A 144,179-nucleotide genomic window follows, 5' to 3' on the forward strand; every position below is an offset into this window, starting at 1 on the left:
GCAAGTGGCAGGTTTATCTTTCAACAGGGATTACTTAGGGTTTCCCCATGATTGTTCTTGACATGTCACTCATCATATTACAAGCTAATTGTCTGAAGGGGAAAAAAATACCAGGGATAATGGAAAACGTGATATAATTCTCCTCTCTTCTCCCCCGAATAAATCTATCCTGCGTTTAGAAGGTGTGTAGGTTAAAAGACTGCCTTGACAGGCTATCAACAGCCTTACCACATCATATAACAACAGTGAGCTTTAAATCTGCCAATTCAGCTGCCTTTGAAACTCACAGAGAACCCCAATCCTAATATAAAATCTCCGACAGGTTCACATCTGGGTTCTGTAATTGTCCTCTGAAAACAAACAGAGGTATAAATGATAGAGTGACTGGTCATCTCACTGGAATCCTATTACCCCGGCTTAGCCTTTTCCAATAATTAAATAATATTGTATTTCTCTCAATATGATCTAGGCCTAAAAAATGTTTATGTTCAGCTTTTCAATTGTATTTTCATAGCCAATTTATTTTATTTTTAAATATGCGCCTATGTTCTTGATTTTTTCCATTTTATTTACTATACCCTAAGTAGGACTCTGATTTCTCCACGTCCCACCATGATTATGAGCAGAGCTGTTTGCCAGGGATTTGAAATTTGGCGGACTATTCCCCCTGGGCTTATGAACTCACTGTTGTTCGCCTGTTGGTTTGGGGGAGATTAAAAGCAAACCTGAAAGCTGCCAAGAATCACACCCAGCTGCTGACGAACTCTGGAATTCCAACTGCTGTGAGCACGGCAACTAAGCAGAGCTACTCCCTGCATTGCAGAAGAGAGAGAAATGTAATGCTCGGAATGAGATCACCAGGTCAAAATCGTGCTCTGATGGAGTTTCTCCCCCCTGCTGCCCCACACTGTCTGTCTGAGGAACAGAGGAGGATTAAGCAGTGCGGCTGCAGTCATTGATACTGAACTGAGCAAACAGAACTGGCTGCAAATCACCGAATGGTTTTAAGGGACTTGGAGAGGGTTTTTTTCTCTCTCTCTCTTTACACATTTGTGTGAATTCGGTACTTGTGTATGGCGGCAGGTTGACAGGCCTGGAGATTGCTGGCCGCTAGCAGGAATGGGAAAAGCAGTTTTCATACAAGCTTCCCCCATATGTACTTCAACTATCTATTGAGGCGGGGATAGTCACCGCAGTCTTTTTGGCCCTTGCTCCTCTGTGCTGGGTGCTACCAATGTGCTAATTATGATGGTTGGTGGCTTTTGTAATGCAAACACTGGTTCACCAAACTACAGGACACCAGGCAGGCAAATGATGGTGCCAGCTTCTGGTCTTGCTGGATTAGGACTGTAAAGCCTATAATTTACTGCTACTCCTTAGAGCCATCTGATTATCCCTCCCGCCCCAAGCTCTGTCACAATTTGAAAAACCTTTTCCAGTGTCCTTAGATAACCTGAATCTTGCATTCAAGTAGAAAGGGAAAGACAAAGTGGGATCCTAGCCTGTTTGTGCCACTCTGGGAGGCAGAAGGTGTGTTATCCAGGATTCCTCTATTGACTTTCTTCTCTTCATTGTGACCTTTGCTGGGCCCCAGGGTGGGTGTTACTCGCTCTGCAGCTTGTGAACCTGGCTTCAAGTGCTGGTTGGAAAGTGGCGATGGTGAGGGCGGGAATTATGTTAAACGCTCCTTTGAGAGCTGGGTACTGCTATTTCTGCAACATTCCCCCTCTGGGAGCTAGTGAGAGAGAGAGAGATCCCGCCCTACCAAACGCCCCTGGTCCACCTTCTTGCTTGCGAGGAGGGAGGGTGAGAGAACGTTGCTGGGTTGCGTCATATTTAAATGATTTTAGGTTAGCTGCCGAGGGATAGATTGTAAACGTCAAGCAAGCACATAGTTCACTCCTCAGGCCAAACCAGAATCAGTCTTTGAATGTTAACTAAGGATGAGACTGAAGTCAGTGGAATTACTTCTGCGAGAAAATGCTCACTGACATGAGGGAGGGTTGCTCAACCTACTCCGAAAAGGTTAGCTGCAAGGATGCCATGGAAATATCTTGAGTTCCTTCTAAAGTATGTGTCCCTCATGTAGGCTGTATTTGGGTGCTCTCTAGTGGACAGTAAAAGGAATCAAGTGGAAAGCTCTGTTAATGTCCATTTTACCTAAGCCAACCGATCCACTATCTTAGCTGCATTTCTAATGTCTGTACTATCTACGTGCTATTCAGGATGGCTAAATTCTGGGGGCCAGCTGACCTGCATACAGCACAGGGATGACCGAGTGGCATAAAGCTGCCTTTCATGTGAGCTTTACCTTTTTATACAATCTCCCTCCCCCAGGTGGGAGGAGGAGAGAAAGATGGGGGGGGCAGGGAATTGTAGAGCCCCCGCCATATTTCCCCTTTCGTCCCTCTTCAGAAGGTCCCAGGGCCCCTGGCCTCAGTGACAGGCCCCTATCTATGGCCCCTTGAAATCAGAGTTTGGCCAGCTCTTCATTCCCTCTGCCTCAGCTGTCCCCCTGCTGGGGGCCCTGCTTCTGCTCCTGAGGTGTGGGTGAAGCTCTGCACTGACGCTGGGGGTTGGGGTGTCGGAGGGAGTGTGGGGTGTGGGAGGGGGTGCGGTGTGCAGGAACGGGCTCAGGGCAAGGGATTGGGTAAGAGGAGGGGTGAGGGATGTATAAGGGGGCTCAGGGAAGGGGGTTGGGGTGCACGGGGGTGCAGAGTGCAGCAGGGGGCTCAGGGCAGGGAGTTGGGGTGCAGAACGGGTGCGGACTGTGGGAGGGAGCTCAGGGAAGGGGGTTGGGGTGCAGGAGGGGTGCAAGGTGCAGACAGGGGCTCAGGGCCGCAGGCCGTAGTTTGCCCACCGCTGCGTAGGATGTAACTCCATTTGACACTACTTACAAGGCACCAGAGGATCCCTTTGCACTGGGGTGATCCTTCCAGGGTCAGACACATCAACTTCAGGGCTAGATTGTGCTGTTGATATGGCAAAAAGCTTCAAAACATCAGACCCACCTGGTTACTTAAACTCCTTTAATATGAAAAGTAAGGCTGAGATTTTATTGCATGAAAATCTGAACTGCAGTCAACTCAGAGCTAAAGTTGCCTTCCAGTAAACTTCAGTTGCCTCCTTTGTGCATATGACCCTGGCAGGACAAGTCTAGCTCATGTCACGCTCAGGGCCGGCTCTACTGTTTTTGCCGCCCCAAGTAGGACGTCTGAAGACAGAAGCTGCCGCCAAATTGCCTCCCGCGGCAGCCAGAAGAGTAAACTGCCGCTGAATTACCGCTGCCGTGGAAAGCCGAGTGCCACCATGACAGCACACGGACAGCCGCCCCTGTCGCAGTGCCGTCCTGAGCACCTGCATGGAACGCTTGTGCCTGGAGCCGGCCCTGGTCACGCTATCTGAAGTGGCTCACAACTGTGAGTGCCAGTTTCAGGTCAGACTGTCAGCAAACAGGGCAGACACCAGAGATAACGCTGGCAACCAATTTCTCTAGTAAACTAACTAAAGATTTATTAGCTAAGAAAAGGAAATGAGAGTTACTGAGAGGCTGAAGCAGGTAAAATATTTCAACAGGTGAGTCAGTAATTCTTGGGATCTCTGTCTGTTCAGTATTCCACCCTGTTAGAATCCAAAACAGTTCAGAGATACAGGATCGATCCTTGGATCCGTTTGTATAGATTCTTATACCATCTTTCCATGGAAGGCAATCTGGCAGGTGTTTTTATTCACAGCAAAGGCTCTTCCTTTGTTGATTATATGCAAAGAGTCAGTGAATTTCCGTGGTCGAAGACAGTGACCCATGCTTTGAAGTTAACAATCTCTCGTACATTTCCAAGGCTCCAATCTTGTGTGAGGGTAAACACAATGTGATAGCCAGAAACAATCTTTCATTAGTTTTCATGAAGTTTACACATCCAGCACATTCACATCTTAACACTAACACACACTTTAATCTTGGGATATCTAAAAACCAAGTATACATAATGTAATGCAATAGTAAACAACAGGTTATAGATAAGTGAAAACAATACCATTATTTCTTTGATATCCACACACAAATGAATTGGTCCATGGATACCAGTACACTTAACATTTCTTTGATATTCATCCACAAGTGAATTAGTCTATGGCTTTGATCTGAGCTGGCTTGTCAACATCATACCTATGTCTCAACTGGACACTGACAGATACATAGCTGGCATCTCTCTGGCTCACTTGTGGATTCATATTGATAAATAGGTGTTAGCATTATAAAAAAGTGTTTAGCCTCTATTGAGTGCCTGTGAGTTGCTGCCTGCATTAATCTTACTTGTCATATCTGTGTTTTGCAGTGTAATGCAGTTTTTGAGCAGTTGTATTGTGAGCCTCTGTGACTATATGAGTCGCCAGACAGGAGACTCATTAGTATGAAGAGCTGCCCTTCTACAGAAATTGTTATGCCCCTCCCAAAAAAGGAGACCCATCAATACTGGACAGACAATGGGTATATCTTATAACTGGAAACTCCCTGCATCTGGCCTGAGAAACTGTTAACAAAAGGACTAAAGACTCTTATTGCTGTTCCCCTCTCCTCTCTGTGAAGATGAGTCATGGAAGTGGACTCCTCCCATCAGCTGGGTTTGCAGCTCAGAGCACATGGCAGGAGGGGGATAAAAACCACAAACCAAAGGAACAAAGGAGCACTATGCTTCTTGGTCTCGGGGTGGGAGGGGCAATGTGTTTCTAGGCATAAGCCTGAGATTCCCCAGCTACTTAGCCTGGGTTAGCCCTAAAGGACAAAGAGCTTGCTGATTATAGAAGCCTATATTACCTTTTGAAACCTAAGACTGTAACTCATTCGTGTGTCTATGTTTGCTTGTTTTAAATACAAATACCGCTCTAATTTCCTTTCCCTATTTAATAAATCTTCATACCATTTGCTATAAGATTGGCTACAAGCATTGTCTTTGCGGTGAGACCAGGGGGAAGTGACTGGTCTTTGGTATCAGGAGTAACCAGAAAACTGATGTGATTCTTAGGGTATGTCTACACTACGAAATTAGGTCGAATTTATAGAAGTCGGTTTTTTAGAAATCGGTTTTATATATTCGAGTGTGTGTGTCCCCACAGAAAATGCTCTAAGTGCATTAAGTGCATTAACTCGGCGGAGCGCTTCCACAGTACCGAGGCAAGCGTCAACTTCCGGAGCGTTGCACTGTGGGTAGCTATCCCACAGTTCCCGCAGTCTCCGCTGCCCATTGGAATTCTGGGTTGAGATCCCAATGCCTGATGGGGCTAAAACATTGTCGCGGGTGGTTCTGGGTACGTGTCGTCAGGCCCCCGTTCCCTCCCTCCCTCCGTGAAAGCAAGGGCAGACAATCATTTCGCGCCTTTTTTCCTGAGTTACCTGTGCAGACGCCATACCACGGCAAGCATGGAGCCAGCTCAGGTAACCGTCACCCTATGTCTCCTGGGTGCTGGCAGACGCGGTACGGCTTTGCTGCACAGTAGCAGCAACCCATTGCCTTCTGGCAGCAGACGGTGCAATACGATTGGTAGTCGTCCTCGTCGTGCCCGAGGTGCTCCTGGCCACGTCGGCTGGGAGCGCCTGGGCAGACATGGGCGCAGGGACTAAATTTGGAGTGACTTGACCAGGTCATTCTCTTTAGTCCTGCAGTCAGTCCTATTGAACCGTCTTATGGTGAGCGGGCAGGCGATACGGACTGCTAGCAGTCGTACTGTACCATCTTCTGCCAGGCAGGCAAGAGATGAGGATTGCTAGCAGTCGTATTGTACCATCTTATGCCAGGCAGGCAAGAGATGAGGATGGCTAGCAGTCGTACTGTACCATCTTCTGCCGAGCAGCCATGAGATGTGGATGGCATGCAGTCCTTCTGCACCGTCTGCTGCCAGCCAAAGATGTAAAAGATAGATGGAGTGGGTCAGAACAAGAAATAGACCAGATTTGTTTTGTACTCATTTGCCTCCTCCCCTGTCTAGATCACACTGCAGTCACTTACAGAGAAGGTGCAGCGAGGTAAATCTAGCCATGTATCAATCAGAGGCCAGGCTAACCTCCTTGTTCCAATAACAACGATAACTTAGGTGCACCATTTCTTATTGGAACCCTCTGTGCAGTCCTGCCTGAAATACTCCTTGATGTACAGGCACACCCTTTGTTGATTTTAGCTCCCTGAAGCCAACCCTGTAAGCCGTGTCGTCAGTCGCCCCTCCCTCCGTCAGAGCAACGGCAGACAATCGTTCCGCGCCTTTTTTCTGTGCGGACGCCATACCATGGCAAGCATGGAGGCCGCTCAGCTCACTTTGGCAATTAGGAGCACATTAACCACCACACGCATTATCCAGCAGTATATGCAGCACCAGAACATGGCAATGCGATACCGGGCGAGGAGGCGACGTCAGCGCGGTCCTGTGAGTGATCAGGACATGGACACAGATTTCTCTGAAAGCATGGGCCCTGACAATGCATGCATCATGGTGCTAATGGGGCAGGTTCATGCTGTGGAACGCTGATTCTGGGCTCGGGAAACAAGCACAGACTGGTGGGACCGCATAGTGTTGCAGGTCTGGGACGATTCCCAGTGGCTGCGAAACTTTCGCATGCGTAGGGGCACTTTCATGGAACTTTGTGACTTGCTTTCCCCTGCCCTGAAGCGCATGAATACCAAGATGAGAGCAGCCCTCACAGTTGAGAAGCGAGTGGCGATAGCCCTGTGGAAGCTTGCAACGCCAGACAGCTACCGGTCAGTTGGGAATCAATTTGGAGTGGGCAAATCTACTGTGGGGGCTGCTGTGATGCAAGTAGCCCACGCAATCAAAGATCTGCTGATATCAAGGGTAGTGACCCTGGGAAATGTGCAGGTCATAGTGGATGGCTTTGCTGCAATGGGATTCCCTAACTGTGGTGGGGCTATAGACGGAACCCATATCCCTATCTTGGCACCGGAGCACCAAGCCGCCGAGTACATAAACCGCAAGGGGTACTTTTCGATAGTGCTGCAAGCTCTGGTGGATCACAAGGGACGTTTCACCAACATCAACGTGGGATGGCCGGGAAAGGTGCATGATGCTCGCATCTTCAGGAACTCTGGTCTGTTTCAAAAGCTGCAGGAAGGGACTTTATTCCCAGACCAGAAAATAACTGTTGGGGATGTTGAAATGCCTATATGTATCCTTGGGGACCCAGCCTACCCCTTAATGCCATGGCTCATGAAGCCGTACACAGGCAGCCTGGACAGTAGTCAGGAGCTGTTCAACTACAGGCTGAGCAAGTGCAGAATGGTGGTAGAATGTGCATTTGGACGTTTAAAGGCGCGCTGGCGCAGTTTACTGACTCGCTTAGACCTCAGCGAAACCAATATTCCCACTGTTATTACTGCTTGCTGTGTGCTCCACAATATCTGTGAGAGTAAGGGGGAGACGTTTATGGCGGGGTGGGAGGTTGAGGCAAATCGCCTAGCTGCTGGTTACGTGCAGCCAGACACCAGGGCGGTTAGAAGAGCACAGGAGGGCGCGGTACGCATCAGAGAAGCTTTGAAAACCAGTTTCATGACTGGCCAGGCTACAGTGTGAAAGTTCTGTTTGTTTCTCCTTGATGAAACCCCCCGCCCCTTGGTTCACTCTACTTCCCTGTAAGCTAACCACCCTCCCCTCCTCCCTTTAATCATTGCTTGCAGAGGCAATAAAGTCATTGCTGCTTCACAGTCATGCATTCTTTATTCATTCATCACACAAATAGGGGGATGACTACCAAGGTAGCCCAGGAGGGGTGGTGGAGGAGGGAAGGAAAATGCCACACAGCACTTTAAGCACAGCACTTTAAAAGTTTACAACTTTAAAATTTATTGAATGACAGCCTTCTTTTTTTTGGGCAATCCTCTGTGGTGGAGTGGCTGGTTGGCCGGAGGCCCCCCACCGCGTTCTTGGGCGTCTGGGTGTGGAGACTATGGAACTTGGGGAGGAGGGCGGTTGGTTACAGAGGGGCAGCAGTGGCAGTCTGTGCTCCAGCTGCCTTTGCTGCAGCTCAACCATACACTGGAGCATACTGGTTTGGTCCTGCAGCAGCCTCAGCATTGAATCCTGCCTCCTCTCATCACGCTGCCGCCACATTTGAGCTTCAGCCCTGTCTTCAGCCCGCCACTTACTCTCTTCAGCCCTCCACCTCTCCTCACGGTCATTTTGTGCTTTCCTGCACTCTGACATTATTTGCCTCCACGCATTCGTCTGTGCTCTGTCAGTGTGGGAGGACAGCATGAACTCGGAGAACATTTCATCGCAAGTGCGTTTTTTTTTCTTTCTAAGCTTCACTAGCCTCTGGGAAGGAGAAGATCCTGTGATCATTGAAACACATGCAGCTGGTGGAGAAAAAAAAAGGGACAGCGGTATTTAAAAAGACACATTTTATAAAACAGTCGCTACACTCTTTCAGGGTAAACCTTGCTGTTAACATTACATACATAGCACATGTGCTTTCGTTACAAGGTCGCATTTTGCCTCCTCCCACCGCGTGACTACCCCCTCAACCTTCTCCCCTCCCTGTGGCTAACAGCGGGGAACATTTCTGTTTAGCCACAGGCAAACAGCCCAGCAGGAATGGGCTCCTCTGAGTGTCCCCTGAAGAAAAGCACTCTATTTCAACCAGGTGACCATGAATTATATCTCACTCTCCTGAGGATAACACAGAGAGATAAAGAACGGATTTTGGTTGAATGCCAGCAAACATACACTGCAATGCTTTGTTCTACAGTGATTCCCGAGTACGTGTTACTGGCCTGGAGTGGTAAAGTGTCCTACCATGAAGGACGAAATAAGGCTGCCCTCCCCAGAAACCTTTTGCAAAGGCTTTAGGACTACATCTAGGAGAACCGCAAATGCCAGGGCAAAGTAATCCTTTCACATGCTTGCTTTTAAACCATGTATAGCATTTTAAAAGGTACACTCACCAGAGGTCCCTTCTCCGCCTGCTGGGTCCAGGAGGCAGCCTTGGGTGGGTTCGGGGGGTACTGGCTCCAGGTCTAGGGTGAGAAACAGTTCCTGGCTGTCGGGAAAACCGGTTTCTCCGCTTGCTTGCTGTGAGCTATCTACAACCTCCTCCTCATCATCATCTTCTTCGTCCCCAAAACCTGCTTCCGTATTGCCTCCATCTCCATTGAATGAGTCAAACAACACGGCTGGGGTAGTGATGGCTGAACCCCCTAAAATGGCATGCAGCTCATCATAGAAGCGGCATGTTTGGGGCTCTGACCCAGAGCGGCTGTTCGCCTCTCTGGTTTTCTGGTAGGCTTGCCTCAGCTCCTTCAGTTTCACGCGGCACTGCTTCGGGTCCCTGTTATGGCCTCTGTCCTTCATGCCCTGGGAGATTTTCAGAAAGGTTTTGGCATTTCGAAAACTGGAACGGAGTTCTGATAGCACGGATTCCTCTCCCCCCTAACAGCGATCAGATCCCGTACCTCCCGTTCGGTCCATGCTGGAGCTCTTTTGCGATTCTGGGACTCCATCATGGTCACCTGTGCTGATGAGCTCTGCATGGTCACCTGCAGCTTGCCACGCTGGCCAAACAGGAAATGAGATTCAAAAGTTCGCGGTTCTTTTCCTGTCTACCTGGCCAGTGCGTCTGAGTTGAGAGTGCTGTCCAGAGCGGTCAGAATGGAGCACTCTGGGATAGCTCCCGGAGGCCAATACCATCGAATTGTGTCCACAGTACCCCAAATTCGAGCCGGCAACGTCGATTTAAGCGCTAATCCACTTGTCAGGGGTGGAGTAAGGAAATCGATTTTAAGAGTCCTTTAAGTCGAAATAAAGGGCTTCATTGTGTGGACGGGTGCAGGTTTAAATCGATTTAACGCTGCTAAATTCGACCTAAAGTCCTAGTGTAGACCAGGGCTTAGTGTAAGGAACAATCTATCACAGAGATACACTCCCTTAGGTGGCAAGACAGGCCTGAGTCCCCAAGGGAACTCTCTGTGTTAAGGCTGTTAAAGAGCCTGAGGAGTTTGCACTTGGTTGGTGAAATCTAAGTTTAGCACTCACAGTGCATTTGGGGTTTCTGCCCTGGTTTTTAACTGACTGCCCTTAGATTGGTACTCATGCGCTTGTGTCACTGCTGACAGTGTCACAGTGCACGTGAATCACCTTACCGGTACTCAGGTTTCAGAGTAACAGCCGTGTTAGTCTGTATTCGCAAAAAGAAAAGGAGTACTAGTGACACCTTAGAGATTAACCAATTTATTTGAGCATGAGCTTTCGTGAGCTACAGTTCACTTCATCGGATGCCAACCCCAGCTATTCAAAAATCAGGAGCGACACCCCTCACCCGCTGCCCAAATTATGAGATTTTTTTAAAAATAAAAAATGTGGGGTTCTTATTAGCCTTTTAGGTTTTGAGATTTTAGCTTTTAGACTGTAGTCAGATTTTCAAACTTTTCTCTTCCTCCATGAAGCCTAGAAACTTGCTATTTTATTTTTTAAATGAAAGTGGAAATTCTCACCTAATCATTTGACTCCAGAGGTGGAGTCTTTTTAAGAGAACACTGGATATTGTGATAAGGTGATTTCTTTTTTATTACGTGAATCCCATTACATGTAAGAGTAGATATAAAATGCTACACAAAAAAGGTTCTGTTTTTTTTCCAAGATATTTAGATCTGTTGTTTGCAAAATTGTGTGTCATGTTGTACTCTGTTTTAAACAATAAATTCAGCTCAACGTTAAATTAATTCTCACAGATGGAAATCCGTCAGTCAATCACACATGCCTCTGTAATTTATCACACAGAGACCACTGCCCAGTGGATGTGTGCATTTTAAAATCTCAATATTGCTACCCTCAAGCATTCAAAAACCATGAGTCAGGCCCCCCAAATCCATGGGATTTTCAAAAAAAATACATTTTGGGTTCTTTTCATTTGCCTTCAGGTATTGGAGCATTTAGGAGTCATATTGTCAAGCTTTTCTCTGAACCTGTGAGGGCTAGAAACTTGCCTGTTTTATTTTAAATGAAAGCTGAGATTCTCACCTAACTGTGTGACTCCAGCGACCAGGGCTTTACGTAAAAATGCCGAATAGCTAGAGATTCGCACAGATTGGCAACGCTGAAATATGGAGAGCGATACACTTTCCCTTCCCCACTAGCTGGGTTGCAGGTGGCTGCGGTTTAAAAGAGGGTGGGGGAATGGAATGTGACCCAAAGTCTTCTTCTGGGGCATGGAACCAATTATGGCTCATTGTAGCAGGGAGTGGCCGTGTTTTATGTGGGCTCCATTGGATTTTTGACACTATACCTCATCTATTAAGAAACCTTGAGGCTGCAGCGTCTTAGGGTATCACTTTGTGGTGAAAAAATTAGGAACACTTAGATGAGCAGATATTTTATGCAAATTGTTTAATGAGCGTGTGATGGATGTGGAGCTGCTCTGTAATAATGTATTAATAGGATCTAATCCTCACATAGGAGTAGAGAGTTATTTACCTCTGTATTGTCACTGGTGTGACCGCTGCTGGAAGACTGTGTCTAGTTCTGATGTCCACAATCGAAGAAGCATTTTGATAAATTGGGGTTGGGAGTTCAGGGAAGAGCCATGAGAATGATTGAAACATTCGATCATATGCTTTATAGCAACAGACTCAAGAAGGGCAATCTATTTAGCTTACAAAGAGAAGATTAAGGGTGACTTGGTTACAGTCTGTAAGTGCCTACATGGGGAACAAATATTTAATAATGGATTCTTCAATCTAGCAGAGAAAGGTATAACATGATTCAATGGCTGGAAGTTGAAGCTACACAAATTCAGACTGGAAAGAAGGTGTAAATTTTTCAGAGTAACCATTAGAACAACTTCCTAAGGGTCATGGTTGGTTCTCCATCACTGACAATGTTTAAATCAAGATTGGATGCTTTTCTAAAGATCTGCTCTAGGAATTATTCTGGGGAAGTTCTATGGCCTGTGTTATGCAGAAGGGCGGACTAAATTATCATAATGGTCCCATCTGGTCTTGGAATCTACGAATGAATACTGTACCCTTACCTGGTGTGACAAAGTCAGACCTGACAGTTCTGAAAGGATGGTTGAAGGCAGCTATATCAGTCAGAATGGTTAATGTCCTTTTTCCTATGAAGTGAAAGGGGTTACCTTAGGTTAATTATGGACACCTGAGTCTAATTAAGGGAAGCCTATGACCTTTAAAAACCTCTTCCAGTGAGAGAGAAAAGGAAGGAGGGATGGGAGAAGCAAGCTACAGAAGGGGGCAGTTAGGGGAAAAAGCTTATTCTAGCTTAAAAGTTGTTTTACTCTATAAGGGGAAATCTTGTTTTTACTTCTGCTTGGGGCGGGGGGCCTTAGTTCTCAGCATAGCTGGGCCCAGAGAGGGTGGCTGGTGATTAGCATAAGAAGAGGCAAGTTAAGAAAAGTAATTATTTTGGTTTTGTTTAAAAGAAGCTCTCAGGCCAAACCTAAGGCCTACCCTGTAAATAAACCAATATGAAATATTAAATCTCTGGAGTGGGATTGAGGGGTTCTTGGATAAATCAATACCAATCAATAAATCAATAAAGAAACATTGAGCCCTGATGTGACAAAAGAGGTGCGTTTGTCACACTGCTTATTGAGAATCTAGTGTATGAATGTACTGGTTTAGTTTAATAGGTGGCTGTAAGGAAAAACAAGCAGGAAGGCAAAAGAATGGCCTGAGATTAGCCATGTCTCAGCAAACACTTGACGGTCTGTACTTTGGGGTACAGATGTGGGGACCCTCATGAAAGACCCCCTAGGTTTATATTCTACCACCTTAGGTTAACAACTTCCCTAAGGCACAAATTCCTTTCCTTGTCCTTGGACAGTATTGCTACCACTACCAAGTGATTTACACAAAAATTCAGGAAAGGGTCACTTGGAGTCTCTATTCCCACAAAATATCCCCCCAAGCCCCTTCACCCCTTTTCCTGGGGAGGCTTGAGAATAATATACCCACCAATTGGTTAACAATGTGAGCACAGACCAAACCCTTTGGTTTTTAGGACACTGAAAATCAATCAGGTTCTTAAAAGAAGAATTTTATTATAAAGAAAAAGTAAACGAATCACACCTGCAAAATCAGGATGGAAAGTAACTTTACAGGGTAATAAAAAGATTTAAAACACAAAGGACTGTCCTCTGGACTCAGCTTCACAGTTACAAAAACAGGAATAAAACTACTTCTTAGCATAGGGAAAATTCACAAGCTAAAACAAAAGATAATCTAACGCATTTCCTTGCCTTACTTACAATTTTTGTATCTTAGATGAATCATTTCAGGTATGTTTTCAGGAGATGTTGTCCCTGCCTGGTCTGTCTCTCCATCCAGAGGGGGAACAAACAAAGAGAGCCCATACAAACTCTCCCCCACCCCAAATTTGAAAGTATCTTTCCTTATTGGTCCTTTTGGTCAGGTGCCAACCAGACTATTTGAGCTTCTTAACCCTTTACAGGTAAAGATTCAGTACAGCTACCCAGGAGGGATTTTATGCTACCCTTATCTGTATGTTTATGACAGGGTCATTAAGAGACTATGCCAGGACAGGAAAAGTCCTGGGAATGCAGAACAACAAAAGGACTACAGTAGTTTCAAAAGGGACTCTCTCTCAATGGTGGTAGTTGTTCAGGGGAACCAGACTAAGATGCAAGCACCTGCGAGGGTATATGAAGAAGTCAGGCCTGTTTTGGTTACCATCAGGAAGACTGTAGGTAATATGTAATACTGTTGTGCAAAAAAAAAAATAAAAAAAAAATCAAGTATCATTCTGGAATGTTTGTAAGCAAGACACGAGAAGTAATTCTTCCATTCTTCTCAGCACTGATAAGGCCTCAGCTGGAGTACTGTGACCAGTTCTGAGCACCGCACTTTGGGAAAGATGTGGAAAAACTGGAGAATGTTTGAAGGAGTGCAACAAAAATGATCATGGGTCTAGAAAACATGACCTATGAGGAAAGATTGAAAAACTTGGTTTTGTTTAATCTGGAGAAGAGAAGATCGAGGGGGGGCAGGATAACACTCTTCAGATATGTAAAAGGGTGCTATAAACAGGAGGATGCTATGGGGTGCTGGAACAATTTTTATAGTGGGGGCACTGAGATCCATTGAACCAAACTATAAACCTTGTATATAATGGAAACCACTTCAAGCCCGGGGGTGTGGCAGCACTCATACTTCCCGCACCTATGGGATGATACTTTGTTTTCCTTAACCACTGAGGATAGGACGAGAAGAAATTAGCTTAAATTGTGGCAGGGGAGATATAGATTAGACGTGAGGAAAAACTTCTTAGCTATAAAGGTAGTAAAGCACTGGAACAAATTACCTGGAATCTCTGTCACTGGATGTTTTTAAGAACTGGTTAGACAAACACCTTTCAGGGGTGGTCTAGATAACATGTAATGTTACCTAAGTGAAGAAGACTGGACTAGATGACCTATCAAGGTCCCTTCCAGTCCTACATTTCTATGATTCTAAAGCCATGTGTGTGGACTTGTTTTACAGTTCTTGTTTCTCTAAATGCTTTGCACTGATAAATAAACAATACTTGGTTTAAGAAGACTGTTTGGTAATTATATGTGCCACTGGTCGCAGACTCCTGAAGTGAAGAATCACAGTCGGACCTGCTGGGTAAGAACAGTTCATACACAGGGTACTGTAACCCAGGGTCCAGTTCAGGAGTGGGTGAAGTGCAGAATTCCACCTCGGAGAGGTAAAAGCATGAAGCCGAGAGGGAGTGCACCCACAAAGGGGTCAAAGGTGCAACTAGCCCTGTACCCGTGATGCTAATCTGCATATTTGTATAGAATCATAAACCTCAATTTAAAAAAAAGAAGTTGTGGGTGAATTTAGTGCTGGTGAAAAGTGTCAGACTGACAGGCAGTGGGAACAATGTCACTTGCAGGACAGCAGCCTGCTAACCTTTCCACACATATTGCTCTACCAGCCTCTCTCCAACCTGACCCGTAGGGACTCAACCTCTTGGAGCAGCAGGGATATTTCAAAGCAGGTCAACACTAAAAACACGGCATCGGCGCAGCTGCATGGATGCAGCTGTGCTGCTGTAGAACTTAAGTGAAGACGCTCCTATGCTGACAGAAGAGCTTCTCCCATCGGCCTACTTAATCCACCTCCTGGAGAGCTGATAGCTATGTCAATGGGAGAAGCTCTCCCTATCTACAGGAGAAGTGCCACCACACTGCCCCTGGAACCTTCTTGACATGAGCCCAATGGCAGCTGGCTGAAATGGTCCCACATGCTACAGACTGGTGAACAACTCCCAGCCCTGAGAACACCGATTTTCCAGGTATAACACTTGGAAATTACTGTGTGTAATAAGGGTTATAAAGCTCTGCGCTGGAGCTATGGAAAGCACAAGTACACCCCAAATATTTACGTGTCTGACTGAGTCTCTCTTTTAGCGGCATTTTTATCTCTGGCTGATTTCCGACATAATCCAATTTATTTAGATCAATAAGGAGCTGGCACCTGGCCATCTGAGACAGCAAAAACAGAACAGATTGGAATCTTAGAACAGCAGACATCTGCTCAGGCATCTCCCTACAGCACTTAAAAGTCAGCCAAATTGTATCAACAAAAAATAGTGGTGGTGAAGGTCTGGCACACCCAAGACTGAAGTCCTTTGATTAGCCACAGGCAGCTGTCGTGTAAGCTTCATCTTACTGCTTCATCTTTGACTTGGTAGGTGCCTCTGTCTGTCTGTGTCTATCTGTCAGCCAAGAAGGCCTAGTGTTGCCCACTCTCATTATTGGATTTTGAGTTGTACAATATTTCTCAGCTGTCATTTAAAAAATGAAGTACCTTTCTCAGTATTGCTAACCCTCACCGTTTAAAGGTCATGAGGCAGGCCCCACCAAATCATCAGATTGCTCTGCAATCATGATTTTTTTTTTTTTGAAAGAGTGAATCCTCTTTTTTGGGTATATTCCAATTTTTGAACTCCTCATGGCCACCACCACTGTATATGGCAACTGCAGTTTGCCATTTCTTGCCACAGTTGGTGGTTTTTTAAGCCCCAGATCCTGAAATTATGCAAATATACCCAGATCTCAGCTTTCATTAAAAAAAAGGAAGAAAGAAAGTTTCTAGCTCTTGTGGTTGTGGAGCTAAGTAGAGCCCTATGAAATTCTTTTTAATTTTTTAATTTATTTTTCTGGAATTTCACTTTATTACTCTTTAACATGGGAGGTGTCTGGGAGACCATACTGGATCCAGCCCCAGGGGGTAGGAGACCTGGGGAGGTCAGGTCTTGCCCCTCAGAGGAGAGTGCAGAGCAAGCCCACCCTGCACTCACTCCACAGGAACTGCTCCTGTCCTGCAGGGCTGGGCTCAGGTTTGGCCATTGAAACCTGGTGCCTGGGGACACAATGCCACTCAGGTTTGGCCCAGCTGCACCTCCATCATGATGGGGGTGGTGGTGACCAGGCCAAATTTGAGTGAGCAGCGCTGCAACCCCATGCGCCAGGTCACAACACCTGGAGCAGGGAGCCAGGCCCAGCACCACTGTACAATGGTAAATTATATTGATTATTTGCAAAACACTGAAATTTCACTTGTGAGGACACCAGATATTTTACAACATCTAGTAGTTTTACTTTGCTTTGTAACAGTCAGATGACTTGGTTACTAAGTTACCCACCACCCATCTTCCTTAACTTGGAACAGACCATCCTGGAGCACCAACCAAAACAATCCCAAACCCAATGCCCTGTACCTCTGTTGCATTAATTGGAGGACTCAGCAGAGGAATCTGGACCTGAAAGGGGATTTGGAGCCTGAGGACAGGTCTACACTACAGATGTATATCAGTGTAACTGCATTGCTCAGGGGTGTGAAAAATCCATACGCGTGAGCAATGTAGTTATACCAACCTAACGTCCTGTGTAGACAATGCTATGTTGCCGGGAGAACTTCTCCCGTCGACATAGCTACCAGCTCTCCGGGAGGTGGATTAACTTAGGCCGATGGGAGAAGCTCTTCTGTCAGCATGGGAGCGTCTTCACTTAAGCTCTACAGCAGCACAGCTTCATCCATGTCGCATCCCTATGTCGCTAGGGAAGTGTTGGTATCCAGGGCATAGGGAGAGACATCAACAGCAAAGAGCAGCATAAGGCAGGACCAGCGGGAGGAGGGAAACAGCAGAAGTGAACCCAGAAGTAGCACTTTTTTAGGTGCAAAGAAACTGGCAGGTGGGAGAAGTTCAAATAAGAAACCAGCAACCGGGAACTGTGTTCCCTCTAAGGTGCGTGCCTGCACGGCTAGGAGCCCATGAAGGGCTGCGCATTGGATGAGGAGATCCGCACAGGCGCGCAGTCACAGGGGCCTGGACAGGAGAGAGGTTTAGGGTGAGGAGGGGAATAGCGGGTGGGTGGGGAGCTTGGGGTGTGCAGGGAGAGACGTGGCAGGGAGAGACGTCTTTTCCTGGCCTCAGCCCGAGCCCCGGAGCTGCTGTGGCAGGGAAAGACGCTCTCCCTGAGCCCAAGGGCTGCTGCGGGGAGAGAGGGATGGGGGGGAGTCCTCTCTCCCCGCTTCAGCCACGGGGCAGCTTGCACCCCAAACCCCTCATCTCCGGCCCCACCCCAGAGCCCGCACCCCCAGCTGGAGCCCTCACCCCTGCCACACAGCCCAACCCTCTGCCTCAGCTCTGAGCCTCCTCCTGCACCCTCAACCCCTCATCTGTGGCCCCACCCCAAACCCGCAACCCCAGCTGGAGTCCTCACCCCCCAACTCCAACCCTCTGCCCCAGCTCTGAGCCCCTTCCCACACTCCAATCCCCTTAGCCCCACCCCCTCCACACATCACCTCCATATTGATGCACATAACAAAATTCACTCTGCACATGGATGGAAAAAATTAGAGGGAACATTACCTGGGAATAATTGCATATATGTATATTATGTGTAACTGTGGTTTTTTTTGAGGGATGGGAAAGGATGTATGTGTGGTTAGTGTGTTTCTTTCAAAGTGTGAAAGTAAAGGCTTGATCCTGAAAACACTGACATCCATTACTAACTTTATTGCCTGGCCAGTATGAGTTTGTAAAATCAGGCCTCGAGTTTTAATAACATATTTTGGTGTTTATTTCATTTCTACAGAAGAACAAAGACTCATGGTACAGTCTGTGTTTTCATGAGTTCAGCTACCAGGGGTGCCAAACAAAAGTGCCTCTAGGTCAGGATCAAAGTGCTCCTTTTGCGCTGAACTGCAAAGAGTTGCATACAAGGCTGAATCATATGCTGTATCTCATCAGAGGGCAAAGGTTATTCAGTGGGGGCATGAATCCTTCAGTGACAAATATATTGAGAACAATTCTGACACATTTTAGTTAGTGGATTCTTTTATTAAAGGTGATGACACTGCGTGGCACTATTGCTAAGATTTGGAAAGACTATGGAGCGGGAACTAGTTAAAGTACAAACACAACAGATGAGCAGCCTATTTCAGCTGGTGACACAGGACTACAGACACCCAGTGCCGGACAAACATTTTCAACATACCAAGAACAAGTGCAAGAGCCAGGAATTTGTAGAGTCACCCTTTGAAAGCAAGCCAAGCAAGGTGTAGTCGTGGCCGAGTGGTTAAGGCGATGGACTAGAAATCCATTGGGGTCTCCCCGCGCAGGTTCGAATCCTGCCGACTACGGGTTTCTTTTGGCTTCTTTTCCCCTTTGCAATTTAAACAAACGCCCTCATGGGGCAGAGCAGCCGGAAAACAGGCCGGGAGAGCGACGCCTGCCCAGCACGGAGTCCCTGCGCGGCAGCTGGCTGCTAGCCGGGGAGCGATCGCGGGACTCCGAGCCGGGCCGGGGGCGGCAGGATGCAGCAGGGCGCGGCGCCGGCCGTGCTGGTCACCAGCAGGTGAGGCGGGCCGCCGGGCGGGGAACTTTCCCCGGGCCCGCAGCGGGCAGCTGCCGCTTCCTTCGCCGGGGCGCCTCGCTCCTGCGGCCGCAGCCCGCGCTGGGACACGGCCCCGGGACTCCCCCGCGCCCGCGGGGCTGCGGCCTGCGCCTCCCTTCCGCGGGCTCTGCCCCGACCCTGCCCGGGACTCGGTCTTGGCCGGACAGGGATTTGCGGGGGCTGCAGCGCCCTCCTGCTGGAGCCTCCCGCCCCAAGCCAGGGCAGCCTCGGCCGGGCGCCCCGCCTGAGCGCTGCCTGCGGCCACCCCCGGGCCAGGAACTGGGCGGCCGCGGCAGAGCCCGGTGCCCCCTCTGTGCCGCCGCGCTGGGGCCTCGGCCGGGCCTGGCTGCCAGGCGCCCCCCGAGCTTCTGGGCTCTCCGGGGAGCCGCTGGCGCTCTGCCCCGGGCGGAGGAGGGGGTGGGCTAGGCAGCGCTCGCAGCAATCAGCTGTGATCCCTTTCCACAGTGCCAAGGGGGCACTGCGGAGGTGGGTGATGATCTGAAGGCGATCTGACCGCCTGGCAGTTCTGAATTGCCTCCCTCCCTCTGAACAGCTACCAGGCCAGCTTCCTGCTCTTGAGACTTTCTCTTTCCCAGATAGTGTCACCATTCTAAAGCCTGGCCCGCCTGGGAGGTTGTTAGTTCCTTTACTAAAAAGAAAAGGAGGACTTGTGGCACCTTAGAGACTAACCAATTTATTTGAGCATGAGCTTTCGTGAGCTACAGCTCACTTCTACACTTTCCACAGTATGCATCCGATGAAGATCTTTTTATACACACAAAGCATGAAAAAATACCTCCCCCCACCCCACTCTCCTGCTGGTAATAGCTTATCCGGTGGGGGGAGGTATTTTTTCATGCTTTGTGTGTATAAAAAGATCTTCTACACTTTCCACAGTATGCATCCGATGAAGTGAGCTGTAGCTCACGAAAGCTTATGCTCAAATTAATTGGTTTGTCTCTAAGGTGCCACAAGTACTCCTTTTCTTTTTGCGAATACAGACTAACACGGCTGTTACTCTGAAACCAGTCCCTTTACTGGTATCCAAAGTTATGGGACTGGCAACAAACTCTTGAACTTCAAAGGTTTCAGCGCTGACCCTTGGGTTCTGGGCTCTGCAGGTGAGAAACACAAACCTGTGGCAACAATCCGTCTCTTTCTGTGCAGCAGGACTCCCTTCACATTAGCCTGCCTCTGAATAGCTTTACAGGCAGGTACCGCCAGGCGATGGTTCTGCAAAGCCTGTTATGATGCTGCATGGCAATGCCAGCAATGCCTTCTTAATTGGTGTAAAGTAATCCATTTTAATTTCTGCCCTGCTAGGAATTCTGGATGTGAGATTACAAGTGAAAAATGTGTGGCTTCTCTTAAAATGTTCGAGGTTCTCTGCAGCTGTAGAGTACAGCTATCTACTGCTATAGAGTAGTGTATACAGTCATCAAAATTATTTATTTATAACCATGGAGCTGGGAAGAGCACAGGCTGCTTTATGGCCTTCTTTGTGACTGTAGGTAATTCATCTAAAACAATTTTACAAATGGGTGATTCGACAAATAATATCCTGAAAGTAACCATTGCTCACTCTTCAGTAAGGGCCTAATCCTGCCAGGGGCTGAGGGCATTTGGCTGCTCCTCAGTCAAAAGGATGATGATAATAATAATAATAATAAAAATAATTAATATAAACCTAATTTTTTATAAGAAAAGTTTAGAATTTGTAGAACACAGCAGAAATTGCTGAGTTCCTAAAATTGTGGGATTGGCATGTTTGTTTCCACGATTGTTGGAGAATATGTGCAAGGTGCAGTAGAAATACCATGTTTTTGTTCTGTGTTTGTACAGCACCTCGCACAATGTGATCCTGATCCATGAGCAGGTATCCTTGTTGCAACCGTACAAATAATAAATAATCTTGTAAATTAAGTATAGGGAAAAATCTGCATGTGCTTTTAATAGTACCCATTATCAGATGTGCGTAGACCAGCCTTCATCTTTATTTCTGTTTACAGTCTACTGTAAGCTTGGTGATATTTAACTAGGCAGCATGCCTAGTGGCTTGAGCACTGGTCTGGGGCTTAGGAGACCTGAGTTCTGCTTGTGGTTCTCCCACTGACCTAGTGGGTGAGCTCCATGCCTCAGTTTCCCCATCTGTAAAACGGGGTTAGTGATACTGCCCTCCTCTGCACAGTACTTTGAGATCTACTAATGAAAAGTGCTATATAAGAATTATTATTATGTTCTATATGTAAAATACATTAAAAGGGGAGTGTTAACTAGTGGTAGGAGATTAACAAACACAACAGATTAACATTGTACATTCCTCCCCCTTTGCTCTTTGGCTGTTGTTCCATCACCTGCCTTATTTCAGCATAACTCCAGCTGCCCTCCACTCCACTCCCCTTTCTTTTCTCATCTCCCTTCCTTTGTTTTTCCCTTTAGCCCTCTCTCCCTTCCCTTCCCATCTCTTCTCTCCCCCCCCAACAGCTTTAATGGATATAATACAATGTACAATCAACAACACCCCATAAAAATCATAATAAACTAACAAAAAATCATGGCACTAACATGTTGTTTGTGAACCATCACTCTGTTAGCTCCGCTTGTATGTTCTGTTGCCTTCCACCACCCCTTGTATGTCTTGTCTATTTAGGCCCCCAATTCTGCCATCATGCTTGCACTTAGCTTTACTGCTAGGGGCATCATTTCAGAACTATTATGGAAGGGGGAGAAGGAGGCCAAAGTTGTGTCAGTATATAGAACATTATATGTGATTATATCATATCCTGCAAAGTCTGGGCAGGATAGAGTGGACGATATATTGGCGCATATAGATCCCGGACAAGTCTGTGTGGGGGACCAAGGTCTGGTGGCAGGCAATTGCCTCCCTTGTCCCATAACAAATGATGCCCTGTTTACTACTATGATAGTCCCACTGATATCAATGGAATGACTCATGGTGAAGTTTAAGCATTTCTCTAATGTTGCAGGGTCGGAGCCTTGGATTGTAAACTCTTCTGGGCAGGGATTGTCTTTTACTCAGTCTTCAGAGTAACAGCCGTGTTAGTCTGTATTCGCAAAAAGAAAAGGAGTACTTGTGGCACCTTAGAGACTAACCAATTTATTTGAGCATGAGCTTTCGTGAGCTACAGCTGTAGTGATGAAGTGAGCTGTAGCTCACGAAAGCTCATGCTCAAATAAATTGGTTAGTCTCTAAGGTGCCACAAGTACTCCTTTTCTTTTACTCAGTGTAATTATAGAAGGCTGAGCATGGTGGGGCCCCTGGGTGCTACCAAAATTCAATTAATAACAATATTGAGAGAGCCAAAATGTCCTAGGGACATTCATTTTGAAACTTTTAATTCAAAAACTTGAAAGTCGCTTCAGATAATGCATCTGCCTGAATTTCCCTGCCAATTCTTGTGGTTTTAGGATCGCAATTTCCTAATTAAAAATAAATAAATAAATAAATGAAATTCTCTCCCCTGTTACTGTGGGAGAGATTTGCCCAAATAACAGGGAAACTGCACCTGGGAAACAATGATGATGAATCTGACCATACGCAAAGTGCTGTCAAAGGCACAAAGTTAACAAACTGCAAACAAAAATATCATTCCCCTCTCTAATCTCTTTCCATTATAGTAATCTTAGCTGTTATTTCTGACAATATGAAAAAAGCCCAAAAATCAGTGTGATTTTTTTTTCTGGGCGGGTGGATAGCCCTTTAAGAACTCTGATTCAGTAACCCTTGTAAAACTAGTGTTTTGATCCCAATACATAGAAGTCAGTTGTTATCTTAATATACAAGAATGTTGACTAGCTGCTAGATTTCATCTAGACAAAAGAGTTGTTCCATGGACTGAGGAAGCTGGAATAATGGTAGATGGTTTGTCGAAACATTTTCCTGTTCTTATTGTTGGGGGTGGGGAGAGGGAGAACAGATCGCTTTATGAATCTGCAATATAGAGATGTGTCTAAGGATTTGTTACCAGAAACAGAACTTAGTCAAAACTACCAGCCTGCTGAACTGTTGACTAACTCTTACTGCTGCAATCTGAGTGAGTAAGCATTTGGGGAGTGTTGTCTCTAATGTAAATCCAGATTTAAAACAAAACAGATTTTACTGTCAGATGTCCCTTACTCAGCATTGTTGGCTGCCACTGATGGAGAAGACACTCCAAATAACAGCCATAATTTATATGTGAGCGAAGCAATCTTTTGTGCAAACATCTAAGCAGTATGGGCAAAATTCTGTTTTCTTACATCAGGACAACCCTGGTAAAGTCAATTCACTAGTGTAACTGAGAACAGAATTTGGCTTGATTTTAAAATGAGTCTTTGCCAGTGTTTAGAGGGAAAAAAAGGGAATTTGGACAAGACAGAATACCACATAAAGCATATAACATTAGGTACCTAGGGTGAAATCCTGGCCTCAATGAAGTCAGTGGGCCTAGGATCATGTTCCTTTTCAACACGATCTGTAAAGAGGGGTGGGTAAGAAATTGGGCTAGTGTGCTTGGGGTTTTTTTTGTTTTTTTTTAAATGATTTATAAAGAAACCTCAGTCTTTTTGTTTAAAAAAAAATTCAACTTGGTTTTTACATTAGAAATTATGTCTTGTCTACTCTGGAAAACTCATCAGTATCTAAAGAACTAGTTCAATTATGACATCACATTAAAGCACACAGGGAAACCTGACATGTTGAGAGGGGGAGGGATTTGTAGTTAGATTATTTAAAACTATTTCTTTTCTGTTTTTTTTTAAAGCACATTTAAAACTCTAATACCTAATGAACACTTGGAAGCCTGCCTGTAACAATTGAGGTGTGAGAATTTATAATGAACATCTCTGAGCCTCAAGAAATTCTCAGACAAATCCAGGGAAGACCGGATTTGTCATTCCTGTTATTTTTAAGGGTAAAAACAAGGAGGAAAAAAAAATTAATTCAAAAGAAACTCAATTTTTTACACATACACCCCCTTTTTTATTTCACTTTTAAAAAACAGGCAGGGAAGGAAAAACAGGGAGATGCGTGTTCAAATAATATTTAGTGCTATTGATTACAAAAGCACCACTTGGTGGACCAAATTCCTTTTTGGTGGTAGTGTAAAGCTAGAGTTACACTAACAGTGTCAGTGGAATTACTGTAGATTTAGCCTGCAGAAGAGAAGAATGAGGGGGGATTTGATAGCTGCTTTCAACTACCTGAAAGGGGGTTCCAAAGAGGATGGATCTAGACTGTTCTCAATGGTAGCAGATGACAGAACGAGGAGTAATGGTCTCAAGTTGCAGTGGGGGAGATTTAGATTGGATATTAGGAAAAACTTTTTCACTAAGAGGGTGGTGAAACACTGGAATGTGTTACCTAGGGAGGTGGTAGAATCTCCTTCCTTAGAGGTTTTTAAGGTCAGGCTTGACAAAGCCCTGGCTGGGATGATTTAACTGGGAATTGGTCCTGCTTTGAGCAGGGGGTTGGACTAGATGACCTTCTGGGGTCCCTTCCAACCCTGATATTCTATGATTCTATGAGATGTACACTGGTGAAATAGGAAAACATCCCCATCTCTGTGCATAGTGTTTTATTTTCCAGCCAGTGATACTACACTATCTGTTTTGTTGAACACAAAGTTTGGCCCTTATAAAATGTCTTGCTTTCTACCAGTGAACAAGGGGTGTAATGGGATGCTGGCATTCCCTCTTCAAAACTATTGTAGATAATTTGGGGTAGCTTCTCAGATATGGAACCAGGTGGGAGATAATACTGTGGATCTTAAAATGGCAGAAGAAGAAAACAAGTTGGAGTGGGATTAAATGAGCATATTGATTGTGTTCTTGTCTAACTTTTTAAGCATTTTGGAAAATGTGTATGTTAAAGCATCTGCCAAATAATTTTAATTTTGTCTTGTGCAAAACATTACCTTTGTTCTTACCAAGCCAGGTGTCGCTGCTCAGTAACATTTCCTTGATCTGTTGGACTTTACCATTTCCAAACAGTTTCATCTTTGTTTCTTTTTCTCTTTCAACAAACATAGTTATAGGTGCATTATCTGAGTACTGTACACAATCTTAAATTATGAACATTTTGACACTAAAATATTGTTAATTGTTTTATATTAAACTTTCTTAATTTGTTTTGGCAAACTGAGATAAAGCTGCTCATGGTCTCATTAATATAGCTTTCTTTTGCTTATGACATGATCCCTTTTTCATTAACTCTTAGGACAGTGGGTAATCTTTCACTCTATACATTCTTATCTGAAATGTCATTACTGCTACCATCTGGGTCTTTGCCTACTTAGCATTTACTTGGTAAAATTCTTCTTTGTATAATACTTGTGCTTTTCTTTCTTTTTTTAAAGTTACGTTGAAAAACTAATCATGCTATTTCTAGCATCAACTTTGGATGCTTACCCTCACGGTATTGCTGGTTTCTGTACAGCACTTTGGCATAATTGAAAAGTGTTATCGAAATGAATTTCAAATGTAGGGCTAGATCCTCCGCTGATGTAATTTGGTATATCTCTATGGCAGTCAGGGGAGCTACCGCAATTTACACCAGCTGAGGATTTACTCCATGGTTTTTTTTTTATGCATTGTGCGTACACATAGTGATACAGCACATACACATCTAGCCATTCTTTTTCTCCCTTCTGAAATACAGTGACTTACTTAGGGCTTGTTTAGATTTGAAAAACTACAGTAGCACAACTTAAGCGCTTCACTGTAGACACTCACTACAGCAGTGGTCCTCACACTTTTTCCATTGCGCCCCGCCCCTTACCCATAATGCAACCTGTCCGCCCCCACTCCCCCGAGCTGCAGCTGAGAGCGGAGCTGGGGCTGGAGCTGGGGACTGAGTGGTGCTCCCTCCCTGGCCTTTGTGGAGGCTGGTCCAGGTCCCGCCGCCTCCTCCCCCAAAAAATATTTCCCTGCGCCCCGCTAGGGGGGCACATGCCCCACAGTTTGGGGACCAGTGCACTACAGTGATGGGAGAGATTCTCCCATTGGCATAGTTAATCCACCTCCCCGAGAGGCAGCAGCTAGGTCAACAGAAGAATTCTTCCATCGACCTAGCACTGTCTACACTAGGGGTTAGGTTGGCTTAACTGTGTTGATTTTTCACACTCCAGAGCAAGGTAGCTGGGTTGACTTAACTTTTGAGTGTAACCTGGCTTTAGAATTTTTGCGTGTTGACCTACACGTAGGTACAGCCTTTCTGGGACTATCCGAACAGCCGGAACATAGTGCCTTGGTGTATACTCTGGAATTTGTAATGTTAATGAAAATACTGTACTGTACTGCACGACTTAGTGTACTGCTTTTCCCAAAACCTCCCTCCATTAATCCTTAACCATACTCCACCACAAAACAATAAAGAAGGATCTTGAGAGCACTATCATATTCACATTAGAGAAAGGAAGCTCATTGGCTAGGGCACTTATCTAGGACTCAGGACATCCAAATTCAATTCCCTTCTCTGCCACAGACTTCATGTGTGACATGGGCAAGTCACTTAGTCTCCCTGTGCCTCCCTAAGGATAAAATCGGGAGAATACCTCGTAGGGGTGTTGGGAGGGTAAAGACTGAGAGGCACTCAGATACTACATTAATGGGGCCATATAAGTACCTAAAGTAAATAGCTGTCTGCTACTTAATCTGTCTAAAATATCTTGCACTTGCCTTTTGTCTTAATGGATAGGAGATCAAAGTACAAATTACTGTTGACCTATCACTCAAAGGTAGACACATCTGAGGTAACAACTGTTTAACTAAGCACAGCAACAGTGTACAATGATTAGAACAGGAAGATGAATGATACTCTTTTTGGAAAGTGAATTGGAACATCTTTCATGTCAGATGGATGCCTGGTATCCTCACTGCTCCTATTTGCTTTTGAAATGGTGCCGTAGTAACTGAAGATGGTCACTGTGGTTCTGTTTGGAAGACGAGTTTCTTTTACCTGGCAATAAACAATTTATATTAATAATATCTAGCATCAGCCCAGCTAAAGTTTGAATCAATTTCTGATTAGCTGGTAGTTCTCAATGCTCTTCTTCATCTTAGCTGCCTCGTTCACTTTATGAGCTTCAGCACAATTCCAGTGATCTGAAGAAACCTCTGAAGCACGTAAATCGATCAGTGTAATAAGAGGGAGGGAGACACTTGGAAAGAAGCAAAAAGAACTATGAAATGTGACCTGTTTCCAAACACGTGGCCATACTGGATAGCAAATACTTAAAACAGAGGCCAAGTTTGCAAGTCCCAGACACAGCTGTTGTTTTAAAATCTACCAAGTAATGTGTAATCCAGTTCTTCTGCAGGCCCAAGCTCTATCAAAACACTAACTTGTCAGTAGGTCTGGCTTTATGATTTGTGGACCCTGTGTAAAGGCAGGGCCCCAAGCTGTCAGAAAGGGAATGGGCTGGCTGATGAACTGCAGAGTTGAGGCTTTGTCTTCATTGCCGAAAGGGAGGGTGTGTATGTCTGGTCTACAATAGAAAATTAAATCAGCTCAGCTTGAAAAATCCATATACCCACATCCAAGCCAACCTAACCCTTGGTGTGGAGAGTGCTAGGCTGACGGAAGAATTTTTCTGTTGACCTAGTTACTGCCTTTTGGAGAGGTGGATTAAATACAGTGAGGGGAAAATCCCTCCCATCACTGGAGTGAGTGTCTACACTGAAGCACTACCGTGGTGCAGCTGCACAGTTTAAAGTGTAGACACAGCCTGTGTGTGTGTTTTACAGTGAGATAACTATTGCACAATAGCTATGTCACTGAAAAATCTTAATAGAGACAAGGCACTGTAGTTTTTACTGCCAGGTAGCTAGCACTCCCCACCCGTGGTTGACCTTGCCTAGTTGCCATGGTAGAACTACAGTGCATTGCCTCCATTAGGACTTTACAGTAGGATAGCTGATGCACGTTAGTTATCCTATGGTAATAACACACTTTTTTTTATCTGTAAAGACAAAACCTTAGAATCTGAATCTCTCTTTGGCTCTCAAGCACATGTTCACATTGTGTCTCAGGCTGTCCCTGCTTTCAAGCAGATTCCTGTTTTTCCTATCAGTGTTCCTTATTCCCTCCTTACTCAGGCAGAACTCTCCAGGTGAAATGCTGGCCCCTTAAAGTTAGTGGCAAAGCTCCCATTGACTTCAGTGAGGCCAGGATTTAACCTTCAGCCGTTACTGTGGACTTTGCCTGAGTATGCAGTGTTGCATAGGTCTCGTGAATTTTAGCCAGATGCAGCTCTGCTTATAACTCGAGGTGCAAAATCCAGGGCTCCTATTCTCCTGGCCCAGAATATGAGTAACTGTCACTGTAGTTGTAGAATAAATAATTAAAGTTAGCTCAAATTTGGTTAAAGAAATATGTGGTATAAAGAAAGACCTTGAAAGTAATGAGTTATAAAGTGAGAAGGAATGAAGTAGGGAGGTTGTCTGGTCCAAAGAATCACTGATGAAATAAGGGGAAATTTCTAAAAAGAAGGGCTCTGACTGATAGGGGTGACTGCAGAGGCTTTAAATAAGACAAAGAGAATTTGTTGTAAAAAGAGCCACCGTGGGCTTTCCCACCCCACATACCAGCATTATCTCCAACACTGGGGCCTATGTGAATGTGGGTGCAAAGGAAAAACTATTGGTCAAGAAGAACGAGGGGAAGAAATAGGGAGGAAAGGGCTTAGGGAGAAACGCTGTTGTAAATTGTATCTGGTTTAAGACTGGAAATAAAAGTGAACTGTCTCAAATTGTTTTTTAGCTGAAGTCAGTAATTGGCAATGACATTGCCTGTTTAAGGGGTATAAAAAGTAAACTCTTAAAAGGTTCATTACTAATACCTGCTTGAACATGTTGGAGCCAGCCACTATGGGTCTAAGCACCACTGGGCTTAGCCCTTTTGCAAGTATCTTGATCAAAGTCTTATAAATGTTTTGCTACTGTTTGAATGCAGTAAATTGCTTGTTGTTTATTGCTTATTTTTTGGGCTTTTTAAGCATGTTTAGAGCAATTGTATAAATACCATTCAGGCTTTGGATTTAATAAAGGAATTTATGGTTAAATTAGTGTCATGATAATATCCTGCATAATAATAATAAATATTTCCAACAGTAATCAATGGAAGTTATGTGTATACCAGAGAGGAGGACTGGGCCTAGAGGTCCAGTCCCGTAATTCACTGTGGCAACAAACAACCTTTGCAGCAATAATGTTGGTTGCTTTGGCCCCCGTGGTGTATGTTTAAAAAAAAAAAAAAAGTATTCTAAGATATCTGAGGGTTCAAAGCAGGCAATGCCACAGAGGCTGAGGCTGATGGTCCTTTCTCCATCTCATCTGTGGGTGGAGCATGCTGAAGGTGAGCAAATGGCAGGAAGTTCATTTGTGCACGTTTAGGTGATGTGGCCGTGAAAATCTGTAGACCTGCTTGTGGTGATTTGCATGCTATGAAAAGTGGTTTTGCTTTGGTTAATTGGAGTTGCTGTTCCTTGCAAAGGGGCAGGCATTTTAAACAGAGTAATACAAAGTACAATAGAAGGTATTTCTCAGTAGAATAGAGGATGATTAACCTTGTCACAGATAATCTCAAATAGTATAAAGTAGAAATTTAAATGTAATATATATTTAAAGGGGGCTTAGGTGCTTCTGAAATGGGAGTTAGGTGCTGATCTGCATCTTTACGCACCTAAATACCTTTGAAAATATGACCCTTCGGCTAAAATCCTGTGGAGGTTAGTTAGCAACATATTGGAGAAGTTTCTTTTGGCTGCAGCAAATTTCAAGTTTGCGATTAAAAATGAATGCAAAATACTTTTCAGTCTTGATGCTAAAGTGTATGGGTTTTGCAGTGTATCTTGTTAAGCTGAGTATAGTCAGTGCTGCTTTAAATACTTAAATGTTACACAAGCAACATTTGTTATTTCTTTCACAGCATAGTTGGTGGTGTCATATTTTCACTAGATAGCAATGGTTTAAGGACCAAATTTAATTCCAGCTCCAAAGCCTATTAAAATGGGAGTCTTTTTATTGAATTCAGTGGACCTTGGATCAAGTGTTCTTTGAGGCAATCTATAAAGGTGTTCCTGTCAGTGCTGTCTATATTTGAATCAACATTTTGTTTTCGTTCTTAGGGAAGTTCAGAATGCTCACACAGGGATAGACTTGTCAGTGCCAGAGTACCAGGAAATCCGTGGGAAGATGATGTCTGGCCATGTGGAATATCACATTGTAGCTGTTACCCGACTGGCTGCATTCAAATCAGGAAAGCACAAACCTGAAGATGTGGTTCAGTTTATGGTAAGTAGTTAATCATTGCTGTGTTTGATAAAGAAATCTTTTGGGGTTTTTTCCTCTATCAGCATTTATTATTTTTATTCTGTTGTAACATTACATGTTTGATCATATTCATAATCTTCAATATGACAGTGCAGTCTGGGCTGTTACCAAAATAACAATACTTTGCATCTATAATTGTGCTTTTCAGCCAAACATTTCAAAGCACTTTACAAAAGTAGATGAATATTGTCTCCACATAAGACATGGAGCACAGAGATTTCCTACCCTATCTTCAACATCTTCTGAGGCTACCTATGCTCCCCAAGCTGTTCTCGCTAAGTAATAATGTGATTTATTGAATTTAATATGTACTCTTCAGTGAGATTGGTCTAATTCCCTGTTTATTGTTAGTCATCCTGGCATTTCACCTTTCCTGGGGAAGTCATAAAGTAAAGCTGATTTATAGGAATGGAATTTTATCCCATCAAATATTTTTTGCTCAGTTGTCCTCCGACTTTGTTGGAAAATAGTTTGAGCATGTGGAAGTAATTTTAAACCCTGAGTTTATAGGGTGGTAAGGTATATGCTTCACGTTTGGTTTACTGTTATTATTTGTATTACCATAGCGCTTTGGACTTAGTCGTAGACTAGGACTCCATTGTGCTAGGTACTGTACAAACACAGAACAAAAAGATGGTCCCTGCCCCACGGAGCTGACAATCTAAGTATAGAACAGGCAGAGGAGTAAAATGAGACATTATTGGTCAGCATGACAGGCAGTGATCTCAGCACACCAGCAGCCTAACCATTGTCAAATTTTTTTGTAGACATCATGGCAAAGAAGAGTTTTGAGAAGGTTTTGAAGAAGGATAATGAGGTGGATTTGTGCAAGTTTGTGGGGAGCACCTCCCAAAAATGAGGGGCAGCATAGGACAAAGCATGAAGGTGCTAATTTGAAAATGTAACAAGTGGGCAGTGGAGGCTGGATCATGGGCCTATCAGAGTCAGGAGTCGACCTTTTGACAGAGAATGAGAGATGATAGGTAGGATGGGGATAAGCTGTGAAGGGCCTTGAAAGTGAAAGTTTATGTTTGATGTAACAGAGAAGGGAGAAGCCAGTGGAGGGAATTATTTTGGGGAAGTTTGGCCTTCATTATATAGGACGTCAGACTAGATTATCACAGTGGTCCTTTCTGGTCATGGAATCTATGAATCTGTGATTCAGGGAGATGGTGACATGAACAAAATGATGGGATAGGAAAATGATCTTTGCAGCAGCATTCTGAATAGACACGAGCAGGGCAAGATTGCATTTGTCTAGTCCAGAGAGGCGTAATCAAGACATGAGATGATAAAAGCCTGGATGAAAGTTTTAGCTGTGTGGATGGATAGGAAAGACTGCATGTTTTTGAGTTAGCTGATGTATTCAACAAAGAGAGTATTATCTGTAGTTAGTCAATTGAACTGATTATTTCTGGTCATCATGTCCTTCAAGGTTTTCGAAGTATTAGAGCTCATCCTCACACACTGAGTTTTTATTCAGAGGTTGGAAGAGGAAAACAAGCTTTCCTGATTTTTCAACTCCCAACTAGTTTCCTAACTATGAATGAACAAGTCATTGAACTGAACTAGTTGAATAAACTGAAATGAAGAAAATAGTTTGTCTAAACCTGCAAAAGAGGCTACTGCAGCCAAAAGCTGGTTTCACACTTCATAAGAATGTAAGAACAGCCATAGTGGATCAGACAAATGGTCCATCTAGCTTAGTATCCTGTCTTCTGACAGTGGCCAATACCAGACGCTTCAGAGGGAATGAACAGAACAGACAATTATCAAGATATCCATCCCCTGTCGTCCAGTCCCAGCTTCTGGCAATCAGAGGCTAGGGACACCCAGAGCATGGGGTTGCATCTCTGACCATCTTGGCTAATGCCTATTGATAGACCTATCCTCCATGAATGTATGTAATTCTTTGTTGAACCCCATTATAGTTTTGGCCTTCACAACATGCCCTAGCAAAGCATTCCACAGGTTGACTATGCATTGTGTGAAGAAGTACTCCCTTTTGTTAGTTTTAAACCTGCTGCCTATTAATTTCATTGGGTGACCCCTGGTTCTCGTGTTATTCTAAGTTATAAATAACACTTCCTTATGTGCTTTCTCTACACCATTCATGATTTTATAGACCTCTATCATATCCTATTTTAGTAATCTCTTTTCCAAGCTGAAAATTCCCAGTCTTTTAAATCTCCCCTCATATAGAAGTTGTTCCATACCCGTAATCATTTTTGTTGCCCTTCTCTGTACCTTTTCCAGTTCTACTGTATCTTTTTCTCCATCCTAATCTAGAGAAAGGTCCGAGTTGAAGATGACACCCAAGTTATGGGCCTGACTGGCAGGTAGGATGGTGTTGATATTATTACTGATTGAGAAAAGAAGTAGCAGACGGGGCTTTTGAGGGGCCGGGGAGATTAAGAACTCTGTTTTAGCCTTGTTGAAATTGAACTGGCTACTAGGCATTCACAAAGAGATGTCAGAGAGACCGGCCAAGAAAGAGAGAGGCCTGGAGTAGAAAGGCAGATCTGTGAATTGTCAGCATAGAGATGGTAGCTGAATGTGTGTTTGCGGATGAGAGTGCCCAGAGATAAGGTGTAGGTGGAGAAGAGAAGGGGACCAAGGACAGAGTCCTGTGGAGCCCGCACAGAAAGTTGGCAGGTGGATGAGGAGGATCATCTGAACAACATGCAGAAGGAGCAATTAGGATGGAGAGGACAAAATCATAGGAACCAAGGGAGGACAGAATTTCAAGAAGAGGAAGGTGGTCTGTGGTGTCAAAGGTGGCTGACAGATCAAGGAGGATGAGGATGGAATATTTGTTCTGAGCTTTGGCTATCAGGAGGTCATTAGAGACTTTGGAGGCCGCGGTTTCAGCAGAGTGAAAAGCCTGGAAGCCAGATCGGAGAGGGTCTAGGGTGGAATTGGAGAAGAGGAATTGCAGACAACAATTACAAGCAGTGTGTTCAATGAGCTTAGAGATGAAAGAGAGAAGGCAGATGGGGCAGCAGCAGGAGAGGCAAGTGGAGTCAAGGATAAGTTTTTTGTTTAAAATGGGAGCAACTAAAGCATGCTTGTGTTCTGAGGGGAAAGGGCTAGAGAAGAGGGAGCAGTTAAGCAGAAGAGTAAGGGAGGGGGCTGAGAGTGGGTGCAAGGGAGATCTGGGAATGGGATAGGATCACTCTGACAAGTGGAGGGGGTTACAGGAGGAGAGCAGATGAGAAAATTCTGCATCTGATCAGAGGGAAGGTGAAGAGAGTTGTAGGAGGGGATGGGAGAAATGGAGGCGAGCCAAAGGGCAGGGGAAGGTCCCATTGTATGTTGTCAGTTTTCTCTTGGCAGAAAATGTTGAGATCCTGTGAGAGGGAGAAGAAGAGGCTGGAGGAGGGAAGGGTTTGAGAAATGAGTCAAAGGCAGTGAACAGCAGCCGGGATTGCAGGCGTGTTATTCATTTGAGTTGGAGAAGTAGAGTTGCTTTGCTCAGAAGGTGGCAGAACTGAAAGAGACGAATGAATTAGTCATAGAGGAAGTCAGCTGGTTTCAGGATTTCTGCCAGAGATGCTCTGCAGTGCGAGAGCAGGAGCAGAGGAAACAGATGTAAGGGGTTGGCAGGGAAGACCTGGTGTAACGCCGTCCGACCCTGGTCATCGGCGGGCGGGATCGAATCTGGGATCTCTGGAGCTAAATGCATGAGCCTCTACTGCATGAGCTAAAAGTCATATGGCTGTTAGTTCAGGCTGTAGAGCAGTCTCATTAATATCTCTCTCTAAATGGCCTTGGTGCCACTAGAGGGGACAGAACACCACACCCAGGAGATGTGCGGGTTACACTTGCAATGGCAGAGAGAGGCAAAAGAATCAAGGGTGGAGGAGAATGAAGCATGGAGAGGATTAATAATGATATCAGTGGAAGAGACTAGGGAGGGAGGGCTGAGAGCAAATGAGAAGTCATCAACACTGATGGACTGGAAGGCACAGAAAGGCTGAGTGACAGAGTGTGAGGGAAGGGGCTGATGGGAGATGTTGAAAGAGATTAGGTGATGGTCAGAGAGGGGCACCTTAGCAAAAGAGGGCAGAGACTGGTGAAGACCAAGTTGAGTGAAGAGCCCTTTTTGTGAGTGAGAGAGCTGAACAAGAACTACAGGTCAAATTAGGAGATGGGGTCGAGGAAACATACAGCTACGGGGTTGGATGGGTCATCAGCATGCGGTTGAAGTCACCAAGGATGAGTGTGGGAGATTGTGAGGAGAGGGAGAGAGAGAGCAAGGAATCAAAATCAGAGAAGAAGGCTGATGAGGAGGAGTTGGGCAATGGTAGATGACAGTGACATGGAGGGGCAGAGGAACAGTGAGAAAGAGGAAGAAGGAAGGTTTGGAAGCAGCAGGAACAGGAGAGGAGAAAGCCCTACAGCCCCACCACAGTCTGATTTAAGATGGGGACTGTGAGAGAAGAAGGGCCTCTATAAGAGAGGGCAGCTGCAGTGTCAGATGGAGGGATCCAGGTCTCTGTGAGAACCAGGAGCTGGAGGGAGGGAGATATGAAGAGATGCTGGATGGTTATGATTTTTTTAGCGATGGAATGGGCAAAGGGGTGGAGGTGGTGGTGGCATGTGGAACAGAGATGTCAATTTTCTGTCATATCCTTGGGAGATCATATTGAATTAAGTTTAAATATCTTTGGGGTCCATTGTAGTAAATGAATGGCTTATGTATTATTGTGGGCCAGGATTGTATGTAACCTCTCAAAGGGAGAGATGTGACAGATGTGAGACCCGGGGTTCTGTATGGAACAATGTGCCAGACAAGAATGGATTTTTGGAACAAAAAGTGTTAAGTGGTTTTCCTGGGGAATATCGAGGGCAGAGGTGGGAAAACTGTGGCCTGCAAGCCGTTTTAAGCCGGCCCGAGAGCTGCACCATGTGGCTCGGCCCCGCTCTGGCCGGAGCGCTGGGTCGGGGGCCACACCACATAGCTTGGACCCGTTCCAGCGAGGGCGCAGGATTGGGGGCTGCACCAGTGGCTCGGCCTCTCTCTGGCGCTGGGTCAGGGGCCACACCAGGCAGTTCAGCCCCACTCCGGCATTCCAGCCGGGGCACAGGGTTGGAGGCAGCACCACACGGCTCTGGGAAGCCACGGCATGGCCCTGCTCCAGCTCCTATGCTCTCCAATGGGAGCTGCAGGGGTGGTGCCTGCGGATGGGGCAGTGTGCAGAGCCCTCTGTCCGTGCCTCCATGTAGGTGCCAGAGAAGGGACATGCCACTGCTTCTGGGAGCCGCTTGAGGTAAGCACCGCTTAGAGCCTGCACCCCCTGAGCCTCTCCCCCTGCCCCAACTCCTGCCCCAGCCCTGATCCCCCTCCCACTCTCCAAACCCCTCAATCTTAGCCCCACCCCAGAGCCCCCGCCCCCAGCTGAAACCTGCACCCCTTCCCATACCCCTGCCCCAGCCATAATCCCTCTTCTGCCCTCCAAACCCCTCAGTCCCAGTCCAGAGCACCCTCCTACACCCCAAACTCCTCAGCCCCAGCCCCATCCCAGAGTCCGTACCCCCCCACACACCCCAACCCCAATTTTGTGAGCATTCATGGCCCGCCATACAATTTCTATTCCCCTGACGTAGCCCAAAAGTTTGCCACCCCTGATCTAGGGGGAGGTGAATGCAAATTCCCCAACTCCGATTATGCAAAACCCCAGCCTTTTGAAGCTACGTCCTGGGGTAATGAAACAATTCCACACTCAGTGCCTCGGTTGGTGTGCAGTAAATAAGACGTGGGGCCACATCTTGCTGAAAAGAAATATTGAGCATCCTCCTATTTGCACTTAATGAGGCAGGGTGAAAAAAATAGCATGTGATCGTGTAACTATGTCATAATACTGTGGCACAAGATTGCAACCTTAATTACATCTTAACTTCCTATTTTTTGAGTGCTTGACTTTGCAACCTGGGATTGGAATCTCTGTAAAAGGAGTTTGTTAGTTTGTTTGTTTGCTTTCTCTCGTGTCCTTTCAAAGCCTGCAGTTGTTTCATTTCAAAGGCCACAATGCCAGGCCTCCATTTTCTCGTAGTATGAAGAAGTGCTTTTTTAAAATGGAAAACACAGTTTAAATGTGCATACTGTAAAATACTGCAAAATGAAGAGTTGTACTCAGAAAGCTATCAGGCAGTGAGTTAAGGATACACCATGTCTTCTGCACACTGAAATCCTTGTGAACAAAAAGCACAAGGGCGTAAGTTTGGGACGAGGGCTTTGTTGTGGGGTGTGCCTGTCCTATAATGCCCCCTGCTGACCTAAGGAGGCCCTGCAGGCACTCCCTGCTCCAGGCACTCCCTTAACAACAACACAGCTGAAAGGGGGATGTAAGACAAAATTCCCCTGACTGAGGTACTACTTTATTAAAGCCAAATAACCTTGAAATAAGGTCTCTCCCCAGGGGATCAGGGGTTGTACAGCCCTCCTCCTTCTTGGGGCTTGTAGTTTCAGTCCTGGGCTCTCTGGCCAGAAGTCTCTCCCTTTGGGCTCAGGGGTTGCACAGCCCCCCTCCTTGTGGCCTGTGGACTCTGGGAGTTCCTCTCTCTTGGGAGAGGTGGTCTCTCTGAGAACACTTCCCTGAAACTGAGCCCTAAAGGCCTTTTAACAGGCCCAAATGTACCTTATTCAATTAACTGCCTATATGGGCTCTTTAAATTAGCTTCTCACAGTAGCGGGGGGAATGGGGGGTACTTAACTTCACATACATCTTGATGACTTCACTGGGATTCCTCATGTGTATCATTTGTAGGGTTGGAGCCAAAGTTTCAGTCTCCACCTTGAACTTCTGGGCAGTTTTCTTACTCTTCCAGCTATTTCAGCATGTTTTTATTCATGATACATTTATGAATGTGTTTCTAGCAACAAAATCCTTCTTAGAATCATAGAATATCAGGGTTGGAAGGGACCTCAGGAGGTCATCTAGTGCAACCCCCTGCTCAAAGCAGGACCAATCCCCAACTAAATCATCCCAGCCAGGGCTTTGTCAAGCTGGACCTTAAAAATCCTCTAAGGAAGGAGATTCCACCACCTCCCTAGGTAACGCATTCCAGTGCTTCACCACTCTCCTAGTGAAAAAGTTTTTCCTAATATCCAACCTAAACCGCCCCCACTGCAACTTGAGACCCGGAAGTTCAAGGTGGAGACTGAAACTTTGGCTCCAGCCCTACAAGTGATACACATGGGGAATCCCAGTGAAGTCATCCTAAAGTCTCCTTAAAGTGCATGTTGTCTTTTCAAAATGAATATTGTAAATAGGACCCCAGTCATGCAAATACATTTGTGCTTAGTTTTATTCACGTGACATGAGTAGTCTCTTTGAAGTTGATTAGCCAGAGACTTAAATGGTGTGAATTAGTATAATTCTATTTAAACCAATTATGCCAGTTTATACCATCTGAGAATCTGGCCAAAGGATACTACTCACATGAGTAAAGTTAAGCACGTGTATAAATGTTTGCAGAATCGGGGCCTTGAAGAATCACAAGTAATTGGAGAATATTGTCTGAACCACGTATTACAGCTTAATAGTATTGATTTTTATTTATTTGCTAGAATAAAAAAAGATATTTTAGATATTTAATCCTGAGACTGGTACATGATAGACTATTCCAGCAGAGGGCACTTAAGCACTGTCTCAAATTATTTTGCATGATGTAATAATATGCAGACTTTCAGGTAGCAGATTAGTATGCTTGGGTTAGAGTATTTAGCACATTCTGTGTGCTGTATTGCACATTATGGTTGGTTGTTGTGGGAAGCCCACAAGGATTTTCAATGGTTTAATTACTAATAATGTACCAGGGTGCACATTTGCTCTAAATTCAATAGTATAATTAAACACAAATTGAGATTTATGAAAAATTTGCACATTTGGTTTGCATAGGAAGATTAAAATTTTCTGGGGTGAAGAGAAAAAAAGTAATATTTAAGGTTTTTTTGTCTCATCCCAATGCTCAGTTTTGAATTTGAGTGTAATATTTTTGGGGTAGTTCTATGGATTAGTTGCTCTTTCATATTAGTTAAATAAATTAACTTGCTACTTATTACAGTTAATTCTACATTTGACATATTGTGCACATCACTGAAGAACAGTATCTGTTCTTTTGGAAAAAGAAAAGGAGTACTTGTGGCACCTTAGAGACTAACCAATTTATTTGAGCATGAGCTTTCGTGAGCTACAGCTCACTTCATCAGATGTTTACCGTGGAAACTGCAGCAGACTTTATATACACACAGAGAATATGAGGTATTCTCTGTGTGTATATAAAGTCTGCTGCAGTTTCCACGGTAAACATCTGATGAAGTGAGCTGTAGCTCACGAAAGCTCATGCTCAAATAAATTGGTTAGTCTCTAAGGTGCCACAAGTACTCCTTTTCTTTTTGCGAATACAGACTAACACGGCTGTTCCTCTGAAACCTGTCCTTTTGGAGAAGAAACAAGGAATCTCCTCTCCCCACTACACTGCAGAGCCTATGCCCCAGCCCCCTAGTGTAGATGCAATGTGTGCCAACAGAAGGAGTTCTGCCAGTAAAGTGTAACCCTTCTACCAATGACCTTAGGCAGCAACAAGGGCTGGGTCCTTATTTTAGGCAGGGGATTCTCTACAGTTTCTTAATTTTTGGCTCGAACGTCCACCAAGTGATCACTACCAATAACCGCTCTGAGTACCTTTGCTAGGCAAATCTGTGCCCACTTGCAAGCACAGACATTTAAACAAACAAACTTCATTGGGGGGGAGGGGAGGGGGGGAGGGTGAAGGGGGGGTGGTGGAGTAGAAAAGGGAAAGGCCAGGTTGAATGGGACAAATATTTACAATTTCACACCTTCCACCACCGTTTACCCCAGGGTGCATAAGTCACAGTCCCAAACAATTGGACCCTGAATGGCTGATGCAGTTTGTTCTGCCTTCCAGCCTCCCACTCTCAGTTCATGGTTCCCCAGCTTCCACACTTACAGTTTGTGATTCCAAGAGTTCAGGAAAATCAGAGTCCCTGTTTCGTAGGCAGCCCTGGGGCTCTACCTGTCCTGCTTTATTGCTTTCAGCACCTAGGACAGGCAGCCTCATCGGAGTCGCTAAGCTGACACAGACAGTTGCTACAAATCTCTCTGCTCTCGCTGGAGTGCTCTCTGTTGCTCTCACTCTGCTGCTGGAAGCTGTGACCTGTGCGTGAAACCACCTGCTGCTTTTCTTTGCTTACTGAGTGCTATGGCTGGGTCCAACTCCAACCTTGCTTTGCCTGCTGCTCAGGTGACCAGAACTGCTGCTGGGCTCTGGGTTCTGCTTGCCGCTGATGGAAACCTTTGGTGAGCTCTGTTCACATAAGGCAATGACAGGTCTTACAGAGCAATTTCAGATACAAGGGGTACAGTGGTTTTAAAAATCCATCAGAGTCCCTACCACCTAATAAGGTGTTCCCAGCACAGCATGTCCAGCCTTTGTACTTCTATCCCCTGGGTCTGTCTGTCCCTGGGCTCTTACCCCACCCCAGCAAACACTGGTTTAATCAGGGTGACTCCTACCCAGTCATTGTCTAGGCTTTGTGCAGGTGGGTTCCCAACAGGGTAATCTCAAAAATATGGGCCCCAAGTACAAAACTTTGTCAAATTATACCCCCGTGTCCCCAAACTACCTGTTGTTTATATGTAAAGGAGATACTGTCACTCAGTTGATGGCCCTTGTTGTCCAGCAGATGATAGCAGAGAACACATTAATATTTAAATGAGGTACTGCCTCACTCAGTCTTCTTTGTCTGGCTGAAGTAAATGTAGATCAACAACTATAGTATTACATTAAGATGGTTAAGCCAGATAATTGTGTCTAGAGTAGCAGAGTGTATTGCTGTCATGGCTCCTTTGTATTTGTGGGCATTGGGTTGTTGTATGTTCCATGGTCTGTTCTGTGTGGCCACAGTCGCACGCTGGAGAGTCTTTAATTTTCCATTTGTGCAGCAAGTATCCATATCTGCCATGGTTTGTGCAGATACAGTTTAGGGTTGCCCATGAGCTTCACGGGAGACCGAAGCCAGGGATCTTCCACACTGGGTCTTTCACAAGGTGTCCATTTGTGACTTCTTGGGAACTCCATTCGGCTTTCCAAGCTTCATCAGGGTTGAAGTTGCATTGTTGAAGGTTAAATGCATGGGTCCAAAAGGGCTTACACAACTTCATCGGTGGTGAGGGATGTTGTTAAGGTCCTGGTGGGTGGGAAGACATTCGTTTTCCATGATCCACTGGAATTCCCAAAGTATTGCGGCATTGCGGTGAATGGATGGGGGAGCAATGTGCAACAGTACTGGCAGCCATGGCGGTGGGTCGACTTGAGGTTTCCAGTGATGCACCACATTGCAGTGTTCAGTTGGACATCAACAAGTCGAGTATGGCTACTTCTGATCCATACCAGTGCGCAGTACTCGGCTACGGAGTACAAAGGGCCATCGTTGATGTCCGTGACACTGATGCTCCCCAGGTTGTGCTTGCCAGTTTCTGGACCAGGTTGACCCTTGGTCTTTGTCACGCAGTGAGCTCCCCTTGGTCTCCAGCAGGTGGCATCAGAGAGCTCACTCAATTATGTCCCTTCTCTCATAGGCTTCAGGCCACGGAGTTTACAATAGGAACACCACCTCCCCAAGCAGCTGATAGGTGCCCTGCTCTGTTGGCATAGCTGCATGTACTCTGGGTTTTTTGTTAGCATAGTTATGTCAGTTAGAGGGTGGGGTTTTCTACAGACCCTCTGACCGACGTAACTATGTCCATATAAATTTTAAATGTAGACCAGGCGTCTCTCTCACACTCACATGATTTTGGAAGGGATTCTGGTCTGAAACCCTCTCCTGTAAGCTTGTGGCACTTAGCTAAGGATTAATGGGTAGTGACTCCAGAATACCAATGTGGCCATTCCTTCTTTCTTTCACTTTTCTGTTGATGCTGTTTATCAAAAGGAGTATCCATCTATCCTAGGTACCTCTACTACCTGGATGCTCATGTGCATTTAGATCCCACCTACAGACCTGCCCCTGCAGTGCTCACAGGAAGTGAGTCTAAAATCCTAGTCAATCACTCCTCTGGGCTTCCCGGTGTATTCTGTCATCTCTTCTTGTCTTGTTTAGATTACATGCTCTTTGGGATAGGTCTACTAGGGTTTCATTATTCAGCACCAAGCACATTATTCAAATAATAAATAATAATATAAAACTTTTTAAACTCACCACTTCTGGATGATAGTTCCAAGTGGCAGCATAATATTAACCTGAGGGTGTTATTACATAAGTGTCCTTGGTAAATCTCAGTTTTGGTTCCTTTCTGCTTCTGTGCTTCGGTTCTGTGGACTTTCTTTTATCCTGGGGCCAGTTACAAATGTTTTGTTCTCTTTCCTATACCCTGAGGCATGGGGCTTGATTCTCCTCTCATTTATTCCAATGTAAATTGAGAGTCAGTCCTTTGAAGTCATTGGAATTACATGAGTGTAGAACTAATAATAAATTGCAGGAGAATGAGGTGCAAAGGGGTTGGACTGCAGAAGAGGAGCTGATGAATAATTGCTAGACAAGTACAGCATTCCTTTTTTTAATTACTTCAAACTCTCTAATTGCATCTATCCACATAGATTCAAAGGTTGTTTTTTTTTTAAGGCCAAAAGGGGCCATTTTCATAGAATATCGGGGTTGGAAGGGACCTCAGGAGGTCATCTAGTTCAGCCCCCTGCTCAAAGCAGGACCAATCCCCAACTAAATCATTATAATCATCTTCTCTGACCTCCTGCGTAACCATTCACCCATTCATTCCTGTGTCAAGCCCATAATTTCTCTTTGAATCAGACCATATCTTTTAGAAAGACATCTTGTCTTGAATTAAAGACTTCAAGTGATGAAGAATCCATCAGATCACTAGATAAGTTGTTCCAGTCATTAATTACCATCACTGTAAAAATATTTGCCTTATTTCTAGTCCTACTTCCAAACATTGGTTTTTGTGATGCCTTTTCTGCTAAATTAAAGAGCCCCCTACCATCTGAGATCTTCTCCCTATGTAGGTACTTACAGATTCGTAGATTCCAAGGCCAAAATGGACCATGGTGATCATCTAATCTGACCTCCTGTGTAGCATAGGCCATAAAACTTCCCTCAAATAATTCCTATAGCATATTTTTTTAGAAAAACATCCTGTCTTGCTTTAAAAATTGTCAATGATGGAGAATCCACCACAATCCTTGGTAAATTGTTCCATTGGTTAATTACTCCCACTGTTAAAAAGTTACATTTTATTTCTAATCAGAATTTGTCTAGCTTCAATTTCCAGTCATTGGATCATGTTTATACCTTTCTTTGCTAGATTGAGGGCCCCATTATTAAATATTTGTTCCCCATGTAGATACTTATAGACTGTAATCAAGGCACCCCTTAATCTTCTGTTTTGTTACGCTAATAGATTGAGCTCTTTGAGTCTGTCACTATAAGACATGTTTTCCAATCCTTTATTGTTCTTGTGGCTCTTCTTTGAACTCTCTCTAATTTATCAACATCATTCTTGAATTGTGAGCACCAGAACTGGGCACAGTATTCCAGCAGTGGTCACACCAGTGCCAAATATAGAGGTAAATTAACCTCTCTGCTCCTACTTGTGATTCCTACTTATGTGTTCCAGGATTGCATTAGCCATTTCGTCCATGTACTAGGAGCTCACATTCAGCTGATGACCCCCAAATCTTTTTTCAGAGTCACTTCTTCCCACTGGAGGTAGTGATAAGTTCTGAGGTTCTGTGCTGGTTATCAGGTACATTAGCAAATGTGGCAGACATTCAGGCACCAACAGCGTAGAGCAGCTACCTACCAAGGTTGGCAAATCTGCCTTAAAGAGAAGCAGCAAACTGGGAAAAAGATCCATGCAGCTTTTTCCATTAGGATGCTAGCCTGGAGACGTTCCTACTTCCTGACCTCTCTCAGGGCAGGCAGCAAAGAGTCTGTTTGTAGCTGAATGTTAGGGGTCTGTGCTTTCAAAGAAGAATGTCCTGAGTTCTGATCCACGCCGTGTGCAACTAGCTGATGGCCATGCTGTCTGACTGAATACTGTGCTGGATTTTTATTTCATTACAGTAAGGGATCACAGTAATGCTGTGTGGTGAGCTACAAAGATGACAAGCTGACACCAAGCCAGATGGAAAGCTTTTTGGTACTGCATATTTTACACTGAGGCATCCAGGGGAAATGTTTCGTGGAGCATAACTCCCTGCCTGTTTGCGGTCTGTCTTTCACTCTTCTCTGTTCATAAACTAATCCAACATGCATATTTCATTACAGGTCTCTAAGAAGTACAGTGAGATTGATGAGTTTTACCAAAAGCTGACCGCCCGCTACCCACAGGCATCTCTTCCACCATTACCGAGGAAAGCTCTGTTTGTTGGGGAATCTGATATCCGAGAACGAAGAGTGGTGTTCAATGACATCATGAGGCTCATTGCCAAAGATTTGGAACTCGCAACAAGTCCTGAATTATTGGAATTCTTAGGTAACTAAAATAATTATATTGCACATGCACTCAGACCCCCCCCACCCGTTAAAACGATATGAAGTTAAGCATTCAAAAGTTAGGAAATACTAGAATTATGGTCTCCTGTGCAACCTTAATTCAGCCCCCCGTGTGCATATGCATTATGGTACAGCCTTTAATGACATGATCGCATGCTATTTTTTCCTTCCCTCATTCATTGCACAGGATGGACCTGCTCTGGAGATGAATGAGGGCTGCATATTGAAGGAGGCTGTTGTCTATAGACCTTGCTTTATTTGTTGCTGAAGTTGGAAGATGTGTAGTGAAAGAGACGGGACTGCAGGAAGAGAAAGGATGGTCTTATGGTTCAGGCAGTTGAATGCCGCCCTGGAGAACTGGATTTTGCACCTGCCCCTGCCACAGGGTACCTGTGTGATCACTTAAAGCAGTCTTTTCACGAGTGGTCACTAATTGTGTGTTCCTCATTTTCTGGATGCCTGACTTGAGATACTGGGGTCTGATTTGCAGAAATTCAGAGCACTCACAGCTGCAATTGAAGTCAATGGGAGCTATGCCATGAACATATAAAATGCTATATAATGCTCTGAAAAACCAGGCCTTAGGCATCTCAAATTGGGCATCCAATATTAATGAATGCTTTTGACTCTGATCTGTCTGTGCCTCAGTTCTCCACCTGTAAGCGGAGGATAATACACCCACTTTCCTTGCAGAGGTGTTGTGAAAATCAATTAATTAATGTTTGTGAAGCACATGGATACTAGAGTGATAAATGCCATAGGAAAGCCTATGAGGAAATTAATAATTCTGTCTTCATGGTAGGATTTGAACAGTGTGCAGTAAATAAGGTCTGGGGCCACACACTGAACAATGAGAAAAGACAGTATTGAATAGCTGCTCCCTAAATGAATGAAGCAGAGGGTCCTGTGGGAAAAACAGGATGTGACCATATAATTAAAGACTGTATCATAATGCATACTCATAAGGGGTTGCACAGGTAATCTTAATTCTGGCATTTCCTAACTTTGGGGTGTTTGACATTGCAACCTTAATAATGTTCTTATAAACACAGTATTTTTGTGTGTAATTTTCTAGGTTTTTTAAAAAGCAAATTGGAAGATTATCTGAAGAGTTGGAACCTTTACATCCACTGCACAGACATCTGCCACTTGAGCTAACAGAGTAACTGATAGCAGTAGTAGGCCCTTATCCTCTGTGTGGACCAGCAGTAGAGGGGGATGCAACACTTTGCCAGAGGCTTTCATAGATATTTTCTGGAAGCAGAGGAATGATGAGACTTGGGAATTTTGGGTTCCGTTCCAGGTTCTGGAGTGGTGCATGCTCTAATACAGAGGTTCCCAAACTTTTCTTATTGCTTATCTCCTTCCAGAACTACCAGATGCCTGCGTACTCCTATCCTTCTCATCACTGATACTTTGTGTGTTCTTCGCAACACTACCTGTCTTTAGCCATCTGTCCATATTTCACTGTTACGTACAGATATATTTATAGTGTAACGTACATAACCGAAATAAAACCCCTTGACTAAGTTCTGAGCTCAGTTAGACTGGACAGTTGCTGGGCAACTGAACCCACGTTGTACGGTGGCTGGAGATGAGGGCTGTATATGTCAGCGTCTCTGTGTATCTGTGTGTTCTCATTGGTACATCTTGAAGTAAATTAACTACCTTATTTAATATAACAAATTTCCACAGAGTTTTAAAGCTTCATCTGAGTAGCCTATTATGAAAATGCAATAAATAAAATAATTAAAATCCACCATTATACAATTTCTCCCATGTGCTCCCCAGAGATGTCTTGCGTACCCCCGGGGGTATGTGTACCACAGGTGGGCACAGTCTCTTCTACCCATTTTAGATTTTAATTTATGTGTGCAAATTGAAGAATTGCACCACATACTTATCTCAGCTTCATTTTTCATGCAGTCCAGGGTTGTACTTTTAGTTTTCACTCTCTGATGGGGTTTGACCTGAGAGCAGCCCAGATATGTTAAGTCAGTATCAAATATTTCAGATCTAGAGGTGCATATAATGGCATGTTAGTGGATAGGGGGAACTAACTCTCCAGTCCAGATTGCTGGATATAGTTGACAATAGCTGATTGTAAAGCTAGGAACACATTCCCCAAGCCTAACTATTGGGAACAAGTGGAAGAAATTGACAAAAAAAGTATGGCTGTGAGTTTAAATTGGCATGCTCAGTTCTTCATGAATTATTGTTTTTTCGCAGGGACAAAATCTACTAGTGTCATTGACTTGAAAGGTAAAAATGTTCCTGAGGAGGAGGAGGAAGATGAAGAAAATGAAGAGTTAGATTTTTTCAAAGAGGAGAGGACATCCGACATACTCCCTCGGTTTGGGTTAATAAAAGATCAAGATGCTGAAAAAGAGGAGGAAGAGGAGGAAGAAGATGTAGATCCTCTTGGCATAATCAGGTATGACTGTCTTCTTTCTCTGTTTTATGCCATTTTTACGTATAGCATATGGGGCAGGTTTCACTTACACCATTGAAGTTGGAGTTGCAACAATATAAAGCATTTTTATTATGGTGTCCACGTGTGGGCTTTCTTGTTCTTCTTCCTGACTCCGAAGATCTCATATGATCCCGAGCAAAAGCAACAGTATCTGAAGACTCTGAATAATTAAATAAAGACCTACTTAGGTAAACAAACATAGATATCTACTTAACTTGTAATTCTAAGGCAATTATTTTCTTTATTTAAATCTGAAATCCCTCACTAATTCCCAAAACCACTTCTAAATTGCAACAGAAGCCCTGCAGCTAAATTGGCTTACCTATGTAGCCAGGATTGTCAGCAGTGACAACAGCAATATTGTGGATTGTCAGCAGTGCCTAACTTGAGATACTTTAAAGTTTAAAGGATCTTGATATTCAGGAAATGCTAAACAACCCTCCTCCGAAAATCGAGCTCCTTTAAGGTATGTCAAGTCAGACACCCAGAATCACCAGTTACTTCTGAAAATCTTGTCTTAGGACTTTAACACTGCTCTGAACTGGTTCCTCCCTAGGATGGCAACATGGGATGGATCTTTCCTTTTACTTTTCCCATTTAAATCTGAATGTGACTTAACCTAAGGTCATTCCCAAGCCTGGGTCTCCCACGCTGCAGTTGGGCCAAGCAGAAATGTTTAATTCTGGAAGCATGTTTTAGAGCTCATTGCCACTATTAGAACAAGTTGCAATTACTAACTTTCAGACGTTGTTCTTTTTACTTAGTGTACTTCATTCCTTGATTGTCATTGGAATAGTTTAACTGTTATTCATTTAGCAATTGAACAGGTTCTTTGCCAAGTATCCAAATTATTTCTTTTTTTTTTAAAGATGGATTTTTAAAAAATGGTTAAATTACTGTTTACAGTGAGACTCTAGGTATAGCAATACTTCCCACAAAATCAGCCTCAGCTGGGCAATTTACAAAAGAAGCTGTCCTTTTTTGGATAGGAAAAGGATCTTTTGAGTTAGAAAATGTATTGTTGGATTTCCCACTTACACCAAAGATAAGCTGTAAAGAATTCACAGTGCCAAAATAAACAAGAAGTTTGCTTTCCCGTTCTGTGGTGGTTTGACTTGTGTCTAAAAGTCTGAATCTTTGGATCTCTTGAGTGTATCGAGGGATGAACAGATCTGGCACTTAATCCCCATTTAACTTCCTGTTCGCCACTTCCTACGAAAGCAGCATTCTTGCTGAAATCAATGGAGTTTTTCCTAAGTAAGAGCAAACAAGGCACTTAAAAATATGTACTCGGCTACAGTGGGAATCTCTGCATTGTTGGTGAATTTTTTAAAAATCAAATGCTTTGAAAAATAAACTCTTAACAGGTGGCTGTTCTGGCATCCAGCTAATCTGGTTCTTCTTCTTTTAAAAAGTTCTGCACAAAGCACCCGTATTAAGGGTGTTACAAAAGCCAGAAATTTAAACTTGAAATGATAAGCCGGAATCTGACCTTATGTTGCTGCTACACTGGTGTAACCCATCAGCTTCAGTGGAAGTAACTCCCATTTTACACCAAGGTAATGGAGATCAGAACCAGGCCTCATGTCTTGAGCAGCTCCTTTTGTGCCTATATTACTGATCTTATGCTACATATCTTTATTTATTATTATTTATGTGTATTTTTGTGGTACTTAGACGCCCAGGACGCCATTGTGTGGAAGCACTGTACAAAAACATAAATATGTGCTGAACCCTGGCTTCAGGCACTCTGCCATAATTAAATGTCACAGTAACATCTCAAATAACGTGGCCTGGTTTTTACCGCTATAAAATATAAAAATACCAGCCAATTACTCCCCTCCCCCACTGCAAATAACATCTGTACATGTTGATAGCCTGTGTTAAGTCTTAAGTGAAAGACTGGGTTCAACCTGACCCCACAACAAGGCGGAGAAATGGCTAGTTTTATATTGACAGTGTATTGAGTTTCTCTTTAATCAACAGTATTGTCCATCTTTTCCATTTATTGCACACTTTGAAAAGTATGTAACAGTGACATCTGTGGCTGCTTTTCCTGTGGGAGGCTTTAACTTTGGTGGTCCTGATTTTTTTTTTTCTTTTTTGTTTTTTGTTGTTGCTTAACCATATGGGCGTAAAGCTTTAACTTGCAAACATGCTGTACTTGAAACGGCATAGTATGCTTGTGGTTTCTGAAAATACTCGTGCAGCCGATTCTAAAATGTTGCAGTGCGGTTTATAATGAGGAAATGGTGGTTCACCAGCTGGGTAAGGCTCAAGGAAGAAAACAAAAATGAACGTGAGGTCAAAGACATTGAAAATCTACTATTGTTAGAATAGGACGGTAGTGATAGCTGCAAGGCAGGAGTGGTCATTTCATGGTGATTAGGATACTACAGAAGGGATGTGGACAAATTGGAGAGAGTCCAGCGGAGGGCAATGGAAATGATCGGGGGCTGGGGCACATGACTTACGAGGAGAGGCTGAGGGAACTGGTCTTGTTTAGTTTGCAGAAGAGAAGAGAGAGGGGGGATTTGATAGCAGTCTTCAACTACCTGAAGGGGGGTTCAAAAGAGGATGTAGCTTGGCTGTTTTCAGTGATGGCAGATGACAGAAGAAGGAGCAATGGTCTCAAGTTGCAGTGCGGGAGGTCTAGGTTGGATATTAGGAAACACTGTTTCACTGGGAAGATGGTGAAGCACTGGAATGAGTTACCTAGGGAGGTGGTGGAATCTCCATCCTTAGAGGTATTTAAGGCCTGGCTTGACAAAGCCAAAGCCGGGATGATTTAGTTGGGGTTGATACAGCTTTGAGCAGGGGTTTGGACTAAATGACCTCCAGAGGTCTCTTCCAAACCTAATCTTCTATGATTCTATGATACTTCTGGCAAACACATCTGCATAATTGAAATGGGCTACATCAGTATCATGCTGAAGTATTTAAAAATTAAACATTCCACTAAACCACTGAAGGGAAAGCCATGGCATGTTTATATCTGAGGGGCAGGGACAGGGTTGAGAAGCTGTTTATTGGCAGCCAGAACATCCTAGATAAGATTGATAAGCACCAGAAAAATCTTCATTCTGCAGAGGAAAAGGGTATAATTTGTCAGCTGCTTGGGAAGAGGTTTATTTGGGGTGAAGTGACACAAGGAAAGTGAGACTCATGGAGCATTCAAATGTCTGCCATATGGGTCTGTTCTCTGTCTCCAGTGGAGTCTGATAGGGGCTCTGCTCTCTGCAGATATGCAGGCAAGAAATGATTTTAGAATTTTTTACCTTTCTTTTCTGATGGAAGGGGGAGTGTTTCTGAGGGACCAAAATTGGACATGTCTCACTTTGAAACTTAAGCAATTAAGTAAGTTGTGGAACCTCCTTCACTGGAGGTTTTCAAAAAGAGGCTGGATAGCTATCTGTCTTGGATCCTGCATCTTGGCAGGGGATAAAACCAGGTAACCCTTGCGTCCCTTCTAACACTATGATTCTATATTGGTTGGTTGTGAGAGGCATTTCACTATTTAAGATACTACATAGAAAGATTAAACAGGTATTAGGTAACTAATAAGATCTGTAAAGTACTGGTTAGAAGGTAGATGTCAGATTGTTGAAGGTATGCACTCTGTGCTGAATTTGATGGGAAACGGAGTCCCACAGGGCTCTGAATTCAGTAATCTTGAATATTTGTATTAATGGTTTAGTTTAGCCAAAGCTACCAAGGGTAAGAGCCTTAAGTTTGCAGACAATATTAAATTAGAAGGAGGAGTTAAGAGATGTAGCTACAATGAAGGATAATCTTGATAGATTAGAAAAATGGTCAAATGGAATATAGGATGTCAAAGTGGACTTGCATCTGCTCGTAGGGTTGCCAGGTGTCCAGTTTTCGACCGGAATGCCCAGTCGAAAAGGGCGGCCCAACCCTGGCGGCTCTGGTCAGCACTGACAACCGGGCCATTAAAAGTCCGGTCGGCAGTGCTGCAGGTCTAAGGCAGGCTCTGCACTCCCACTGGCCAGGAATCACTGCCAATGGGAGCTGGGGGGGTGGTGTCTGTGGGCGAGAGCAGCGTGAGGAGCCTCCTGGCCCCCTCATCTAGGAGCTGGACCACTTCTAGGGCGCAGCACAGTGCCAGGACGGGTAGGGACTAGCCTGCCTTAGCCTTGCAGCACCGCTGACCAGGAGTCGTCTGAGGTAAGCCCGAGCCCCAACCCCCGCCCCAGCCCCCTCAAACCCAGAACCCACTCCTGCACCCCAACCCCCTCATTCCTCCCAAGAGCCTCCACCCCCAGCCCAGAGCCCATACCCCCTCCTGCAACCCAACCCTCTGCCTCAACCCACAGCCCCCTCCTGCACTCCAAATCCCTTGGCCGCCCCCCAACCTGGAGCCCCCTCTTGTACCCCAGACCCTGCACCTTCCCCTGGAGCCCTCATCCCCTCCCTCACCCCAACTCCCTGCTCCAGGATGGAGACCCCTCCCTCACCCTGAACCCCTTATTTCTGGCCCCACCCTGGAGCCTGTACCCCCAATTAGAGCCCTCACCCCCACCCACACCCCTCATCCCAGCCCAGTGAGGGTGGGGGAGAGCAAGCCACCGAGGAGGGGGAATGCAGGGAGTGGGGCCTCAGAAAGGGGCGGGATAGGGGTGCAGCCTCAGAAAGGGGTGGATCCTCAGGAAAGGGGCGGGGCTAGGGTGTTCAGTTTTGTGTGATTAGAAAGTTGGCAACCCTATCTGCTGGGCCTTGTCATCCCTGCTGCCATCAGGATTCTACCATTTTGCTAAAGTTGTTGGTCCTCAGGCCACTCATTCCTCCCCTCCCCACCCCGCACCCCTCCCACACACATGGACCAGTCCTTGAATTCACAGTTTTATTTGGTCCTATGTTAGTAGTTTGTTATGGGTCTTTGGTAGCGTGACTGTATTTTCCAAAACGTGACTGTATTTTCCCTGAGCCACCCCGCCACCTGCATGCGAACCCTTCCCTGATCTGACCTCCCCCCGCCACCTGCAATCCCCTCCAACCTGGTCCGAGCCCCCCCGCTGCCTGTCTGCAATCCCCCGGGGGCTGGTCTGACCCCCCTTCTCCTTTGCACGCGAGGCTGGTCCTCCGAGCCCCTGAATGCAGGCTGGTGGTCCAAGCCTCCCTGCCGCACACGGGGCTGGTGGTCCGAGGCCCCCTGTCGCCTGCCTGCAGGGCTGGTGGTCCGAACCACCCCGCCCCCCCCCCGCTGCACGCCTGCGTGTGGGGCTGCTTGAGGCCCCCTTGTCCCCCTGTATGCAGGCAGGCTGGCCAGCCCAATCCGCTCTTCCTAGCCCCTCCCTCCAGCACAGTGCTGGGGTTGCCATGCTCCCCCCCCCAAAGTTCCTCCACGCCCCCCTAAGGGTCCCACGTGCGGGGGCGGGGTAGGCTGCGAGGTGAGATGCTGCTCACAGCCTGCTCCCACTGCCAGGGAGCCAGCAGAGCCCCTCTGCCTGCGGGAGCAGGGACCCCCTTCCCTGGGCAGGGCAGGTGGCACAGCAGGTGCACAGGAAGGTGGGCATTCCCGGCCCTGGCTTCTCCCCCATGCAAGGTGGGAGCTGAGGGTGGCGCAGCAGGAGTGCTGCCCCGGAGGGCGGTGGGGAAGGTGCAGCAGCAGGAACGGGGGGTGGGGGAGTGGCGAGCCCGGGCTGCTCCTGGGCGCGCTGTCACTGCCCATCCCCGGCTCTGGTGCTGCTGCCGCTGGAGGAGGCGGCAAGGGAGATTCCGTTGCAGGTGTGCGGTGGCGAGAGCAAAGTGGGGGGTGGAGGGCACAGCTGCTTGCTGCTGGCTCTGTGCCGTGATCCCAGAAAATACGGGACAATTTGCCCATATTTAACAAAAAGTCAGGTCATCTGGAAGAATGCTTAAATACGGGACTGTCCTGTTAAAAACAGGACACCTGGTCACCCTAGTCTTTGGGTGTATGAGCTCACCTCTGAATCCAGTTGAACTCTCCCACATCAGCAGCGACCCCACTGCTCTGTCCCATTCCCTTCTACCAGGGCACTATAATTAGGAACAGGGGCCAAGGCAGCAAGGAAAGGGGAAGGCCCATGTTACGAGGTGGTTGTTCAAATGTACTTTGGACAAGAAAAACAAGCAAAGGAGAACTCATTTCAAACGCTGTATTTTCCTCGCATGCAGTTGTAGGGCAGTATGTGTGTCCAGGCACTCAGCTGTGAAGCCTTTAGAGTTCTAAAACAGGCAGATCTTTATGTGCTGTCAATTGTTGAGTCACCAGTGAAGGTCGCAAACCATGCTTGGACATCACTGCTGCCAAGTGCCACAAATATTTGTGCTGATTCCAATCGCATTGCTGTCGGAACTGCAGCTTACAAACCCCAGTAAACAACCCTTCCTTTCCTCCTGTCCATTCACTCCTCTTGAGAAACATTTTAGGGCAACAACCTGAAGAGATTTTCAAATCTGAGAAAGTGGTGTGGTGCCATAGCTCTTTTTTTAAAACTGTGGAGTGTGTATTGCTGATCCAGAGAGGGGCTGAGCCACTCCCTTTTAAGCCAGCTTCCTTTGGCTTTATTTGGAGCCTCAGTTCTCAGCCTCGTGGGATCAGTTCTAAAATCTCTTTGGTTAACTGGTTTCTTGGGTAGGCTCCCCTGCTGTTTTTAAAAGTCTGGCTTAGCATTTCTGTTCCCATTCAAACCCAGTAGATAGGAGCATGGGAGAGGTGCTCTCATTTCTCTAGGAATTTTATTGCTATAGTTTATCTGTATGTCTGTTGATACAAATTGATCTGTGTTTTAGCTGTGTTAATTTCTTGGATACTTCCTTGATTCAGATCCCGTCCATCTGCATCAAAACTGAGATCCTTAAAAGCTTTGCACAGCCCAACTCTCACCTGTTTCATCACCTTCTGGTCCTTGTTTGTCTGTCTTTGCTACATAACTTTTTGCCCACATTATGGACTCCTCCCACTGTTTGTTTCCCTGTGGCCTCCTAGGCCTGGATCCCACTCCCTGACGCGGTCTGTATTTCTTGTACATCATGCCTGCTTTAATACACTTTGTCCAAGAGATCTATAAACCCTCTGGGGGAGAACAATGTAGATATAAGATATAATAGAAGTATCAAAGTTGAATTTGTTGCAATAGGTACCTCTGCTTTTGAAAAGATTGCCATGAGATCTTCAGTGGCTCCTATTCCTTGTTTTTAATATTTTAACATAATAAACAATAACATTTGCCACACACTTTCTGTGTATATAAAGGTGGAGGTGTGGAGATTATTTAAAAGCAAACAAACAAATCCTGCTTCAGAGCAAAACAGAGTTGAGCTAATAAGCCACATGCTAAACGCCACTCCACTTCTGGCGCTGCTTCATCACTCAATAATTGCTTCAAGAGTCAGAAAGGGATTTTTCCTGTCCAAGCAGAGCATGATGTAACTGGTGTGGAGTGCTATACAGGGGGACTGGATGGCTCAGGGAGTGGGTCATGGGTTATAGATAGGGCTCTACCAAATTCACAGCTCTAAAAAAACCCATCATGGACTGTGAAATCTGGTCTCCCCCCGTGAAATCGGGTCTTTTGTGAGCTTTTACTCTGTACTTTACAGATTTCACGGTGGAGACCAGCATTTCTCAAATAAGGGGTCCTGACCCAAAAGGGAGTTGTGTGTGTGGGGGTCATAAGGTTATTTTAGGGGGGTTGCGGTATTACCATCCTTACTTCTGCGCTGCCTTCAGAGCTGGGCGGCTGGAGCGTGGCACCTCCTGACTGAGGGCCCAGCTCTACAGGCAGCAGCGCAGAAGTGAAGGTGGCAATACCGTACCCTGCCATCCGTACTTCTGCGCTGCTGCTGGCGACGGCTCTGCCTTCAGAGCTGGGCACTTCTCTCCTGCTGCCGCCACTCTGAAGGCAGCGCCGCCACCAGCCGCGCAGAAGTACGGGTAGCAGTATCGCAACCCACCCCCTACAATAACCTGGCGACCCTCCCCTTCCCCACACACACTCCTTTTCGGGTCAGAACCCCTACAATTACAACACTGCGAAATTTCAGATTTAAATAGCTGAAATCATGAAATTAACAATTTTTAAAATCCTATGACTGTGAAATTGACCAAAGGGGACCCTGAATTTGGTAGGGCCCTAGTTATAGAACCTTTCCTCTGCGGGGCCTCTCAAAACAGTGTTGAGTGTGGATGTGCTGAAGAACGAACCATCTTCTGTAACTCATGCCCTCTGTAATGGTTTCTTCCTCAGTATAAATATGCTTCCTGAAGGTCACAGCTGAAGTCTGGTTAGGCACTTGGATTTGAATTTGGGAGTTCCTGACTCCCACTCCCATGTTCCATCCACTGCTGCTCATTCAGGATATCAAATTTGGCAGCCAAATGCAAAAAGAAAAATAGTGAATAAGCATTCTGATTTGGATGCCAGAGCACTCAAATTGGCATTGAGGTGCTAACCAGGTAGAGAAGTGTCTGCTCTATGATAATTTAGGATCCTAAAATTGGTCTCTGTGTATTCCTTTTTTTCCAGGTATAATTAATTGCTGGTTATTCCTGGGACAAATTTCAGTTCTTCCTCTGTCAGTGAGGGACCAATATTGGAGCAAGTTTTTAGTGAGGGGGCATTGTGCTGCTGCATGTGCATCACGACCACCACTCCCAAGAGGAGAAGGCGGGTGGTGGTGGTCGGGGACTCTCTCCTTTGGGGGACTGAGTCATCTATCTGCCGCCCTGACCGGGAAAACGGAGAAGTCTGCTGCTTGCCAGAGGCTAAGATTCGCGATGTGACGGAGAGACTGCCGAGACTCATCAAGCCCTCGGATCGCTACCCCTTCCTGCTTCTCCACGTGGGCACCAATGATACTGCCAAGAATGACCTTGAGCGGATCACTGCGGACTACGTGGCTCTGGGAAGAAGGATAAAGGAGTTGGAGGCGCAAGTGGTGTTCTCGTCCATCCTTCCCGTGGAAGGAAAAGGCCTGGGTAGGGACCGTCGAATCGTCGAAGTCAACGAATGGCTACGCAGGTGGTGTCGGAGAGAAGGCTTTGGATTCTTTGACCATGGGATGGTGTTCCATGAAGGAGGAGTGCTGGGCAGAGGCAGGCTCCATCTTACGAAGAGAGGGAAGAGCATCTTTGCCAGCAGGCTGACTAACCTAGTGAGGAGGGCTTTAAACTAGGTTCACCGGGGGAAGGAGACCAAAGCCCTGAGGTAAGTGGGAAAGCGGGATACCGGGAGGAAGCACAGGCAGGAATGTCTGTGAGGGGAGGGCTCCTGCCTCATACTGGGAATGAGGGGCGATCAACAGGTTATCTCAAGTGCTTATATACGAATGCACAAAGCCTTGGAAACAAGCAGGGAGAACTGGAGGTCCTGGTGATGTCAAGGAACTATGACGTGATCGGAATAACAGAGACTTGGTGGGATAACTCACATGACTGGAGTACTGTCATGGATGGTTATAAACTGTTCAGGAAGGACAGGCAGGGCAGAAAAGGTGGGGGAGTAGCACTGTATGTAAGGGAGCAGTATGACTGCTCAGAGCTCCGGTACGAAACTGTAGAAAAACCTGAGTGTCTCTGGATTAAGTTTAGAAGTGTGAGCAACAAGAGTGATGTAGTGGTGGGAGTCTGCTATAGACCACCAGACCAGGGGGATGAGGTAGATGAGGCTTTCTTCCGGCAGCTCACGGAAGCTACTAGATCGCATGCCCTGATTCTCATGGGTGACTTTAATTTTCATGATATCTGCTGGGAGAGCAATACAGTGGTGCATAGACAATCCAGGAAGTTTTTGGAAAGCGTAGGGGACAATTTCCTGGCGCAAGTGCTAGAGGAGCCAACTAGGGGGGGCGCTTTTCTTGACCTGCTGCTCACAAACCGGGTAGAATTAGTGGGGGAAGCAAAAGTGGATGGGAATCTGGGAGGCAGTGACCATGAGTTGGTTGAGTTCAGGATCCTGACGCAGGGAAGAAAGGTAAGCAGCAGGATACGGACCCTGGACTTCAGGAAAGCAGACTTCGACTCCCTCAGGGAACGGATGGCCAGGATCCCCTGGGGGACTAACATGAAGGGGAAAGGAGTCCAGGAGAGCTGGCTGTATTTCAAGGAATCCCTGTTGAGATTACAGGGACAAACCATCCCGATGAGTCGAAAGAATAGTAAATATGGCAGGCGACCAGCTTGGCTTAATGGTGAAATCCTAGCGGATCTTAAACATAAAAAAGAAGCTTACAAGAAGTGGAAGGTTGGACATATGACTAGGGAAGAGTATAAAAATATTGCTCGGGCATGTAGGAATGATATCAGGAGGGCCAAATCGCACCTGGAGCTGCAGCTAGCAAGAGATGTCAAGAGTAACAAGAAGGGTTTCTTCAGGTATGTTGGCAACAAGAAGAAAGCCAAGGAAAGTGTGGACCCCTTACTGAATGAGGGAGGCAACCTAGTGACAGAGGATGTGGAAAAAGCTAATGTACTCAATGCTTTTTTTGCCTCTGTCTTCACTAACAAGGTCAGCTCCCAGACTGCTGCGCTGGGCATCACAAAATGGGGAAGAGATGGCCAGCCCTCTGTGGAGATAGAGGTGGTTAGGGACTATTTAGAAAAGCTGGACGTGCACAAGTCCATGGGGCCGGACGAGTTGCATCCGAGAGTGCTGAAGGAATTGGCGGCTGTGATTGCAGAGCCATTGGCCATTATCTTTGAAAACTCGTGGCAAACGGGGAAAGTCCCGGATGACTGGAAAAAGGCTAATGTAGTGCCAATCTTTAAAAAAGGGAAGAAGGAGGATCCTGGGAACTACAGGCCAGTCAGCCTCACCTCAGTCCCTGGAAAAATCATGGAGCAGGTCCTCAAAGAATCAATCCTGAAGCACTTGCATGAGAGGAAAGTGATCACGAACAGCCAGCATGGATTCACCAAGGGAAGGTCATGCCTGACTAATCTAATCGCCTTTTATGATGAGATTACTGGTTCTGTGGATGAAGGGAAAGCAGTGGATGTATTATTTCTTGACTTTAGCAAAGCTTTTGACACGGTCTCCCACAGTATTCTTGTCAGCAAGTTAAGGAAGTATGGGCTAGAAGAATGCACTATAAGGTGGGTAGAAAGCTGGCTAGATTGTCGGGCTCAACGGGTAGTGATCATGGCTCCATGTCTAGTTGGCAGCCGGTGTCAAATGGAGTGCCCCAGGGGTTGGTCCTGGGGCCGGTTTTGTTCAATATCTTCATAAATGATCTGGAGGATGGTGTAGATTGCACTCTCAGCAAATTTGCGGATGACACTAAACTGGGAGGAGTGGTAGATATGCTGGAGGGGAGGGATAGGATACAGAAGGACCTAGACAAATTGGAGGATTGGGCCAAAAGAAATCTGATGAGGTTCAATAAGGATAAGTGCAGGGTCCTGCACTTAGGACGGAAGAATCCAATGCACTGCTACAGACTAGGGGCCGAATGGCTAGGCAGCAGTTCTGCGGAAAAGGACCTAGGGGTGACAGTGGACGAGAAGCTGGATATGAGTCAGCAGTGTGCCCTTGTTGCCAAGAAGGCCAATGGCATTTTGGGATGTATAAGTAGGGGCATAGCGAGCAGATCGAGGGACGTGATCGTTCCCCTCTATTCGACATTGGTGAGGCCTCATCTGGAGTACTGTGTCCAGTTTTGGGCCCCACACTACAAGAAGGATGTGGATAAATTGGAGAGAGTCCAGCGAAGGGCAACAAAAATGATTAGGGGTCTGGAACACATGAGTTATGAGGAGAGGCTGAGGGAGCTGGGATTGTTTAGCCTGCAGAAGAGAAGAATGAGGGGGGATTTGATAGCTGCTTTCAACTACCTGAAAGGGGGTTCCAAAGAGGATGGCTCTAGACTGTTCTCAATGGTATCAGATGACAGAACGAGGAGTAATGGTCTCAAGCTGCAGTGGGGGAGGTTTAGATTGGATATTAGGAAAAACTTTTTCACTAAGAGGGTGGTGAAACACTGGAATGTGTTACCTAGGGAGGTGGTAGAATCTCCTTCCTTAGAGGTTTTTAAGGTCAGGCTTGACAAAGCCCTGGCTGGGATGATTTAACTGGGAATTGGTCCTGCTTCGAGCAGGGGGTTGGACTAGATGACCTTCTGGGGTCCCTTCCAACCCTGATATTCTATGATTCTGTGCATCTCTTGATCTATTGTTAAATTTCTGGTTATAAAAGATCCTCTGGTCATTATTTCCCAGGCTCTGGGGAGCGTTGCTGTGTACTCTTAAGCAGTTACCATATTTTAGCACAGTGGTATGTGCATTTCATAGATGGATGGAGTTATTCCAAATTTATGTATATAATTAAAGTTTGTAAAGCACTTCAAGATCCTTTGGGAAAGAGTTTAAGTAAATTATTTTTAGTATGCTTCATTTTCCTTCTGATTAGACCCCTGAATATATTTGGTAGTGCTTATAAATAGTAATTTTTGTATTTATATAACATTTCTCATCCCAGAGGATTACAAAGAGCTATGCAAATTTAAACGGCACTCTGTGTAGCATGATCTCTTCATCCAGAATGAAAATGCAGCTACCTCTGGGGTAAAACACAGTGATTGTTTACTACTTTATAGCATCCCCACATTGCAGCCTAGGAAAGTTAGTGGAGAATACCTTATCCAAGAGAAATGCTGGGAGAATTGTAGGTAGATGTAATAGAAGTATCTAAGTTGGAATTTGCTGCAGTAGGTACCTCTGCTTTTGAAAAGATTGCCATGAGATCTTCAGTGGATCCTATTCCTTGTTTGTAATAATTTAATATATAAAACAATAAAATTTGCCACATACTTTGTGTATAGAAGAATTACAGAGAACCAAATAACATAAGTTAATAAAACTGCAATAATATTGCCACTAGGTTGAACAGACTGTTAAATAATTTCTAGAATCCTTTTGGCAAACCTCTCTGTTGTTGTTTTACCCCATTCTGTGGTTCGTTCTTCTTATTTAACAATAATATGGAGAGTCACCTGTAGCCATGTGGAGCATAACATGAAATCAAGCAGAAGCTACAGAAAACAGCCTTGCAAGCATAGAGGACAGTCTTAGGCTAACTGATGTAAATATGTAGAAAGCAGCAGATTTCTTAAAAGCTGTGCAGGGTAATTTCACAGCTAAACAAAATCCAAAGTCCCTTTATACTCCAGCTTTGTTATGAGAGCCAAGCATGATGTAATTGGGAAGCTTTTAAACATGCTAAGTCTCATGGGCTTTAGCATAATGGGTTGACTCAAGCCCTCAATTAGAATTTTAAAAAAAGCATTACCTCATTGATTAGCCTGATGTCTGTACTGAGCCACAGGAAATGTTTAATCAATAGATCTACAGAACTGCTTTGTAGATTAAACAAATTGCTAATAGGGGATGAATTTCAGTTACCTGTTGTCTTCTATTTAATGAGTTTAAATGAATCATTTAATAGAATCTCAAGGTTGGAAGGGACCTCAGGAGGTCATCTAGTCCAACCCCCTGCTCAAAGCGGGGCCAATCCCCAATTTTTGCCCCAGATCCCTAAATGGCCCCCTCAAGAATTGAACTCACAACCCTGGATTTAGCAGACCAATGCTCAAACCACTGAGCTATCCCTCCCCATTTGCTTTGAAAGAAGCCTGTTTGTGGGAGTGAATGTTCCTTCAGTTTAAGTCCCTGGAAAATCTTGCATCCCCGTCCATCTGAACAATTAAGCACGCAACCCAACAGACTGAATGTTGGTTCTATGGTTTCCTGTCCCAACATACCTGGTACAAAGATATGTACCCTATTTTAAAGGACCAAAGAATTGGCCATTGCAAAATGATTTTTGGGAGCAAACCATAAAACATTTCCAGATGTGCCGTTAATTGTCTGGTATAACTATACAGTTATTAGCTGATGCAGATTAAAGTAGCCTAGGATCAGATTCTCCTGTGGTAATTGGATTGATCTGTAGTCTGGTAACACACTGTGGAACTTTTCCCATCCAGACTGCCAGCCGGGGGAAGAAGAATGGCATTGTAAAAGTACAGAGCTTAAAATACAGAACTGGGAATTGGCAAATCTAGGTTCTGCTCCTGGATCTGGCACAGGGTGTTCTTGGGTAAGTCATTTAACAGCTGTATGCCTTGGTTTCCCAATAGGAAAACAGAGATTAATACTTACTTCATAGGTGGGTTTGTGAGGCTGAATTCAGCTCCATCAAAAGCTTTGAGATCCTGTAATTGAAGGCACTCTAGAAATGCAAAATCAAATCTAGACTGTTAATGATGATGAAGGGCATAGAAGTTCATGGGAATCTTTCCATTAACTTCAGTGGGTTTTGGATCAACCTCCAAATGCTTTTTCACATTGAGCGGAATATCTAAAATGAACAGCCAGCCTCTGTCCAGATCCTAGCAGATGGACGTGACTGTCATTGAAAACTACCACAGCCATGACGAGCCCCCCCATGGCAGTCTCAGGAGAGAGGACAAGGACTGATCATGTGTGAAGCGAGGTTAGGGTTGAGGAAGCTTGCCTAGCAGTAGGCTGTGCAAGATGTCCTCCTGTGACAGGGTGGGACTAACCACTGCAGCACCTCCTGCTGGCTGTCCTGGGGATTAGCTATGTACACCAGTGCACCCTCTTCCAGTGATGTCTCACTACCATCACTTCTGCTCCAGGGACCCACATCACTCCCAGGGCCACAGCATCCTGTTCAGGACACAGCCCTCCAGCTGTGCCACACTCTGTGTTCCCCCCGTTCCAGGGGACAGTATCACAGTCCCTCAGTCCAGCCACCTCCTCAGTAGCAAGTGGGAGTGGGGACCCAGGCCCACCCACTAATCCAGGTCCTGGCTCAGGGACCCTGCAGATGGCTGCTGCTTGCAGCACCCCTTCCGATGCTCAGTAGATTTCCTTAGGCCACTTCCCCACAGCCCCAGCACCCTCTTTGCCCTTGCCTCAGGGCCTCAGCCTGCAAATGCCTACAGCCCACCAGGAGCTGCCTTTAGCTCCCTGGGTCTCTACCTACAGCACTGTTCTGTCCAGGGTGCTTGCTGCCTTCAGCTTGTAAGGCAGCTAGTCCATTTCCCTCCTCAAACTCCAGGGAGTGACTGAAACTGCTCTGTTCTTATATGGACCAGCCCGGCCCTGATTGGCTTCTCCTCGCATCCCCTCTCTGATTGGCTGCCTCCTGTGCAGCCTCCCAAGAGCTCTATTAACTCCTTAGAACCCAGTGTGTGGCAGGTGCCCCATCACACCTCCCAATAGCTCAAGATGTTTTGTGGGAACTAAAAGGAAAAATAAATACATAAATGAAAAAGTCCCCAGTGAGTAACAGTAGATGAGCGATAATGGGCCAGATTCTCCACTGATGTGAATTTGCATTGGCTGTAGTGGCTGAGCACCAAGTTACACCGGCTGAGGACCTGGCCCATTATCTCAGTTTTTCAGGTGAGTAAACTGAGGCACTGAAAGGTCAAACTACTTGCCCAAGTTCACACACTGAGTCAGCAGCAAGGAGCTCTTCCTGAGCAGGCCCATACACAGCCGCAGGCCTCTTTCCACCTCACTCCCCAGTGCAGAGATCATTTGGGATTCAAATGCTTGAGGTTTGTACTTGTGGGTCCATGAAAACCTATTTGTGCTCCCTCTCACACACACATGCTCCCTGGTGCATCTCTTCCCACCCACCCTCCACCCCCCAATCCTTATCCCCAAATGAAGGAAAGGAGGGGGGAACCTGCAGTGAGAGACCATAGCACACCATCAGTTAGCTACGTAGGAGCAAGGGGAAAATTCTGTAATAAATCATACAGCTGTCTCAGTCGCATGTTGTATAAAATAATAATTCTCTGGGCATATGGAACCATAGAGGCCTTGCTGAGCAGATCTGTCTACAGTCTCTGCAAAGTGCTGCTGGAATAGCAAGTGTTACTGCACATTATGTGATCCTGCGGAGGTTATTGTCGATAGAAAATATGTTTAGAAATTGTGTTTTAGGAACTGTGCCATGAAAAACAGGCATAGCATAAAATACAACCTACAGCTGTTCCTTTCTGATGTGTTAAACAAAACTCCGTGTGGGCTCTGTTGGAGCTAAGATGGAACTTTTTTGCTTTTCCCCTCCCAAAGTGTGACTTCTTCCTATCCAGATTTATTATTTGATTGTACAGTAGGAATTGATCTATAGAGAGCACAATAAATCTATTCAGACTTTCAGAGGTTCATTACAAACCATAGTGTGGATATTCATTTTTCTTTTTAAAAGCAGTGATGATTACTATACATGCCCTTTTAAGCCATGGTTTTGATCTTTTCACGTTAAACTGAGACTCCTGTCTGGGACTTGATGGCTCTCAGCCATCAGGAAAGGGATGTGGAGCCTATTATGTTAACACTGTGTCTGAAGCTAGCCCAGGACCAGTAACTGATATTCATTACAAAGCACCATAACAGGTTACACACTTAGCAGAAGAGAGGACAAGGGGCTGAAGCACACTTACTCCTAAAGTGGTCCATTCTGGTTAGCACTGAGAAGGCAGTTGGAGCAGTATGGGAAGTTTGTACTGTCTGTGCCAATGAGGTATCTGTTCAATGAATAAATAAGACACAGTCTCTGGGTCTGTCCTTTGGATGTTTTACAACCATGCTAAATTAACTTTAAAAATACTAGTCTGCTTTGGAAAGCACCAGTAACATATTGCAGCTGGAGCACACAGCACACCTGGGAGGTAGGTCATGCTATTGTTATTGTAGAGGTGAGTAACAGTCACCAAGATAGTGACCTGTCCAGGGTCTCACAGGAGTCCGCGGTGGAGCTGGAAGTCCAATGACTAGTTTTTGAGACTGTTGTGTTATGTGCTGTCAAGGGGGTTGAAGGTTGGGTTCTGACTTCAGACGCACTTAGGCCTTGTGCGCTGAGGTCTGAGTTCAACAAAACACTTAACTCTAAGCATGTGCTTAAGTGCTTTGTTGAACAGGGCTGAACCTAAATACATGTTTAAAATCCTTAATGTTGGGGAAGACTGGGCCCTGTTTTACAGGTCATTCACTTTGTAATAACAGGTGCTGTTTGCAGCACTCTGTCATCAGTACTAACCTTTCTGTGGAGGCTATGATGGTGCCTCACTCATTACCCGGAGAAAATGTGGGCGCAATGGCCAACTGGAGAGAGGAAGCAAGGAGGCTAGTCGAGTAGCATCAATCCTGGAGAATGGAGTACTAACATAACTCGTTACATTGTGGAGCACTGGCATTTGGCTCTCATTCTTAGGACTTGTCTACACAAGGTATTCATGGGGAAATTAGTGTGAAATAGCTCGGATGTGAATTTAAAGCACAGTGGATATTCCGACTAAGTCTCCATGTGGACACTTATTCCACACTTAGTGCCTTTGTGCAGTTTAGGTTGAATTATTCTTCATTTAAAGGCCTGATCTTGCCAGATGCAGAGAGCAATCAGAATTTCACCAAATAGGGTCCTATGACTCCATATAGCAGCCACTTATCCAACTATTCGCAAAAAGAAAAGGAGTACTTGTGGCACCTTAGAGACTAACCAATTTATTTGAGCATGAGCTTTCGTGAGCCACAGCTCACTTCATGAAGTGAGCTGTGGCTCACGAAAGCTCATGCTCAAATAAATTGGTTAGTCTCTAAGGTGCCACAAGTACTCCTTTTCTTTTTGCGAATACAGACTAACACGGCTGTTCCTCTGAAACTTATCCAACTATTGTGATTCCATATACAAACTTCATGTGCCCAAGTCCTGAAATTATTTACATGCAAAATGCAAAGGTTTGTGGGTTGAGAATCCAGAACACTTAGTGTCGGAGTCACGTATAAATGAAGCTAATTCTAAAAACAGTGGAAGACCAGCCTAAGCCAGGTGCTTCCTGGGACCATATCATCAACTAGTCAAGGTATTATACCTTTTAAATGGAGTAATTTTGTCTACATATACTACCTAGCTGTTGCTGGAATTTGTCCACTGCCTTAGTAACCAGCATTTGTCTTGCTTATAACAAGCTACTGAGATGTGGTGTAACAGGTATGTCAGGGGAAGTTTTAGACTGGAGCATCCCTTGTACTTTGCTAGAGGTCTCTCTTAGGACGGTGGTGGGACTGTGTATATACCAAGCTCAGAGAAGTGGGTATCTTGAGACCAGACATGCCAAACCCACGAAAAAAACCACAGAAATTGCATTTGTTTTTGGCTTAATTGGCTTGTGAGTTGCTTGTTGGCTAGTTTTTGGCTTGTTGCTTGTTTGGCTTGTTGTAGCTTGTTGCCTCCTTTTTTTTGATCGGCTCCCGGCAAGCAGGGGCAAAGGGGGGAGAGAGTCAGGGGTGCACAGCGGGCCCACCACAGTCCCAGACTGCACGTCGGGGGGATCTAGTCTCATAGAGTGTTGGGGTTCTTAGGGATTGGCTGGTTTTAGCCTTGTTTTGAAATGGGATTAGCTTGATTTTTGGCTTACTGTGAAAGTTGGGGTGCTTATTTACTCCGTGAAAGTTGGAAACTGTGCTTGAGACATAATTTTCCCAGGAACCTCGAAGGCTAGAGTGAGGGTTGGGGTGAGGGGAAGGGGAATAGAAGGAAACAGGCCCTTTTCTTCTAGGTTTCTCTGTTCACTTTGTACACACAACATCAGAGATCTGCCCATGTCCCTTGTGCTCGTGTCTGCTCAGCATTTGGATGTAGTAGTGATGGAGCAGGCAGCAGCAGAGTGTGAATTTTGTCTCTTATGCCAATGAGCACAGCGGGTAACGGAGAGGCTGACTGGCATGTGCAGCAGGATCCACTGTGGACTGCCAGGAAATGAAGTACACTGGATGATTAGGCAGCATGAAATTAAACCCCTGCAAAGCAGTTTCTAAATGATTAAGCACTGCTCTTCCAGAAGAATAACATCCTGTATTTAGGGCTTGATGTTCAGAGGTGTTGGATTCCTGCAGCTCCTATTGCTTTCACTTAGAATTGTAGATAATCAGCACTTTTGAAAATCAGGTTAATTTCACATTCAAATAAATTCCTTGATTGAATGGTTCTGAAAAATTATTCAAATATGACTCTGAACTAGAAACAACTGTTATTGATCAGTTTTTCACCATTTCATTGTTCAAGGAACGGGTCACCAATGCCAGAAATGATTGCTGTTTGCATTCATCATTGTTAATTTTTAGAAGCTGTAGTAATCCTACTCACTGATATTAAAGGTTTCATTAAATTTGATACCGTAAATGCACACTGTGGAGACCTCTGAATTTCAGATTTTCCCAACCACAATCACATTTTCCAGCAGCGATATATGACGTACAAAGTGAAATCTAAAGAGGTGCCAGAGCAGAGCCAAGTCAGAGAGCGATTGCCCTATGTTTAGATTAATATATTACGATAAGCTGTTTATTTGTGGTACCTTCCTCTCTCTTTTTGTGTCTGCTGCTCTGAACCTCTCCAGTACACAGTGAATACACATTTATTAGGTGAGGTGTTTTACATTCTCTCCTTATCAACTTAATTGCCATAGATCATAAAGCTGCCCAGGACATTTCAAAGAGGAGGATATATAAAGTGTAAGGTTGGTTGGATTTCATTACGTTAGTCACTCCTATTTTCTTGTGTATATATATATTTTTTTTCATGGTTCGATATGTATACAGCATGTGCACAGTGCTTTACAGATGTGAGATGCGGTCCTTGCTCAAGAGTTTACTGACTAAAGGCCCACACTCGGAACAGTTAGTGTTGGATGTAAATTAATGGATCTGTGTTTGGGATTAAAACATTTGTGAATAACTCCTGTGTAGGGCTGGGCCTAGAACTGGTTGGGAATTTTTTGGATGAGACAGCTTTTCATCAGAAAATGGCAGCTCATTGAAAATGAGACTTTTTGCAGGAAAGGGTCTGTTTTGTTGAAGCTTTCATCGGGAAGGTTTCTCAGATCCAGGTGGAATTTTTGGTCATAGAGACAGACAGACCCCAGAAAACCAAGAGCTCAGTGTTTAAGGCACTCATTTAGGATATGGGGAATACAAGGTCAGGTCTCTGCTCTGCCTGATTCAGAGGAGGGACTTGAACTAGCAGCAGAGGAGCACCAAGAAGGCTACATCTGAGGTGGCTCTGACCACAACAGTACCCCTGCCGCCCAGAAAAGGTAGACCGAAAGATTTTGTTCTCCCTGCCTCATAAGGCAAGAAGAAGGTTTGGACATATGCAGTATAGTATGTCAGACTTTATGTCCATTACCTTTATCAACCTAATTTGTAATCTCATTAAAAAAAATATCATGTTTGTCTGAGATGACTTATTTTCCATAAAACCATGCTGACTGGTATTAATTATGGGGCCATCCTTTTAATTCTTTACTGATTGTATCCCTTATCAGCCTTTCCATGATTTTATCCAGGATTGATATCCAGCTAACCAGTATAAAGATACCCATGTTGTCCCATTTAACTTTGTTACATATTGGCATTTTAAAAAATTATTCCTCTAGAACTTACCCAGAATTCAAAACATTGTTAAAATATCAACATCAGTGGTTCAGAGGGCTTCTTGGCCAATTCTTTTAAAACTCCTGGATACAGTTTATCCAGCCCTACGGATCTGAAAATTTTTAACTGTAACAGCTGCTGTTTTAATATCAACCCTAGTTACAGTTGCAATAGAAAGTATTTCATTATCACTGTACGCTGTGAATGTGTCATCCTGATAGATTTTGAAAATTTTATCTTGTTAGTTTTAACCTTTAAAACCTTGTTTTAGCCCGTTCCAAATGTCTGGACTGGTCTAGGGGATCCAGAAAGAAGGGAAAATATTTCCTGGCAATTTTCTTCCTTTGAGATCTCGTAAACCAGTCCAGGTTCCTTCCCTATGTAAATTAGTGCCTGTGTAGATTAAAATCAGAGTTTTCATGGAACTATTCATATTTATGGTTAAAGATATTGGTTATTGTATATCAACAAAAATAGTTTCACTATAGTGTGTTGGAGGTCTTCCTTTCAAATGACATAGGAGTGTAGCGGCATTAAAAGCTAACGGCCAGATTTTCAGAAGAGCTAAGCATCCAATGGTTTCCATTCAGAACAACAGAAACTCCTCGGTGCTGAGCACTTCAAGAAACCTGGCCACGTGTTTAGGTTCCTAAATGGGAGCTGAACTCTTGTAAAACTTGCCCTTAATGATTTGTCTCCATCTGTTGGTTGGTTGGAACTATATAATCCAAGAGCAGCCTGGTCCAAAGATCTCAGAGAACAAAAATTTCCCTACTTGATAATTTTCTCACTAAAAATTGTTTCAAAACAAGGGTACTTTTCTACCTTTTATAACTTCTTCTCTTACTTTTTGAGACCCTGAAAGCATTTCCATCACTATTAACTGATTTTTCTGCCCTGGTGTCTGCAAGAAAAGGCTGACTCTTTGAGGTGAACTTGCCCTACAGCAAGCTCTTGTCACCGTTACTTAATGCTGAGCAGTCACGCTGGGTTGAGCTGGCTGGCTTAGATTTCCCATTCGGCACCCCTCCTCCCAGACAGATGAGAATGACCCTTTTGTCTTGTCGGTTATCATACAGCTTCGGAAAATGAACACTGTTGGAATAGAGAGAGAGCAGCAGATGACATTTTCAGTTCAGCACCTGCTGTCTTGTTTTCTCAGAGGCAATGACAGGATTAACCAGTGAGCAGTCAGCCAGCTTCCTAAAACTGTATTTGTCCCAGGATGTCAGTGTCACCAGACCCTGCCAGAACAACAGATGCAAAACCTGCAATCACATCTTCCCCAACAACATGTCTTTCAGGATCAAGGGTCCTACACGTGCCTATCACAACATGTGATTTACCTCATCCAGTTCACTAAATGGCCCAATAACAACTGTGTGGGTAAACAAGACGATCGCTACACTTTTGCATGAGCTCACACAAAAAATTGATAAAAGACAAAAAAAACACTGTATCACTTCTGGGTGAACACTTTTCACAAAGCACTCACTCTTTGTCTGACCTATCAGTCCTTATCCTCAAAGGAAACCTGCACAACACCTTCAAAAGACGAGCCTTAGAGCTTAAATTCATAGTGTTGCGAGACATTAAAAATCATTGGCTGAATAGACACGCTGGATTTGTGGCTTAAAACAACAATCTGTAACCCACTAACTGCCCTTCCCCCTGCCCTTCCCTTCACCTTTGACTGAAGAGGTGTTAATGGGCCACTTCTGTTCCACCTTTTATTTAGCTGTGACCCTCTGAGTACATTTCCCAGACCTGAAAAAGAGCTCTGTGTAAGCTCGAAAGGTTGTGGCTACATCTACACTACAGCACTGATAGTGCTGTCTACACTGGCGCTTAGGATGTCACTCATGGGGTGTGGATTATTCACACCCCTGAGCAACATAAATTATACTGTAGTAACCTGTAGACAAAGTCTATGTCTCTCTCCCAACAGAAATTGCTCCAATAAAAGATACCACCTCACCCCACCTTGTCTCTATAAATTGCAGATGCAAATAATAGTGCCCACAAAAATGGATTGAAAATTTGGCCCTTAATGCTTACACAGATGGGTTTTATGTACAGGCTTTATACAACAAAAAATTTTAGCATTGTCGAGTCTTTTTGAAGCTCATAATCTTCAAAATGTCTTAGCTTGATCTGAGAAAGTTCAGTGGCCTAATTAGTATTACACTTATGGAACTCAATAGGGGTGAAATCAGTCAGAACTTTAATAAGGGTACGTAGAAATTATTCTGAAACTTTAGCTTCAGTTCAATAGGTTATCTTAGCTTTAGGGATTTTTTGGGATCACCATATAGCAGAGGTAACATTTTGAGTTCAATCCAGGGCTCCAGGACTCTTTCCAAATGAGAGTCAGTTTTCTAAGGACCAGGGACCAATGAGTGGCATGGCTGATACCAGCTCTATTAGCATTTGATCCTGTCAGCTGCTGAAGGAAGTGCAGCGAGCCAAAGTGCAAGGGTGTGCTCAGCCTTTGTGCACAGAGGTCATCACATTGTGCGAAGAAATATGCACAGTGCTCAGCATTACTGCCTGAACTGTGAGCCCTGCTGTGTAGGGAGAAGTGTATATGTGATAGGACAGGGCTGAGCATAGGGGCTTAAGTGCTTCTGAAGAAATGTAAATGATTTGGTTAAGAGCCATTTTTAGGAGTGTCCATTAATCCTGCTGCCAGTCAGATGCAGTATCTTATTCAACTAACCTTCAGTTACCGGATACCAAGGTGATGAGTGTAATGCAGATAGATGAGCTGTGTGAAGGAGAAATTAATAACTGAGGCAGCCCTGGGGTCCAGACATAGAAATGCTTCTGAAGGTTCCCAAGGACGGCAGAGCCTGCCCAAAAGTGTGGGGTGGGGGCAGGGCCCAAGCGCCCCATCTCTTCCGCCCAAGGCCCCACCCATGGCCAAGCTGCAAGTTGGAGCGGCCGAGAGCCATGGACCCTCCACCTGCCTGGGGATGGGGGTCGAGAGCAGCCCCGGGCCTGTGTCTCCGCCCTGCAGGCCCCCCACCCAAGGCAGGAGGGTCCGCAGCTCCCCACATCTGCCCGCATACGGCTTTTATCTGGATCCAGCTCTGGCTGGTGGGCCGCAACCTGGCCAGGGTAAGAGCCGCATGGGCAGCTGTGCCGTGGACCCTCCACCTGCCTGGGATGAGGAGGTCGAAAGCAGCCCCTGGCCTGTGCCCCCCCTGCCCTGGGCAGGTGAGAGTTCCACAGCACAGCTCCCCATTGCTGCCTGCACGGCTCTTACCATGGATGGGCTGCGGCCACCCCAGCCAGAGCCAGGACCAGGTAAGACCCAGGGGCAGCTGTGGAGAGCTGCGGACTCTCCTGCTCTGGGTGGGGGGAGGAGGCGCTCAGGGGGAAGAGGAGGGGTGGAGCACCTGCCAAACTAGGCCCGTCCACTTTCAAAAAGTGGGAGGGCTATGGCCTCCTGGGCCCCCCTATTCCGGCGCCCGTGAAGGTTCCCATGGAACATTACTCTCCCAGCCAGCTGCTTCATTCCTCATGACACATGCGGCGTACAATGTCGCTTTTAACCACTCTCTGTTCACCTCAGCTGACCTCACTTGTTGGGTCATGAGTGACAGAACCACCTTATTGGCAACTCCTTGTTTGGCACTCTTACAAGACTGAGCCCTGGATTTGTAGCAGTGCAACATTTATACACTCATGTTTTCCCCCTCAAAATAATCTTATTGCTACTGCAGTGTGTGGCATGGAACCGGTCAGCTAAATACAGAACTGTGGGGATTTTTTTTGGCTTAGATTCTGGTCTCAAGAAAGCCATGTTGCTGGTAAACATGAATCACTTGGCAGCACAGTGCTGGTGTCCTTAGAAGGGCAGTAAGGTGAAGCAGATCCATCACAAAGAAATGACCTTTTCTTGTTCAGCCTGGTAATGTTTAGAAAACATGGCAAGTCACTTTCTGTGCTCTCAGTCATGGGCCATGCAACTGTCCAGTGATGTATCCTGGCAAGACTAAAAATGACCAAGGGTAATTTTTTTTTTTTTTGGTAACCTTGGAATGTTACAGCTGGGATTTCCTAAGGAGCTTAAGGGAGTTACGTGCCCAATTCCCAGTGATATTTTGGCATCTAACTCCCTTAGGTTCTTTTGAGAATTCCAGACTGCATGTTCAGAGGTTGTAAGGTGCTAAAACCCATCAACTTCCATTGACGTTATCTGAGGGAGCTCAAACAGCTCTCCACTTCCACTGACGTTAGTGGACTTGATGCCTTGCAGGAGTTGCTTTCACCAGCTTCCGAGTCAAGGTTTTTTTAAAAAAAACCTTGACAATAAACTATTCCTCCCATGCCAGTGACAGCTTGGGCACAAATACAGAGTGAATGGAGCTGTGCTGATTTACACCAGCTGAGGATCTGGCCCAGAAAAGGTGTGTACCACCTAATTTGTCCAGGAGGAAATAATCATTTTCTGGAAGCTTCCTAATGATTCTCTTATCCCCTGGAGGTGCTCTCTCCATATCAGAAGTAAGACACATTGATTGATGGGGCAGTGCTTGGAAGCACTGTGCGGTACCCTGTTTTGAGGCTACAAAGATCTTCACTCTCCACAGCTGTTAAGCCAGTACTTAATAACTGAGCGCTAAAATCTACTTTTAAAAAAGGAAAATCCCAGCACAAATGCGCAATAATAGCAAAAAGAAAACATAACATTCAATTGGCTAAGTACATTTCTCTCTGTAGCAATGCGCCTGATTTTTCATCTTCACTCCTGCTGCAATATTTGAAGATCAATTACATGGAGATTTAAGGTATATTTTTCTTTTGTGTCATGTTGTAAGCAATTGCAGGATGGAGAAGAGCTACCTCCAGAAATCTGCCTCGGTGTGTTTTAATGTTCGAATTTAAAACGTGCCTCTCTCCAGTGGATGGATGAATGGTTGCATCTAGTCAAATAAAGGGAAAAACTGAGGCTGAAGGGCATGAAAGAAAGGATTACGGAAACCATGCTGCAGAACTATGCACCTTTTACTATACATACGATCACCTTGGATCAGGCAGAGAGGTGACTGGAAAGAAATTTACACATGAACTCCACTATCTACTCACCTATGTCCTAGGTGGCCATGCCATTAAAAGGCTTGTGTATTTGGAGAAAAATGGGCTTTTTGTAAGTTGGGAAAGAGAAGTTAACAGATCTGTCCATCAATCTTAGGTACCTATATAGCCCCCAGCTCTGTAGTATCTGAGCACCTCAGTCTTTAATGTATTTATCCTCAACACCACTGTGAGGTAGGAAAGTGCTATTATCTCCATTTTGCAGATAGGGAACTGACGCACAGAGAGATTAAGTGTCTTGCCCTTGGTCACACAGGAAGTTTGAGGCTGAGCAGGGTATTGAGTCTAGGTCTTTAGCTAACACCCTAACCACAGGAACCCCCCCACCCCCACTCCTGAACCACTGTACCTCTGTAGCATCTGAGCACCAAAACACAAACTGAATTTGTTGCCATTTGAAATTGTTTAGCAAGCTGTTTAGCAATTGCTTCCTTGTCATTTCCCGTCAGTATGGTACATTTCCAAAACATTCAGTGGTTAAGCATTACTTATCGATCTTGTGTAGTCATTTAAAGTGCATCTTTTGCTGTTGCTAAGAGATGAAGCAACAACAGGAACATGCTATTCACCAGGGCTTATGTTTTGTTGATGATAAACTCTTATGAAAAGTAGCCAGACTCCGCTTACCCTCTGTGTGTGGCCGCAATCTGGTGAGTATTTTACTGGCCTGTTTAACGTGACTGGAATGCACTTGTAATCTCTTCAACATTATTGCCTTGTTTTTTTGATGGCAATAGCATTTTAAATGCTGCTAATTAGTTTTACTGTAGACTGAAACCTGACCTTGTACTGGGTAAAGAAGAAGAGCAGATCTTTTAGTGCAAAAGGTGCCTTTTTGGGGTGCACTGGTACCTTGCGAGGACATGACTGTTATGCTTGTGGGTCCAAATATCAGGAGATTCCGTGCAAATGATTTGATGCCCTAATGAACAGGCATTTCCCCTTGTTTTGAATTAAATTCTCTCATCCAAAGATTTCCTCTTAGCCTCCCGTTTTTCTCTGGCTCCCCACATGCCGACTTCTCTCTTGAATTTTCCCCTTTCTTACCTCAGGCTGCATTGCTGTAATGTGTGGTACCTAACTGTGAAGGCCGCCTTAAAGCTTCAGCTAATACAGAGCATGGCTGCTCATCTTCTGAGTGGGTCAGTAGGTTCTGAGCAGGTCACTGTTGTGCTTCTCGCTCTGCCGTGGATGCTGCTACATGTTTGCGTGATTTCCGAGTAGCAGCCGTGTTAGTCTATATCCGCAAAAAGACTATGCTCAAATAAATTTGTTAGTCTCTAAGGTGCCACAAGTACTCCTTATGTCTGAGTGAGATTGAAACAGAGACTAAAGGGATGTGGGCTCATGGGCCTGCCTCTCCCTCAGCCAAAGGTGGTGCAGATCCTGGACAAGGCCCCCAGTGTCGTATGCCCACTGGTGGGGGTGAGTTTGCAGTGTTAAAGTATCTGCTACCTTCTCTTCACCAGTGAGGTACACAGGACTAAAAGTAGTAGCCACTGACTGGGGAGGCTCACAGGGTTTTTTTTCTAAAACATCACACAGATTTAACCAGTGTCTGCAACGTGGCCAAATGGGTCCAGGCCATTCTTTGGATATCAAGCCATTCCCTTCCCCTCACTTGTATTTCAGTGGTGCTGAAATGTATTCAGGAGTCTACCATTGCTATTCCCAGACAAATGAAAAGTCCTGAAAAGGAGGAGAAAATTGCAACCAAATGTGATCATGTTGTAATTTTTAATATACATCTTGCTTCCATTTCTGGCTGAATTCCTTGATAGTTCTTGTAATGTAAGAAATATCAGCTGAATTTCTTTCTTGTTTCTTGTACTTTTAGATCTAAAAAACCTAAGAAGCCTGCACCTCCTGCAGCCAAGGAAGACAAGCCCAAGTTAACCATTTTTGATGAGGAAGTAGATCCTGAGGAAGGACTATTTGGCCCAGTAAAAGATTTTTCATCTTCCAGTTCCAAGAAGAACTTGTCAGCCAAAGAGAGTAAATATGTTCCATTTTCCATTATGTACAGTTAGGTTGTGGTCCCCAAAGCTTCTATAAGGCTCTTGTATTTAAAATGGAATGGTGCAGTGCATGAAACTTGGGTTTCGATGTAAGAATGTTGGGCCAGACCTTCAGCTGTAAATTAGCTAGAAGTGGAAATAAACATAGCTTGCAGTTGCAACAGGCATACACTGTTGGACTTTGGATTGTCAGTTGTTATGGATCTGTAGTTGTTGTCTAGCTTATGTTGATGGGTGAGTAGAGCCAGTAGCTCCTGCTAGTGCAGTGTATCAAGAATGTATTTCCTAGCGCTTTGTGAATTTTTACTTTGGCTATGGAAGACTTTTTATAAAAATAAATTTTCTATAGGATGTTTCCTTTCAGCCACACAGCTTGATTCCCCTGCTAACAGTCATGGTGGTGATGTAGTTGAAGCTTGACTAAAGCTTTCTGATGATTCAATCTTTAGACCTGAAATTATTTGAAGACCCAGACCTCGGTTGGACTGTTAAACTAGGCGATTCACTGCTGCTGCCAACGGCCTGTGAGAACAAGGACTATGTGCTGAGCACCAGCCTCAAAGAGGACACAGAGGAGCTATTGAGGTATTCATCTAAAACGGTTCCTGTAGTAATGATATCCACTAGGCATTCTTGAGCAGGAAGCAATTTAGATCCCAATGCCACAAACTCCAGGGCAAAGCTTAAAAAACATTCTGTGCTGAAAGTGGATTGACATTCATACTAACCAAGACAAGGGCAGACATTTGTTTAAAAGCTTGAAAATCAAACACACATCATCTTTATTAAAGCTTAAGAATAATGGGCACTGACAAACAGTAGCACCTTTACTTTCTCAAGGTGCTTTACAAATAATCCCCAGGAGGGTAGATGGGTAGGTTAGCTCTCCATTTTCCAAATGTGGAAATGAAGGCAGAGGAGTGGCTTGTCCAAGGGTAAAGATGAACTTTGTTTCAGAACTGAGATTAGAATTTAGGTGCTCATGGCTCAGACACTGTGCTCAAGCCACTAGACTGGGCTTCCTCGTTATTTAAACAGTGTCTCTTATAACGTTCATTTATATTTTAATCAGAACTATGCAAGATCTGGATTATCAGGAGGCTCTGAGGTAGAAGGAAGCATTCATGAACATGCCCTCCTTTTATCTAAGGTACTTAATATGGCCCCAGTTACCAGAATATCTGAGTGCCTCTCAATGTATTTATCCTCACAGTACTCCTGTTGAGGTAGTTTTGCTGCTCCGATCATTCCCTCATTATAAATCGGGAATTAAGGCTCAGAAAAAATAAGGTCCCATGGGAAGTGTGTGGCAGTACAAGGAGTCGAATGTGGGTCTCCTGAGTCCCACTCTGGCCCCCTAGCTGCGGAACCACCTTTTCGCTCATGTTATTAGTTACTAACCAGCTTTTTAGTATCCTACTTTAGTAACCAGTCCTGAGTAGAGATGAAAAAATTCTGATGTGTGTTCTTAATCCCTTGGAGCTGGTAGTTTTGCAGCCTCCATTGTTTATACAAAATGCCTTAGTACTAACATATCACAGCAGAAATACCTGGCTTAATTTATGCAGCAGTTAAGTTAGGTTATATGCCATCTCCTCTTACACTTTGGGGGCACATCTGATATTTACAAGACATGATGTGGCAAGACATAACTCGATTTACTGAGGTGGCACGTTGGGAGTGAACACACACATTCTCAGCTTTTCATGTCTGCTTTATTCTGTGCTGCTAATCTAGGCATAAAACGCTTGACCCAAATTGGTGATATGACTAGAACAAAAGTGCCTTATTTAGTGCAATTCCTCCATTAGCCATGAAAGCAGTGGAAAGAGCCTGACCATTTGTCATATTATTGCATTTCAAATTACGCAGTCTTCCCTGCTCAGTCACAGTGAAAGAGGACCCTGAAGCCCGCTCTTCGGCTGGCAGATTATGCCCTTATATAGATTTGGTGTTGAAGAAGATAGTGACAGTTGATCAATTGCCAGAGCTGGTGATAATGACAGAAGAGGGAGAAGATACTAATTCTTTAAGTTATGACTGTTTTTTCCCCCTGAATTGTCACGGTGCCAGCATCAATGCCTTCAGCAGCTGGCAGTGCCAACATTCAGTTGTAAATGAGTAGGTGTAGCCCAGCAGAAAATCAAGTGTGTGACCCAACTGGAAAATGGCATGGGAATCGCTCTTGATCTAGAGACAAATCTTATTCCTGGTAGGGATGTAGAAAGATAGTGCCCTATGGATATAGCGCAGAGCAGGTAAACTGAACAGAGAGAAATAGCAGGAATAAGGAAGAGCTATTGGAGGAAGAGAAATAATGAAGGATGGAAATTAGCAGAGAACCTGAAAAACATAGAAATGTTGGAGTCTGATTATGGACCTGATGGGAAGCAAAATAGAACAGGGACGATGTGAGGTGACAAATGAGATCCTGCTGTCTTAACCTAGTGGAGTTCTTCTTTTCGCCCCAAAGAGAATTTATCTGTGAAGCCAGAAACCTTTGCAGCTTAACTTTCACAAGTAGTCGCTGATTCTGGGTACCTCAATTTTTGATGCCGAACTAGTGACACTTGTGGCCTGATTCCGGAAGCACAGATTATCTTCAGCTCCCATTGCATTCCACTGCACCTCATGGCACTTCTGAAAATCCAGCCCCAAGTTGTCTCAAGTTCGGTGCCCAAAACTGCAGCAGGATTTATTTTTTGACAAAGTTTGTGTTAGAGTTCAAGGAACTGATATCTGTGTAAGGATCTAATGAAGGGTGAAATACTGAATTATTTAAACAGAGTCCAGAGACCACTCAGTGCACAAGTGGCCTTGAACTTACTCCCCATCCCACCCCATTAGTTCCAGAATTCCAATCAGCCCCTCCAGATACATCAATAAGCATTGCATCCCAGCTACTGCAAACCTTGCTGGAGCTGGCATATTGGGGTAGGGACAGAGGAGGTCAGACAGGATCTTAATATATATTTCTCCAAATCCATGTGGGATATAAAATATTTTTTAAAAGGACTTTCCTGAGTCTTCTACCAAATCTTTGTTCCCCAGTGGGAATAGGGGAGTCTCTGTGACATCACAACCCGGAGCATCACTTTGGAAAAAGAAACTCCACGGGGTGGGATATGAAATAGTGGGAAGTACAGTGGAGAAGGAAAGGGGAGGAGAGGTTAAAAACCACATGAGGTGAACAGCTCTTTTGCCCTTGTTGTTTAGTGCATGCAGCACACAACATACACTTAATATTGATCTGCAGGTCACCTTTGAAAAAGGCATAGTTGTCTCATCATATTATATATACGTGAAGCTCTTTTGAAAACCCATTTTAGAGAGCGCAAACGCAAGGCCTAAAACCATCTACGAGTGCCCCTTGAAATGAAAAATGGAGCAAAGGAAGCCTGAAATCAAGTCAGTACCATAACCTAAGTGAGGTCCTGAAGTCAAGATCCTTGCAAATAGCTTGCCTTAGACCAGACAGATACATTTAGTGTAGGATAGTATGATTAAAGGATATACTGTACTAAGCACAAGCATCAGTGAAGAATGACTGTATTCTAAAACTGTGAATACAAACAAAATGTCCTGATTTCCCCCCTCTTGTAGTAACCACTAACAGACTATGTGGAGGATGGCTCACACATGTATGCCCAGTGGTGGTGTACTCAAGACCATGCCAGTACATGCCCACTTGTCTGAGATTAGATTTTAGCCCTAAATTGACTTGTTGTGAAGCTTGGGGTCTGTTCTCTTGTGAACACCAAGGGATTTATCCACATAACTTTTCCATAAATCAAGAGAACAGCAGATCCCTTGTTTTGTACTTTATTACATTAAGCAAGTAAACCCAATGCCCTCGGTATACGTACGTAACTAAATGGACTCCATTGGGAAACCCCCTTTGAGGTTCCTACTCCCTGCAGATGCTTTCCCACAAAGATTGTGTGTCATAGTCAGATTATTGTTAATATGGAAAATGATTATGATTTAAAAAGATTAATAACTCCCGTCCCACTGGGGGCTTTGGTCACAGAGAGCAGCTGCTGCTTTCTCCTCCTGTGTAGCAGTAGCTCCTAGTAAAAGTAGGTAGATTGGCACCTCCTCCTCCTTTCCACCCACTTTCGCAGGCCCCTACATCTCCCATACATTGAAGAACCCAGAGGTCTGTAGAAGGAGCTGGAAAGGAGGGGGAGGAGACTGCACCATGTGGCCTCCTATACTACCATGGGTCACAGTTTGGGGGCTGCACTTGTGTATGTTTTTCTCTCTCCCTTTGGGTCATGTAAGTTGAAAGCTGAATCTAGCCACCACTGGCAGTTGGAGAGTGTCACCTGCAAGTTTGGTTTGCATATAAGCAAGTGGCTGTAGATGGTTCAGATGCTGATTAGACATTCTCTGCAAGTGTAGAGATTTGTGGGATCTGCTGCTAGTGGTTTTTTCTTTTTGTTTCTCTTGAAAATTTTGTCAGGATATTTAATGTGGGAGAGGGGCGTCCATTTGACCATTCTGAATCCACCTAAACTCTATTCGTTGTTTTTCCTGTATCTCTTTGATGGTGTTTGGTTGACTGACTGTAAATGGTCCTCTCAGTGTACCAACAGGAGAGAGCCTCTCAACTGCCAGTTTTCACTGCAGCAGAACATGGCCAGGGTCTCTTAGGGTATGTCTGCACGGTTATAAAAAACCCACAGTACCGAGTCTCAGAGCTTGGGTCAGCTGACTCGGACTTGCAGGCCTCGGGCTGCAGGGCTATAAAATTGTAGTGTAGACATTTGGGCTCAGGCTGTGCTGTGGGTCTTTTATTGCAGTGTCGACATACCTTAAGGTCTGTCATCTCTTTTGAATATGAGCGCTTGAATGACTGCACTACGTGTGCTTTTTGTCCCTTGTACATAGTCCATTAATAGTGAAGTCATCCCAGGCACTGGACGAGGGAAAGACACAGGGTAGGATTTTCAAAGCGCTCACCGTTGGCCTATCTTTGTTCTAAATGAAGTCATTAGTAACATCCCTGTTGACTTTAGTGGGAGCAGAGTGAGGCCAGTGTTTGAAGGGCTCCCCCAAGATATTTAAATTACTGCTGTAAGTTAACTTCCCACCCACCTAATGCTGTGTCCCAGGCAGCTCAGCAATTCGCTGGCACTGGTCAAAAAATGCCTTTTTTTGTTGAAAAGTCTTCAACTAGCTGTACAGTGTGTCTCCATGCCTCATGCAGGGGCTGGTGATATGTGTCAATATCTCGTCCTCGCTCCTGAGCAGGGCTAGTGGTTTGCCACAGAAATGTTTGCAAAAAAATCATGACTGATTTTCGGCAAATGTTGATAAAATCATGGACTTGATTGTTCCATGGGTCCCTCCCCCATAGTGACCTGTGATGTTCCTGTCTCCCATGCTCTCCGTCCCTCACTTATTCTTGTTATTTGTTTAACAGGGGCAATGCCTCTGTGGTTTCAGGACACAAAAATAAAGTCAGCCTCAGCCCTGACATACTTACAGTCCTGCTCCCCTCTGAAAGTGGAGCAGAGACCTCTTTCTAGCCACCTGGGGTTGAGGTAGGAGCAACACCCGATCCGTCAGTGGGCCAGAGATGTGGGGCAGCGGAGAAGAAGGCAGCCCTTCAGCCTTCTGTAGGGGACCTTGTAGTAAGAAGGTACTCGGTGGATTCTGAAAAAGCACCAGAAGTCACCCCTGTGGAGGATATGTGAGGTGACCCTTATGGAGGACACCTGAGGTCCCAGAGAACTGGAGAAGGGCAAACATAGTACTTATCTTTAAAAAGGGGAACATAGAGGGCCTGGGGACTTATAGACCAGTCATCTTAACTTTGATACCTGGAAAGATACTGGAACAAATTATGAACCAATCAGTTTGTAAGCATCTAGAGGATAATAGGATGATAAGGAATAGCCAGTTTGCTAATAGCTATTTGTCAAGAACAAGTCAAGCCAAATCAAACTAATTTCCTTCTTTGACAGGCTTACTGGTCTACTGGATGGGGGAAGCAGTAGACGTGATGTATCTTGATTTTAGTAAGGCTTTTGATACAGTCCCACGTGACATTCTAATAAGCAAACTAGGGAAATGTGGTCTAGATTAAATTACTGTAAAGTAGGTACACAACTGGAAAACCATACTCTGAGTAGTTATCAATGGTTAGCTGTCAGACTGGGGGGAGGGGGCATATTGGAGTCAGTCCTTGGTTTGGTACTCAACATTTTCTTTAATGACTTGGATAATGAAGTGGAGAGTATGCTTGTGAAATTTGCAGATGACACCAAGCTGGGAGAGGTGCTAGCTCTTTAGAGGACAGGATTAGAACTCAAAAGGGGGTTCTTGATATATTGGCAAATTGGTCTGAATTCAACAAGATGAAATTCAATAAAGACAAGTGCCAAGTACTTCACTAAGGAAGGAAAAAATCAAATCCCCAACTACAAAATGGGGAATAACTGGCTAGGTGGTAGTACTGCTAAAATGGAACTGTGGGTTATAGTGGATCACCAGTTGAATATGATTCAGCGACGTGATGCAGTTGTGAAAAAAAAGGCTAATATCATTCTGTGAAGTATTAACAGGAGTATCGTATGTAAAACATGGGAGCTAATTGTTCCACTCAACTCAGTACTGGTGAGATCTCAGCTGGAGTCCTGTTTCCAATTTTAGGCACCAGACTTTAGGAAAAATATGGACTAATTGGAGAGAGTCCAGAGGAGAGCAACAAAAATGAGGAAAGGTTTAGAAAACACTCTGAGTGAAAGAACTCCATTACAGATGACGAATGGTAAAATAAGTGTGGGCTGTTTATGTCACAACATAAAGGAGCATTTATAATCTCTCCTTCCAGCAGCACAAACTGTGAAGACTCCACATTCTCTCTGAAAGCGTTAAAAATGAAATACGAAAAATTATTATGAACAAAGCCGCACACTTTATATTAGCAGCGGGGGAACTTTAAAAGGCTCTAATCAGATTATCTCCATTTAGATCAGGGGTGGGCAAACTTTTTGACCCGAGGGCCCCATCTGGGAATAGAAATTGTATGGCGTGCCATGAATGCTCACAAAATTGGGGTTGGGTGCGAGAGGGGGTGAGGGCTCTGGTTGGGGGTGCAGGCTTTGGGGCGGGGCCAGAAATGAGGAGTTCAGGGTGCGGGAGGGGGCTCCAGGCTGGGGTGGGGGAGTGGGGTGTCGGGAGGGGGTTAAGGCTCCGGCTGGGGTGCAGGCTCTGGGGTGGGGCTGGGGATGAGGAGTTTGGGGTGTAGGATGGTGCTCTGGGCTGGGATTGAGGGTTTGGAGGGTGGGAGGGGGATCACAGCTGGGGCAGGGGGTTGGGGCACGGGGAGAGGCTCAGAGGTGCAAGCTCCAGGCGGCGCTTACTTCAAGCAGCTCCTAGAAGCAGCGGCCATGTCCCTCCTCCGGCTCCTATGTGGAGCCGCAGCCAGGCGGCTCTGCGCGCTGTCCCGTCCGCAGGCGCCGCCCCTGCAGCTCCCATTGGCCGAAGTTCCTGGCAAATGGGAGTTGCGGGAGTGGTGCTTGGGGTGGGGGCAGCGTGCAGAGCGGAGCCTCCTGGCTGCTCCTACGTGTAGGAGACGGAGCGAGGCTGTGCTGCTGCTTTCGGGAGCTGCGTGGAGCGGCCCCCAACCTTGCTTCTCATCTGGAGCGCCGGAGGGGGGCCATGCCGCAGCTTCCAGGAGCCACATGGAGAGGCCCCCACCCTGCTTCCCTGCTGGAGCGCTGGACCAGGGCAAGCCCCGCTCCACAGCGGGAGCAAAAGGGCCGGATTAAAACGGCCTGCGGGCCGTAGTTTGCCCACCCCTGATTTAGATAATTTTCCACATACCACAAGGCTTTTGCTTTGCCACAAAATCCCCCTGTCCACTCCAACACAGCTCCTCCCTACCATGCATATTTGTTGTTCTTATTAAAAGACCTCCTCTGAGGTCAGCTTTCCTGGACTCTTAGCAAGTGTGTGTGGTGGTGATGGGGAACCTGGATGAGGTACCTCCCCCTGGGTTCTGGCACTGTGGCTTCATTCACTCTTTCCTGCCCTCCGGGGCTTCCAAGTGGACTGGAGGCCTGAAACCTCATAACCCCAAGGTCCTGCAGGGCAACACACTCTGGGTAGCCCCAGAATGTATAGGAGGCAATGGCAAATGAAATTCACTGTTGATAAATGCAAAGTAATGCACATTGGGAAACATAATCCCAACTATACATATAAAATGGTGGGGTCTAAATTAGCTGTTACTACTCAGAGAGATCTTGGAGTCATTGTGGATAGTTGTCTGAAAACGTCCACTCAATGTGCAGCGGCAGTCAAAAAGGCTAACAGAATATTGGGAATCGTTAAGAAAGGGATAGATAATATGACAGAAAATATCATACTGCCTCTATATTAGGGCTGTCAATTAATCGCAGTTAACTCACATGATTAACTCAAAAAATTAATCGCAATTAATCATACTGTTAAACAATAGAATACCAATTTAAATCTATTAAATATTTTTGGACGTTTTTCTGCATTTTCAAATATATTAATTTCTATTTCAACACAATACCAAGTGTACAGTGCTCACTTTATATTATTATTTTTATTACAAGTATTTGCACTGTAAAAATGATAAAAGAAATAGTATTTTTCAATTCACCTCATACAAATACTATAGTGCAATCTCTTTATCATGAAAGTGCAATTTACAAATGTAGATTTTGTTTTTGTCACATAACTGCTCTCAAAAACAAAACAATGTAAAACTTTAGAGCCTACAAGTCCACTCAGTCCTGCTTCAGCAAATCGCTCAGACAAACAAACTTGGTTACAATTTGCAGGAGATAATGCTTCCTGCTTCTTGTTTACAATGTCACCTAAAAGTGAGAACAGGCATTTGCATGACACTGTTGTAAACGGCGTTGCAAGGTATTTATGTGCCAGATATGCAAAATATTCGTATGCTTCTTCATGCTTCAGCCACCATTCCAGAGGATATGTTTCCATGCTGATGATGGTCATTAAAAAATAATGTGTTAATTAAATTTTTGACTGAACTACTTGGGGGAAAACTGTATGTCTTCGGCTCTGTTTTATCTGCATTCTGCCATATATTTCATAATGACCCAGCACATGTTCGTTTTAAGAACACTTTCACAGCCAATTTGACAAAATGCAAAGAAGATTCCAGTATGAGATTTCTAAAAATAGCTACAGCGCTCAACCCAAGGTTTAAGAATCTGAAGTGCCTTCTAAAATCTGAGAGGGACAAGGTGTCGAGCATGCTTTCAGAAGTCTTAAAAGAGCAACACTCAGATGCGGAAACTACAGAACCCAAACCACCAAAAAAGAAAATCAACCTTCTGCTGGTGGCATCTGACTCAGATGATGAAAATGAACATACATCTATCTGCTCTGCTTTGGATTGTTATCGAGCAAAACCCATGATCAGCATGGATGCATGTCAGATGGAATGGTGGTTGAAGATGAAGGGACATATGAATCTTTAGCGCATCTGGCACATAAATATCTTGCGATGCCGGCTAGAACAGTGCCATGCAAATGCCTGTTCTCACTTTCAGGTGACACTGTAAACAAGAAGCAGGCAGCATTATTTCCTGCAAATTGTAACCAAGTTTGTTTGAGCGATTGGCTGAAGTAGGATTGAGTGGACTTGTAGTCTCTAAAGTTTTACATTGTTTTATTTTTCAGTGCAGTTATTTTTGGTACATAATTCTACATTTGTAAGTTCAACTTTCATGATAAAGAGATTGAACTACAGTACTTGTATGAGGTGAATTGAAAAATACTATTTCTTTTGTTTTTTACAGTGCAAATATTTGTAATAAAAATTAAATGTAAAGTGAGCACTGTACACTTTGTATTCTGTGTTGTAATTGAAATCAATATATTTGAAAATGTAGAAAACATCCAAAAATAACATTATTGTTTAATGTGATTAATCACGCAATTAATCACAATTTTTTAATCGTGCAATTAATTGTGATTAATTTTTTTAATCGCTTGGCAGCCCTGCTCTATATAAATCCATGGTACACCCTTATCTTGAATATCGCATGCAGATGTGGTTGCCCCATCTCAAAAAAGATCACTATGGATAGTTCTCTGAAAACATCCACTCAATGTACAGCAGCAGTCAAAAAGCAAACAAAATGTTGGGAATCATTAAGAAAAGGATAGATAATAAGACAGAAAATATATTGCCTCTGTATAAATCCATGGTACGCCCACATCTTGAATACTGCGTGCAGATGTGGTCGCCCCATGTCAAAAAAGTTTTATTGGAATTGGAAAAGGTTCAGAAAAGGGCAACAAAAATGATGAGGGGTATGGAACGGCTGCCATATGAGGAGAGATTAATAAGATTGGGACCTTTCAGCTTGGAAAAGGGATGACTAAGGGGGGATATTATAGAGGTCTATAAAATCATGACTGGTATGGAGAAAGTAAAGAAGGAAGTGTTATTTACTTCTTCTCATAACACAAGAACTAGAGGTCACCAAATGAAATTAATAGGCAGCATGTTTAAAACAAACAAAAAGAAGTATTTTTTAACACAACACGCAGTCAGCCTGTGGAACTCTTTGCCAGAGGATGTTGTGAAGGTCAAGACTATAACAGGGTTTAAAAAAGAACGAGATAAATTCATGGAGGATAGGTCCATCAATGGCTATTAGCCAGGATGGGGGAGTTGGTGACAGGGGATGGATCACCTGATGCTTACCTGTTCTGTTCATTCCGTCTGAAGCACCTGGCATTGGCCACTGTCAGAAGACGGGATACTGGGCTAGATGGGCTGACCCAGTATGACCCAGTACTTATGTTCTTATGAGAATGAATGGAACTGCCCTGCCTGCCCTGAAGAGCTTGCAGTCAGGGCAGGTGCAACCATTAGGTGAACTAGGCAGTCTCCCAGGGCACCAAGTGGTTGGGGGTGGCCAAAAGCGCGCTCTGGGGAGGAAGTGGACCGGAGGTGAACTGGGGCAGAGGGGCGCGGGGAGGGCCGTCTGCAGCAAGTAATGGTGGGGGTTGGGGGGCGGCACACAGGGCCCCAGCTCACCTCTGCTCCGCCTCCTCCTGTGAGTGCACTGCCCTGCTCTGCTTCTCTCCCTCCCAGGCTTGCGTGCCAAACAGCTGTTTGGCGCTGCAAGCCTGGGAGGCAGGAGAAGCGGCGGCGTGCTCGGGGAGGAGGCAGAGCAGAGGTGAGCTGGGGCGGGGAGTTGCTGCATGGCTCCCCAGGCCGAGGGGAGTTGCTGCACAGCTCCCTGAAGGGAGAGGGGGCGGCAGGGAGCTGCCGCAGGGGGGGCACCTCAGGGCAGAGGGGAGCTGCAGCGGGGGGGGGGGGGGGCGCTCTTCAGGGCGGGGGGGCGGGGAGCTGCCTCGGGGGGGGGGGGCCTCAGGGCAGAGGGGGGGTACAAGGTGGAAGTTTCGCTTAGGCCGCAAAACATCCTTGCACCAGCCCTGCTTGCAGTCTAAATAGGCAAGACAGACACCAGGTGGAGGAACAGACAAACAGACTGGTCAGTGTGATGACAGCATTGTCTGTTTCTCTACATAAAATCCTTCTCCCTTTCAAAATTCACATCTCAGCTTTAACCTCACACAGCTGAATTTGTTATAAGCCTTTTATTTTTAATAGGAGATACTTTTTTATTCCAGGAAAAAAATGATATTTTCCATTACTACTTAGAATCTGCACTGTAGTTGAATAAGCACATTATTATGACAAGAATTTCAAACACTACAGTGCTCCTTTTCCAAGAGAAGTCAGACTTTGGGAGAAGAATTCATTAGCTGGATATCTGTGCCCTATAATCTTTTAAACAAATGTTTTCTTTTTTTTTCCTGTGAGAAGAGCTCCATGCTGTTGCTAGGTTTCATTCCCCCCCCCCCCATCCCCCAGCTCTGAGTTAAATGTGATAGTTATGCATGGTAACAATTCATTTACTTGCCAAGAAATGTAAGTCCTTGGTTCCACCTTGGCCTAAGGCATTTTACGTTGTTGTTAACCATGTCTTTCACAATCAAGCAACAAAGCATCAGACATTCTGACTTGCACAACAGCACTGAAAGTGGCTTGTGAGACAAAGATTGCACGTTATATACTATATTTCTCTGTAAAAGATCTCTAGCTAACCCATGTCTTTCAAAATCTAGGACTACCAGTTCCCAGACCCGTTTGAAACTGAACTGTCCTCTGGTATCAGGTTCTGGTTTTTTTTAAAATTATTATTTCTATGAAGCAGCATTCTGAGGCCATATATTGTTTGGTGTTTTAAGACTGTGCGATAAACATTTTAGCTGCTATGACAAAAGCTAACTAAGATTAAAGTGCAACTCCAGATGAGAGTCAGAATTTCTGAAAGTCACAATAACCAACCAGGTTACTGGTCAATGGCATGCGTATTCCTGCCCTCGAGGGGACAAAATGTCTGACCTTGACAAATGCTACACCTAATGGAGAGCAACGTGAGTAATAGTTTTCATTGGACCCACTTCTGTTGGTGAAACGGACAACCTTTCGAGCTACAAAGGACAACCTACATAGGGCGACCAGACGTCCCGTTTTTAAGCCTTCTTCCAAGTGTCTGGACTTTTAGTTAAATACGGGCAAATTGTCCCGTATTTTTGGGGATCGCAGCACAGCCAGCAGTGGGGGGCAGCAAGCAGCCATGCCCCCCTCTTTGCACTCCCCAGCGGGTGCCGGAATCTTCCTTGCTGCCTCCTCAGTTTCTGCTGCTGCTCCTGTCCCACCGCCCCCCTTACCTCCTGGGCAGCACTCCCGCCACACCGTCATCAGCTCCCGCCTTGCACGGCTGAGAAGCCAGAGCACGGTGTGCCCCCGCCTGGGGCAGCCCGCGGAGAAGGGGGTCCCTGCTTACCCATGGTGGGAGGATCCCTGCTCCTCCATATGGCGGGGCTCCGCTGGCCCTGTAGCAGTGGGAGCAGGCTGTGAGCAGCGTTTCACCTCACAGCCGACCCCCCCCCCCGCACATGGAACCCCTAGTGGGGCGCGGAAGAGCGGTGTGGGGGGGCAGTGGTAACACCAGCCCTGCACTGGAGGGAGGGCTACAGAGAGCAGCGCGGGCAGGCTGGCCCACCCTGTGTGCAGGGGGACCTCAGGCTGCCCCATGCGCGGACATGCAGCGGGAGGGCTCGGACCACCAGCCATGTGGCCGTGCATGCAGGAAGGGTAGCAGGAGGGGGTGGGGGAGGCATTGCTGGTGGGCTTGGACCAGGTGTGGGGAGGATGTCGCAGGATGGCGGTGCGGTGGCTCGGATGGGGGCGTGTTGCAGGCGGGCAGCGGGGTGGCTTGGGCCAGCCCCAGGCACCGGTGGGGAGGCGGACCTCAGGCTGGTCCCATGTGGGCGGGAGGCAGGGAGGGCTCAGGCAGGCCCAAGTGTGGTGGGGACTGGGGGACCTCAGGGAGGGCTTGGGCCAGACAGGGAGTGTCCCGTTTTCCCTTGGGGAAAATATGGTTACCCTTGACCTACAGGACTTGAAGAGGAACTCTGTGAAGCTCGACAACTTGTCTATTTCACCAACAGAAGTTGGTCCAATGAAAGGTATTACCTCACCCACCTTGTCTCTCTCATATCCTGGGACCAACCCAGCTACAACACTGCAAGCACCAAGTCGAGCCTTTATATTTTAGTTTGAGGTCCTGAAATCTATACCTTATCTCTCTGTGTGCATTGTATATGGCCAGACCTTTGTCACTCTAGGCTGCTTATTCACTCAATATTTGTGCAGTGGGGGCGGAGGGGATAGAATTATTACTTATTGCATAGTGTACCAGAGAACAGAGAATCTGTTCTGGGGATATGTGGCAGCAGTTTGATCTCCAGTTCAATATTTTCAACTGACTGTAATACAAACATGATTTAGGGCTGATGTGACAAATTCTGGAGAGGATGTTAAGGTGAAAACCCAGAGCCAAGTGCCTGGCTTGGGTAGCTGGGCTGGGTGTTTGGCAGGTGCATGAGAGAGGGAGGAGAAACCCACCATCAACATCAGGCACAAAGTTCCTGGGCAACCACTCCATAGAGGCTCCTATCAAAAGTAACCTCAGTGGGCTGTCTAGCCTCACCCAGATCCATTCCTCATCCGCTACCCATCACCTGTGCTCTGCCATGCAGCAAGATTATATGGAGCAAGGTGTCATATAGAGGGAATCTCCTTCCCCTCCCTCTCTATTCATCCTTCCCCTTGCACAGCAGAAACCCACCTAAGCCACTAAGGCAGAGGAAAGCTCTGAATATTCCCCTAATGGGTAAAATTTATCTCTGGAACAATTCTGATGTCAGTGAAATTACATCAAGGATGAGTTTGGCTCTATGTGTAGAGCTTTACTGAAGGATGACGGAGGGCAGTTGTGTAACTAGGGGATATGGTTACTGACTAGAAGTATCTGAAGGAATTGTTTTGGGTATCCAAAGGATTAAGGTGTGATGAGGTGAAATTAACAAAAATTAAAAGAAATTAGGCCAAGGATCAGGAAATGTTTCCTCACAGTCATAGCTTTTTAGCATAGGGAATAGTCTTCCGGGTGACAGGCTAGAGGCTCAGTCCCGTGAGAGATTTTTAAGATTAGATTTGACAAAGCACCAGAGGGCGCGCTGTATGAAACAGTCCTGCCCTGAGCATTCGGGCCCTGATGCTCTTAAACTCATTCTTAGCTCTAACATCTGGGATTACTCACGTTCTTAAAGTTCAGCAGGTGCTAAAGTGCTTGGCTGGATCATGCCTGAAAAGGTCTGTTCCATCTCTGACTTTTGTGATTGTTCTACCCTGAGTTGAAGTGAAAGGGATTTTATTTAAAAAAACCAATCCACACTGCACGTCTCAGTAACCTTGCCTAGCGTCACAGACCCTTCTCCTATCCCCTCTGGTATTCAGGGTTATTTACTTCAGATTATAATATCTGTGGTTTTGAAACATAATTGGCAGAGACTTGCAGGTTGATAGCCAATTGCCTGATCTGGACATTCGTTCATACTGTCTGAACTCCGTTAAGCTAAGTATTGACTAGACCATGGCAATGGTGAACGCTGATGCCAGCTTAATTAACTTTTCAGTACCATGCCATCTATGTGACATCGGGGAATCCCAGTTTATGGCATCAGCTAGGAGTGAGAGAGACCAAGGTGAATCTTTGGTTCCTCTGATTCAGTGCAGATGAAAAAGTTGCAAATTTCTTCTTTTTCAAATTTTCTTTTCAAAAGCTTCCTATGTTTGTTATTTGAAACTATTTCTAATTTTTTTTAAAAAAAGTTTTTTGAACGCCTTAATAATTTCCCTTCTGAGCTGCTGGACAGCTACAAATGTCTACGCATATTTGCTATGTTAATAATTCAAACTATACTTTGCATCTTGAGCACAGGCACAGCTAGGCCAGAGAGAAGAAGGGAGTGGGAAAGGCAGCTGGCTGGACACCTGGCGAGAGCTAGTGAAACTGAGGTGAAACTGGCTTCACTAAACTGCCTGGGATACTAGGGGAAAATTTTCCGAAACACTGAAGTGACTTAAAGAAAAGGAGTACTTGTAGCACCTTAGAGACTAACCAATTTATTTGAGCATGAGCTTTCGTGAGCTACAGCTCACTTCATCAGATGTATACCGTGGAAACTGCAGCAGACTTTATATACACACAGAGATCATGAAACAATACCTCCTCCCACCCCACTGTCCTGCTGGTAATAGCTTATCTAAAGTGATCATCAGGTGGGCCATTTCCAGCACAAATCCAGGTTTTCTCACCCTCCACCCCCCCACACAAATTCACTCTCCTGCTGGTGATAGCCCATCCAAAGTGACAACTCTTTACATAATCAAGTCGGGCTATTTCCTGCATAAATCCAGGTTTTCTCACATCCCCCCCACCCCCATACACACACAAACTCACTCTCCTGCTGGTAATAGCTCATCTAAACTGACCACTCTCCAAGTTTAAATCCAAGTTAAACCAGAACATCTGGGGGGGGGTGGGTAGGAAAAAACAAGAGGAAACAGGCTACCTTGCATAATGACTTAGCCACTCCCAGTCTCTAAAACTAGACAAGCCATTTACAACGCACACTTTGCTTCTCTACAAAAGAAAAAGGACACTAAACTTTCTAAACTACTACATGCTACAAGGGGCCACAGCAATGGTTCCCTCAACCCACCTAGCAATATTGTTAACCTATCCAACTATACTCTCAGCCCAGCAGAAGCAGCTGTTCTATCTCGGGGCCTCTCCTTCTGCCCCTCCACCCCCACGAACATGATACAGTTCTGTGGTGACCTAGAATCCTATTTTCGATGTCTCCGACTCAAGGAATATTTCCAAAATACCTCTGAACAACATACTAATCCACAGCGGTCTCCCTACCAACACTACAGAAAGAGGGATTCTAGATGGACTCCTCCTGAAGGTCGAAACAGCAGACTGGACTTCTACATAGAGTGCTTCCGCCGACGTGCACGGGCTGAAATTGTGGAAAAGCAGCATCACTTGCCCCATAACCTCAGCCATGCGGAACGCAATGCCATCCACAGCCTCAGAAACAACTCTGACATCATAATCAAAAAGGATGACAAAGGAGGTGCTGTTGTCATCATGAATAGGTCGGAATATGAACAAGAGGCTGCTCGGCAGCTCTCCAACACGAGTTTCTACAAGCCATTACCCTATGATCCCACTGAGAGTTACCAAAAGCAACTACAGCATTTGCTCAAGAAACTTCCTGAAAAAGCACAAGATCAAATCCGCACAGACACACCCCTGGAACCCCGATCTGGGATATTCTATCTACTACCCAAGATCCATAAACCTGGAAATCCTGGGCGCCCCATCATCTCAGGCATTGGCACCCTGACAGCAGGATTGTCTGGCTATGTAGACTCCCTCCTCAGGCCCTACGCTACCAGCACTCCCAGCTACCTTCGAGACACCACTGACTTCCTGAGGAAACTTCAATCCATTGGTGATCTTCCTGATAACACCATCCTGGCTACTATGGATGTAGAAGCCCTCTACACCAACATTCCACACAAAGATGGACTACAAGCCGTCAAGAACACTATCCCCGATAATGTCACGGCTAACCTGGTGGCTGAACTTTGTGACTTTGTCCTTACCCATAACTATTTCACATTTGGGGACAATGTATACCTTCAGATCAGCGGCACTGCTATGGGTACCCGCATGGCCCCACAGTATGCCAACATTTTTATGGCTGATTTAGAACAACGCTTCCTCAGCTCTCGTCCCCTAAAGCCCCTACTCTACTTGCGCTATATTGATGACATCTTCATCATCTGGACCCATGGAAAAGAAGCCCTTGAGGAATTCCACCATGATTTCAACAATTTCCATCCCACCACCAACCTCAGCCTGGTCCAGTCCACACAAGAGATCCACTTCCTGGACACTACAGTGCTAATAAACAATGGCCACGTAAACACCACCCTATACCGGAAACCTACTGACCGCTATTCCTACCTGCATGCCTCCAGCTTTCACCCTGACCACACCACACGATCCATCGTCTACAGCCAAGCTCTGCGATACAACCGCATTTGCTCCAACCCCTCAGACAGAGACAAACACCTACAAGATCTCTGTCAAGCTTTCTTACAACTACAATACCCACCTGCAGAAGTAAAGAAACAGATTGATAGAGCCAGAAGAGTTCCCAGAAGTTACCTACTACAGGACAGGCCTAACAAAGAAAATAACAGAACGCCACTAGCCGTCACCTTCAGCCCCCAACTAAAACCCCTCCAACGCATTATTAAGGATCTACAACCTATCCTAAAGGATGACCCAACACTCTCACAAGTCTTGGGAGACAGGCCAGTCCTTGCCTACAGACAGCCCCGCAACCTGAAGCAAATACTCACCAACAACCACATACCACACAACAGAACCACTAACCCAGGAACTTATCCTTGCAACAAAGCCCGTTGCCAATTGTGCCCACATATCTATTCAGGGGACACCATCACAGGGCCTAATAACATCAGCCACACTATCAGAGGCTCGTTCACCTGCACATCCACCAATGTGATATATGCCATCATGTGCCAGCAATGCCCCTCTGCCATGTACATTGGTCAAACTGGACAGTCTCTACGTAAAAGAATAAATGGACACAAATCAGATGTCAAGAATTATAACATTCATAAACCAGTCGGAGAACACTTCCATCTCTCTGGTCACGCAATCACAGACATGAAGGTCGCTATCTTAAAACAAAAAAACTTCAAATCCAGACTCCAGCGAGAAACTGCTGAATTGGAATTCATTTGCAAATTGGATACTATTAATTTAGGCTTAAATAGAGACTGGGAGTGGCTAAGTCATTATGCAAGGTAGCCTGTTTCCTCTTGTTTTTTCCTACCCACCCCCCCCCCCAGATGTTCTGGTTTAACTTGGATTTAAACTTGGAGAGTGGTCAGTTTAGATGAGCTATTACCAGCAGGAGAGTGAGTTTGTGTGTGTATGGGGATGGGGGGGATGTGAGAAAACCTGGATTTATGCAGGAAATAGCCCGACTTGATTATGTAAAGAGTTGTCACTTTGGATGGGCTATCACCAGCAGGAGAGTGAATTTGTGTGGGGGGGTGGAGGGTGAGAAAACCTGGATTTGTGCTGGAAATGGCCCACCTGATGATCACTTTAGATAAGCTATTACCAGCAGGACAGTGGGGTGGGAGGAGGTATTGTTTCATGATCTCTGTGTGTATATAAAGTCTGCTGCAGTTTCCACGGTATACATCTGATGAAGTGAGCTGTAGCTCACGAAAGCTCATGCTCAAATAAATTGGTTAGTCTCTAAGGTGCTACAAGTACTCCTTTTCTTTTTGCAAATACAGACTAACACGGCTGTTACTCTGAAACCTGAAGTGACTTAGACTCTGAAGTCCCATTGCCTTTCAGTGAGTCTTAGGCTGCCAAGTGCTGGCCCAGATTTTTAAAGGCATTTAGGTGTTGCTGTACTCAATGTTGCAAGTTAGTCTCTAAGGTGCCACAAGTACTCCTGTTCTTTTTGCTGATTTAGAAGCCTAAATCCTATTGATCATCAATGGGATTTTGGCTCCCAAGTGCCTGTCACTTCTGAAAATAAGACATAGGCTCCTAAATCGGTTAGGCATTGTGACGCTAAGCACGGTAATGCCTAAATACTTTAAAAAAACTGAGCATGTCACTCTTTAAAATGGGATTTAGGCACCTAAATCACTTAGATGGTTTTGAAAATTTTACTTTAGAACTTTTGATGAAAACAAGGACATCTGCTCACCCTACAGTCGAGTGGAGGATACACTTCCCAGTCTTAGTACATGATCCATGCTGCAGAGGATAGTGAAAAACCCCAAGATCACTTTGAGATATTCCTGGAAGTCAAGTCCTTGTCTACCTTAAAGTTAGCAATCAGCTCTATCCTGTGTATGTGAGCAACACTCAGCACAGCTAGTTAAATATCTTATCCCACTTTTACCCTCATTATTACAGATGAACAACTCTGTTTTTGTCAATTTGGATGACAGCCCAAACCCTTCTTGTTTGCACACGCAGTATATTAAGGTGTGTTGTTTTGATTTAACACAGGAAAATATAATTCAGTGCCTAAGGGAAAATAATTGGGGAAAGCCTTGATGTACCATAGTCTTTCTCTGTCCTTTACGTCTTTGTGGATTGTATATTTCTGGTTCATTTGTTGCATTGTACTGTGTGAACACAGGGCCTCTTTTTCCTTATGGCCTAAGAATATTCATGCAGAAAATGTATTATTTAATTGTGGCCTGCTTTAGAATTTAATTCAGTCAAAAATGAAGGAGAATTGTCATTGTGCAAAGGGATACCTCTAGGAATGGGACTCACCGTGAGGCTAGCAGACAGATTATTACAGAAAACACATGTGGACATTGAGAAATGGGGTAAGAGGAGACACATCCTGTGTAAATTTTACAGGAAATTTGCTGATAATTTTTTAAAAAGTCATACATGATAAAGCTTTTTCCGTTTTTATAATCTAAGATGAAGATAGTAAAACCCAGGGCATGATAAATATTAGTTGTTGGTTGGTTGGTTCTGTGGTATTGCCCACAATGTGCTAGGTGGTTTTCAGACAGCCTTCCTTTGTAGCATGGAGCACGGGTCACTTGCTGGAGGATTCTCTGCTACTTGAAGTCTTTAAACCACGATTTGAGGACTTCAATAGCTCAGACATAGGTGAGAGGTTTTTCGCAGGAGTGGGTGGGTGAAATTCTGTGGCCTGCGTTGTGCAGGAGGTCGGACTAGATGATCATAATGGTCCCTTCTGACCTTAGTAGCTATGAATCTATATAGTTCCTGACCTGGAGCTCACAATCTGAGGCCCCAGTCTACAGACAACAGTGTATGTGTTTGACTGAAGGATGGGCAGGCAGACAGAGCGTGGTGGAAAGGGGAGCAATACCTTCATACGGTGTTTTTGAACTGGTGGGTCACTGCTAGAACTGAGAAAAATTTTTCAAACTAATAGTTTATTTGACCAAAAATGCAGTTTTGGTCGACCTGAAACTATTCACAAATTGAACATGAACATTTTCAGCCATTCACAAAACAGCCAGAGGTGGAAGTGGTGCTGCTTCCCTCTTCCCCCCACCATATAACCTTTACCTCATTGGTTAGGGTGCTCACAGTGGATGCTGGAGACCCATGTTGAGACCCAGAATGCACTTTTTTGACTAATCAAAATTTGTAGACATTTCAGATTTGATTGAACCGAAATCAAATTTATTTTCAACTTTTTTGGAACTGCCACTGTACAGAAAAATCATTTATTTGCCCTGCTCTAGCTGTAACTCCTACCGGGACATGGAAGGCAATCAGGGAGGTTGCAAGGCATTGAAAATGTTATTACGATCTAAAGCAGAGAAAATACAATTTTCAGAATTATTTCATGGTTCACAACACCTTCCAAGTTTGTGAGGTCAAATGTAGCTGTATTATATAGGCTTATCATTTATACACTTTTACTTTTATAGTAAACGTAAGGGGTTGTCAAAATGTTTGACTTCAAATAAGGGGCCAAGTTCCAACAACCTTAAAAGGCTGAAAAACCCTTGTGAAATAGAAAGGTCAAGGTGCTACTTAGCCATTGCATGGTCGAAATGATGTTAAGTTCAACTAGATTCACTCTACACGAGTGGTTTTCAACCTGTGGTCCCCAGACCACTGGGGTCGGCAGACTATGTCTAATATTTCCAAAGGGTCTACATCTCCATTTGAAATTTTTTAGGGGTCCGCAAATGAAAACAGATTGAAAACCACTCCTTTAGGCAGTGCAGTCAGAAATTCTATGTTGTATCTTTCAGGAAAGGCAAACTAATACTATTTCTGCTAGTAGTAATAATGACGAGGGAGTTCTTTGAGTACCTGGTATTTTAAAATTCAAATATTTATAGAATTGTAACTGTGATGGATGATGTGATGAGAGAAGCGTCCCAGATTTGTTGATTCTTCTTTTGTTATTGTCTGTGTGGAATAATGGCCGTGGTGCTGGAGCCATAAGCAGAATAAACTGCTTCTATGGTTACGGGACTCCTCAGCGTTGCTTTGCGTTTAATAACCTGCAAATGGCTCCTTTATTGCTCTGCTGTACTTAGTAGAGAGACTTATTAAATCTCTGCTAGGGGACACCAGTAAATAAATATTTAAGGGGTGAAATTCTGGCCCTATTGAAGTCAGTGGGAGTTTTACCATTGACGTCGATGGAGCCAGGATTTCACCCAGTATATCCCAAAGCCATCAGCTAGCGCAACAGGAACAGATACATTGGTGGAGAAAATATGAACAACAAAGAATAAATGACATTACAGGGAGCCAAAATACTGGCTAACTAATCTGAGATAAGGACCAAATCCAAGGCTCTGGTCACCACCCAACAAGCATAGAGTGTGAAAAGGGACACAATTAAAAGGAACTTTGCCCACCCCAGGCAGTAAAGTGGCTGCAGAGCTGCTCTGCCAAACCCATTTTAGCCACCGGTGTCACAGCATTAGCAGGAGGACCAGAGAATCCCCACAGAAGAGAAGATTCTGGCTTTGCCCCTTCCCTTATCCCCATCTCCACTTGCTCTGCGCATATTGCTTCTGGGGAGCCATGTTTGCTGCAGAGAGGGGTGCACCCTATCAATCTAGCACTCCCAGTGCGTGGCAGAACTTCCCCCATCCTGTTGCCAAGGGGGGAGGGGCCTTTCCAGCTGCAGCTTTCAGAATGATCAAAGATGGGATTTTTCAAAGTGTTCAGCACTGACCCTGCTCCCATGTTTTGCCACTGACTTCAATGGCAGTAGAGTTAGACCAATGTAGAGCGCTTGATCCCACCCTGAAATCTCACACTAATACCTACAGCATTCAATCCAGCCGAACAAATACCATTGACACTATAAATTCCAGTAATTTATTTTAATTTTTCCTTCTATGTTTTGATGTTGTTTGAATATTATTTGATTAGAATGTTGGGAAAAGTTACCCTAAAAAAGCATAGTGCACACAGATCAAAAGAGCCTTCTGTTTCACAGGAGCATGTGTGAACAAGCCATTCTGTGGTTAACTTTATCCAGATCAGAGTTAGAGGCTAGATATGTAGTTCATCTTGTTCATCTGAGAAGCAGACTTGGGCAGGAAAGAGTTTACCTGTCCTGTGAAAAATGGTGAGATTTCAAAAATATTTTCCCATTCCAAATTGAGGCAAAAAATCAATTTCAAACTTTTGTGAATAGGAAAAAAAAATTTCAGTTTGGTTCAACGGAAAGGGTTTTATTTCCATTTCAATTTTTTTAACTTTTTCTTTATTCTACATTAACTTGCATTTCTAAATGAAAAGTCATTTCACATTTAAAAAAATGGAACTTTTCATTTAGCGTCTCATTTTACTGGTTTCTGTGACAATTTCAAAGTTTCCAGAATTTTCAGAATGGGAAATGTTGAAATCAACCCTTTCCCATGAAGTTTCAGTTTCAGTGAATTGGCATTTTCTGAGGAAAAATATTTTTAGTCAAAAAATTCCCAGTCAGCTCCAATGAGGAGTCATGTGTGTTTTTGTGTTTTTATTTTCTTTCGTTAGGGTTGAAGAGGATTTAGAGAGGCTCTGGAGAGTGAGTTCCAAGCCAAAACCCAGGCTGCCACATAAACCAGCATTGCTTAAGAAGCCATTAATCACCACTAAGAACAATGTTAGTCCAGCCCCTCCAGCAAAGCTGAAAGAAGACAAGATTCAAACCATGGACGAGGTAGACATTCTCCAGTACATTCAGGACAATGAATCTATCAGCAACCAAGACATGAGTCTCTTTTGAAGAGTCTGTTTCTTTTCTGTCTTCCGAGGCTGCCTTATCCAAGTGCCATTGACCTCGTATGTGAGGGAGGCAGGAGTTAGCTCGAATTCTTCATTGTCGCTACATTTGCCAACTTGTCATGATTAGGAGAGCAGAAAGTCTGATTATTTCACAAGCTCTAAGTGGTAAAGAGTATGTGTTTCTACTCAGTGTAATTATGGTCTAATGTCTTATATTTTCAGGCTTTTTTTTTAAGAGGTGTAAAAATATACAACACTATAGATTCTGTGTACTATAATCATATCAAATTATTGGATAACTGATTACTAGACCGAAAGGGCTCACGCAAACAGCCGAGGCTACAAGCAGGAATACAGTCTGGTGGGGCCCCCTTCCCTCCATTAGCTGAATAAGAGACGGTATGTTTCAATTAACTGGAAATGTGATCCTTTTTCTTTTGTCCATCCTTGTAGTAACCTGCCCTCCCTTGCTGTCATTTTAGTGAGATGCAGCCAGTTAGTGCTTCTGTGGATACACTAAAATCCGCCTCCATTGTATCTCAGAGAGAGATTAAAATCCCAAGTTGCCTGACTGTTCTTCCCTTATTCGGGCACTCATTTTGTCCCAGAGAAAGTTGTCCCTATCCCCAGATAGATACAGCCATATAGTGTCAATGTCTGGCCATTGGTTGTTTAGGTACACAAATTCCAGCTCAGGGGAGATCTAGTGCAATAGTGAAACAAGGCTAGACACTGCAAATCTATGTACAGATTTTCTGACTACGGATAGTCAGCACAGGGACATGGCGCAGAGTTAGCAAATGACTGGAGCTGTATTTCAGGCCATCTGTAGATACACAGACACTGAAATGTTTAGGAAGTTTGGATCTTTCTCCTGATCTAAACTTCAGGGCTTGGGACCATCCCTATAAAGACATGGGAGTGGAATGATGCTCAATGGTGGTCCCTTTGGTATCTGTTTAATTTTTATAGCCAGGCAAGAGCAACTCTGGGGTGATAAGACGTTTTTTAAAAAAAAATCTGTATATTTTGGTGAAATTTTAGTGCCCGTGAAAAGTAAGAAATTAACCCAGCACCTCACCAGCAGCCTGCACTGCCCCTCCTATTCCAGGGCTAGGGCTCTCTTCTTGAATGTGCTGAATTATAATTTGGGCAAGTGTCTGTAACCTCAATTGAGACCACTGAACGCATCTTACCTGCGAACTAAATCAGACTGGAGGCAAGGTCTCCAGCCGTGAAATGCTAGTATATTTAAGCCATGTCACACATCCCAGATCTGCCTTTTTAATGCATAACATCATAGCTTCTAAAGCGTTTTAAAAATATATTTTTAATAATTATCATGTTCTCTATTAATAATTTTCACTTTATTCCAAAAGATAATGTATTAAGTACATTTTTGTTTAAATGAACAAAAAAATCAATATTAGATCTGAACCATGTAAATAAGATTCACTATAATAAAATGACATGCTAACCTGTAAATACTGTTGTTCTTTATTATATCCTAAAGTAAGGGATGATGAGAGTAGAAAGTTGGGTTCTAATTACCTAAGCTGTGATGAATGTTCCATTTTTATTGCCATATGAGTGCAGTAAAATATGTGTTTAAATAAGAAAATATTGAAGCACTGTTCAGATAAAGCTTACTGATGAACACAGAACTCTATCTATGGTTTTTATGTGGCTTCCATTAGTATCTGAGCAAAATATTTAATTAGCCTCCACAAACTTTTTTTCCTCGTCTGCAGATTATAGTGATCTCAGCCCAAGAAGCCCTGGAATGCAATTCCTTCCGAGGACATGCTCAGTTGAGACAGAATATTGACTTGGTGTCCAACAGAATGTAATAAGACGAGCATGGAATGGATTTTTATTAACACTATTGAGCTGCTTGTGAATGATTTTGGGACTATACTTGTCTAAGCATGTGTGTGTGTATAATTCTCTGTTGAATTCTCTGGAAATTTTGTTTAGTGGCATTTTTGACTCCTTTTGAGTGCTTAAACAGCCACATCTAGTGACTTTTCAGGGTTTGTCTGGTGACTTCCTGCTATGTAGAGTTGGCAACAAACTAAAAAAAAAAAAAGCACTCAGTATTGGCCTAACTCTGCTCCCTCAAAATTAACAATTACAGTCCCTTTGACTTCAGTGGAAGAAGAGTTCAGCAGAGCATTTTTGAAAATGCTACCATATGGCATCCTGTAATTTATATAATTAGAAGCTATCATGAAAGTTACTTGGTTCGGAGGGGTGAATAACAAATCACAGATTTTCCAAGTATCACTTCACTGTTGCAAGAAATGTCATTTTCTTAGAGCTATATAGGAATAAATTCCAGCAGAGTAACCCCTAAATAGAACTTCTGCAATCAAAGAATTTTCTTTTTCAACAGGATGCTCAAGGATTCTGGAGTCAGGTTTTTCAGGAAGACATGGTAATCGCCAGCTGTTTGATAATAAAAACAATACACAAGAGTGGCATACCACAGAGAAACACAGGGCTCTCTGATGTGTCCATTCACTAAAGTGATGATGGACAGGCAATTGTTTAGATCAGTGGTCTCCAACCTTTTTACACCCAAGATCACTTTTGGAATTTAAGGGCAACCCAGGATTTACCCCGCCCCTTTCCTGAGGCCCCACCCCTTCCCTAATACTCCTCCCCACTCGCTCCATCCCACCCCTCTCCGTCACTCACTCTCCTCCACCCTCACTCACTTCCACTGGGCTGGAGTAAGGGGTTGCGGTTCGGGAGGGGGTGTGGGCTCTGGGCTGGGGCCGAGGGGTTTGCAGTGTGGGAGGGGGCTCTGGGCTGAGCCTGGGGCAGGGGGTTGGGGTGCAGAAGGGGGTGAGAGGTGCAAGATCTGGGAGGGAGTTTGGGTGCAGGAGGGGGCTCCAGGCTGGGGCAGAGTGTTGGGGTGTGGAAGGGGGTATAGGGTGCTGACTCTGGGAGGGGATCAGGGCTGGGGCAGGGGCTTGGGGGGCAGAAAGGGATATGGGGTGCTGGCTCTGGAAGGTCAGAGCTTGGGCAGAGTGTTGGGATGCAGGAGGGGGTGGGAGTGCTGGCTCAGGGAGGGGGGTCAGGGCTGGGGCTTGGGATGCAGGAGGGGATTCAGGGTGCAGGAATGCATATGGGGTGCTGGCTCCGGGAGGGGGCTCAGGGCTGATTTGGGGTTCTGGCTCTGGGAGGGGCCTGGGGGTTGGGGTGCGGCCTCCTGCTGGGAACACTTACCTCGGTTGGTTGCGCAGCATGGCTTCCACTAAGGCAGGCTCCCTGCCTAACCCGACCCCACGCAGCTTCCGGAAGGGGCCAACGTGCCCCCGTGGCCCCTGGGGCAGGTGTGGGTGGCAAATGACTCTGTGCGCTGCCCCTCTCTGCAAGTGCTGCCTCTGCAGCTCCCATTGGCCACAGCTCCCTGTTCCTGGCCAAAGGGAGCTGCGGGGACGGTGCTTGCAGGCAGGAGCAGCACACAGAGGGAGACCCCTGCCTCCCCCCCCCCCCGCCCCTGGGGCTGCACTGGCTGCTTCTGGGAGCAGCATGGGGCCAGGGCAGGCAGGGAGCTTGTCTTAGCAGCAGCCCCACTGTGCCACCACAGATCGCAATCGACTGGGAGATCCTCTAGGATCGACTAGTCAATCGCGATTGACCCGTTGGTGACCACTGATTTAGATGGTAGCATGCTCAGTCTAATGAGTAGTGAAACCAAATCTGGACAATACCTGAAACATACAACCATTTCAACATGTGTTGGTAAAAATCTAGGGCTAGATGATCAGCTAGCATAAATCAGCAAAGCCCCATAGAAATCATTGATGCTATGCTACTTCATGACACCTGAGGATTTGCCTCCTAACTTTCTTTCTGTGAAAAATGTGTCTAGAAAAATCTAATATTTAGAATCTCATGTAGATGGTTAGCAGCTTTGTGGTTGCCAATCAATCTGACCTGATCTAAACAGATGGGATGTGACTAGTCTGATAGTCTTGGGTCTATGATAATGGGTGAAATTTGATGACAAGATGTAATTGAAAATGTATGCCTGCCTGATATATGTAGGTTGTTACAAAAACCTGATTTCCCTTTAAGAAGTAAGGTTGGGACCCTGAAATGAATAGGTTGTTAAGTGTTTCTGTTGCAAGATGTGCTTCATCCTCTTTTAAATGTTTATTAACATCTTTCACAAAGCTATCTGTGCTCTATATTTACCCAAATAGCACATTTCTTATTGCTCCTACCATTTCTGTTCGCTCTTTGAGTTTCTTGGGCATTGTCACTAATGATCCCAAAATTCCCATATATTATTTCATTGGTGGTAATTATTAATGCCAATAATCTCACCTCAAAAGAGCTAACAATAACTTTTCATTATGTTAGCAATCACTCCTTGGCCAGGCGTGCCAAGGATCCCAGCTATACATTGCTGACCCTAAACAAGAAAGTCTCAAGGCTTCTATGGTTTATTTCTCTATTTATTGTTTTGTGCACCTGGGCCTTTCTTAGCTTATCTTTTTTTTTTTAACCTCTATTTGCTGTGTCTGGCTATAGTTGTAGTTTTCTACCTAGAAGCACAACCTCCCGAGATGGGGAATAATGGGGAAAATTAGGTTGTTGCTTCTTATCTGAAGAGTCAACAGGTAGGCCCTGGAAAACTAGGCTTGCATTCTGGTAAAATGAGCCTCTGTTTGGGCTGTCAGTAGGATTTGAACCTGGAACCTTTAACTTTAAAAGTATGAGCCTGTATCAGGTGAAATAAGGGAGCAACCTCCTTACCTGGCAGCAGTGACAGGCTTTATCCTTTTGAGGATCAGCCAGTAGAGGGAGACAAAAATAACACTGGTTTCAGAGGGGTAGCCGTGTTAGTCTGTATCAGCAAAAACAATGAGGAGTCCTTGTGGCACCTCAGAGACTAACAAATTTATTTGGGCATAAGCTTTCATGGGCTAAAACCCACTTCATCAGATGCATGGCATGAAAAATACAGTAAGCAGAATATATACTAGAGCACATGAAAATATGGGAGTTGCCTTACCAAGTGTGGGGTCAGTGCTAACGAGCCAATTCAATTAAGGTGGAAGTGGCCTATTCTCAACAGTTGACAAGAAGGGGTAAATACCAAGGGAGGGGAAATTGCTTTTGTGGTGCTAATGAGGCCAATAACACTGGGCTAGTGTGGATTACACTGGTTCAATCCTACTAATCCACTCTATAGAGTTAAGTGCCTTCACATTGAGCCCAGATGGCTCTTTATGAGGGACAAATCCAGAGAAGGAACAGGAAATTCCCATAGAGGCAGACATTTTAGATCCTATATTAAAACAAAATACAACCATGCTCACAGGAAACTGGCAGACACATGAGGAAACTGGCAGACACATTTACTGAGTTACACTTGTCAGTCTTGCAACAGTTCCCCAGGTTCTCATCCTGTATATTATTTCATCAAACTATAAGATGAGATAAATACAATGATACTGACCCATTTCTTTACAGTGTGGTAATTGCAGGATTGACTTAGCCTTCCAGATGTTGACCATGCAATAGCTCTTGCCTGTCAGGGCTTTACACAGTAATTATATTGAATGAAATCTGTACCATTTGTATTTCACACTGCTCCTTTATCCATTTCTATTTTCTGTGCTTTTCCACTTTTGGTTTGACCTGGCAATAGCCTGTCAGGGTTTTTATAATGCTACCAAATGAAGTGTGTGGATTTGTATTTAACACTGTGACTTTTGCTCTATTCTATTTCTAGCTAATTACTAGCTTTCTGAAAGAAGTGTGTGTTTCATGACTCACCCACCTTCTGAGGTGAGAGACCTTAAAAAAATGTGAGTGTACTAGAAAAAGTCAATGTTTTCCTTTCCTGGGAAGAGCTGTATTTTAGTACTGCTACTTTGGAATTCTGCAGCAACTGCTAGTAGAGAACCCCAAAGGGTCTCAGACATACAAACACTAACAAACTTAGCATTACAAAACCCCTATGAAGCAGGTAACTATTTTTATTACTATAATTTGTGTTACAGTAGCACCAATTAATAGTGGGGTCTCATTGTATTAGGCACTCTGCAAACATAGAGCTGAGAAAGAAAAAGAGCTGAAGAACTCATAATCTAAACTGACAAGACAGGATGGGAGAAAAGCAAGTATCATCTCCATTTTACAGATGGGGTACTGAGGCATAAAGAAACCAACTGTTATGTCTAAGGTCACATGGCAAATCTGTGGCATAGCTGGAAATTGAACCTAAATGGCCTGAATCCCAAACTAGCAACTTAACCACAAGACCAGCTTTCTTCTCTAGTATTATACCCGTTTGACAGATGAGGAAATGGAAAGATAGGCTGATTTACCGTCACACAGTTAAACGAGAAGCTGTAGCTAGGAAAAAACACAGATCTGCATCCTACCCTGGCCATGAACCTTTGAGGTGACCTGAAAATGAAAAACAAATCGGCTTGTGGTATTTTTTTAGGGTGTTTGTTTGTTTGTTGCTTCTTTATGATGTATAAAGATGGCCTGAAATATTTTTCCAAAAAAAGCTTTATTGCTTTTTTCTTGTATTAGAAAGTCAGGAAAACTCTATAGTCACTAGACAACCAGTAAAATGATGACATCACAACTGACAAAAGTGAAAGATGAACAATTTGAGAGAGAGTGGGACTTTTATACAGACTGTTGTATTTTGTTTCTGGTAAAACCTATTTAATTCCAAAACATGTAACAAACAGTTGGGAGAAAAGATGTCTTTATTAAAAATTCAGTACTCCTAATCCTTTAATAAGGGTGTAGGAACTCACAATACACATCACTGGCATCTCCAAGCAATCTTCTGCGAAGCTAAGGAAGACCACATTTGAGATGCCTGGAACTTTTTAAAGTAAAACACTGGAAGGAAACGAATAAACTTTTAAAACCGGTACATTTTGTGGCAGCCACATACCTAAAATGGAAATGGTTTCAAGTACTGCAATGTAATAGTTGGATTATATTCGCTCCCTCCAGACTGAAAACAACACACTTGCATTCTACAATAGTCTTGACCCTTGTGAATGCAATCTGTGAAAACAGTTCAGACTGAAGAAATGTTTACTAACAAGCCATTATTCAAGAATATGACCACACACTTCAGAACTAGAGAGAGCAATGCTAATGACTTAAAGTAGAAATGCTTAGGTCACTGAAGGAGGGTAAATTGACTCAGGTGATTCTAATTAGCCTTCATATTTTTTGTTTCTAATTCACTTCACTTTTTTTCTTAGGGGAGGGGCTTGTGGGGAGAGTGAGAGTTCAGGTTTTGGAATCCAGATCCCTGGTTTAATTTGAGATATGAATTGAGCTCTTTCAAATCATCTAATGCTCCTTGCTACTTCCACTTTATAGACTAGAGATCGCAAGCAGTTGCAAGTAAATCAGTGAGCCATTTCTGCACTTAATGAATTCAGTGGGAGCACGATTGTTATTATTAGGTAGCACAGATACCACTGCCTCTAGTTAAGGTTGCTGAGCAATTTCCAGTATAAGACCCTGTTTTCGGTTCCCTATACCTTTGCCAAACTTCAGCCATTCTCAGTACTTTGAACAATCAAGTCCTAGGTGTCTCAAATTGGGCACACAAAATGGTGGATATTTTGATCTTAATGTCTCTATGCCTCAGTTCCCCAGCTGTAAAACAGGGCTGGTAGTATTTCCTCACCTCAGAGGAGTGTTGTGAAAATCAATTAATGTTTTTGAAGCACTCAGCTGTAATTAGAGTGATAAGCACCATAAAAAGCCCATGAGGAAATTAATAATGTTGTCTTTAGAGCAGGGTTTGAATAGTGTGTAGTAAATGGCATCGGGCCACCCACTGAACATTGATCTCACTTACAATATCTTTACCACATGCTATAAGATAATACTTACGTTTTTGCTTTGTGACTGTAAAAATTGTTTGCTCCAAAACCGGGAGCCAAGTTAGGGATTGTCTCCTGCCCATCAAGAAGGCCTATCAAAACTAAATGGGCCATTGTGGGACATCACAATACAAAGATTTTGTAAACCCATGAAGAGGCTATGTGCAAAAGGGCTCATCCCATCAGCTTGAATTCTGGAAGAAGGAAACAAAAATAGTTGACAAGAAAATTTTTCATGTCTTTTTCTGTTTGGATTTTCACAGGGCTGGAGCTACAAAACAGAAGCAAAATGGGGTCAATCTGAATTAGCTTTAAAAGACATTAAGAGCTGACAGATTACTACAACTCTGTCACCTTTAAAACCATAGACTGTAACTCATTTGTGTATATGTTTGCCATACTTTAATCTTTAATTCTCTCATTTCTTTTTTCTAGTGTATAAATCTTTATTTAGTTTATTATAGAATTTGTTACAAGCGTTGGTGAGAGATCTAAGGTACACATTGACCTGGGGTAAGTGACTGGTCTCTTGGGACTGGAAGCAACATGAATATTTTGTGATCTTTGGTGTATAGCAACCATCACTAAGTCCAGCTTGCCTGGGTGGCAAGATAGACTGGAATGTCCAAGGGGACTGTGACAGGTTCGATCACAGAAACTCCCTCAATACTGTCACTAGATGTTCTGGGATACCACTGAGAACAAACCCCCCTGCCAGAGAACAGTTCCCTACACTCCTGTCTTGCTAAGTAAGACACTGCAGTCAACTACAGCACAGACCAAGTGGTGGGCCACGCCCCCCGTGCAGTTCACTGAAACTGAGATCCACTCAGCTCAGGGGCTTCTTAGTTAAAAGAGACTTTCCAAGCACTCAGTATTCAGTCTTTCTGGTAGCCCACACCCCAATGAATCCGTTTTACTCTGTATGAAGCTTATACAGTGTAAACTCATAAATTGTCCACCCTCTATAATACTGATAGAAAGATATGCACAGCTGTTTGCTCCCCCAGGTATTAATTACTTACTCTGGGCTAATTAATAAGCAAAAGTGATTTTATTAAGTATACAAAGTAGGATTTAAGTGGTTCCAAGTAATAACAGACAGAACAAACTAAGTTACCAAGCAAAATAAAACAAAACATGCAAGTCTAAGCCTAATACAGTAGGAAACTGATTACAGATAAAATCTCACTCTCAGAGATGTTCCAATAAGCTTCTTTCACAGACTGGACTCCTTCCTAGTCTGGGCCCAATCCTTTCCCCACTCCTTTCCCCTGGTACAGTTCTTGTTAGCTCCATCTTAGGTGGTAATTAGGGGATTTCTCATGACTGGGACCTCCTTTGTTCTGTTCCACCTCCTTATATAGCTTTGGCACAAGGCGGGGGTCTTTTGTCTCTCTGGGTCTCCACCCCTCCTTCTAAATGGAAAAGCACCAGGTTTAAGATGGATTCCAGTACCAGGTGACATGGTCACATGTCCTGTAAGACCCCAAGCCTTCATTCTTCTTGGCCTGACTCACAGGAAGACTTGCAAGTAAACAGAGCCATTTACAACCAACTGTCCTAGTTGATGAGAGCCATCAAGGTTCCAAACCACCATTAATGGCCCACACTTTGCATAATTACAGTAGGACCTCAGAGTTATATTTCATATTTCTAGTTTCAGATACAAGAATGATACATTTATACAAATAGGATGACTACACTCAGTAGATTATAAGCTTTGTAATTATACCTTACAAGAAACCTTTTGCATGAAGCATATTCCAGTTACATTATATTCACACTCAGTAGCATATTTTCATAAAATCATACGGAGTTCAACGTCACAGGGACTGTCTGTGACTCCATGGTAAGATGGTTATAGTGCTTCGGGAGTTCACTCTAGTTACTGCGTTGGAGAAATCTAATGATAGAAAACACAATCCAGGCCATTTGGGGTCTCTGTCCTGCCTCTTGACAGTCTGCACTGAAGGTGGCACTCATGGTTGTGAACCACTCCAGACAGTGTGACAGGGCTCATTCCCTCATTCAAAGTCATACAGAAAGTCAGTGGCTGAGCTGGACGGAGGCTTAGGAATTGTGATGCTATCTGTTCCCTAATCTGAATAATGATAACACTCTCCCTCAGCCATTTTTGATGCGACATATGAGGTTCACGTTTGGTTGGAGGAGTTGGCTACAGACATTCCTATCACATGCATATGGAGAATCTTAAGCATTATCCCAGCTGAATAAGTTTGCCTACAGCTGGCTGTAATGTTGTGTTTCCTTAAGGCTCCCATGTGGCTGTAATGTGAGAAGGATAAACATTGCTAGTAGCTTCAATGGTTTATACACAAACTCTTATAGGTTGTGGAGGCATTTGCTGGAACTCTGCCAATACAATAGTGTTGAGTCTGTTCTGTGCATGTGCCTGGAGTCATTGCCAGACACTGACTGTCCAGCCAAAAATATATTGGCAGCATGTACAGGAGGGATTTCTTTCTTGTCTATCCGTTCAGACGAAAGAATGGTGTGCCATTAGCTTGTCATGGATGAAGCGCAATGCTGTCTCTCAGACCAAGGGAAGAGATTGTGTCATCTCCTGTATGAAATCCCCTCCACACATAGCTCCCTCTCTATCTGCCATTTGCTCCTCTTCCTAGCAAAAACTCGTAAAAAGGTCTGAGGTCCTCCAAAAGCTTCTTGCAAAATGGGCCTTTGTAAGTTAATTCATATAATGTCATCCAGCAACAAAAAGGGAAAAAAAGTAGAGCAGGGTGGGAAACGGTTTTTCCATCCTGGGAAAATTTTTGATATTATAAAAATGTTTGAGTCCCAAAAAGGGACAAAAAGTTGAAAATTTAGTAAACCAAAACTCAAAAAATATTTCAGTTTGGGTCAGTCTCAATGTTTCAAGTTTGATTTTTATCTTTTTATTTAAAAAAAGATACAATACATTAACTTACATTTGGAAATGAAAAGTCATTTCGAACTGAAAAAACAGAACTTTTTTTTTTCAAAAATGTTGAAATGGGACTTTTCAACTATTTCAAAACGTTGTTCGAAGTGTTTCCGAAATGGGAACTCTGTTCCCCTTTCCTGCAAAATGTTTTGGTTCTGATGAATAAAAAAAAAAATGTTGTTGAAAAATTCCCGACCACCTCTAGAAAAAATGTCATTGTACCCAGCCGTGAGTATTGCCTGAAGCATCCACTGGGGAGATGGGCTAGATTGTCTCCTATGGGGGCTTTCCCCAGTAGGGGACTGTACGCTGCAGTATTAGACTCTCAGAGCCTGATGGTCAATTACCACCAACATCTCTGTATGCCACTCTGGCAGCATAAAGGAACCTTTAAAAGCAGCTTCATAAGGCTGTCCCCCCGCACAGCAGCCTCCCGGTCAGCACACATCTAGCATTAGGGCTCTATGCCAGCTCTACTCTCAGACCAGGTGTATAGCTGGAGGGCATCCATAGGAAAGTTCCCTGTGCCAGGCCCAGAACAGGGAATGCAAAGATCACATAAAACAACCTCTACTCCTATCCCTCCATCTCTGCACCAAGCTCAAGAACAGAGGACTGACTGAGAATGTGGTTCTCAGAACTAATCTCTCCCTTTGGGGTGGGGTATCCCATTCCATGGAGAAAGAGGGTTTTGCCCCAAAACTCTAAAAACTGCTAAGAAGTGAACATACATTCTCTGTCTACAAAGCTGTTGAATATTTACAGCCAAGCATACATTAGCTGCAGGGTTATGTGGGTGGGGAACTTATCACAAACACTAGGGATACATTTGATCCTGTTTGTTATGGGCATTTTGTTAATTAACCATACATCAATTGTAACATTTCTCTGTTAGGATGACACAGGGTATACAAGCCCTGGTCTACACTACGAGTTTAGGTTGAATTTAGCAGCATTAGGTCAATTTAACCCTGCACCCATCCACACAACGAAGCCATTTTGTTTGACTTAAAGGGCTCTTAAAATCAATTTTTGTACTCCTCCCCGATGAAGGGATTAGCGCTAAAATCAACATCACTGGGTCGAATTTGGGGTAGTGTGGATGCAATTAGACGGTATTGACCTCCGGGAGCTATCCCGGAGTGCTCCATTGTGACCACACTGGACAGCACTTTCAACTCAGATGCACTAGTCAGGTACACAGTAAAAGCCCCAGGAGCTTTTGAATTTCATTTCCTGTTTGGCCAGCATGGTGAGCTCATCAGGGCAGGGGACCATGCAGTCCCAGAATCGCAAAAGAGCTCCAGCATGGACCAAACAGGAGGAACTGGAACTGATTGCCGTATGGGAGATGAATCCGTGCTATCAGAACTCCGTTCCAAAAGACGTAATGCCAATATATATGCCAAAATCTCCAAGGGCAAATGTGAGCTGTTTACAATGCTCACAACTGCAGCGATGATCTGAGCAGGCTCCTGCTTGCAGTGCTATGGCGTATGCATGGGCAATCCAGGAAAAAGGGTGAGAAATGATTGTCTGCCGTTGCTTTCACGGAGGGAAGGAGGGAGGGGTCACTGACGACATGTACCCAAAATCACCAGTGGCTACCTTGTCCATTATCTAAATTTTTAAAAATTAATAAAGAATGCATGGTTTCAAAACAATAGTTACTTTATTTCAAAGGGGGGAGGGTGGTTGGCTTATAGGGAATTAAAATCAACAAAGGGAGCGGGTTTGCATCAAGGAGAAACACACACAACTGTCACTCCGTAGCCTGGCCAGTCATGAAACTGGTTTTCAAAGTCTCTGTGATGCGCAGCGCACCTTGCTGTGCTCTTCTAATTGTCCTGGTGTATGGCTGCTCAAAATCAGATGCCAGGCAATTTGCCTCAACCTCCCACCCCACCATAAACATCTCCCCCTTACTCTCATAGATATTATGGACCACACAGCAAGCAGCAATAGCAATGGGAATGTTGGTTGCGCTGAGGTCTGACCAACAGTGCCAGCGAGCTTTTAAACGTCCAAAGGCACATTCTACCACCATTCTGCACTTGCTCAGCCTATAGTTGAACTGCTCCTTACTACTGTCCAGGCTTCATGAGCCATGGGAGCAAGGGGTAGGCTGGGGTAGGTGCAACCACGTGGTGCTGCCAGCTGGGAGAGCAGCCTGAGGCAGAAATACCAGAAATACAAGAAATACTAGGAGAAAGGGTGGTAGGCAGCCACTCAATGGAGGGTGTGCAGTGATTACATGAAAGGGAAAGGAGACAGTACAATGTAATAGCCAGTAGGCTATCACAGTTTTTAAAATGCACATTAAGATTAGTGTCATTGGGTCTGCTGATGGGCAACTTCTTAGAAAGGGGCTCTCATTTTTAGCGAGAGCTATTTGTACTAGGTTGAATTTGTCTTTGTCTTTTAAAGAAGAATCATTTGAATATTATAAGTGGGGGAATTTGAGAAGAACAATATATTTACCTCCATTGCATTATATTAGATTGGGTTAGCAGTGTATTTTGGAAGCCCTGAATGGTGAATTCTTTAATAATGATAAAAGGGACTACACCATCTAAGGAGTACAGCTGGTGTATATGATTTTCATGGGAAGCTCCCTCTTTTGTCTAAACTATCATAGATGAACACGTCCAAAAAAAAAAAAAAGATTGATCCTTTGTGTAAACTCCAAAATAGAGACCACCCTCTACGACTTCATTTCTTAAAATGACAATTCCTTTTTGCTGCATTTACAATAAATAGTACTCAATGTCACCACCTGCTGGCAGAATAATAATACCTAGCACTTTTCATCAGTAGATCACAAAGCACTTTACAAAGGAGTTAAATATCATATCCCCATTTACAGATGGGGAATAAATTTGTTCCAGCTCTTCAAAGGTATTAAGGCTCCTAACACCCATTGAAATGAATAGGAGTTTGGCCCTACGTACCTTTGAGCCTCTGGGCCTACATCACTCCAGTGATAAAATAACATTGAAATGGACTGTTAAAATATTTTACAGTCTAGACATTTAACTAGGAAACCATCCCAAGGGCATCACACCTACATAAAATCTTGTATATAAAAATATTTTGCCTTTATATGGTGTCTTCTATCAGAGGATCTCAAGGTAGTCCACAAACATTAATTGAGCTTGCAAAACCCTTTTGGTATGCTAAGTGTTATTTTACCCAATGGGAAACTGAGGCACAGAGAGCTCCTTGGGCCACCCATTCTCCACCCCCACTCATTGAAATAAGTCTAATTTGTTGGGTGAACACCATTGCCTTCTCAGTTAGTTTTGTAAAATAAAAAGTCTTTGGGATTTAAAACAGCAACTCTTAGTCTGGTAGAGCATCGTAGTGAAGTCAGTGAGAGTTGCTGGGTGCTCAGTACTTCTGAATAGCTGGGGACTTATTTAGGCATCTAAAATACTGTTTAGGAGCCTAACTAGAGACACCTATTTTTGAAAAAGTCTTGGCCTATGTACTTAACTGAATCCCATGTATTTTTAAAAAACTTGGGCTCTTCTAGTCATGTTTCCCAAGAAGGTAAAAAGCAGCTACTCCAAACATAGGGGGAGCTCTTGGCTTATTGTTTGATTTTCATGTTGTAAGCAAAAAATCCCAGAAAAGCTGCCTTACGCAACCAGATTCAATAAATACAATGTGCTCTTGGCAACCAGCTCCACAATACAAAATTCACACTCAGAGTACTCAGAGTCTGGAAATCAATTAGATGGGTTTGTTCAGACAGAAGCTAGTAGGGAGACCTGTTTCACTGACACATCCCTATAGATGTATAGTCCTGGGTGTCTGTGTATGCTAACACACACATGCCTGTACCGGTGTCAGCTGGATTCAGTACAGTAAGATAGAGAAGGAAAGGGAGATAATATAGGAAGTTCAGCCTCCAGGTGCCATACATCGTCTGCCAGCTTTATACTTTGAATTTTATAGCTTGGAAGTGGAAATGGTTGGTGGTAGGAGTGGAGGGGAAGATGCGGAAATGGGGAGGGGTCTGTTCCAGCATAAAAGTTAAATTTTTCAGGCAGAATTGCTGCTACATGAGGGTTGGACTGGACATGTGTATTGTGTAAGGTCGATTGCTTCCAGACAGCCACATGTCTAAGTGGGATTTCTTGCCCCAATTCAGCAAGTGTCTCATCACCTGAGTAATCCTATTTATTTCAATGGGATTGCTCATGTGAGTGAGGATTTGCAGGATTGCAGAATAAACTTGATATGAGAGACAATGTTTTAGGAACCTAAATCTGTGTTTAAGGATTTGAAGTATCCCTTGCTGTTCACAGCAACACAGTGCTACCAGCTTAGAGTTACAGAGAGAAAACGGCAGTAATGAATGAATGGACAGAGAAGGCTTTGGCTCACAGGCTCTGTGGGCCCTTTCATCCACATTTAGAAATAATACCCTGCCACCCCACTCCTCTGAAGACACCAAACCCAGGAAATTCCAGTGTTATTGGGACTGAGAAGGAGAAACTAATTTGCTTGAGGTGCAGCTAATGTGCCATGGCAACCATCAACTCACTTCTGTTTGTCTTTTTTTGTGACTAGAACTACTGCTGCCTGACTTCCCCTGCCTGGGTGGAGACTCTCAAATACCAGTGCATACAGTGATGGAGGAGGTTTTCTCTTAAAGAGCTTTGCAGCGTGGTGACTTGCTGGCTGCTTTTTTAAAGTGGAGACTAATCTATGTGAAAGTCTCTTTTTCACTAAATATCATTCTGGTCTGGCCAAGACAGAATGGTCTAGTGATCAGAACGTGGGATTGTGAGACGGGACTAAATTCTGTCTTGGGCCAGTCATAGAATCATAGAATATCAGGGTTGGAAGAGACCTCATGCAGTCATCTAGTCCAACCCCGTGTTCAACGCAGGACCAAACCCCAACTAAATCATCACAGCCAGGGCTTTGTCAAGCCTGACCTTGAAAACCACTAAGGAAGGAGATTCCACCACCTCCCGAGATAACCCATTCCAGTGTTTCACCACCCTCCTAGTGAAAAAGTTTTCCTAACATCCAACCTAAACCTCCCCCACTGCAACTTGAGACCATTACTCTTTGTTCTGTCATCTGCTACCACTAAGAACAGTCTATATCCATCCTCTTTGGAATCCCCTTTTCAGGTAGTTGAAAGCAGTTATCAAATCCCCCCTCATTCTTTTCTTCTGCAGACTAAACAATCCCAGTTCCCTGAGCCTCTCCTCATAAGTCATGTGTTCCAGTCCCCTAATCATTTTTGTTGCCCTCCGCTGGACACGTTCCAATTTTTCCACATCCTTCTTGTAGTGTGGGGCCCAAAACTGGACACAGTACTCCAGATGAGGCCTCACCAATATTGAATAGAGGGGAATGATCACATCCCTCAATCTGCTGGCAGTGCCCCTACTTATACAGCCCCAAATGCCGTTAGCCTTCTTGGCAACAAGGGCACATGGTTGACTCATATCCAGCTTCTTGTCCACTGTAACCCCTAGGTCCTTTTCTGCAGAACTGCTGCCTAGCCATTCAGTCCCTAGTCTGTAACGGTGCATGGGATTCTTCCGTCCTAAGTGCAGGACTCTGCACTTGTCCTTGTTGAACCTCATCAGATTTCTTTTGGCCCAATCCTCCAATTTGTCTAGGGCCCTCTGTATCCTATCCCTACCCTCCAGCGTATCTACCTCTCCTCCCAGTTTAGTGTCATCTGCAAACTTGCTGAGGATGCAGTCCACACCATCCTCCAGATCATTAATGAAGATATTGAACAAAACCAGCCCAAGGACCAACCCTTGGGGCACTCCGCTTGATACCAGCTGCCAACTAGACATGGAACCATTGATCACTACCTGTTGAGCCTGACGATCTAGCCAGCTTTCTATCCACCTTATCGTCCATTCATCCAGCCCATACTTCTTTAACTTACTGGCAAGAATATTGTGGGACACCGTGTCAAAAGCTTTGCTAAACTCAAGGAACAGCATGTCCACTGCTTTCCCCTCATCCACAGTGCCAGTTATCTTGTCATAGAAGGCAATTAGATTAGACAGGCATGACTTGCCCTTGGTGAATCCATGCTGACTGTTCCTGATCACTTTCCTCTCCTCTAAGTGCTTCAGAATTGATTCCTTGAGGACCTGCTCCATGATTTTTCCAGGGAATGAGGTGAGGCTGACTGGCCTGTAATTCCCAGGATCCTCCTTCTTCCCTTTTTTAAAGATGGGCACTACATTAGCCTTTTTCCAGTCGTCTGGGACCTCCCCAGATTGCCATAAGTTTTCAAAGATAATGGGCAATGGCTCTGCAATCACATCCGCCAACTCCTTTAGCACTCTCGGATGCAACGCATCCAGCCCCATGGACTTGTGCTCGTCCAGATTTTCTAAATAGTCCTGAACCACTTCTTTCTTCACAGAGTGCTGGCCACCTCCTCCCCATGCTGTGCTGCCCAGTGCAGCAGTTTGGGAGCTGACCTTGTTCGTGAAGACAGAGGCACAAAAAGCATTGAGTACATTAGCTTTTTCCACATCCTCTGTCACTAGGTTGCCTCCCTCAAGTAAGGGGCCCACACTTTCCTTGACATTCTTCTTGTTCTAACATACCTGAAGAAATCCTTCTTGTTACCCTTAACATCTCTTGCTAGCTGCACCTCCAGGTGTGATTTGGCCTTCCTGATTTCACTCCTGCATGCCAGAGCAATATTTTTATACTCTTCCCTGGTCATTTGTCCAATCTTCCACTTCTTGGAAGCTTCTTTTTTATGTTTAAGATCAGCAAGGATTTCACTGTTTAGCCAAGCTGGTCGCCTGCCATATTTACTATTCTTTCTACACATCGGGATGGTTTGTCCCTGTAACCTCAATAAGGATTCTTGAAAATACAGCCAGCTCTCCTGGACTCCTTTCCCTCTCATGTTATTCTCCCAGGGGATCCTGCCCATCCGTTCCCTGAGGGAGTCAGAAAAGCAGACTTTGAAGTCCAGGGTCCGTATTTTGCTGCTCTCCTTTCTTCCTTGTGTCAGGATCCGGAACTTGACTATACTATGCCACCCTTACTTCTGCATTGCTGCTTTCAGAGCTGGGAGGCTGGAGCATGGCGGCTGCTGACTGGGGGCCCAGCTCTGCAGGCAGCAGTGTAGAAGTGAAGGTGGCAATACCGTACCCTGCCATCCGTACTTCTGCGCTGCTGCTGGCGGCCGCTCTGCCTTCAGAGCTGGGCTCCCGGCCAGCAGCCGCTGCTCTCCAGCTGCCCAGCTCTGAAGCCAGCGCCGCTGCCAGCAGCAGCACAGAAGTAAGGGTAGCAGTACTGCAACCTCCCCTACAATAACCTTGCGACCCTCCCCTTCCCCACACACACTCCTTTTTGGGTCAGCATCCCTACAATTACAACACTGCGAAATTTCAGATTTAAATTGCTGAAATCATGAAATTTATGATATTTAAAATCCTATGACCGTGAAATTGACCAAAATGGACCATGAATTTGGTAGGGCCCTAGCTGTTAGGGCTTGATTTCTGATCAACATGCATCAGGATGTGGAGACTGCACAACGTGACTGCAGACAAGGTTAGAGAGACAGTCACAAGGTTTGAGCCAAGAGATGCCAAAATTTGAACAACTGAAGAGGAGGGGTGTATCTTCAAGAAAGTATTGATATGACATGCTATGTGGATGCCCTAAGCTGGATGGACCATGATCTTGTAAAGAATGGTGGTGGAACAAGGAGGTGCAGAAAGCAGTAAGAAATAGGAGAAAAGTCAGAAAGGTGAGGGAAAATGATCCTTCAGAAGAAGCGGTTGCCACTGTGGCAGATATGGCAATTTCCTGCAATATCCTTGGGAGACCTTGTTGAACTAAGTTTAAGTATCTTTGGGGTCCATTGTATTAATGAATGGTTTATGTATAATAGTGGGCAGGGATTATATGTACTCTCCCAAGGGGGGAGATGTGACAGATGTGATACCTGCGGAATATCTAGGGGGAGATAAGGGCAAATTTCCCACCTCCAGTTATGAAAAAAAAACATCCTTTTGAAGCTACACCCTCAGGAGTGAGCCACTGGCTGTTGACCACCTGTTATATGAGGCCAAGACCAAAGGCCCAACCTGTATAAAGGAGAGACTGAACTCATGGTTTTTCTGAATCTGAGACAGTAACCCCGTTGTGTATTTTTAAGGAACGATACCTAGCAGATCCTGAGGTTGGAGTTGGGGTAACCTCTGGTAAGCTTTCTAGCATGGGGGTAGGTTCTTTCATTGTTGTTAATCTGTCTCTATAATGCTTTCACCTTAAAAATAAATGTGCTTGCTTAAAAGGAGCTGTGTGGTAACTCATAACTGCTGGCAATTACATTGTTCATAGCCTTCAGAGAGAAAGCAAAGCACAGACCTGGGCCTTTTAGGCAGTCTGGGGAACTCACTATGCAGCCTGGAAAAAACCCTGGTCAGGAGAGAATGAGACATGGGTCTCTGCCCAAGAGAGATGAGGGCTGAGGAGCCAGGAGCTTGGAATGGGTGCCCTTGAGGGACTATGGAAGGGGACTAAAGATGCAGTTGCCCAATACTGTGACAGCCACTTACAGAGCTTCCAAGCAAGCAGTTAGAAAAGTGAGACATTTAGCTTTAGATAAGCTGCATAATGAGTTGAATAACTGCCCTAAGCTTGCCAAAAGGGAAATAGATGTGATTGTGAGGACAAGAAACAAAAGGAAGGAAGACAGATTGAATATGCCATTCCTAAAGGATGCAGGGGGCAGATGGCTTGTGTCAGGAGACACGGTACATGGGCAATAGAGTGAATACTATTAGGGTCTTCTTAATGAGGAGAACCCTTTATATGCCACACTACCATTGTGGGAACCAATAATCACAGATGTTGACCTGTGAGAAGCAGACATCACTGCTGAAGAGGGCACCTGGCAAAGCAGCAGGTCTGAATGAAGTCCTGGAGGAAATGATCAAGGAGAGAGGTTAATTTACGGTGGGTCACATGAGTCCTGCATGCAGTTTGAAAGAGAAGGAAATCCCAAGAGCCTAGAGAAAGTCCACACAGGTACCAATATATAAACGAAATGGTGACCTACACAACTGTTCAAAGCATCAGGGAATTAAGTTGCTGTTCCACTTCATTAAACAGTTAGAGAGAATCATAGATAGTCACATTTGTCAAATTGGGGAGCAGTTTGGCTTTGGGAAAAGAAGCTGGAGGGAAACACTGAGCATGGATGGGCTTTCACTGATTTGGAGAAAGCTTTTGACAAAGTACCTAGGTGACTGCCTCTGCTATGATTCTATGGGGGTACCAGAGGCCCTTTTCCAGATGGTGATGGGTTGTCTGGTGGTTCTATGACAAAAGTGCAGATGCCCTTTCAAGATGAAAGTTTCAAGGTGAAGGTTGGGCCCCACCAGGGATCAGCACTTAGTCCATTACTAATCATAATTGTGATGGACTTCATGAGTAAGCAAACCCAAATGGAAGATGGTAAATAGTTGATCTATTCAGACAATATTGCATTAATGGCCAATAGCGAGGAAGCTTTGGTCCACGCGACTGATGCCTGGAACAGGGAACTAACAAACTGTGGACTCAAAATGAATAAAGAAAAGACTAAAGTCACATAGGTGACATGCACGGAACCAAGACAGATGAATATCAACATTGAGAACTTGTGCCTAAATCAGGTTTCTGCGTTTAAGTAGGGACTGGTTAACAGCAAGTGGAGAAATCAACAGAAAAGAGCAAGCAAGGCTGCTGAGTGTGGGGAAAATCAAGTGCAAGATAAGTGGAGTGATTTATGATAAACAGATGCCCAGACTACTTAAGGGACAACTATACTAAATCACGATAAGACCAGCTCTTCTGTACGGATCAGAGACATGGTCAATCAAAGAGAGGCACTTGAGAAGACTGGAATCCATTGAAATAAGATGTCTCAGGGCAGTCAGGGGAGATAAAATTGCTGGACCGCTTGTGGAATGATGAAATCAGGAGTGAGACTAAGGTCATCAGAATCAGAGAGAAGCTGCAAGAAAGGAGGCTGAGATGGTGTGGGCATGTGTGAAGGATAGATGAAGGGATTCCTGTTTGAGAATACAGTTTGTGTGGGTGGAGAACAAGAGGACAGCCAAGAAAACAGTGGATAGACTGTGTGTGGGAGGATGGAGAGGATATGGAACTGGTGTTGGACCACAAGCCTGGAAAAGATGGTGTCACCCATGGTGCCTAGGGCAGCCCTCACTGGAAATGCCAATGTCAGGGCAGGCTGCAAAAGGGAGAGCAGATGCTCCCAAGACTAGTGGTTAACACTGAAGTTAAACTCTCTGACCAGTCACAAACTGTGCTTCTGATTCCCCACCATGGTTATCAAGAAGCAAAAAAGAAATCATACAGCCACCTTTATTGCATTCCAGTTCTCTGGCTCCCAGTCAGCACCTAGGTCCAGTACAATGAGAAGTTATTTAAAAAAACTCTGCTCACATATAAAAATGTTCTTCTGACCCAAAAGGGTCAGCCACATTACCAGATCAGTAGAGGTTTGGATCTTACCCAAAATACCACGCTGCCAGCCAATCCTTTAGTGTCTAAAACTAAAGGTTTATTATAAAGAAAAAAGAAAGAACAAGAAGAGAAAAGTTAAATGGTAAAACAGTCACATACATACAAAGACTTCAAAGTCCATATATCAGGTTCCTAGCAGTACTGGTGAGTTTTCTGGCTTGAAAGTCCCTCTGGAATACATCCGCAGCTTGGCTGGGTCATTCAGTCCTTTGTTCAGCACTTCAGTTTGTAGCAAAGTTCCTCCAGAGGTAAGAATCAGGATTGAAGACAAAATGGAGAAGATGCAGCTGCCTTTTATAGTCTTTTGCCATATGGCCTGTGCTTCCTTTGTTTCAAACACAAGCTGCCCAGAAGAAGCGTTTTCTGTCTGGGTCATAAGGTGTATCCCTTGCCTTCTCTCAGTGGGTCAGTTGTATAACTGATGGTCCTTAATGGGCCATCAAGCAGGCTAGGCAGTGCTGATGCCAAACCGTCTGGGGGTGTCACCCAGAAGCATAGCACAAGTTTGAAATGCAGACATACATACATGTCTATAACTCATACTACAAAGGAGATACAAGCACATAAACAGGATTATCATATCTGGCAAATTATAACACTTTTGCAGATATCTTATATGGCCTATCTGGCATGACTCATTGCAATTTTACAATATTGGTATTCATAATATCCTAATGTGTCACCCAGGTTCCATACAGCGTCACAGATGGATCCAGTGACCTGACCCCAGCTAACTGGGAATAAGGGAAAGAGGAAGATTTCTGATCTCACTTACACCCTGGTCGAAATGAAGTCAGAAACCATTATTAAGCCATTATTTTTATCCTGAAAGATGTGTGGAACCAAATAAGAATCTTCAGGAACAGGAGAACCTGTAAGAATTAATACAGACTGTTGAACCATTTTGTGGCTTAATAGCCAGATGCTTCTGTCCTTCAATTCTCCATTTCTCAGAATCATTAACTAAATAATAGTGACATGAAAAATATATATAATGGATACATTTGGGTGATTGGGTGGCAGGTTGATACATACAAACTCACACTTAGACCTGAGGCAAGTGGTCAATGGAGTCATATCTACTTATACCACATCTAGATTTAGCCCTCAGGAAAACAAACATACCACTGTAATTGTTCTGGCCCTGGCATAATCAGGATGAATTAGCTTATCTATTTATGCCCCAAAGGTACATCTGGTCTGTTGCAGAGTGCTGTGGATTAGTGACAGGTGGAAGGTGTTGGGCTCTTTGCTTGCTTGGTTAAGTGGCACTCAGTTGTGTGTGCTCTCTGGCTGAAGTCACACATGCCTGGGTCTTTAAAGTTCTGCTAACACTGACTCTACCCTGCTCCCATTTGGGCCGGTGCTCTCATTCCATCCATAGCAGGAGTCAGGGAATCTACTGTGAACAGGACAGAGGAATGTGCCTCAGGAGTTTCAAAAATGCCATAAAAGTGCATTAGAGAGACAAGCAGGGTGAGGTAATAACTTTTCTTGAACCAACTTCTGATGGCAAGAGAGACAAGCTTTCTAGCCACACAACCAGCGACCAGCATGCAGGCTATGCCCAGATGTGTTTGTGTAACTGCAGCCTGCCAGTCACATCCTGGCTTTCACCAGTCTGGGTTATACTGCAGGGCCACCCCAACACACTCCTGGTCCTGGAGTTTCCCCCAGAAATATATGTCCAATACTGCCCAGTCCTCTCCGGGACAGTCCAAATATATTAAATCCATTATTCCTTTAAGGGAATAATATACACTAGCCTGCTATTCCCAAATAGAGTTACCCAGACACTTTAATTTAAACACACTGGATTAGATAACAATAAAAGAAGTTGATTAATTACAAAGAGAGAAGTTATAAGTGAGTACAGGTAATCAGGCATAAAAGTCAGAAATGGTTACAAGAAAAATAAAGATAAATCACTTTCTAGTGTCTAACTTAACAAACTGTATTTGATTCAAGCAAACTTTCTCACCACATGCTTCCAGTAATACTGACCAAACTCTTCAGGTCAGGACCCATCCCCCAAAGCTCAACAGCAGTTTCCTTTTGTCTTCTCGGGTGTGGAGAATGCAATCAGCAGGGAGAGAGAGACAAAGAGGTGTCTTGTCTCTGTCACCAACAGAAGTTAGTCCAATAAAAGATATTAGCTCGCCCACCTTGTGTCTCTCTTATCCTGGGACCGACACGACTACAACTACACTGCATACATAAAAGCACATGAACATTTTGTTCCTGACTCCAAGGTAAATATCCCTAATGAAAACATGCTATTTACATGTAACATGTAAAACTCTCTGTTATAAACATTTCAGTCCAGAAGTTAGTGGAATCCTGCTCTGTGGGTTTTAGCCACCTTATTTTTAACCAATAATAGATTAGGAGCAACAATAAAGATTTCTGTATTGCCTGTGCCTACTGAGTAAATGTTGCGCTCTTAGCCACACAGACACTGGGAGATGCCTCAGCATTGTTATGCTGGTCAGAACCAGGCCACAGGGGATGGTGTCAGCTAGAGGTGATACTGCACAATGCCTAGAGTAAACTTGTGATACTTATAAAACCTTTAGCTGATGGGGGCTGCCATAGTCCCAAATGTACAATGACTAGGGATTCTGTCCCAAATGTACAATGACTAATACATTGCCAAGCAAAAAGCAACATGGAATTTATTCTCTCTGGGGGGCAGGGGGAACACTCCTCTGTGCCACCATGTGGAAGAAGGGAAGAATAAGATTAATAATACCTAGCTCATGTAGAACATCTCATCTAGGGAGGAACCCAATGGTGCCAATTCTCATGGTTTTGATTATAATATGCTATTGGATGTTTTAGTTAAAGCCCCAGCACTTGGGGACAAGTGATAAGATGTGAATCTCAGCTTTCGTTTAAGAAAGGAAGGCCCTCCTGGGTGCAGAGAAAAGCTTGAGAACATGACCCAAGTGCACCCTAAAATTCAGAAGCTAGAAGGCAAATCAAAAGAGTCCAAAACTTATTTTAAAAATCATATGATTTTTAAATCTATCTCATGCCCATTTGGGGCCTGACTGAATGCTTGGGGTTAATAATGCTTGACCCTAGTCTCCTGAGTCCCAGCCCCAGTGCCTTAACCATTAACCTACACTGCCTCCTACCTCCTATTGGAGAAAATCTGATAGCTCCAATGTGGGTGGATAATAGATAGAGGATACAGACTGGGGAAAATGAGAGAAAGAGATTTGTGGGGTGTCAACATATTAATGGTATGGGAACCCCCAAAACTAATGTATATTCTAAAATCAGTTCTGTTCATCTTTAAGAACATGGCTGTTTTATTCTGAAATGATGAAGAAAAAGACAAAGCATGTGAAACACTTTACCCTAATAAATATCAGAGGTGAGAAACCTGCATGCTGAAAGGTACCGTGCTTACATCTTCAAGTAGTTGAACTTCTCCTTCCCCAGAGAAGGCAAATTCTGTTATGGGTGTATGTCTCTTCGATTATAAATATGTTCACTACAGACAGAACTTACCTACACACAGTATATTACATTTCTATGTAAAGGGACAGTAGATGCATTATATCCATATGTTTATCTGCTTCTAACAAATGCCGTTTCTTTACTGTGTAAATGATTATATCCTTTATTAAATGAATGTTTTGTGTAGAGACTGAAGAGGTTGAGAATGTCGCTTGCTGCTTTGCAAATACCTGTGAACTGAATACAAAGCACTCCCTCTTCTTTTAATATCAGTGCCTTTGATAAATTCCTTAATAGACAGTCACCCGGTTCCCCATAGGAGAGAGAAGAGTGTGCATATAATGATGACAAGAAGCAAACGATTAAAGAAGCCAAAAGGAAAATATTCTCAGTGCTGTGGTTTTGACACAGTGGAATTTCCAACAATGAACCTTGACTCTAAGAAATAATGTGTTCTGGCAGCTGGTGACACATGATAAGCAGCTGCTAGCACTTTGAATGGGTGGAAATGCCATCTACCTAGTGTAAAAGGCAATGTATTAATGGTGATGGTAGTGCCTTCATTTGTGAACCTGCCTTTTGTCCTTCCCAAGTCAAAATATATATAAACACAAACTATTGCATTAAGACTTGGATATGTTTAAACTTACTGCCAACAACCTGACATTTAAAGAAAATATAATGGAAACAGGACCCTTAAAAGAACCTGAAACCTGCTATTACTTTTTTAAAAATACCTCCACAGATATTTTGATTTTACAGGGATTAAGATGTGGTTTTTGCATCTCAAACAATTATTTGGTGTCTCCTTCACTACATCATAGTGGGGGAAATAATCATTTTACTTAGCTAAAGAATCTGGTAATGAGTTTAAGAACAAAGAGTCCGATCCTTATCTCCCTCACACAGGGTTTGCACAAGTGTAACTATTGAGTTACTCCTAGTTCATATTACCAACATGAGGGAAGTCAGAATCAAACCCAAAGCAATTTTGTGTGGATAAAGCTCAAGGCTCCTATGATTTGCAGTATTATGAAATTGGAGCTCCAAGGAATGGCTTAGAGGATATTGACCATTGTTCATTTTTTCCTGTCGCCAACTTTCATTTCCCTTAGATATGGTTATGGAGAGGGAAGTGAAATGGCTTTTCAAATGTTCCCCTGTCCTTCAGGGTAAAATTGCAAGCTTTAGAGGCCAGATTAAAAGATCCAGTAAATTGGCTCAATAAACTCAATAAACTGGAATTCCTGCTGATACTGAGAACTTTCAGAATGGCTTGCTGCTTTTTGCCAACTCCACCATTAATCCTAAACTATCAAACTAAAGACTGCGGGGCTGCATGACCACTGGTAGCACTTTCAAAGAGAAGAAGGGCTGAGAAGATGATAAGGCTAGTTTGCGGCTAAATTAGCATCTTTCATACAACTATGTGTTAATCCTGCTGGTTGCAGCGAAGAAGCCACCTTTGCCTTTTTATACCCCCTTTTCCTCTTCCAAACACAGGAAGACGCTTGATGTGAAATCCTGGCTTTGTTGAAGTCAAGGTCAAAACATGCACTGTTCTCAGTGGAGCCAGGATTTCACTCCAGAAGAGCCATTTCCAAAGCCCACTCCAGGCCTGATCCCTGAAATTAGTTGTATGTCGCCACAAGGAATGCTAACAGCAGAATAACAAATCCAGGTCCTGGGAGAGGCCACTGACTGCTTTGTGAAAAGGACTTATACCCAGGCCATAGGCTGGGGACTGTTTCATTGCAGGTTTCAATGTACCCAAGTCTAGTAACTGAGATTTTGATCAGTAGTTTTGAATTCCTCTCCAGACTACTAAATACTGGGGTATCTAAAGCATGCTTCTCAGTTAATTTCTCTGAGGATCTCAGAGCATTTTACCAACATTAATTAATTAATCCTCAAAACAACACAGCAAAGCAGGATGGCCTGTAATTCTACTTGATTGGGCCCTATAGATGCTGATTTGAAACTTAAATGATGCTGTGTTTTAAGGCAGAGGACAAATTTCAGTTTGAGCTTTCAGTAGCTGATCCTTTGCTGGAGTAAATCACCATAACTCCATTGATGTCAATGGAGCTATGCCAATTTACACCAGCTGAGGATGTAAAGTGATGGTTAAGGACCTCATTTCTGGACTCCCAAGAGCTTGATTTCTTAGCTTTAATGTTGCATTAATGGTTTCTTTATTAGCTATTGTTTCTAGACTCCCTGTTCTGACTTTTCTTTTGTCAAACTGGAAATGCACTAAACCAGGGTGACTGAAATATCAGAGACACAAGGTAGGTGAGGTAATAACTTTTATTGGACTTCTGTTGGTGAGCGAGACAAGCTTTTGAGCTTACACAGAACTCAAATATCAGAGCGAATTCTCTCTATCTACAAATTATTTTTGTTTTAAAAAAAAGAATGCTGAAACAAAATCTTGTGACAAAAAGTATCCTCAAGAATAATAGGGAGTATAGATGTATCATTGCAAATAACAGACATTAACATGCTAGTGCACATAGATCTGATTCCCTCTTGGATTCTTGCTGATGGTTAGAAGTTGCTCCTGTTGTGTTTCTGTGGTTTGTGACATAGTAGAAACTTCAACAAGAGATTTATATCCTCTCTGGGAACATCAGTTATCATATACGTGACAGATTTCAGGCTCTAAATTTGACTGATTTCATAATTGTTATAATCTGATGGGAAAAGGTCTCTGGATTCTAAATGACATCCAATAAAATGAAACTGGAGTGACTAGTCACAAAACTATAGGGCCTGATTCGATGCAGTCACTCAACACTATGAGGGACAGGACGCTTAGCTAAAGAATTATGAGTATATTACAGAGAGAAATTTCAGAGCACTTTATAGAAATATCTTTCTCTGTTTCAGTATTTCAACAGGTCTCTTTTCTCTCTTGACAGGTTCCCATCTAAATAATACTTACCAGTAAGGCTTTATTCACCCCTTAGATGGTGAAAAAATCAGACTCTATATGACAGGGGTGGCCAACCTGTGGCTCCGGAGCCACATGCAGCTCTTCAGAGGTTAATATGTGGCTCCTTGCATAGGTTTCCACTCCGGGGCTGGAGCTACAGGTGCCAACTTTCCAATGTGCTACAGGGTGCAACCTGCTCAACCCCTGGCTCTGCCCCAGGCCCCACCCCCACTCCACTTTTCCCCCCAAGGCCCCCGCCCCTTCCCCTGACTCTGCTGTGCCCTTGCTCCTCCTCCTCCCGCCCCCCACCCAAGCCTCCTGCACACCACAAAACAGCTGATCGCGGTGGGCGGGAAGTGCAGGGATGGAGGGTTAGGTGCTGATCGGCAGTGCTGCTGGCAGGTGGGAGACACTGGGGGTGGGGAGGAAGCTGTTGATGTATTACTGTGGCTCTTTGGCAACGTACATTGGTAAGTTCTGGCTCCTTCTCAGGCTCAGGTTGGCCACCCCTGCTATATGAAAGTTTTGGACATTTTGTCATTGTGTGAAGAAACAAACACATACTGTGTCTACAATGATTTCCATTTTAGGTTAAGGAAAAGCAACAAGGAAAAACAAAAGTCAGTCTTCTCCATTACTTGCTACGACAACTCTGAAAATGACACCTGATCTTTGCATCGAGGTAGACAACTTATAAATGTAAAGGTGTGGTGCAAAGAAAAAGCTGCACCAGCTTCATAGCCACCTACACACCCAAATCATTTGTAAGTTCTACAACTTTCCTTTAAATGTGCTTGGGTTAATTAGTGTCCTGAGCGATGTCTGTATCTATGTAAATAATTACCCGATAAAGTGCCAGTAGGTGGCACTCAAGAATTGTAGCACAGTCCCTAAGTTTTGTAGGACGCAAAAAACTAGTTGCTGTGCATTGGGAAGGGCTTCCTCTCTGCAGCTCTTTACATCAGCTCTTAACAGTAAGCTGATGGTTTCACCACTGTTTAACTTCTCTAAAATTATGGAACTTAACTGTGACAAATTCCATTTTCTCGAGTTTTCAAACTAGAAAGCAGATTCTTTTCTTTCAATCTTGAGGGCTGGTTCCACAGAAACAGCCTGTGTAACCTTCTTTACTATATACTTTGCATAAATTAAGATAAGGAGGAATAATTTCTGTCATTACAGTAAGATAAGCAAAGTTTTATTTCTAGTGTATTATTCTCTCCCCCCACTCCCTGCCCCACCACTACTGCTCCTGTCAACAAGACAGCTTCTGCTATTCAGGTAGATTCTTCTTTCTTTCTTTCAAAATCAAAACCCAGGACATTCATGGCAACATTTGTCGGGTCACAAAATTCTCATACAAAAGAGAAGAGAACAGAACAGAAGTGGATAGCTCAGTGGTTTGAGCATTGGCCTGCTAAATCCAGGGTTGTGAGTTCAATCCTTGAGGGGGCCATTTAGGGATCTGGGGCAAAAATTGCAGATTGGTCCTGCTGTGAGCAGAGGTTTGGACTAGATGACCTCCTGAGGTCCCTTCCAAACCTGATATTCTATGATTCTAAGACAGAAGTGACTTGATCACAGTCTATATGTAGTAAAGTGATCATCAATACTCAGCGTATTATGTGTTGGAATTATGCTCCACCCCTTCCTTTCTTCATGTTTAGCTAGTGGCTGTTTCTCCCCACTTTGTTGTGATGTATTTATATAAAGCAGCAAGTTCTCAGCTTTCTTGCCTGTGAGTAGCCTTATTTTTGTTGTACTGAGCAGTATACAAAATGTAGGTATCTACAAGATCCCTTTACAAAATGATAGGTATTTACATGGGGATAAGATTTCTGATAGTAAAGGGCTCCTTAATCTAGCAGACAAATGCTGGTGGTTCATGGATCATGGTTTGAGAACCAGTTACCATTCTAGATTATTGAGACCGAGAATGGCTGAAAGTTCTGCTCAGCTATCTTTCCTTCCAGTGCAGTGTGATTGACACTACACAAGACCTAGTCACACTTTTTTCTACAGATCCCCGTGGGACACAGTTTTAGAACATGGTTATTGTGTGAGTGCAGACAGTGCCTGTGACTGCCTTGTTTTTCCTACACTTCCCTACATTGACTCAGACTCAAATCCAGATCTCATAAAAAATATTTCCCAAACAAGAAAATTCCAGGAACTGCCTGTTAGCTCCCATGGGCCAAATAATGACATTACAATAATATATTTGTAGTCGCCATGTTGAAAAGTGACTGGCAAAGCCACTTGGAAAGGGGCAAACTTTATGTTATTTAGTAACTTGTGGACTATGGGTAAAAGAATTGTTTCCCATTACACGACCCATTTCTCATAAATTCTAGCTTGAAGCATTTATTTTCTTGTGTTTCAATCAGGCTTTTTGTTCTGTATGTACAGTTGTGAGTAATGATGACTAACAGGCTAGGCCACCCAGTGTGTCCTCAGGTGGCCTGATTCTGATTCACACTAGTTTTACACTGGATAGCTACATTGACTTAAATGGAGTTAATCCTGATTTACACCAGTATGAGAGCAGAATGAGCGCCTGAGGGTATGTCTATACTATGAAATTAGGTTGAATTTATAGAAGTCGGTTTTGTAGAAAGTGTTTTTATACAGTCGATTGTGTGTGTCCTCACACAAATGCTCTAAGTGCATGTAGTCAGCGGAGTGTGTCCACAGTACCGAGGCAGTCGTCGACTTCTGGAGTGTTGCACTGTGGGTGGCTATCCCACAGTTCCCACAGTCTCTGCCACCCATTTGAATTCTGGGTAGAAATCCCAATGCCTGATAGGGCTAAAACATTGTGGCGGGTGGTTCTGGGTACATATCATCAGGCCCCCTCTTCCCTCCCTCCTTCCCTGAAAGCAAGGGCAGACAATTGTTTTGCATCTTTTTTCTTGAGTTACCTGTGCAGACGCCATACCACGGCAAGCATGGAGCCCGCTCAGCTAACCGTCACTGTATGTCTCCTGGGTGCTGGCAGACGTGGTACTGCATTGCTACACAGCAGCAGTTTATTGCCTTTTGGCAGCAGACAGTGCAATATGACTGGTAGCCGTCGTCGATGTAGTCCTGGGTGCTCTTTTAACTGACCCCAATGAGGTCGGGGCGCCTGGGCAAACATGGGAGTGACTCAGCCAGGTCATTTCCCTTTTAAGTTGTGTCTCATGGCGATTCAGTCCTACCAGCAGTGCACTGTCTTTTAATCAGCAGCCAGCAGAAGACGATGGACAGCAGTCATACTGCACCGTCTTCTGCCGAGCACCCAGAAGATGACGATGGCCAGCAGTCATACTGCACCGTCTTCTGCTGAGCACCCAGGAGATGACGATGGCTAGCACTCGTACTGCAGTCTGCTGCCAGCAAGATGTATAAAGATAGATGAAGTGGATCAAAACAAGAAATAGACCAGATTTGTTTTGTATTCATTTTCTCCTCCCTCCCTCCGTGAAATCAACGGCCTGCTAAACCCAGTTTTGAGTTCTATCCTTGAGGTTTTGAGTTCTATCCTTGAGGGGGCCATTCAGTTTCTCGCAAAGCCACCCCCTTTGTTGATTTTAATTCCCTGTAAGCCAACCTGTAAGCCATGTCGTCAGTCGCCCCTCCCTCCGTCAGGGCAACGGCAGACAATCGTTCCGCGCCTTTTTTCTGTGCAGATGCCATACCACGGCAAGAATGGAGCCCGCTCAGATCACTTTGGCAATTAGGAGCACATTAAACACCACGCACATTATTCAGCAGTATATGCAGCACCAGAATCTGGCAAAGCGAAACCGGGCAAGTACGTGACATCAGCACGGTGACGAGAGTGATGAGGACGTGGACACAGACTTCTCTCAAAGCACGGGTCCTGGCAATGTGGGCATCATGGTGCTAATGGGGCAGGTTCATGCGATGGAATGCTGATTCTGGGCTCAGGAAACAAGCACAGACTGGTAGGACCACATAGTGTTTCAGGTCTGGGACGATTCCCAGCGGCTGCGAAACTTTCGCATGCGTAAGGACACTTTCATGGAACCTTGTGACTTGCTTTCCCCTGCCCTGAGGCGCAAGAATACCAAGATGAGAGCAGCCCTCACAGTTGAGAAGTGAGTGGCAATAGCCCTGTAGAAGCTTGCAACGCCAGACAGCTACCGGTCAGTCGGGAATCAATTTGGAGTGGGCAAATCTACTGTGGGGGCTGCTGTGATGCAAGTAGCCAACGCAATCAAAGATCTGCTGATATCAAGGGTAGTGACCCTAGGAAATGTGCAGGTCACAGTGGATGGCTTTGCTGCGATGGGATTCCCTAACTGTGGTGGGGCCATAGACGGAAGCCATATCCCTATCTTGGCACCGGAGCACCAAGCCGGCGAGTACATAAACTGCAAGGGGTACTTTTCAATAGTGCTGCAAGCACTGGTGGATCACAAGGGACGTTTCACCAACATCAACTTGGGGTGGCCGGGAAAAGTACCTGACGCTCGCATCTTCAGGAACTCTGGTCTGTTTCAAAAGGGGCAGGAAGGGACTTTATTCCCAGACCAGAAAATAACCATTGGAGATGTTGAAATGCCTATAGTTATCCTTGGGGACCCAGCCTACCCCTTAATGCCATGGCTCATGAAGCCGTACACTGCCACCCTGGACAGTAGTCAGGAGCTGTTCAACTACAGGCTGAGCAAGTCCAGAATCATGGTAGAATGTGCATTTGGACGTTTAAAAGCATGCTGGCGCAGTTTACTGATGTGGTTAGACCTCAGCAAAACCAATATTCTTGCTGTGTGCTCCACAATATCTGTGAGAGTAAGGGGTAGATGTTTATGGCGGGGTGGGAGGTTGAGGCAAATCGTCTGGCTGCTGGTTACGCACAGCCAGACACCAGGGCAGTTAGAAGAGCACAGGAGGGTGCGGTGTGCATCAGAGAAGCTTTGAAAACCAGTTTCATGACTGGCCAGGCTACGGTGTGAACATTCTGTTTGTTTCTCCTTGATGAAACCCCCCACCCCTTGGTTCACTCTATTTCCCTGTAAACTACCACCCTCCCCTCCTCCCTTCGATCATCACTTGCAGAGGCAATAAAGTCATTTTTGCTTCACATTCATGCATTCTTTATTAATTCATCACACAAATAGGGGGATAACTACCAAGGTAGCCCAGGAGGGGTGGTGGAGGAGAGAAGCACCAGGAGGGGTGGTGGAGGAGGGAAGGACAAGACCACACAGCACTTTAAAAGTTTAAAACTTTAAAACTTATTGAATGCCAGCCTTCTGTTGCTTGGGCAATCCTCTGGGGTGGAGTGGCTGGGTGGCCGGAGGCACCCCCCCACCGCATTCTTGGGCATCTGGGTGAGGAGACTATGGAACTTGGGGAGAAGGGCGGTTGGTTATACAGGGGCTGTAGTGGCAGTCTGTGCTCCTGCTGCCTTTCGTGCAGCTCAACCATGTGCTGGAGCATATTAGTTTGATCCTCCAGCAGCCTCAGCATTGAATCCTGCCTCCTCTCATCACGCTGCCGCCACCTTTCAGCTTCAGCCCTCTCTTCTGCCCGCCACTTACTTACTCTCTTCAGCCCGCCACCTCTCCTCCCGGTCATTTTGTGCTTTCCTGCACTCTGACATTGTCTGCCTCCACGCATTCGTCTGTGCTCTGTCAGGGAGGACAGCATGAGCTCAGAGAACATTTCATCGCGAGTGCGTTTTTTTCGCCTTCTAATCTTCGCTAGCCTCTGGGAAGGAGAAGATCCTGTGATCATTGAAACACATGCAGCTGGTGGAGGGAAAAAAAAAAGGGACAGTGGTATTTAAAAAGACACATTTTATAGAACAATGGGCATACTCTTTCACGGTAAACCTTGCTGTTAACATTACATACATAGCACATATGCTTTCGTTCCAAGGTTGCATTTTGCCTCCCCGCACCACGTGGCTAGCCCCTCATCCCTCGCCCCTCCCCGGGGCTAACAGCGGGGAACATTTCTGTTTAGCTACAGGCAAACAGCCCAGCAGGAACAGGCACCTCTGAATGTCCCCTTAAGAAAAGCACCCTATTTCAACCAGGTGACCATGAATGATATCACTCTCTTGAGGATAACACAGAGAGATAAAGAACGGATGTTGTTTGAACGCCAGCAAACATACACTGCAATGCTTTGTTCTACCATGATTCCTGAGTACGTGCAACTGGCCTATCTCCAGAAGATCTTTCCCTACCACACTCAAAACTGCTGCTATCTCAACACCCTGATGGGAAAGGAAATCTTTGTTTGAGGTGCAGGATTGGCACTTGGGGATGTGGATAGCTCAGACTACAATGGGTGCCAGAATGGACCCAATTCAGAAGTGGCACTGTGCCAGCACCCCGCCCAGCAGCAGATCGGCTCAGAGTTCCATTAGGTTCATGTGAGAATGTTGCAGGGGGAAATCACCAGTTGACTAGCCAGCCATATTGAAACCAGGGCCAAACCTCCACTGAAATGATCAGCAGGGTCACCCCCATCTCAGAGAATAGACCCCAGAATTGAAAATCAGCTATGGGCACGTTCAAGAGGATGGGACCAGATCTGCAGTTAGGGATAGACTTAGCAAAACACTTAAGCACGTGCTTAACGTTAAGCATTTGGTTTAATCCTATTGAAGTCAATAGGAACTAAGCATGTGATTGAGTGCTTACTGAAGTAGGACCTTAACTTGCAACTGGAACTCCCTAGTAAAACCTGTGTGCCTGCTAATTGACCCCAAGTTTCTAACTTCCTGCATCTGAGACCTCACTATAAAACTGTGCTTTAGAGTACAAAATTACACTGGCTGTATTCTGGCTTTTCAATGACTTTTTCACGTTAGGGTAACCACCAATCCCTATTTTAAGGGGCATCCTCTATTTGATGACTAATGTCCTGCATCCTGCATCAAGGGTGCAGTTTGGCCTTTATTTAATTATGGATCATGCAAAGGGTCAAACATGATAATACAAAGAGAGAAGGCCGCATGAGGAAGCAGCAGAGATGGCTGTGAAGACAATGGAAGAACAATAGCTAGACAGTGCAGGGAAACATCTGTGCAAAGGTGAGAGAGACCAGCCAGGAGAGACCGAGAAATGCTGAACTGTGGAGTTTTACTTGTGATTTTTTGTGTAGGAAACTTTCCCAAGATGTATTTCAGTGTATTGCATGTTCCATGGATATATATGGCAGCCTTTCCAATAGCCAAGAGTGGTTAATAAATATAATGCTTTCTCCCTCTTCTTTTCTCTGACCTTTAGTTCAAGAACTAGCCCAGCAAAGCCAGGGAAAGAGAGAGAGAGTAAGAAGAGCATTTTTGGCAACAGCAACCTCTTAATATGCCACATTTAATGGTAGTAATAAGTACACATAATCCCAGGATCTATACAGGTCTTTTCACAGGGAGGCTAATTTGCATCTCCCTTGGATCTCTGACCCTAATTATCTTTTTTTCTTGCTTTATTTATTGTTGGGATGAGTACTAAGGCATTTCCTCTGCCAAAAGAGAGGCAGAATGATTAACACCACTTGATTACCGAACTGGGCCACATTTGAGCAGGCCGGTTATCAAGATTCCTGGAAGGCTAGTGCCAAGCAGGAAGTGGAGCGTTGGGGGCACAAAGCTGTGGCTTTGAATGTCTTGAATGTTTTTTTCTGCCATAGTTCTCACAGCATTTTGTAAACTGCAAGCATGACTGCGACCAAGAATTGCCAGCTGTTACTTGTGAATGATTGGATGGAGTCAAAATAGCAAAGGCTGGAGTCTGGAGTCATAATAATACTCTTCTGAGGCAGCCTTTATTTGTGAAGTATTTTACAAACATTAAGGGCTTATTCGTGCCAGGAAGGCACATGCCTGGGAAGGGGTGAGGGGGGTTGGTAGTACTCTGGAAAGGAGTCCAAGTCTTCCTGGAGTTTCCATAGTGATGTGCTGACAATATATTACCAAGGTCTTCTGGGGAAAGGGTGCATTGGCTTGAAAAGAAGAGGGGAGGCTTGAGAGCCTATTCATTGTTTTCAGAGTTGCTTTGTTGTCCATAACTGAAGAGGGGAGGGCACCAGAAATTGGCAGCCAAACATAGATTAGGTTTGTGTGGGAAATGTTCCTGTAAAACATACCAAGTGTCTGAATATACTGCACAGCAGCCAGTGTATAGGGCTTGAAGAGAGGGTTGGGGTAAAGAGCTTGTTGAGGGTCTGGGTAGATACCCCCATACTGGTGCAGTGTGATTCTCTCTCCATGGCTGGTTAGCACATGGGGGAGTGCAAAGGCCACACCTACTATCTGTTGCCTTTGGAGTGGCTTGCATTATGGAGGTGGTGCTAGGAGAGAGCAGTCTGTGTTGGGGGGGCAGGACACTGGGCACTGTGATTGATATTTGCGGGGGTGGGGGAGGAGGGGAGGGGTATTGCTTCAGCTCTAGAGGATGGCCAAGACACAATCTGTCCCTTCACAATACACCTGTGAGGTAGTACAGAAAATTTAAGTGACTTGACCAGGATCCCACAGGAAGGTGGCCAGAGAGCCAGGGAAAAACCCAGATCTACTGACACCCAATCCTGTGCCTTGACCACAAATTCATCCTTCTTGTAATAAGCGTGATAGTGTCCAAACAAGACCGTGGGAAATGTGTCCAGCATAAGTTACCCAGAAGCAGCTGCGTCAGTGTGTGACAAGAAACCACACTCATAGTGACTGGCCTCATGGCTGTACTGTAAATGAGAACTGCTTTCAGTTTCATTAAGGACCAGCCAATCGTTCGCTCATTTACTGGTGTTGGGTTTTACTGAGGGGAAGGACAGGGTCCAAAATGTTTGTCATAGAAACAGAGACAAAGGGTAAAGTGTTACAGCACCTTATCATCCAGCTGCCGCAAAGTACAGCTGAGTGCTACTAGCCAGGGAGAAGAGATGCAGGCTCTGCAGCTGAGAGGCTAAAAACAGCATGAGATTGTGTTTGTGGGGAGGACACCTGGGAAGAAAGTCAGGAATTGGGAGGAGTCATGCGAACGGTTGCCATTTAGGACATCCTGACAAGGGTGAATTAGCTCAGCTTTTGGCATATTTAGATTTCAGCAACTCAGGATGGAGCCTTGTCAAGGGAAATGAGTAACAAGTATGGAAAGTCATATGGCTTCTATAAGAGCACGAAAGGCAAAGATAAATTCTAAGGTTGTTCAGTCCCCCCAGCTGAAAGTCCATTTACAGAAGGCTATGGTGTCACCACTGTTACCTTTAGCAACCAAACCTGTATTCTCAAAGGAAAGAACTAGAGTGTGCTACTGAAATCAAAGAACCCTGGTGGAATTCTCCCTGGTGGAATCAACATCAATGACTTGCTGCTGGGAACCATTTTATTATTCTGTTTACTCACTATAAACTGACTGGCTGTCCTGAACATGAGTCCATCCATTCCCCCTCTTATTCAGCTACCTGTACCAGACCTGAAAGAGCAATTGCAGGAGTGAGTGGCCAAGGAAGGGGCATCTACCCTCCATGTCTGAAGATGAGCTTTCCAAATGAGGCATATTTGTTGGGGAGCATGCTTTACTGCCACCTGTGGGGTGACTAGGGCGAGGACATCAGTTACTGCAGCCCTCTGTGTGAATCTCCTTAAAGCAACAAGCACGTACAGCTGGAAAGAGGTTGAGTGCCTAGATAGGCCTTGAGGTTTCGAAGACACCCGTTCATGAGTGGATCCGCAGCGTCTCAGTGCTTTCGCGTGCATTCTAATGTAAAGGCTGCCTGTTAGCGCAGCTCTCCTCCTATAAAGCTGTCTGTCCTCTGCATTCAAATCCCACACTCTTTATCAGCGAATGCTCAGGGTGCTTCTTTCCTATGAAGCAAGGTGAACAATTTGATTAACACTTACAAATTGAATTTCAGCTTGTGCAAAACAGACTCTCAGTTCGAGATGAGGATTAATATAGAGCCTTTTCCTTTTCACGGTTCTCGTTTTGGCCGGCTTTACTTTATTTGCCTGTCTGTGGCCTGCATGTTTGAACAGGCAGCGACTGTTCTCAGGCAACTCTGGCATATGCTGGACTGAGCTGGTCTTTGTTTTCTGTGCCCAGGTGTTAACTTATGTATCTTGCATTCATTATAATGTGTAGGGCTCAGTGCTGTGAGCTGAGAGTGCTCAGCTCCAGGCAGGATAGAGCACGTTGTGTCTTAAGGGAGAACAGATTAACGCATTTCTACTGTCACAGCCAGCACTCACCTAAATTGCGGGGTGTAGGTTGGACACACACACACACACACACACAAATGTAAGTTTTCTGAAATAATTAGACAGGCTGTACATCCCAATCATATTCTCCTGACTCTTCTAACCCGCTATACCCCAATCTCATTATCCTGACACCTGCTCAAGTCATTTTCTTTCCTGGTCCCCAGGTCCCACCACTCAACACCACAGTGGGATTGCTGGGGGCAGTTCTTGTGTAGGTTGGATTTGCAGGAATTTCCTCAGGGGCCTGAGAGTATGGTCATTTCTCTGGTTCTCCTGTAGGGAAAGATTCTTCTCAGACCAAGGACTGAAGTTGGAGCTACAAAGTTATTTTCTTCCCTCTGTTTGAGCCTATACCCCCTTAGTAGTGAGCTCCCACAGCATCCAAACTTCCATAGGCCCAACTCTGAAGTCCCTCTGCTCTCAGGGGGGAGGGATAGCTTAGTGGTTTGAGCATTGGTGTGCTTAAACCCAGGGTTATGAGTTCAATCCTTGAGGGGGGCCATTTAGGGATCTGGGGCAAAAAATTGGGGATTGGTTCTGCTTTGAGCAGGGGTTTAGACTAGATGACCTCCTGAGGTCCCTTCCAACCCTGAGATTCTATGATTCAAAATCCATTCTCAAGTTCCTTCCACTTTTGTAAGTGCAGGATCCTTCCAGGGTCATCCTGCTGTTTGGTTCTTGAAGTGCTTCCTTCTGCACTCCACCACGAAGGCTTCCATGCAGAATGGATGAGCCACAAAAGACCAAAGGGAGGGAGCCACTGGAATACAATAGTTTTTATATTACATGTGTATATAAGTAAAAGCAGAAAGTCTCATTTCACTTATTCTAGCTGTTAAGAAGTCCCTAGAGGTTTGGGTTGGATGCAGGACTCATAGGCAGATCACAGCAGGCTGAAATGCACACTCGCAGAAGTTAATGTTGCTCAGAGCATCAATAACAACTTTTGCTAAGTCCTCTGTCACCCACATGAGTGGGGTTAAATGAGGAAAGATGAGGGCACAGTCAATCGTAACAGCAATAGTGTCATGGGCTGTCACTGCTAAGGAGGGAATGGGGGTACAAACAGGGACAAATATTCTTCATATACTCTATGCCTTCCTTTACACCTTCCATCCCCCTAGGCAAAAAGATGATCATATGGAAGTTGCAAATATTCTAGGTCAAGTTTTCCCCTTTCCCATTTCTTTTAATGGCAGATAAACATTTTTGGGTATTTCCTCTAGAAACAGAACTGCAATACCAACTCTGTTTATTAAGCCTCGCTCATTTTCTAGCTATTCTAGGGCAACCGAGGAATATACTTTAGGGACCAACGAAGCAAACCCATGGGATGGGCAAGATGACCCACATGGTCTTTACCATCTGTAAACTTCTGTGATTCATTTGAAATTGAAAGAGCATTTCCATTCCTTAAAAAAATACAATAAAGTTCCCTAAAATGCCATGTGGATGGACGCACTAGCAAAATTCCTACAATCAGTCAGTCAGAAATCATTTTATTCATGAGCTCTCAGCAAGAAAAAACATGAAGGTGGAACTTTAAAAAAAGGCATAAAGATGGGGCCTTGGCCATGGCTGCTGTTGAAGACATTTGAACTATGCTGTAGGGAATAAGCCTTCATTATCAGGGAGATGGACTTGTAGTAAAATTTTTAGAAGTGCCTAAATCCCATTTTCAAAAGAAGCTTGGGCTCTTAGCAGTCTAAGTCCTGTTGACATTCGTGAGGTTTTGGTGAATAGCAGTTGACACCTAAATATCTTTGAAATCTGGGCCTAAGGATCTATTTCAGTTTAGAAAATGATATTTAGGAGTCTAAGTCACTTAGATGCCTTTGAAAATGTTATCCTAGATTACTTAATAAGTGTTTTCCATCTTTAATGTTTAAGCTTCTTGTGAAAGTCAAGAGTAATTAGCCATTGGAATAACTTAGGTCTAGATGTGGTGGATTCCCCATCACTTGAAATCTTTAAATCAAGTTTGGATGACTTTCTAAAAGAGATGCTTTAGTTCAAGCACAAATTATTAGGTTTGATGCAGGAAATACTGGGTGAAATTTAATGATCTTCATAAAACAGAAGCTGAGACTAGATGATCAAAACGGTTCCGTCCATCCTTAAATTCTGTGAACTCCCATTGATTTCCAGGGGCTGAGTTTATCTTATAGTGCATAGATATAGTGACTGAAACAACTAATTTTTAAGTTAAATATTTGTGCAGGGGGGCAGGGGGTGAGGAGAGGACACACACAACACATTCTGAGAGCATACACAGTCATCAATGTAATTCATTGTTCTCAGGGAACATGACTCCATTTCAGATAACAGATAGTTTCATATAACATAAGTTTGGATAATCCAGGTCTCAGTGTAATATACAAAGGGGTATCTATCATATTCACTCATATATTCTTTATTGTATTGCCTCACGTAGTTAAAGTGGACACATAATGTTGGTCATAAATGTAGAATCATGAAGGCTTGGGAAATGAGAGATCACACAAGTCCTAACTGTAAAAGGAAAACACATAACTTGAGTCCAGCTACTGTAACTAACCCACAGGTCTTGCCATTTACTATTCTTGGACAAAGCGGCCTTAAATAATTTGTTTAGAGACTCCTGTTTTGAAAAGTCCTTATCTAAATCCAGATTAACACCTCTGAAGCCAGTGGAAATGAGACCTGAATCAAGTCCAAAGAGACTGAGGTGTCTGATATTTTTCCATATGATGAGCTGGTTACCTTCTGAGACCATATGAAACTCAGGCTCCTGTTTATCTGGGCTATTGAGAACTGGTTTGACAGAGCTGACCCACCTGTAAGCATTACTGGAAGATAACCCGCGATGCTAAACTTCCGCAGGAAACCCTCCCAAAGGGGGACTAAGAATGTCCCATCTTTCTACTATCATTTCATGAGTCTGGGAGCCCACTTGAATTGTTTTCCAGCTAATTAGCAGACTGGGCTACTGGCAAGATGCAACTATGTCTGCCAACTGTGTTTGGAAGAATGATCAGTGTGGACATTTTTGGTACAAGTAGGTTTTCATTCATGGGATTTATTTGAGGTAGCAGAAGAGTGGCGAGAAACTGTCCAGAGAGTTTCTGCCTTGAGGTATGGAAAGCAGTCACCCTTTCAATTAGCAATTAAACTAATATTGCTACAAATGCCAATTTCTGGCTTAAGCTTGATGTGGATGGCTGTACATTGCCCTTTTCTTATAAGTTGGTTTCAGAACTAATGCTTTCATCTCACTGAGATTATTTTACTGTAACGCTCAGTTCTGTTTCTACAGAGGCCCTAGCATGCGTGGAAATAGTCAGTTTTTAATTCAGTTATTAAAACTCATAAGATTCCCTTGTAAGTAATGTAAACAATGAGAAGATTGGAAAAGTCTCTTGCTAATCAGTAAATTGCTTATGATCATATTGAAACCTTACACCAGAGAACACAACCAATTGGTGCAGCACAAAACCCCATATTCTATATGAAATTTCATTGTGCCACTATGCCCCCATATTCTTCATTGAGATATTGTTATGATGTGAGTATGGCATAATTAGGATCTATTTTGTGCAGGATAAGGCATGTGAGGTATCATTGGAAAGCTTGTGATTTACTGAATATGATTATCCTACTTGTATGCAGGTATCATTTCTGAATCTGAAGTTAGGGATATTGACTATGTATCAATTACAAGTGTGTTTACACTGAGGAACGCCCACCAGACAGAATGCAATCAGTCTAGATGGCTCACTGTGAGGAAGAGCCACTAAAGAGAACAATAGGTCTCAGAAGATGTTTATCTCCCACAGAGAAGTCTTCCTGAGGACGCTACAAACAGCCTTTGAGTGATGGCTGCAGGGTCATGTGATCAAGTCACCTGATACTGGACACCATGATAATGCTAGTATTTTTCCACAGATAGGGGTGAGGGGAATCACAATGGAAGACAAAGGATTCCCGCCATATGTAAAACCTATTTAAGTCAGGGGAGTGATATAATCAGGGGTTGTTCTTCACTGCATCCCCGCCCAAGATGAGAAACATCTAAGAAACAAAGACTGAATGAGAGGAGAAGGACTGAGCCCAGGCTGGAAGGTCGTCTAGCCTGTGAATGAAATATCTGAAGATTTAAGCTGCAGGCAAGTGCAACTGGCCTTCAAGAATCTCTTCAATCTGCCTAAAACAACATTTAGGGTGAGAAATTACTACTTGTAACCAGTTTCTTTAGTATCTCAAGCTTAGATTGCATTTTTGTTTTATTTGTTGGGTAATCTGCTTTGATCTGTTTGCTATCCCTTATAATCTCTTAAAATCTATTTTTTGTAGTTAATAAACCTGTTTTTGTTTTATCTAAAACCCAGTGTGTGGAATACATAACTGGGAAGCAAAAAGCTGTTGCATATCTCTCTCCACTTTGAGGGAGGGGGCGAATTTCATGGGCTTACACCAGGGGTGGGCAAACTTTTTGGCCTGAGGGCCACATCTGGCAATTGAAATTGTATAGCGGGCCATGAATTTTGACAAAATTGGGGTTGGGGAGCGGGAGTGGGTGAGGGCTTTGGTTCGGGTGCTGGCTCTGAGGTGGGACCGGAAATGAGGAGTTCAGGGTGCAGGAGGGGGCTCTGGGCTGAGGTGGGGAGGTGAGGGCTCTGGCTTGGGGTGTAGGCTCTGGGGTGAGGCGGGGGATGAGGAGTTTGGGGTGTAGGAGGCTGCTCTGGGCTGGGACTGAATGGTTTGGAGGGCGGGAGGGTAATCAGGGGTGGGGCAGGGGGTTGCGGCGTGGGAAGGGGTGCAGGCTCCGGCTCGGGGTGTAGGCTCTGGGGTGGGGCTAGGGATGAGGAGTTTGGGGTGCAGGAGAGTGCTCCAGGCTGGGACTGAGGAGTTTGGAGGGGGCTCAGGCCTGGGGGTGGGGGTGGGGAGAGGTTCAGGGGTGCAGGTTCCAAGTGGAGCTTACCTCAAGCAGCTCCCAGAAGCAGTGGCATGTCCCTTGTCTGGCTCCTACGTGGAGGTGCGGCCAGGCAGCTCTGCATGCTGCCCCGTCCGCAGGCACCACTCCTGCAGCTCCCACTGGAATGCCAGAGGGGGCTATTGGAGTGCATAGGAGCCAGAGGGGGGCCATGCAGCTGCTTCCGGGAGCCACGTGGAGCTGCCCCCGACCCTGCTCCCCAGCTGGAGTGCTGGAGTGGGGCCATGCTGCTGCTTCTGGGAGCCACGGAATATTAAGCAATATGCCGTAATGTGTCACTCATTAACAGCTGTGTGTGGTTCAGTCACTTACATCAGTGGTCACCAACCAGTTGATCGCAATCTCCGGCAGCAGTGGAGCCTGGCTGCTGCTAAGGCAGACTCCCTGCCTATCCCCACACCACTCCCGGAAGTGGCCACTGCAGCCCCGGGGGGCGGGAGGGCAGGGGTCTCCCTCCGCGCTCTGCTCCTGCCAGCAAGCACCATCCCTGCAGCTCCCATTGGCAGAGCTGCGAGGGTGGTGCTTGCAGAGAGGAGCAGCACGCAGAGCCATTTGCCACCCGCCCCCCTACCCCAGGGGCCACGAGGGCATCTTGGCTCCTTCCGAGAGCAGTGTCGGGCTGGGGTAGGGAGGGAGCCTGTCTTAGCCTCACTGCGCCCGCCACCGACCGGGAGACTCCTGGAGCCAGCACCCCATACCCTCTCCTGCACCCCAAGTCCCAGCCCTGACCCCTTTCCCAAAGCCAGCAACCTGTACCCCTTCCTGCACCCCAACACTTTGCCCAAACCCAGAGCCCCCTCCTGCACCCAAATTCCCTCCTAGAGCTTGCACCCTCTCACCCCCTCCCGAACCCCAACCCTCTGCCCCAGCCTGGTGAACATGAGGAAGGGTGGGGGAGAGCGAGCGACGGAGAGTGGGGGGATGGAGTTAGCAAGGTGGGGCTTTGGGGATGGGTTGGGGCCTCGGGGAAGGGGCGGGGTAGATCCTGGGTTGCCCTTATATTAAAAAAGTGATCTTGGATGTAAAAAGGTTGGAAACCACTGATCTACTTTGTTACAGTTGTAGTAGAAGAGTCAGTATTCATCTGACTCCTAATAAATGAGCACAATATATGTGTCAGGGAAGATGGAGGTTCTCTATGAAACGTATTTCAATGCTGAACATCCAACCACCACCCACAGAGGCTCCGATTTGAAAATCTGAATTTTGTTTTCTTTGCATCAACAGAAGACAAGCACATTAAAACTAGGTCAAGGCCACTTCTTGTTATCATAAAGATAGATTTATTGGGCCAGGTTTATCCACTGGCTTCGCAAGAGATTAGCCAGGGATAAATCAGGCCCAAATTCGGTTAGTGGATTATGAGAGGAAATGGAGAGTCTGCTCTTCAAAGTTTTTCAGTGGCATTTTTCGTTTGAGCCAAGGCCAAAGCCTCGAGACAAACAGCTTTAGTGGAAGATGGATCATCCTGAAAACATTAACAAAGCTTTGCCTGATGTCATAGGGCCTTGTGATGGGGTGTTTACTTCACACAGGTTGTGACAGGCTTAATATGGGCCTGAGAAGCTGATTAACTAGCCTGCATATGCCTGGAGGGTGGGCCAGCACTAATTAGAAATAAAGCCCAGCTTGGGGGAGAGGAGGATTTGACTCCAAAAAGAGTTGGGTGAGCCCAACTGGGGAAAGAAGACCCAGAGGGCAGGGGGTGGGAAGTGCCCTTTCGCTGGGAAAAAAACTGAAAAGAAGGCTGAGAGTATGTCTACAGTGCAGTTAGACACCCGGGGCTGGCCTGTGCTAGCTGTCTCCAGCTCGCAGGGCTCAGACTAAGGGGCTATTTAATTGTGATGGAGATGTTTGGGCTCAGGCTTCAGCCTGAGCTCTGGGAGCCTCCCACTCCAGCCTGAGCCCGAACATCTATACTGCAATTAAACAGCCCCTTAGCCCAAGAGAGCTGGCATAGACCAGCTGCGGGTGTCTAATTACAGTGTAGCCATACCCTGAGAGGGAGTAAGGGGAAAAAGGCAGGATAGGTTTCTCCAAGCGAGAGCTGGAAGCCTGACTGAGACAGGGCCCTGATGAGCTGGAGCATGTTAGACACGCTGAGTAAAGGGAGGAGTGTGTCAGCCCCTGGGTTTGAGGGACTAGTTGAACCAGAGAGCAGCAGTAGTAACAGAAGCATGCATGCACTGAGGTGACAGTCTGTTGAACCCAGCGAGGTCTGATTTGTGTAGACTTTTGTTGGGCTTTGATCAAGGAGTCTGTGGCCCCAGAAGGAGCTGTGCACTGTAAAGTGGCCTGGCTGGAGGGCCAGGACACTTTTATGGCCAGAATAGGCCAAAAGAAGGTTGGGGAAACTGAGGCAAAAGTTGTTGAAACACTACAGTTTATTGGGTGTAGCAACTTTTCCATAGGCCTGCAGAAGCCAGAAGAATGAGCTACACAGGAATTGTTGTGAGTATTAACTCTTGAAGGTAAATTTACAAAAGAGGAATTTATGGTGGAAAGCTTTGCTTGAGATTAGCAACCCACATCTTTAAATCAGGGCAATGAATTTGTGTCCCATATCCTATCCTGCAGCAGCCAGGCAAACGCACAACTTCCTGGAGCCAGGAGTGAGAGAAAGACCTTCTCTTCTATTCTGCTTAATTTCTGTACTATACTCAACCCTGAGATAGCTGAGTACCTAATAATCCTCCCCCACTAAAAAAATCCCCACTATCCGCAGCCCCCCCATCCTACACATTCAATGCTTCTTAAACCCTCTTTTTTAATAGTCATGTTTTCTCTCCTCACCTGAAGAACATAACTTGTTACAAAAAGAGTAGGTTTTTAATCTCCCGGAGATGACCCAGAAAGCCTCCTGACCCAGTTATTTATATCCTTGTTGCTTTAGATAGGATTCTAATATTGCTATCTGCATTGTCCCCATCCCTGTCTAGCATTGCTAATACAGCCATACTATAGTGTGTTTGGGGATGGGGGTTCCCCATACACACAGGGTAATATGCCCAGAAGAACAAAGGCTGGCCTAACTCTGCTCCCATTGAAGCCAATGGTAGAACGCCCATTGACTTCAAATGCTGAGTGCTTTTTGAAATCTCAGCCAGGCTATAAAATGCTATTTTTGGATTTTTAAAATGAAAAACACTGTATAAATACAAGGGATTGTTATTAGAAGCAGACGTGCCTACCTTTTCTCATGGATCTGCATTTTTTCCAGAAATATTTTAATATACATCGAAACAGAAACGTTTAAATTTTGCATTGAATAAGCTTCCTTAGTTTGTTTACAACCAGTGATCCTTTGTTTTCCTGACAATTGGCCAGACTAATTTAAATGATTGGAAAGAACACATAAACGTTATTTTGATTTTCTTTGAAAGATTGTGAGCACTCCAAGCAATATTTAAGAGCACTTCTACCACTAGCTTTTAGGAGGAAGCTGATCACACTAATATGAATGGATTAGAATAGTTAAAAAAAAAATCTTTAGCTCGATCGGAAAACGAACTAAAAAGGAGAAACATCTTGAAAGAGAAAAAAAGATGGATCAGATCTGAAAAGGCCAACTGCTGCTTCTGTGATTGTAAGAGAGGCTGATTTTTCTCCCCAAGCCTGTAATTTGTCTTTTCCTTTGGCTATGGTTATGACTAAAGGGAAGACAGCCATTCAAAATGAGTTTCATCTCGGTGGATTAAATGGGCTCAAAAGGAGGCTCCATTTGTATTCATGAAAGTGTAATTCCACATGCTGCAGGGGTTTCATACACAGTACAAGGAATTGGTATGGTCTCTGTGGATTCTCACGACCGCTCCTTGCACAAGTTTTGATTACTTCATAAAAGCAAATCCCAGTGACCCCAGAAATGACCCTGCCCAAGTAAAATGAGGCATTTATAAAATTGCACAATAAATACATCATTAAAGCAATGTGGCTGCACACAGGCTCAGTTTCTAGTTTATTGAGGGATGGTCAGATTAGCTGCTTAGA

The 144,179-nt window shown here is 44.6% G+C and overlaps 1 protein-coding gene and 1 non-coding gene across 2 annotated transcripts; both read left to right on the top strand.

Annotated features, from left to right (window-relative positions):
• Positions 1-18,589: 18,589 nt before the first annotated feature.
• TRNAS-AGA (transfer RNA serine (anticodon AGA)) lies at positions 18,590-18,671 on the top strand. Its single transcript has one exon. It is a non-coding gene; the product is annotated as a tRNA-Ser (tRNA).
• Positions 18,672-18,705: 34 nt separating this feature from the next.
• Positions 18,706-98,669, top strand: HS1BP3 (HCLS1 binding protein 3). Its single transcript, XM_048845607.2, has 7 exons — positions 18,706-18,886; positions 30,052-30,217; positions 43,572-43,779; positions 46,029-46,233; positions 73,668-73,825; positions 74,298-74,433; positions 96,954-98,669. The coding sequence occupies exons 1-7, from the start codon at positions 18,846-18,848 to the stop codon at positions 97,183-97,185; spliced, it is 1,146 nt and encodes a 381-aa protein (XP_048701564.1). The 5' UTR covers positions 18,706-18,845; the 3' UTR covers positions 97,186-98,669.
• Positions 98,670-144,179: the final 45,510 nt, after the last annotated feature.

Source organism: Caretta caretta, chromosome 3 (assembly GCF_965140235.1).
Source record: "Caretta caretta isolate rCarCar2 chromosome 3, rCarCar1.hap1, whole genome shotgun sequence".
Taxonomy (NCBI): domain Eukaryota; kingdom Metazoa; phylum Chordata; order Testudines; family Cheloniidae; genus Caretta; species Caretta caretta.

Coding starts and splice junctions, on each gene's coding strand:
- HS1BP3 (XM_048845607.2), top strand. CDS start 18,846: ATGCAGCAGGGCGCGGCGCCGGCCGTGCTGGTCACCAGCAG. Junction 30,218..43,571: donor AAGATGTGGTTCAGTTTATG/GTAAGTAGTTAA, acceptor ATTTCATTACAG/GTCTCTAAGAAGTACAGTGA. Junction 46,234..73,667: donor GATCCTCTTGGCATAATCAG/GTATGACTGTCT, acceptor TTGTACTTTTAG/ATCTAAAAAACCTAAGAAGC.